We start from the raw sequence: 141941 nt of genomic DNA on the forward strand, positions 1-141941 counted from the left end.
TCAGCCTTGAGGTTCACTGCTTTTGTCCTCTATTCTACCTGGTATTTGGATATAATGGCGAGAGTCCAGCAGCCATCTTGGACCATGAGGTAACCCTGAGTACAGAAGCCACCCACTGAAGATGGTAGAGCAGGAAGGTCAAAGCTCTGATGACACTGTGGAGCCCCCACACCAGTCCTGGACTGCCAGCTTCTGGAAAGAATCAACTCCTACATGTTTATGACATTTCACTTTGCAATGGCATCCTTGATAATGTCAGGAGTTTCCTGGTCCTGGAAGTGATCAAACAGGCTTTTTAGAGATGATGAGACATGAAATCACTCGCTGATTCATTCTTCACATGTTTAATGAACACTCACTGCTAGGTGCTAGGGCTTGTTCTAGTTACGAACAAAACAGAGACTTTATGAAGCTTACAGCCTGGAAGAGGAGATGCATACACCCTCACAAATGTAAAAAAGCACCCTGAAAGAGCAAACACAGTGCAGGGATGGAGAGTCACAGAAAAGAATCTGTTCAGATGTATCACGAAGGGCTCTGTGCAGAGGTGACGTTTAAGCTGAGAAGTAGGATGTCTTAGTCTGTTCCTGCTGCTATAAAAAAAATACCATAGGCCAGGCATGGTGACTCATGCTTGTAATCCCAACACTTTGGGAGGCCGAGGCGGGAGGATTGCTTGAGGCCAGGAGTTCGAGACCAGCCTGGCCAACATGGTGAAACCTCGTCTGTACTAAAAATACAAAAATTAGACGGATATGGTGGTGGGTGCCTGAAATTCCAGCTACTCAGAAGGCTGAGGCAGGAGAATCGCCTGAACCTGGGAGGCGGAGGTTGTAGTGAGCCAAGATTGCCTGGGCCACAGAGCGAGACTCCACCTTGAAAAAAAAAAACCAAAAAACCAAAAAAACATAAACTGGGTTACTTATAAACAATATTTCTCATAGTTATAGAGTCTGGGATCTCCAGCAAGGGCACCTTCTTGCGGGGCCCTCACCTGGTGCAAGGGACAAACAAACAATCTCCCTTGGGCCTCTTTGATAAGGGAACTAATCCTGCCCCCAAAGTCCCCACCTCTTAATACCACCACCTGGTGGGCTAGGATTCCACATATGAACTTTGGGAGGACACAAACATTCAGACCACAGGATAGGGAAGGGATGACAATGAGGTGCTGATGGGAGGAAGAGCTAGGAGAGGGGTTCAGGCAGGAGGAACAGCATGGGCGAAGGTCCCAGGCAGGAAGGGGCTGTGGGTATGGGAGGAGCTGTAGGCGACTTGCTGTGCACTGCAGGGGGACAGTGGAAAAAGGTGATCATGGATTGGACAGGGTGGCCCAGCCCCTTGTAGGCCAAGGTGAAGCAGTTGAATTAAGCTAAATTAATTGATTTTTTTTTTTTTTTTTTGAGACAGAGTCTCACTCTGTCACCCAGGCTGTAGTGCAGTGGCGCGATCTGAGCTCACTGCAACCTCTGCCTCCCAGGTTCAAGTGATTCTCCAGCCTCAGCCTCGCGAGTAGCTGAGATTACAGGCATGTGCCACCATGCCCAGCTAATTTTTGTATTTTTTAGTAGAGACGGGGTTTCGCCATGTTGGCCAGGCTGGTCTCGAACTCCCAACCTCAGGTAATCCTCCTGTCTCAGCCTCCCAAAGTGCTAGGATTACAGGCGTGAGCCACTATGCCTGGCCAATTTTTTTTTTTTTTTTTTGAGAGTCTCGCACTGTCAACCAGGCTGGAGTGCAGTGACGCGATCTCTGTCTCCCGGGTTCAAGTAATTCTCCTGCCTCAGCCTCCCCAAGTAGCTGGGATTACAGGCATGTGCCACCACACCCAGCTAATTTTTTTTGTATTTTCAGTAGAGACGGGGTTTCACTGTGTTGGCCAAACTGGTCTCGAACTCCTTACCCCAAATGATCTGCCCGCCTCGACCTCCCAAAGTGCTAGGATTACAGGCATGAGCCACCTCGCCCAGCCTATGTACTTATTTTGAGACAGGGTCTTGCTCTGTTGTCCAGGCTGGAGTGCAGTGGCACTATCACAGCTTGCTGCGGCCTTGACCTTCCTGGGTTCAGGTGATTCTTCCACCTTGGCCTCCTGAATAGCTGGGACCACTGGCATGTGCCAACACTCCCTGCTGATTTTTTCTTCTCTTTTTTTAGAGATGGGGTCTCACTATGTTGCCCAGTTTGGTCTCGACCTCCTGGGCTCAAGCAATTAACCTGCTTCAGCCTCCGAAAGAGTTGGCATTACAGGCGTGAGCCACTGCACTTAGCTTTAAACCAAAATTTTTTATAGAGACAGGGTCTTGCCATGTTGCCCAGGCTGGTCTTGAACTTCTGGGCTCAGGCGATCTGCCCACCTCAGCCTTCCGAAGTGTTGGGATTACAGGCGTGAGCCACCACACCGGCCTGAATTTTACAAGCAGTGGGCAATTATAATGCCAGGTTTCCGCTTCAATGAAATCTTCCATGTTTCCGTCTCTGTTCGGCAAGACTCTTTGGTTTGCAAGTGGTAGAAATCCAACTTGAAATAACTTCAGGGAAAAAAAAAAGGGCACTGATGCAAAGAACCTTGAAATTTTTAGCTCATAGCATTCACCTTTTTCTGTTCAGATGATCTGAGTTTTGAATAGTTACCCACATCTATTGGGTGGTGGTCTGGCCTCTTCTGCGATCGCTTCTCCTGTCTCCACCCTGCTCTGTGTGTGGGGGTCTCCCATGCCTCTGCCTGGTGGTTGGGTTTGATTAGCGGAGAGCCCAGAACAGGTACTGTTCTCCTGATACTCCGTCCCTTGCATCTCCCTACATCTGCTCCCACTCATAGTCCTTTTATTTTTTTCTTTGAGACGGAGTTTCGCTCTGTCGCCCAGGATGGAATGCAATGGCACGATCTCCGGTTACTGCAATCTCTGCCTCTAGGTTCAAGTGATTCCCCTGCCTCAGACTCCTGAGTGGCTGCGATTATAGGCACCTGCCACCACGCCTGGCTAATTTTTATGTTTTTAGTAGAGACAGGGTTTCACCATGTTGGCCAGGGTGATCTCGAACTCCTGACCTCAAGTGTCTGCCTGCCTTGGCCTCCCAAAATGCTGGGATTACAGGGGTGAGCCACCGTGCCTAGCTTGTCCACCCTCTTCTTGGGTCTCTCGGTTCCCTTCCCCTCCCCAGAAACAACCAGTGCCCCAGGCTCTTGCATTCTATCTGCCCAGAAATACGATTGCATGTTGTTTTATTTTTTCGATTATCAATAACTTGTGAGTGGAGAGGCTGCAAGCCAGGGGTGTGAATGAACGTGACTCCACATCAGGTCCCATGGAGATCAGGTTCAGCATGTTTTTCTTCTTGTCCCATTGTATTCCCACAAAAGCCCTGTTTTCAGTGGGTGGAGTCCAGAGCCATGGCTTTCTGGGAGGGATGAGGTGCTGCACTGAGGCCGTGACTAACTGGCACTTGGCCATCGGTGGGATATCTGTCAACAGTAAATGGCTTTAGCAAGAACCAGGCATTGGCACTTCCTGATCCCGGGGGTTCAGATGTGTGTTGGCCAATCTGGGAAAACTCGCAGGGCTAGGAATCCTGGCTGGGGCCACACCTAGGGCAGGCGGGCTGTCCTTGGCCCTTTTGCTATTTTGGGTCCTGCTCAGCTGAATGGGCCACTTTTCCCAAAGAAGCCAATGTATAATTTTCATGAGTCCTAAACACCCGGTGGTTTTGCTCCCGTGAGGCTATTTCCTCCTGGGGCTCCAGGATAGGTTTTCTAGGCTCTAATCCCAGCTCTGCCATTTCCTGGTTGGGAGACGTTGGGTACTTTTTTCTTTTCTTTTCTTTCTTTTTTTTTTTTTTTTTTTTTAAGACAGACCTTTCTCTGTTGTGCAGGCTGGAGCGCAATGGCACAATCATAGCTCACTGCAACCTCAAACTCCTGGGCTCAAGCGATCCTCCCACCTCAGCCTCCCGAGTAGTTGGGATCACAGGCATGCACCACCACGCCCAGCTGATTTTTTTTTTTTTAAGAGACAGGGTCTCATTATGCTGCCCAGTTTGGTCTTGAATTCCTGGGCTCAAGAGTTCACCTGCCTCAGCCTCTCAAAGTGTTGGGGTTACAGGCGTGAGCCACTGCACTCAGCTTTAAATTTTTTTTTTAGAGAGACAGGGTCTTGCTATGTTGCCCAGGCTAGTCTCAAACTCCTGGCCTCAAGCGATCCTCCAGGCTCCACCTCCCAAAGTGCTGAGATTACAGGGGGTGATCCACCACGCCTGGCCTGTGCATGTTTTTTTTTTAACCTTTCTGTGCCTTAATTTCCGCATCTGTGAAATGGGGATAATAATAGATCCTACCTCATTGGGTTGTTGTGGGAGTTAAAGGAGCAAGTAAATGTTAGCTCAGGGCTCGGCCGTAAGTGCTCAGAAATATTAGCTATTTTTCTTAGGACGAAAACTAACATTTAATCAAATGCCGGCTTGCTATATTCACACCTGCTTGATGTGTTCTTGTTGAATTCTCACAACAACGCTGTGAGTTAGGCCCACATATCCCCATTCTACAGATGCGGAAACGGAGGCTCAGAGTGGAGATGGGACTTGTTCAAGGCCATTCAGCTGGTATACCGCAGAACTTCCAACAGTCGGCTGTGCAGGCAGTGACCTCAGCCAGCCCCGCGACCGAAATACAACGTCCCGGCTCATTTATTTCTCTACTAATTTTGATTTGCATCTTTGTGTTTGAGGTCTCTCTGGGCTTTTGCTTGTTGGAACCAGATTTCTTGTTTTCATTTGTAAACATCTGGAGGGCAAGAGCCATATCTGAGATACCTAAGAAGCTGTGTGAGAGTTTCTGAAACTTGCTTTATCCTGGGAAAGTTGCCTGAAGTGTTTGTTCAAAGAAGAGGTTCTCTGGCAGTTTGACTGGGGAGTCTGACTCAGGAACAACAAGGATGGGGCCCTGGAATCTGATTTTTTTTAACCCTGTGACTCTGGGAATTTATTTTTTGCATGACTCGAAATTCTTAGGCTAACGTGTTTGGAAACTTTTGCTGCATAGAACTAGCGTGTCCTTTGCTGTTGAAGAAGAGGATGGCAGCAAAGCAGACAGAGGCACTCCCAGGATCCAGCCTTTTCCTTCTACAGGTGTTTTTCTTGCCTCAAGTCTTTGTGCTACCCTTGAGGGTCACTGTGTGCCCAGACCAGAGCTGGGCAGGGGTGAGGGGAGTAATAGGAAGGTCAGCGTTGTCCCTGCACTCCCGGAGTTTACAATCTAATTGGATTGACAAGACACCTTCAGCAAGTCATGAAAAATGCATTCAGAAATGGTGGATTGGGGTCCGTTGGGCAAGCGTTTCTGGGGCATGCGCAATGTGTGGAGTTCCAGGCATGTAGGTCATAGAGATTATGAAACCCTGGATGCCCAGTAATAGACGGACCTTGGTTTTTGCCATCTGTGGCCCACAGCCAGGCCGGGATCCTGAGACAAACACCTCAGGCAGGGAACAGAACTGTCGAGAGCTTTTTTTGGCTTTTTATTTTGTGAGATGGAGTCTTGCTCTATTGCGAAGGCTGGAGGGCAGTGGTGCGATCTTGGCTCACTGAAACCTCCACCTCCCAGATTCAAGCAATTCTTCTGCCTCAGCCTCCCGAGTAATTGGGATTACAGGCCTGTGCCACCACACTTGGGTAATTTTTTTTTTTTTTTTTTTGAGACAGAGTCTCACTCTGTCACCCAGGCTGGAGTGCAGTGGTGCAATCTCAGCTCACCGCAACCTCTGCCTCCTGGGTTCAAGCGATTCCGCTGCCTCAGCTTCTCTAGTAGCTGGGACTACAGGCACGTGCCACCGTGCCCAGCTAATTTTTGTATTTTTAGTAAAGACAGGGTTTCTCCATGTTTACCAGGATGGTCTTGATCTCTTGACCTCGTTATTCACTCGCCTTGGCCTCCCAAAGTGCTGGGATTACAGGTATGAGCCACCGCGCCTGGCCCATTTTTGTATTTTCAATAGAAGCGGGGTTTCACTATGTTGGCCAGGCTGGTCTTGAACTCCTGGCCTCAAGTGATCCGCCTGCCTCAGCCTCCCAAAGCACTGGGATTACAGGCATGAGCCACTGTGCTCGGCCTCCTGTTTTTTTTGTTTTTTTTTGAAGGCAGTATCACCCAAATAAAAATAACTTTATATTTTTTTCCAGATATAACTAATAAATGTTCATGTTACAAGGTTCAGGGCTCATCCTAACACTTTAGAAGGCCTAGGTGGTAGGATGACCTGAGTCCAGGAGCTTGAGACCAGCCTGGGCAATGTGGTGAGACCCCATCTCTAAAATTAGAAAAATTGGAAAACAAAAAAAAAGAAAGAAAGAAAGAAAGAAAAAATCTTCGAGTGCAGACTCAGAAATCTGTGTTTCTAACCCCTGGTCCAGGGCATTCTGATGCCGTAGCTCTGCTCCAGTGAGTAGGGAAGGCTCACATTGCTGCGGGCGGCAGAAGAGGACAGCAGGAGATTCTGACCAGGAAGATCTTGAAGACAGCAGCAGCTTGACAAATGGAGGTTTCCAGGTAGAGGGAGCAGCTTGCACAAAGGCACAGAGGTGAGACGGTTAGGGGTATGTTCTGGAGATGGCAAATAGAGTGGGTGAGGCCTGGGTATGGAGGGGCTGTGCAAGATGAGGCTGGAAAGATTCAAATCGAGGAGGGCTTTGAGTGCTAGGCTAAAGCATCAAAATGTACTCTTGCCTCTGGCATTTATTTGCAAAATAGTGGTACACGAGGTAATTGGAGGTGATACGGTACATGTAGGAAGAACATTCTCTTTTCAGTCCCTTCTAAAGTGCTTACATTGAGGAGAAAGTTTCAGTTAGTTGCTAGTCTATCTTTAACAGCCCTCTGAACACTGCCTCATTTCCTTTCAACATAGAGAAACCCTCCTTAGGCTTAGGGCCTTAGTGTGAAACAAGAACAAGTGTGAATGCCTCATTTCCATGTCTGAATGACTGCTTGCTATTTATGACAAGGGATACTCTTTTTCTTTTTTTGAGACAGAGTCTCACTCCGTCACCCAGGCTGAAGTGCAGTGGCACGATCTCGGCTCGCAGCAACCTCCGCCTCCTGGATTCAGGTGATTTTTGTTCCTCAGCCACCCGAGTAGTTGGGATTACAGGCACATGCCACTATGCCTGGCTAATTTTTGTATTTTTAGTAGAGACGGGGTCTCACCATGTTGGCCCTAGCCTCAAGTGGTCTTAAACCCCTAGCCTCAAGTGATCCTCCTGCCTGGCCTCCCAAATTGCTGGGATTACAGGTGTGAGCCACTGTGCCTGGCCGGGATACTGTTTTTTTGAGTATTAAAATTATATAAAGCTTTTCTTTTCTTTTTCTTTTTTTTTGAGATGGAGTTTCGTTCTTGTTCCCCAGGCTGGAGTACAATGGGGCGATCTCGACTCATTGCAACCTCCGCCTCCTGGGTTCAAGCAATTCTCCTGCCACAGCCTCCCGAGTAGCTAGGATTACAGGCATGAGCCACCACGCCCAGCTAATTTTGTATTTTTAGTAGAGACGGAGTTTCTCCATGTTGGTCAGGCTGGTCTCAAACTCCCGACCTCAGGTGATCTGCCCACCTCGGCCTCCCAAAGTGCTGGGATTACAGGCGTGAGCCACCGCTCCCGGCCAAAACTTTTCTTTTTAAAATAAGTTTAGTTTTAAAAAAGTGAGTTGACAGGAGCAAAACTGCTAAGTAAATAATGCAAAAGGCAGTGGTGCTCAAATATGGGAAAATAATATGCAGGTGATACCAGATTCTTGCCTTTGGGAAATGCAGACCCAGGTCCTCTTGTCTTTAGAGCTCACCGGCAATGCGAGGTGTTTCAGGTAGAAGGAACAGCATCAGTGGGGTGTTGGCTAGTGTTTAACAGCTGGCTCTCTGAAAAAGCAAAATAAAAAACACACACACCAAATCTGATGGTCTGTTTCCATGATGTGAATACCTCCAGCTGGGCCGAACTGACATCACTGAACACAGTGGAAAGTGATGACTGCAGTTGTCTCTTCTGGGAGCTTCAACACAGTACAGGCTGACAAAAGAGGGCAGGGAGTAAGGGCAGGTGGTGGGAGTGGCCTCTACGCCAGAGAAGGGAATGGAGAGGTCAGGCTGGCTAGAGAGTGGGGTTGAGTCGTCCATGCCCTTGAATGCCAGGATGAGGGCTAAAGAGTCAAATGGAATGGGTGACTTCATATGCAGAAGTTTTTACAAGAGAAGAGAACTCAGTTTGGCCAAGAGGAGTGGGGTCGTCATGTTGGTAATCACGTAATGGTGATCGTTCAGTCATGCGGAATGCTTTCAAGGTGTTGGACACTGTTCATTTTTTATTTTTAGTTTTTGAGGCAGGGTCTCACTCTGTCGCCCAGGCTGGAGTGCAGTGACGCAATCTTGGCTCACTGCAACCTCTGTCTCCTGGGTTCAAGCGATTCTTCTGCCTCAGCCTCCCTAGTAGCTTGGATTACAGTTGTTTGCCACCACGCCCGGCTAATTTTTGTATTTTTAGTAGAAATGAGGTTTCGCCATGTTGGCCAGACTGGTCTCGAACTCCTGATCTCAAATGATCCACCTGCCTCGGCCTCCCAAAGTGCTGGGATTGCAGGTGTGATCCACCACACCTGGCTGCTTGCAGGGTGTTGGACACTGTGGATATCACCTCATTCATTCTCCTAACAACCCAAGAGAAGAGGAACTGAGGCAAAGAGAAGTTAAGCAAGTTGCCCAAGGCCATACGGCTAGTAAACGGCAGAACAAGGCTCAAACCCAGGCACTCTGGCTCTAGAGTGTGTGTTCCTAACCACTGTGCTCTAGCACCTTGGAACCTTAGTCTCTTCATCTGCAAAATCAGCACTGAGGTGACAAGGCCAACAAGCAGAGGGTTGGAGTTACCCAGAACAAAAACAACAACAAAAGTAATAGTAACACATATTTGGTCAAGGCTTAGATTCTGGCATCATGGGGATCTGGGTTCAAATCCTAATTCTGCCTTAGCCGATTAGGGTCCCTATCCTCTTAAAGCCTTGGTTTCCTTATCTGTAAAATGGGGATATCATGAAGCTGTTAGATGTTAAATGAGAAAATGAATGAGAAAATTGCATGTACTGTCCATAAAGTTGAAAAGATAATAGGGGTGGGAAGGAGAACACTCCGAGTTTGAATGCAGGTGGGCCCTGGGACGTTGTCTGGACTGAAGGACAAGGGTCAGTTGAATTGCCAAAGAGCTCTGAGACTGGCTGAAGGGACACTCGTTTTGTGCTAGCTGCTAAGACCAAGGGGAAGCCTGTGCCTCGCCCGAATTTTAGTCTTGCAAACAGCTGCTCACCCAGTAGGAGAGAAATGTGATAAAACTCACAGCCACCATTTATTGAATATCTACTATGCCCCGGGACACAGCAGACTATTTTAGAGAATTTGCGAAGGAAACACAGTGACATCTGTTGGACACCTTGCAAACTACCAGCTCAGGATAGTTAAGTTTGAATGTTAGATGGAGGGAACTTCCTTTCCACAATGACATGATTTTGTAAAGCTGAGTGTATGGCAGTTGTCATGATTAAAAGCAAGTGCCATGCAGAAGTTATTGTGTAACAGGAAATGAGGGTGATAGCGTCCCATCTAATCTCAAGGTTTGAGTAGCTGTGGACAGCCCAACAGGCACAGGCCTCCCGTTAGTACATCCATACGAGAAGTTAAGAATGAGTGAAAATAGTTTTTTTTTTTTAATTTATGTGCATTATTTTTTTCAAGCAGCTACCTTGTTAGGACATACTTAATAGTTATCTTGGCCTACCTACTGCACTTACTAAACAACTGTTCACTTTTTAATTTTTAATTTTCAGATTTTTTTGAGACGGATTCTTACTCTATCGCCCAGGCTGGAGTGCAGTGGCATGATCTCTGCTCACTGCAACCTCCGCCTCCCGGGTTCAAGCTATTCTCCCGCCTCAGCCTCCTGAGTATCTGGGACTACAGGTGTGCGCCACCACACCCAGCTAATTTTTGTATTTTTAGTAGAGATGGGGTTTTACCATGTTGGCCAGGCTGATCTGGAACTCCTGACCTCAGGTGATCCACCTGCCTCGGTCTCCCAAAGCGCTGGGATTACAGGTATGAGCTACCGTGTCCGGCTGTTCCTTTTTTTTTTTCTTTCTTTCTTTTTGAGATGGAGTTTCTCTCTGTCACCCAGGCTGGAGTGCAGTGTCATGATCTCAGCTCACTGCAACCTCTGCCTTCCGGGTTCAAGTGATTCTCCTGCCTCAGCCTTCCGAGTAGCTGGGATTATAGGTGCCCACTGACAAGCCTGGCTAATTTTTGTATTTTTAGTAGAGATGGGTTTTCACCATGTTGGCCAGGCTGGTCTCGAACTCCTGACCTCAAGTGATCCACCCACTTAGGTCTCCCAAAGTGCTGGGATGACAGGCATGAGCCACTGCGCCCAGCCACTGTTCGCTTTTTTTCTCAGTGATTCTCTAGTCCATTGCCTTAACCACTCACCATGACTACAGCTCTTATTTGCAGTGACTCTCAAGAATGCAAATGCAAATGCCATTCCTGACCTCGAGTTAATTCAGCTTTGTCCCCTGAGCATGGGGGAAAGGCAGGCTGGGGGCTGGAACTTTCTGCTTGTGTACCTATCTCTTTAGACTCTGGAGGCTCCTCCCCAATCTCTGTCATTGCCTCTCCAACCAAATCCACCTGCCGTCCCAGACTCAAATGCTCAGCCACCTAACTGCCTGAGGACCCAGCAGTTAATGAGTTTACATGCTGGGGGCAGGAGTCAGGGCCAACCCTCCTTGGTTCCTCTGGCTCCCTGGAAAGGGAAAGTCACCAAGAGGCGGCTGCAGGCAGCAAAGAGAATAAGCAGGAGAACCTCAAAGCCACAAAGGGACAGCACACAGCATCTTCCCTGTTTAGCCTGGACTTGAGAATGCTGTCCCCAGCAGTAAGCTGCTCAACCTCAAAGCAACTTGCGCGGGGGTTTACCAAAAAATGCACTTGGCCGGGCACGGTGGCTCACGCCTATAATCCCAACAGTTTGGGAGGCCGAGGTGGGTGGATCTCTTGAGGCCAGGAGTTTGAGACCAGCCTGGCCAACATGGTGAAACCCTGTCTCTACCAAAAATACAAAAATTAGCCAGGCATGGTGGTGTGTGCCTGTAGTCCCAGCTACTCAGGAGGCTAAGGTAGGAGGATTGCTCGAACCCAGGAGGCAGAGGTTACAGTGAGCTGAGATCGCACCACTGTACTCCAGCCTGGGTGACAAAGTGAGGCTCTGTCTCAAAAATAAAAATAAAACATAAATGCACTGGAGGAAAGAGGGTACCACTCTCCTTCAGGCGGGGGCTGCTAACTTGTCCTGCACAGCCCGTCCGCCTGCCTCAGGTGGACTTAAAGCCCAGCTCTGAGGTACTCTGAGCAGTCATTTAACCTCTCTGAGCCTCTCTTTCCTCCCCTGCAGAAGGGGGATTATAACAGTTCCTAATTCATGAGTTGTTCTTGGAGTGAAATACATTACTGGCCAGGTGAGATGGCTCATGCCTGTAATCCCAACACTTTGGGAGGCTGAGGTGAGAGGATTGCTTGAGCCCAGGAGTTCGAGACCAGCCTGGGCAACAAAGCAAGACCCCCATCTCTACGAAAAGTAAATAAATAGGCAGGGTGCAGTGGCTCACCCCTGTAATCCCAGAAACTTGGGAGGACGAGGTGGGCAGATGGCTTGGGCTCAGGAGTTTGAGACCAGCCTGGGCAATGTGGCAAAATCTTGTCTCTACAAAAAAATACAAAAATTAGCGAGGCATGGTGGCACACGCTTGTAGTCCCAGCTATTGGAGAGGCTGAGGTGGGAGGATCACGGGAGCCCCAGAAGCATAGATTGCAGTTTGCCAAGATTGTGCCACTGCACTCCAGCCCGGGCGACAGAAGGAGACCCTGTCTCAAAAAACAAACAAAAAAGATAAATATATAAATGAAGCTGGGCATGATGGTGCGTACCTGTAGTTCCAGCTACTTGGGATGCTGAGGTGGGAGGATTGCTTGAAGCCAGGAGTTCTAGGCTGAAGTGAGCTATGATCATGCCAGCCTGGGTGACAGAGTAAGAATCTGGCTCTTAAAAAAATAAAAAGTAAAATGGAACAGGTGAAGTTATTTTCTTTAATTTTTAAAATAAAGTTATTTTTATAAATAAAATTTTAATTTAAACCAAATTATTTTAAACTAAATATAACATTATATTTATATAATATATAAATAATATTTTAATTAAATCTAATTTAAAATTATTCTAAATGTTAACTTTTTTTTTTTTTTTCTTTGAGACGGAGTCTCGCTCTGTCCCCCAGGCTGGAGTACAGTGGCGCGATCTCGGCTCACTGCAAGCTCCGCCTCCTGGGTTCACGCCATTCTCCTGCCTCAGTCTTCTAAGTAGCTGGGACTACAGGCACCCGCCACCACGCCCGGCTAATTTTTTGTATTTTTAGTAGAGACGGGGTTTCACCATGTTAGCCAGGATGGACTCAATCTCCTGACCTTGTGATCCGCCCGCCTCGGCCTCCCAAAGTGCTGAGATTACAGACGTGAGCCACCGTGCCCGGCCTAAATGTTAACTTTTAAATTGTCTTTTTTTTTGAGACAGTGTCTTGCTGTATCACCCAGGCCAGAGTGCAGTGGCATGATCTTGGTTCACTGCCACCTCCGCCTCCCAGGTTCAAGCGATTCTCCTGCCTCAGCCTCCTGAGGCTAATTTTTGTATTTTTATTACAGATGGGGTTTCACCATATTGGTCAGGGTGGTCTCGAACTCCTGACCTCAGGTGATCCACCCACCTTGGCCTCCCAAAAGTGCTGGTATTACAGGTGTTAGCCACCACGCCCGGCCAAAATTATCTTAATTTAAAAATTTAACTCAATATATTTTTTAAAAATTATCATTTCAAGAAGTGACATTAGCCATCTTTCAAGTGCTTGGTAGCCACATGTGGCTGGTGGGTGAGGGCAGGGCCTGTTTTTTTTTTTTTTTTGAGACGGAGTTTTGCTCTTGTTGCCCAAACTGGAGTGCAATGGCGTGATCTTGGCTCACTGCAACCTCCGCCTCCTGGGTTCAAGCGATTCTCCTGTCTCAGCCTCCTGCGTGCATCACCATGCCCAGCTTTTTAAATTTTTAGTAGAAATGGGGTTTCATCATGTTAGCCAGGCTGGTCTCAAATTCCTGGCCTCAGGTGATCCACCCACCTTGGCCTCCCAAAGTACTGGGATTACAGGCGTGAGCCACTGTGCCTGGCCACAGGGCCTGTATTTAGATGTTTGCTATTTTGTTCAGCACAGATTATTTTACATTAGTTAAAAAATATTTTTTGAGGCCGGGCATGGTGGCTCACACCTGTAATTCCAGCACTTTGTGGGGCTGAGATGGGAGGATCTCTTGAGTCCAGGAGTTTGAGACCAGCCTGGGCAACATGGTGAAACTCCGTCTCTACCAAAAATACAAAAAAAAAAAAAAATTAGCTGGGTGCGGTGGTGCACACCTGTAGTCCCAGCTACTCGGGAGGCTGAGGTAGAAGGATGATTTGAGCCCAGGAGGCGGAGGTTGCAGTCAGCCCAGATCATGCCATTGCACTCTAGCTTGGGCAACAGAGCCAAACCCTGTCTCAAAAAATAAAAATAAATAAAAATGAAAAAAAAATCAGAATTGCACACCTGAAATGGGTGAATTGTATGGTAAGTATATCTCAATAAAGCTACAACAATATTTTTATGGATTTACATACCATCAAACTCGCCCTTTTAAAATGTGCAATTCATTGGGTTTTAGTAAAGTCACAGAGTTGTCCGATATCACCACAATCAATTGTAGAACATTTTTATCATCCTAAAGAAACCCGGCACCATGGAGCGGCCACTCCCCATTCCCTTCTCCCACCCAGGCCCTGACAACCACAAATCCACTTCCTGTCTCTATGGATTTGCCTGTTCTGGACATTTCAGATAAATGGACTCACACACTATGTAGTCTTTAGTGACCACTTTTTCACTTAGCATCATGTTTTCAAGGCTCATGCATGTCGTGGCATGTACTGGAACTCCATTCCTTTATATGACCAAATAATATACCATTGCATTGGCTGGATGCGGTGGCTCATGCCTGTAATCCCAGCACTTTGGGGGGCCAAGGCGAGGGCATCACCTAAGGTCAGGAGTTCGAGACTAGTCTGGCCAACATGGTAAAACCCCATCTCTACCAAAAATACAAAAATTAGCTGGGCGTGGTGGTACATACCTGTAGTTCCAGATACTCGGGAGGCTCAGGCAGGAGAATTGCTTGAACCCGGGAGGCGGAGGTTGCAGCGAGCCAAGATTGCGCCACTACACTCCAGCCTGGGCAACAGAGCGAGACCCCCATCTCAAAAAAAAAAAAAAAATATATATATATATATATATATATATATATGTCTATACCATTGCATGGTCAAGCCATATTTTGTTTATATATTCATCAGGTGATGAATATTTATGTTTTTTCCACTTTTTGGCTCTTGTGAATAATGTTGCTATGAGCATTCATGCACAAGTTTTTGTATAGACATCTGTTTTTAATTCTTTGGGGTTTTGCATTCATTTTAATTTTTAAAACATATTGCATAAAAATGCTATTTACCTTGATGACTGGGTTTTTTGGCACTCCCTTAAAATTTGCACCTGGGCTGCCAGGCATGGTGGCTCACGCCTGTAATCCTAACACTTTGGGAGGCTGAGGTGGGCGGATAGCTTGAGTCCAGGAGTTTGAGACCAACCTGGGCAGCATGGCAAAACCCTGTCTCCACAAAAAATACACACACAAGGCCGGGCACAGTGGCTCACACCTGTAATCCCAGCACTTTGGGAGGCCGAGACGGACGAATCACTTGAGGTCAAGAGTTCAAGACCAGCCTGGCCAACATGGTGAAACCCCAACTCAATAAAGAATACAAAAAAATTAGCCGGGTGTAGTGGTATGTGCCTGTAATCCCAGCTACTCCGGAGGCTGAGGCAGGGGAATCGCTTGAACCTGGGAGGCGGAGGTTGCAGTGAGCCAAGATCGCTCCACTGCACTCCAAGCCTGGGTGACAGAGTGAGACTCTGTCTCAAAAACACACACACACACAACCCAAACACACACAACACACACACACACACACACACAAAATCAGCTGGGTGTCGTGGTGCGTGCCTGTAGTGCCAGCTACTTGGGTACTTGGGTGGCTGAGGCGGGAGGATCACCTGAACCCAGGAAGTCAAGGCTGCAGTAAGCCATGATCGCGCCACAGCACTCCAGCCTGGGTGACAAAGTGAGAACCTAGCTCAAAAAATAAAAAAATAAATTTGCATCTGGGGCAAGTGTCACACTCATCTCAACTCAGTCTCACCTTGCATGTTTTCTGCCTTGCTGGCTGTATGACCCTGGACAAGTTACTTGACCGCTCAGAGCCTCGATTTCCTCCTCTATAAAATGGGGATAATCTCTGTACCTGCTCACAGTTGGTAGCAGAATGCAATGAAGTGAATTCGCCCTCACAGAGCCAGCACTGTTCTTGGCACATGGTAATCTTAACATATTTTTTCCTACAGGGAGGGAGGCCTGGTGTCAGGCCGGGAGTGGGGTGGAAGGGTCCCAAAATGGATGGAAGGGCCCCAAAATGGCCGTGAGCGTCCTCTGCCCTTGAGAAGAGCTAGCCCAGCTGTCTAGAGCTCCCTGCTGCTGCCGCTCTCGTAAGCAGCAAGCATTTTTGGCTCTCCTGTCTCAGCATGATGCCCCTACAAGGTTCTTTCGGGGGTAGGACCCAACGCTGCTCTCCTGATGGCCTCCCTGGCTCCCAGCACCTTCCATCCCAGCTGCTCAGGGCCCCTCACCTGCGCCTCCCCCACCCTCCCCTCTGCCCACTCCCATCGCAGGCCATAGCTCCCTGTCCCTCTCCGCTGCCATGAGGCCTGCACTTTGCAGGGCTGAAGTCCAAAGTTCAGTCCCTTCGCTAAGCACACGGATAAATATGAACCTTGGAGAATTTCCCCAGCTCCAATGTAAACAGAACAGGCAGGGGCCCTGATTCACGGGCCGCTGGGGCCAGGGTTGGGGGTTGGGGGTGCCCACAGGGCTTGGCTAGTGGGGTTTTGGGGGGGCAGTGGGTGCAAGGAGTTTGGTTTGTGTCTGCCGGCCGGCAGGCAAACGCAACCCACGCGGTGGGGGAGGCGGCTAGCGTGGTGGACCCAGGCCGCGTGGCCCTGTGGCAGCCGAGCCATGGTTTCTAAACTGAGCCAGCTGCAGACGGAGCTCCTGGCGGCCCTGCTCGAGTCAGGGCTGAGCAAAGAGGCACTGATCCAGGCACTGGGTGAGCCGGGGCCCTACCTCCTGGCTGGAGAAGGCCCCCTGGACAAGGGGGAGTCCTGCGGCGGCGGTCGAGGGGAGCTGGCTGAGCTGCCCAATGGGCTGGGGGAGACTCGGGGCTCCGAGGACGAGACGGACGACGATGGGGAAGACTTCACGCCACCCATCCTCAAAGAGCTGGAGAACCTCAGCCCTGAGGAGGCGGCCCACCAGAAAGCCGTGGTGGAGACCCTTCTGCAGTAAGGAGCCCTGCCCCGTCCCCGCTCCCAGGAGAGCCTAGAGGGGCCCCCCTCAGCTCCTAACGAGCCCCCCTTCTGAGTTGAGTCCCCATGACCTTCAGCCTTTAGCCTAGTTGCTGGGAAGGGGGACAGGGCCCATGAGAGCCCAGGGGTCCTTGCTTGGAGGTTTGAGCCTCCAGCCCCTGAACTGCTCCTCTGCAGAGTCCCAAATCCCATGAGCCCAGGCCTTTAGCCCAGTCCTTGGGCAAGGGGGACATTCCCCAGGGGGGTCCAAGATGGGAGAAAAAGCAGGTGAGTTCACAACTCAAATGCCTGGAGAACTGGGAGGTGGTGGAAATTTTTAGCCACTCTGATCATTTATACTCTCCAGACCCTAACTCCTGCACTGAGTCCTCAGTGGGTAGGCTCCGGGGGCCAGGAAGCACTGCCAGGGAGGAGGGCCCGAAGCTGGGGTTTGGGGGCTTTCCTGGCCTCCTAGGGACTCATGCATTTAGTCAGGGAAGCCCAGGTCTTTCTTACCTGAGGCAGACAGAGCCTCGAGGTGGGAGCTGCTCCCCTTTCCTGTATGGCCACAGGCACCCCGCCTCACCAGCAGGCGCCATTAGAGGCTGCCCGTTCTACATCCCCATCCGCTGGCGGACTCCCCGTCTCCTGGAGAACTGGGTGGGTCCGAGCTCGATGCCTCCCCTCTCCTCAGCAGAGCTGACCTAGTTACTAATTACCCACGTGCTTTATTATTTCTCTTTTGTTTTATAAATTTATAAACGGCAAAAGGCTCTGATAAGGTCTGTGATCATTAACTTGTAGGAATGGTGGCCTGGAAAGATCTGGGCCAACCCACCTCCCACCTAGTGGGGGTGGGGGATGGGGGTGTGGGGGAGAAGGAAGGATGGCCTGGGGGCTACAGGGGCCACCCCTCCCCAGTGGCTCCCTGCCCTCCACCCTACAGCGCCTGCTTGAGGAGGTTCACTACTTCCTGGGCGCTGTGCTGAGGTTTCACAGAAATAATTTCCCTTCATGCTGAGGAGTCCTGGGCAGAAGCTATTGGTGACTCTGCTTCACAAATGGGGAAACTGGGGCTTAGAGCCGGGAAGGAGCTGGACTAAGTTCACCAAACTGAGGCCCCAAACCTACTCTGTTCGGTGCTCTCAATTGCTATGACCGGGGACCAGAGGCCTGCAGGGGGTGGCCAGGGAGTCAGAGAGAGACCGAGCCCCAAAGATGCTCCAAAGGGGCCCATCTCTTTTCTGTCCAAGGTCCTGATCCCAGCTGGGGTGGGGGAGGGCTGGTGGATTCCTGCTTTCCCAGAGGCCTCAGGGAGCCTCCCGAGGGCCTGGACAGGGGGCAGGGGAGCAGTCAGGGCCCCCTGACTTGGCAGGAAGAGGAGGGCAAAGGACTTCAGAGCTGCAGGGGAGGGGCAAAGAGTCAGGCATCCCAGACCCAGGGCGAAGGCAACCCGATGGGGTGGGGCTGGGCCTGACCTGCCCGGGGCCCCAGATGGGATTGGGGGCTTTGGGGTGAGGGTGGGGGCAGGGGATGCTTTCTTACCTGGCTGAGTGAGCTCTCTCGGTCAGCAGCCCCCTTTGGTGGGATGGTGGGGTTGGGGAGGCTTGATCCACAGCATTTGAAGGGGAAGCAGAGGTCAAAGTGCTTCCTAGGGACCAGCAGAGACCTGGAAGCTGAGGCAGAGAGTGTAGAGAGAGGCCACTGGGGGAGATGGACAGAGAAGCTGGGAGAAGCAGAACGGAGGAGCCAGGGGGGCGGGGGCTCAGACCCAGCTGGGAGAAGGGGCACGGGAGAGAATGAGGCGCCCCAAGCTTGCAAGGAGGCTGGAGTGCTTCCCGCCTGCCCCGATTGGGTTTTCTTTAATGCTAACAGCATGCTATTTACTTTCCATTTAAATTTGAGATGTTGCTATAAATTATCAACCAGCTCCTTGTTCCTGCAGAGTTTATAACTAACTACCTGGGTTACTTATTGTTCAGGTAACAAAAGGGATCGGAAAACGCCCTGAGTGAAAAAAGTGGGGCCTCCAGTGTCAGGGTCAGGAAAGGAGCCAGGGACAGAGGGGCGGGGGACCCCTATTGAAGGCCTGGGCCATCAGGGAGGTTGAGGCTGGGAAGACGGTACAGAGGCAGAATGTCTAGTAGAAGCTGTTTCCCGGGAGAAGTCAGTGTCTGGGAAGAAGCCGGGATGGGTCCTGGGTCCCAGGCCTCCCTGGGGTGCCTCATGTTGGTGGCCACAGCAGGAACCTGAGCTCTTTCTTCAGATCTCCCCCTTAGCTCCCTGAGTGACCTCGGGAAAGTCTGTTCCTCTCCTTATGCCTCAGTTTCCCTCCCTGGCCAAGGAATAAAGTCCAAACTCCCTGCCTTGGTTTCGTTCCCCTCCCTCCACCCCACCAAATTCCTGGATCTCTTCCCAGGTCTTTCTCTTCCTTGCTGCCTTTGCTGCAGTCATTTTGGCTTTGCTGTTCTCAGTACCCCAGGCCAATTCCCACCCCAGGGCCTTTGCACGTGCTCTTCCTGCTGCTCAGAACCTCTTTCCAGATCTTCCCATGGCCGATTCCTTCTCCTTCAGCTCCCTGATTGCTCCATCCAAAAGGGGGCCCCACCCCTGTCACTCTCTTCCACTGCTGTTGTTTACTTTCTCTGGTTCCCTGTCAAGACTTGTGATCATCTGATTTGTTTGTTTTCTATCTCCTGCCATGAAAATAGAAGCTCTTCAAGGACAAGGCCCGTGTTGCCTTATTTACCACTTGTACCCACATCCTGCCCAGTGGCTGATGCACAGCAGGAATGAGTGAGTGACTGGGATTCTCTGAGGCCCTGAAGACATCTGCTGCCCTGTTGGTCAGGGCCCAGCAGCCTGAGACGTGGCCAAGGGAGAAACTGGGACCCAGAGTTCCTTCCTGGGTGTCCTCCCGGGTCCTTTCTGTCCCTGATCAGCTCAAACCCCAACGTGTTTCTTTGTTGTTGTTGTTGTTGTTATTTTTGAGACGGAGTCTCGCTCTGTTGGCCAGGCTGGAATGCATGGCGCGATCTCGGCTCACTGCAAGCTCTGCCTCCTGGGTTCACGCCATTCTCCTGCCTCAGCCTCCCGAGTAGCTGGGATTACAGGCATGCACCACCACACCTGGCTGATTTTTTGTATTTTAGTAGAGATGGGGTTTCACTATGTTGGCCAGGCTGGTCTCAAACTCCTGACCTCAGGTGATCCGCCCGCCTCGGCCTCCCAAAGTGCTGGGATTACAGGCACTCAGAGCCACTGCCCTCAGCCTTCAAACCCCAATCTTGAAGTATTCTGATCCTGCCCATCAGGCAGCATCAGGGCACTGAGACTCAAGAAAACAGTAGCCACGGGGAGGGGGGGGACAGAGGATCTGACGTCCCCAACAAAAGCCAGACTGCCTGCATCCTAATCCTAGCTCTGCCCCTTTCTAGCTTGAGCAGGTGATTTTATACTTCTGAGCCTCAGTTTCGTCTGCAGGGTAGAGATGACAATAGCCCTTGTCCACAGGGTTAAATGGCATGGCACTTGTAGAGTAAACATGTAGTAACTGCAATATACAGCAGTTATTATTAGTGATCCCATTTTACAGATGAGCAAATTAAGGCTGAGAGAGGCAGTGCCTTACTGAACGAAACTCTTCCAAATGACTGAAGGCAAGCCAGGACTTGGACCTGGGTCCTCCTACCTCACGCTCCATACAGCAACCTCGAGGTCACACTTTCCCCTCCCCAGTCATTCCTGCTGTTTAAGTTGACCATCAACTCACTTCCATACAGTGCTTTGGAGTTCACAAAGGGCTTACAAAATGCGCTAAGCTCATTTTTTCCTCCTCCCCATCTCTGAAGTCTGAAATATCATTAGCCCCATTTCACAGATGCAGAAACTGAGGCACACAGAGGTTAAGCAAAGAATCAAGGCCAGGTCTAAAGCCCCCACACTGAGAAGTCAGCTCCCCTCCAGATGTGGAGATGAATACCACAACCTTGCATGCCCTGAAACCCCAGGGGCCAGAGGGCAAGAGGCTCAACGCCTCGGACATCCGATTGACCCCGGAAAGGGTAGGAGAGAGAGGAGGAAGATGTGGGCGGGTCTTCACTTCTCCTGGGCTCTGCTGTGTGGGGCCAAGGGTCTCCAGGGCTGCATTGTTAAGATGATGATGATGACAATATTATTCCACAAATTCAGCACTTACTGTGCACCAGGCATTGCCCTAAGTTCATCCTCCCTATTTGAAGCTCATTTAATTTTCCCAGTAGCAGTGTGAGGTAGGGGTGGATTTACCCCACGTTACGGGGCAGATGTGGGTCATGCAAGAGCACGCGCGGCTAGGTCACAGTGGTGGGATTTGAACCCACATTGGTTTGACTCGCAAACCCATTAGAGTCAAAGAAGGAGATGCCTGGAGACTTGTCCTCTTAGTTCTTTCCTTTTTCTTTCTTTTTTTTTTTTTTTGAGACGGAGTCTCACTCTGTTGCTGGGGGTGGAGTGCAGTGGCGCAGTCTTGGCTCATTGCAACTTCTGCCTCCCGGGTTCAAGTGATCCTCCTGCCTCAGCCTCCTGAGTAGCTGGGACCACAGGCATACACCACACCCAGCTAATTTTTGTATTTTTAGTAGAGACAGGGTTTCACTGTGTTGGCCAGGGTGGTCTCTAACTCCTGACCTCATGTGATCCACCCACCTCGGCCTCCCAAAGTGTGGGGATTACAGGCATGAGCCACCACGCCCAGCCTTGGCCTCTTAGTTCTGAGCTAGGACAGTTGGAGAATCTGCCCTCAAAAATAGTCAGGCCCTTGGAGACTCTGTGTGTGTGTGTGTGTGTGTGTGTGTGTGTGTGTGTGTGTGTGTGTGTGAGAGAGAGAGACAGAAGAGAGAGAGTGATAGCAAGGGAGTGGGGGGTAGGGAGAGACAGACATTGATTCAGTAGGTTCTAGAAAAAAGTGGCACAGGTGGCTTCTCCCAGAAAAGGGAAAGACATGCCCTCTTGGTTCTCTGTCTCCTAACTGGCATTTAAAATTCACTTTTTTGTTGTGGATTTTTTGCCCAACTCTACTAGGAATTGTTTAAAAGTGGAACGTTCGTATCAGCTCACTTTAACAGTTTGCTTTCCATTTTCACATTCAAAAGCCTGTCTTCGGTTTCTAAGGGTTGCACATGTATTTGTGCAGGGTGGCTGGCCTTTGTTTTATTTTCAAGTTCAGCTTAAATTTGACCTGGCATGAGAGAATGAGAATGAGAGAGAGAGAGAGAGAGACAGAGAAAGAAACAGACAGACATGGAATCAGATGGACAGGGGCACATAGAAAATCTTTGGTTTGAGCCCAGGAGAGGCTCTCAAGAGGTGAGAGGAAGACTGACCCTATTCTCTTTGTGGGAGAGAGAAGGGAAGGAGGGAGGAAGGGAGGACACAGGAGGACACAGCACAGGAGGGTGATGGCTGCAGATGGGGGAGGGGAGGCATCAGGCAGCCTGGCTCTAGGATCAGATAAACATGTTTGCCACAGAGCACCAAGCTGGACTTTGTACTGCCCTTCCTTCTGAGCTCTGACTGGCACTCAGCAAAGCAGGGAGATGAAGGAGAGAGGATCCTAGGAGCCCCGGAAAGAAGGGAGAGAGAGAAGCTAGGGAGAGGCCTGCGGGGGTGGGGTGGTCCTGGCAACATGAAATATTTTTGAGTCCCAACTAGATCACCTTGCACAAGTGACTGCACCTTTCTGAGCCTCAGTTTTTTCCTCTGCAAAATGGGCACACCGTCTACTTCCTAGGGTTATAAGATGTAAGTGGCCAGTCCTCAGCACGGTGCCTGGCTCACAGTAAATCCTCAAGAAACATGAGTTCTCAGACTTTTTTTTTTTTTTTTTTTTTGAGACAGGATTTCACTCTGTCGCCAAGGCTGGAGTGCGGTGGTGCGATCACAGCTCATTGCAGCCCCGACCTCTCGGGCTCAAGAGATCCTCTTGTCTCAGCCTTCTAAGTAGCTGGGACTACAGGCTTGTGCCACCACACCTGGCTAATTTTTCTATTTTTTGTAGAAACAGGGTCCCACTATGTTGTCCAGGCTGGTCTCAAACTCCTGGGCTCAAGGAATCCTCCCACCTTAGCCTCCTGAGGAGCTGGGACTACAGGTGTGCACCACCATGCCTGGCTAATTTATTTATTTTTTTTTATAGAGACAGAGTCTCACTATGTTGTCCACGCTGGTCTTGAACTGCAGGGCTCAAGTGATCCTCCCACCTCAGCCTTTCAAAGAGCTGGGATTACCACCATGAGCCACCATACCCGGTTTACAATTCAGTTTTAAATATTATATATGCCAAGGTGGAAGGATCACTTGAGCCCAGGAGTTTGAGACCAGCCTGGCCAACATAGCAAGACCCTGTCTCTACGAAAAAAAAAAAAATAGAAAAAAGAAGAAAAAGTACAAAAATTAGCTGGGCATGTTGGCATGTGCCTGTGGTCCCAAGTACTTGGGAGTCCGAGGTGGGAGGACCAATTGAGCCCAGGAGTTTGAGGCTACAGTGAGCTATGATCACGCTACTGTGCTCCAGCCTGGGAGACAGAGCAAGTAGCCTCTAAAAAGAAAAATAAATAAATAAAAATAAATATTGGCTGGGCACGGTGGCTCACACCTGTAATCCCAGCACTTTGGGAGGCCAAGGCAGATGGATCACCTGAAGTCAGGAGTTTGAGACCAGCCTGGCCAACATGGTGAAACCCTGTCTCTACTAAAAATATAAAAATTAGCTGGGTTTGGTAGCGCGCACCTGTAATCCCAGCTACTCAGGAGGCTGAGGCAGGAGAATCGCTTGAACCTGGGAATCGGAGGTTGCAGTGAGCTGAGCTCGCGCCACTGCACTCCAGCCTGGCCACAGAGCAAGGCTTTGTCTCAAAAAAAAACTAAATAAAAATAAAAATAAATATCATGTATGCATATATAGTATATATTACGTAATTTACAAAGTACACAAGGACAACAGAGAAAACTGTCCTTCTCACTCCCATCCCCAGCACCCCGTTCTCCTCTGGAAGGAACCAGAGTCCCCAGTTCCTTGCGTGCCCTCCGGTATTTTACACGTGCACAAATATGTAGAAATCCTCTTTTACCTCACTTCAAATTATTCATAAATAGCAGCACAGCAGACACACCAGATAAACTCTGCTCCATCTGGGCACACAGAGCTTCCTCAGCGGGGTTTTTTCAGTGGTTGCATTGAACAGATGCACCTCCATTTAGTTAATCAGTATCCTTTTGCTGGGCTCCTTGGTGGCTTCCAATCTTTTGCTATGGCAAGCAACGTGGCAAGGAATTGCCTTCTACTTGTGCCATTTGTCACCTGTGCCAATATTAAAAGCCACAAATTCTAGAAGCGAATTGCTCAGCGAGGCCTGGGAGAGCACAGGCTTTGGAATCACGCAGACCCAAGTTCAAATCCCAGTCTGCCTGTTTCAGTGCTGCTGTATTGAGCTGTATTTATCTGTAACTTTTTGTTTGTTTGTTTGTTTGTTTTTTGAGACGGAGTCTCACTCTGTTGCCCAGGCTGGAATGCAGTGGCACGATCTCGGCTCACTGCAACCTCTGCCTCCCGGGTTCAAGCAATTCTACTGCCTCAGCCTCCCGAGTAGCCGGGATTACAGGCACCTGCCACAATATCTGACTTATTTTTTATTTTTATTATTTTTTTCGTAGAGATGGTTTTCTCCATGTTGGCCAGGCTGGTCTCGAACTCCTAACTTCAAAAGACGCGCCCACCTTGGCCTCCCAAAGTGCTGGGATTACAGGTGTGAGTCACTGCACCCAGCCTATCTGTGACATATTGGTAATATAAGTTCAGGAGAGGGAGAGAGAAAGAGGCGGGGATTGAGACAGAGCAGGAGAGGAGGAGAGAAAATTTATATGGCTCAGGCAATCTGATCCCTTCTGTTCCCCCACAGGGAGACCCACAGCAGAGACATGACTCACAGGTGGCATTGGGTCCCTTGAATCTCTCTGGTGGGAGAATCTCAACCCACAGAATAGGATTCCAGTGTTCACATGCATTTTTGGTACTATGAGGCCTCTGAATGTCAACCCTGTCACCTGAGACTCTGTTGAAAAACCAGCCGCGGCCGGGCGTGGTGGCTCACGCCTGTAATCCCAGCACTTTGGGAGGCCGAGGCAGGCAGATCACGAGATCAGGAGATCGAGACCATCCTGGCTAACACGGTGAAACCCCGTCTCTACTAAAAATACAAAAAAATTAGCTGGGCGTGGTAGCGGGCGCCTGTAGTCCCAGCTACTCGGGAGGCTAAGGCAGGAGAATGGCGTGAACCCAGGAGGCGGAACTTGCAGTGAGCCAAGATCGCGCCACTGCACTCGAGCCTGGGTGACAGAGTGAGACTCCATCTCAAAAAAAAAAAAAGGAAGAAAAAGAAAAGAAAAACCAGCCGCCTGTTCTGGTGCTGTGGGGAAACAGGCCTGGCCACAGCTAAGGATGCAGATTTTCAGGAAGCATTTTTAAAAAAATATATATATATATATACATATACATATATACAGAGAGAGAGAAGCCACTGAGGCCCACAGAATTTGCATCATTTTATTCCTTGTCCAAGGTCACAGGACAAGCAGAGTCCCACCCACCTGAAAGGATTCAGTTCTAAGACAGCCTTTAGGGCAAAAAATCACAAAGTTGATCTATCTATCTATCTATCTATCTATCTACCTGTTTGCACCCTAATCACTGGCAGTAAATGCACTTTTTTTCTTTTCTTTTCTTTTTTTTGAGACAGGGTCTTGTTCTGTCACCCAGGCTGGAGTAGGTGTAAAATTGGAGAATCCATATTTCTTTCCTTGTTTTCAGATTTAATGCTTTCCTTTCTCCAGCAGGTCTCCTTCGTCCATCCATCCATCATCCATCTACCCACCCACCCACCCATCCATCCATCCATTCATCCATCCATCCATCCATCCATCATCCATCCACCCATCTATCTGTCCATCCACTCTACCCTACCATCCATCCACCAGTCCATCCATCTATCCACCAATTCATCCATCCATCCACCCATTCACCCATCCATCCATCCACCCACCCACCCATCCATCCATCCATCCATCCATCCATCCATCCATCCATCCATCATCCATCCACCCATCTATCTGTCCATCCACTCTACCCTACCATCCATCCACCAGTCCATCCATCTATCCACCAATTCATCCATCCATCCACCCATTCATCCATTCGTCCATTCACCCATCCATCCACATATCTTCATCTGTGTTGTGTGTCTGTGTATCCATGTTTCTAAACCTTTATCTGTTCCAGTGTCTGTGTCCATAGGCCTGTGTCCACGTTTGTCATGTGTGTGCGTCTACAAGTCTCTGTCCTCATGACCATGTGTCTGTGTCCCTGTGTCCTGGCATAAATGACCATACCTCACTGTCCCTGAGTCCATGTGTAGGCCCCTGGGCTCCATAACTGCTTTCATGCACAGTCCCCACCCTCAGGGTTGACAAGGTTCCAGCACCCAGGACCGCAGCCCCCCCTATGGGGAGAGACAGCCCTTGCTGAGCAGACCCTGTCCTTGCCCTCCTCCCAGGGAGGACCCGTGGCGTGTGGCGAAGATGGTCAAGTCCTACCTGCAGCAGCACAACATCCCACAGCGGGAGGTGGTCGATACCACTGGCCTCAACCAGTCCCACCTGTCCCAACACCTCAACAAGGGCACTCCCATGAAGACGCAGAAGCGGGCCGCCCTGTACACCTGGTACGTCCGCAAGCAGCGAGAGGTGGCGCAGCGTAAGTAATGACCCTACCCCGCATCTTCCCTGGGAGGGCCCAGGACTCTCCCCTAACTCATAGGTGGGGGCTGGAAGCTTCACCATCCCCATTACACAGACAGGTAGATGGAAAGGAAGTCAGTGGGATTCAACCTGCATTTATTACCTATTCTGCGCCAGGCACTCTGTGGGACGGGAGTAGACTTGGTCCTGAACATCCAAAGATGAATGAAATGGGTCCCTGCTTTCTTTTTCTTTTTTTAGATAGAGTTTTGCTCGTATTGCCCAGGCTGGAGTTCAGTGGTGCGACCTCAGCTCACTGTGACCTCCTCCTCCCAGGTTCAAGCAATTCTCCTGCCTCAGCCTCCGGAGTAGCTGGGATCACAGGTGCCCACCACCATGCCTGGCTAATTTTTTGTAGTTTTAGTAGAGACGGGGGTTTCACTATGTTGGCCAGGCTGGTCTTGAACTCCTGACCTCAGGTGATCCACCCGCCTCAGCCTCCCAAAGTGCTGGGATTACAGGCGTGAGCCACCATACCCGGCCTGGGTCCCTGCTTTCTCAGAGCCCATGGTTAAGTGGGAAAGTGGGAGAAAAGCTCATTATGATCCAGCGAGTCATGTATTAGAATGGGACAACAGCAGCCACAACAACAACAATAATGGCTACTATTTATCATGCATTTTTGGGGTGCCTGGTCCAGTGCAGAGTATTACACAAAGCATTTCAGGGTGCTGAGCTGACTGTCGACTGGGGAGTAACCTGTTCTTCCTCAGGAAGGCAGAGGTATCAGGAAGGCTCACATTGCAAATATGACCTTTAGAATACGACCTTTAGACTAGGTCTTAAAGTGGGAGTTGAATTTTGACCCATGGAGACGCAGGGAAGGGTGTTTCAGGCAGAAGGAACAGCATCAGTAAAGGCTCAGAGGCAAGGTCTACGCTCAGGAAATCCTCCACTGCAAACTCAGGAAGCTCTGGGAGCCCTATTACTCAGGGAATGGTGGGTTTTCTTCTCCAGGCCTCATACCCCACCAAATCCCAAGGGCACTGTCACCTTCCAACCTCCATCTATGTGTGACAATTTTTGACATTTCTTTTATTAATTATCCAGGTTAATTTTTTTTAAATTTATTTTTATTTTTTTGAGACAGAGTCTCGCTCTGTCGCCCAGGCTGGAGTGCAGTGGCGCGATCTCGGCTCACTGCAAGCTCCGCCTTCCGGGTTCACGCCATTCTCCTGCCTCAGCCTCCCGAGTAGCTGGGACTACAGGTGCCCGCCACCACGCCCAGCTAATTTTTTGTATTTTTAGTAGAGTCAGGGTTTCACCGTGGTCTCGATCTCCTGACCTCGTGATCCGCCCGCCTCGGCCTCCCAAAGTGCTGGGATTATAGGCGTGAGCCACCGCGCCTGGCCTTAATTATCCAGGTTTTTAAAAAAGGAAATAGCCAGGCATGGTGGTGTGCCATAATCTCAGCTACTGGGGAGGCTAAGGTGGGAGGACTGTTTGAGCCCAGGGGTTCGGCTCCAACCTGGACAACATGGCAAGTTTCCTGCTCTAAAAAAGAAGGAAAGGAAAGATAGGAAAGGGAGGAAAGGGAGGAAAGGGAGGGAGGAAGGAAGGAAGGAAGGAAGGAAGGAAGGAAGAGAAAAGAAAGAAAAAGAACGAGAGAAAGAAAGAAAGGCAATACACGTTTGGCTAAAAAAAAGAAGAAAAACAGAGTTTATAAGAAAAATTAGATGCCTTTCCCCTAAAGCAGCCACTGGAATTCCCAGACTCTTGTGTATCCTTCCAGAGAGATTTTCTGCATATAGTAGCAATAGATATGTTATTTTCTTGCTCGTTTTCTGATTAATGGGAACATACTAGACACACTATTTTACACGTTGTGTTTTGTCTCTTGGCGATAAATCCTGTATATCTTTTCATATTGGCACTGAGAGATTGATGGATCTCATTCTTTATAAGGGCTGCTGGCTGTTATTTGTTTAACTGGCCACCTACTGAAGGACTTTTAGGGATTTTGCAATCTGCGAATACAACCAACTGCAGCAAAAAACATCCTTCTTTATATAAGTGCATGTTCACATGTGACTGTGTCTGTAGGATAAATTCCTAGAAGTGGACTGCTGGAACACAGAGTAGCTGCTTTAAAATCTTGGGTACATATTGGCATAGTTCCTTCCAAAGAAGTTATATCAATTTACACTTCCACCAGCAGTAAAAATCACTGTTGAAAAAAAAAAATGTATGCAGGCCGGGCGCGGTGGCTCATGCCTGTAATCCCAGCACTTTGGGAGGCCAAGGCAGGTGGCTCACTTGAGGGCAGGAGTTTGAGACCAGCCTGGTCAACATGGTGAAACCCCATCTTAACTAAAAATACAAAAATTAGCTGGACATAGTGGCGCACGCCTGTAATCCCAGCTACTTGGGAGGCCAAGGCAAGGGAATCGCTTGAACCCAGGAGGCAGAGGTTGCAGTGAGCCAAGATCACGCCACTGCACTCCAGCCTGGGTGACAGAGGGAGACTCTGTCAAATAAATGTATGTATGTATGTATGTATGTATGTATGTATGTATGTATGTATGCATGCATGCATGCATGCAATAGACAACTCTAGTCCTTACTCTATAGCTACCCCTCATCCCAATTATTGGGGTGTTCACACTCTACTGTGCTGTAATACACACTTGGAAAAACAGTACATTTTAATACTATTTTAATTTGTATGAGAAGAAACAATAAAGATTTATTCTGAAAATCTGTTAGAACTAGATTTAGTTTCTGAGAGAAATAGTGTTCTCCTAAAACCATCACTAGACGAAATTTTACAATATTCGATAAAATGCATTAAAAAATTTCTAACAGTTAGAAATGTCATCAAGGACTTCAGCCTAGAGCTGAGAATAGAGATGCAAACTGTGGCCCAAATAGCTTTCCCTGGGGGATTTTTAACTTTTAAGGAGAAATTGGAGAATTTGAGATGCAGAGTCAATATATGACTGTAGTATTAGGACTCTTTCAGTAACAGGGGACAGAACCCCAACTCAAATGAATTTAAACAGAAAAGGGAATGTATTGACTGAAGCAATGTGAGGAGTCCAGGGCTGCTTCAGGCATGGCTAGATCAAGGGGCTCAAATGAGGTTCACGCAGCATTTCTTGACTCTTTTCTTTTTTGTTGGCTTCATTCTCAGACAGGCTCTCCTCATATAGGCAAAGATGGGTTCTGGAAGCCCTGGGCTGCCATCCTACCAGCTTAGCAACCTCGGAAGGAAAAGAGCTCTTCTTTTCAGCTACTTTCAGTTGAATGACTCTTTTTATACTTGATAATGTAAACTTTTATTTATTTTATTTTTTGAGATGAGGTCTTGCCATGTTGCCCAGGCTAGTTTTGAACTTCCGGGCTCAAGTGATCCCTGCCTCAGCCTCTTAAGTAGCTGGAATGGCAGGCACACATCCCTGTGTCTGCTATAACAGAAACTTTTAAATGAAGTCTAACATAAAAAGTGCCCAAATCCAAAGCATACAGTTCAATGAATTTTCACAAAGTGAACACACCAATACAGATAAAAAATAGATATTACCAGCTCCCAGCCTGGTGTGGTTGTACCCACCTGTAATCCCAGCACATTTGGGAGGCAAAAGTGGGAGGATCACTTGAGCCTAAGAGTTCAAGACCAGCCTGGGCAACAGAAGGAGACCCCATCTCTCCAAAAAATAAAAATAAGAATAAATGAGCCAGGTGTGGTGCAGCAGGTGTGTAGTCCTAGCCACTTATGCCCGCTGCTGTTTCTTGGCACTGAGATGGTGAGGGCCCTGCTGCTGCTGCTGCACCCCTGATTCAGAATCTACCTTCCTCTCTTCTCATAAAGTGCTGTCCTAGCACTTGTGTGTCCCAGTCCTTTGGTGGCCTGCTCAGGGATAAGCTGGTAGACCAGTTTCCAGTAAAGTGGTACCAGCTGATGAAGGCTGGCTGGGTCTCTTCCTCTAGCTAACATTTGCATTTTAAGCCTGATTTTCAAGTCTGGAAAGCTGAATATAATTCTGAATACACTGAGGACATATGGCTCAAATTTTTGCTCTACTGCGTGACTCTGGAAAAATATGTAAGCTCTCTGAGCCTCAGCTTCCTCATCTGTACAATGGGGATAGTAAATGTGCCAAATCAGAACAAATGCTAATGCTTACCTGCAGTCTTGTACTGAGAAGGATGGTGAGATCATATCTTGGGTTGGTAGGAAAGCATTCAGGGATTGATTAGTGATGTTTGCCTTGAACACAGGTTAAGAAAGTGATGGCATGTGTGCTGTGTGTTTGTCATCAGTAGATTAGATGATTTCTAAGTTCTAGCTGTAAGCTCCTCTGGTTCAGCACCATGGCAATGAGAAAGAATCAAGGGCAAGGTCAGGGGAATGGACGTGGGAAGGTGAGAGTGGCCAGTACCCCACTCACGGCTTTCTGTGCCTGCAGAGTTCACCCATGCAGGGCAGGGAGGGCTGATTGAAGAGCCCACAGGTGATGAGCTACCAACCAAGAAGGGGCGGAGGAACCGTTTCAAGTGGGGCCCAGCATCCCAGCAGATCCTGTTCCAGGCCTATGAGAGGCAGAAGAACCCTAGCAAGGAGGAGCGAGAGACGCTAGTGGAGGAGTGCAATAGGTACAACGGCGGGCGGGAAACAGTGCTGGTTTGGTCTGGGCTGCGGCAAGGCCAGGGAAGGGGAAGGTGACTCCAGGTCCTGTAAAAGGCTGTCCAGTTGCCGAGAACTCCTGATATTGGCTTAGCCTGGCCCAGAAAATTGAGAATACTTGAACCTAAGCCCATTCCTCGCAGCCCCCCTGCACCCTGGACACCAAGCAACCCCTTCCATGGATGCTCACCCAATTCGATTCTCTCTACAATCCTATGGCTCTTTTGCTCACTTTATGAATGGAGAGACTGAGGTCAGACAGACTGTCAATTGCCCAAGGTCACACAGCAGACCTGGCATTGGAACCCAGATCTGCCAGCCTCAAACCCTCCGGCAGAGCTCAGCTTCTCAGAACCCTCCCCTTCATGCCCAGGACAGGGTTCCTCTGAGCCTGGCCTGGAGGCTCATGGGTGGCTATTTCTGCAGGGCGGAATGCATCCAGAGAGGGGTGTCCCCATCACAGGCACAGGGGCTGGGCTCCAACCTCGTCACGGAGGTGCGTGTCTACAACTGGTTTGCCAACCGGCGCAAAGAAGAAGCCTTCCGGCACAAGCTGGCCATGGACACGTACAGCGGGCCCCCCCCAGGGCCAGGCCCGGGACCTGCGCTGCCCGCTCACAGCTCCCCTGGCCTGCCTCCACCTGCCCTCTCCCCCAGTAAGGTCCACGGTGAGTCGTATGTGGGGACAAGGGACACGTGGGAAGGTGGGGGGGTTGGGGAGGACTGTCCCAGTGACAGCAGTCACCTAAACCTCTTTGCACTTCAGTTTGGTTCCATTCCATTCATGCCACTCCTTATCACTCTACTTCACTCTGTTCATTCATCCATTCCACTCTATCTCCATTCCATTCACTCTACTCCTTTCCACTCTATTCACTCCATCCACCACAATTAACCCCATTCCATCCACTCCATCCACTACCTTCGACTCCACTCCATCCACTCTACTCCATTCACTCCACTCAACTCCACTCCATCCACTCCACTCCGTCCAACTTCATCCCATCCACTACATTCAACTCCACTCCATCCACTCTACTCCATCTACTACCTTCAACTCTACCCCATCCATCCACTCCACTCCATCCATTCCATCCAACTTCATCCCATCTACTACATTCAACTCCACTCCATCCACTCCACTCCATCCATTCCCTCCAACTTCATCCCATCCAGTACATTCAACTCCACTCCATCCACTCTACTCCATCTACTACACTCAACTCTACTCCATCCACTCCCCTCCATCCATTCCATCCAACTTCATCCCATCCACTACATTCAACTCCACTCCATCCACTCCATACCCGGCTCCATCCACTCCACTCCATCTACTACATTCAACTCTACTCCATCCACTCCATACTCTATTCCATCCACTTACTCCATCCACTCCATTCAGCTCCACTCCATCCACTCCACTCACTCAACTCCATCTACTCCACTCCCTCTACTTCATTCAACTCTGCTCCATCCACTCCACTCCACCCATTCCATCCACTGCACTCCAACCAGCTCCATTAGACTCCACTCCATCCACTCTACCCACTCTTCTCTCCACTCCTCTCCACTCCATACCATTTTATTCTATCTGTCCCATCCACTCAACTCCATTCACTCCACGTGACTCCACATTTCATCCATTCCACTCCACTCCAACCCACTCACTCCACTCTATACCATTCCACTCCACTCTATTCACATACTCCACCATTCCAGCCTACTCCATTCACTCCACTCCAACCCACTCACTCCACTCCATACCATTCCACTCCACTCTATTCACATACTCCACCATTCCAGCCTACTCCATTCACTCCACTCCAACCCACTCACTCCACTCCATACCATTCCACTCCACTCTATTCACATACTCCACCATTCCAGCCTACTCCATTCACTCCACTCCAACCCACTCACTCCACTCCATACCATTCCACTCCACTCTATTCACATACTCCACCATTCCAGCCTACTCCATTCACTCCACTCCAACCCACTCACTCCACTCCATACCATTCCACTCCACTGTGTTCACACAACTCCATCCATTCCACTCTAGCCACTCCATTCATTCCACTCCATGCCACACTATTCCTCACCATTCCATCCACTCCACCCTATACCATTCCACTCCACTCTATTCCTCCCCACCCGTCCTCTCCACCCTTTACCACTCCACTCGACTGTACCCATTCCACTTGATCCCACTCATTCCACTCAATTCCATCTACTCTACTCCACACCATCCACTCCACTTCATATCATTCCACTCAACTCAACCTAAGTTGATTTGGGTTAATTCAATTCAATTCATTCATTTCAGATTCTATCAATTCAATTCATTTCAATTCAACTAAATTCAGTTAAATTCAGTTCAGTTGTCTTCTACTGAGCACCTACTGCATGTCAGGTATAGCACTAGGCAGTGGGGGGAATGGAGCTAATAAATGCAGTCCCAGCCTTCAAGGAACTGGGAGCAGCTGACCCAGGGCTTGGCAAAAGGTAGAAACAAAGGCAGATTTGCTGGCTGCATAAAGGCAGACAGGCAGCTGGCCTAAACAAACCAATGGAGTTTGAAGTGCTGAGGGTTGTGGAGGCAGGGGAGGGCAGGGAAGTGGGGTGCTGAGGCAGGACACTGCTTCCCTCTCCAGGTGTGCGCTATGGACAGCCTGCGACCAGTGAGACTGCAGAAGTACCCTCAAGCAGCGGCGGTCCCTTAGTGACAGTGTCTACACCCCTGCACCAAGTGTCCCCCACGGGCCTGGAGCCCAGCCACAGCCTGCTGAGTACAGAAGCCAAGCTGGTGAGTGTCCTTGCTTGTAAGGAAAACCCAACCTCATCTTTCCTTGGCAGGGAGATTCTGGAGCAGTCCCTAGGGAGGCCCTGTGGGGACCCCGGCCCCCCGGACACAGCTTGGCTTCCCCTCGTAGGTCTCAGCAGCTGGGGGCCCCCTCCCCCCTGTCAGCACCCTGACAGCACTGCACAGCTTGGAGCAGACATCCCCAGGCCTCAACCAGCAGCCCCAGAACCTCATCATGGCCTCACTTCCTGGGGTCATGACCATCGGGCCTGGTGAGCCTGCCTCCCTGGGTCCTACGTTCACCAACACAGGTGCCTCCACCCTGGTCATCGGTAAGCTGGTGGGGATGGGTGGGCACCTGGGTGGGAGGCTCATGGGGCAACCGCAGAATCCAGGAGCTGGAAGAGCCACTGGGACTCATTCATTCATTCATTCATTCATTCATTCATTCATACGACATGTATTTATCCAGTGCCTACTCTGGACCAGTCACTGTGCTACATCAGTGATACCTGGGTGAACCAAACAGACCAAAATCTCAGCAACTCAAGCAGGGAGGCAGGCACTAAGCATAATACATCAATTCTGTGGTACCTCAGAAGGTGAAGGGTCTGTGGGCAAATTACAGCAGGGTAAGGGGGACTGATGTTTTCTAAGTTTTTGTTTTATGAAGAAAAATTAAGCCCAGAAAGCCCTTATTTGCAGGTACAATTATGCAGAAGCCCAGTACATTAGATAAGGAGCTGCTAGGAGAGGGGAGCAGAGAACTAACCCCAGGGCCTTTGCACTGCTGTGGAACCCCAGGGCTCCAGGGAACCGCAGTTTGACAACTTTTGAACAAGTCACCGCCTGCCTCTCCCACTAGCCTAGACAAAGAGCTAAAGGCTCAGAGAGGGGGAATGACTTGCCAGAGCCACTTAAATTAGTGGCAGGTCCCAGTGGAGGGCTGTTTCCTGACCACCCTGCCCCCTCCTCCAAACCACGGGCTCTGGGAAGGAGAGGTGGTGCCCTTGGGAGGTCTTGGGCAGGGGTGGGATATAACTGGGGGGCCCAGCTGATTCCCTCCCCTTCCACTCCAGGCCTGGCCTCCACGCAGGCACAGAGTGTGCCGGTCATCAACAGCATGGGCAGCAGCCTGACCACCCTGCAGCCCGTCCAGTTCTCCCAGCCGCTGCACCCCTCCTACCAGCAGCCGCTCATGCCACCTGTGCAGAGCCACGTGACCCAGAGCCCCTTCATGGCCACCATGGCTCAGCTGCAGAGCCCCCACGGTGAGCGCCCTGTGCCCCACACAGCTGGAGATGATGATAGAGGTTGGCTGTCAATGGATGCAGGGGAAAGGGGTACCTGGCAGGCGTTGCAGTCTGCATGTGTCTCTGGGACAAGTGTGTTTCCGTGACTGAGGGTGTCTGCAGGCCAGTGTGTTCCCATGTGAATGCACGTATCTGTGTGTGTGCACGACTGCTTGTGTGAGCAGATCCCTAGTGCGTGTCTGGGTGTGTATCGGTTGTGCATGCATTTGTGTGCATGCCTGTGTTTCTCTGAAACTCTTAGGGCCATATGAATTTCTAAAATCTATTCAGATTTTAGAAAGGTAATCTGGGGCCAGGCGTGGTGGCTCATGCCTGTAATCCCAGCACTTTGGAAGGCCGAGGTGGGCAGATCACTTGAGGTCAGGAGTTCAAGACCAGTCTGGCCAACACGGTGAAACCCCGTCTCTACTAAAAGTACAAAAATTAGCCAGGCGTGGAGGCACGTGCCTGTAGTCCCAGCTACTTGGGAGGCTGAGGCAGGAGAATCGCTTGAACCTGGGAGGCGGAGGTTGCAGTGAGCTGAGATTGTGCCACTGCACTGCACTCCAGCCTGGGCAACAGAGTGAGTACTCTGCCAAAAAAAAAAAAAAAAAGAAAAAGAAAAGTAATTTGGTGGATATGCCAGCTATCACGTAACACTCCCAGCAGGGTTTGAGACAGCCCCCTGTGATCAAAGCACTGCTATTTCTGCAGCCAAAGATAGGATTTCCACAAGGCAGTTTAAACACTCATAACCTCATACCAGGTTCAGGCTGGGTTTTGCCACCAAATGAGCTCTAGTGCCAATCTTAAGGAAATCTTTTGGTTTCAGACCTTTTTGGCATTTGGGACTGGGTTAAGAGATTTGGGGCCTGTATATGTCTGTGTGTACATGGTTGAGAGTGTATGCGTGTGTGTGTGTTACGTTTTTATCTGAGTCACTGTGAGAATATGTGGTTTATGTGCGTTTTCCTAGCGTCTGTGTGTCTCTTGTAGGGTCTGTGTGTCTCCTGAGGGGTGGGTGGAGGTGCTGTAGGCAAAACATGGGGTTATATTTGGGAAGGTGGCCTGGAGATGGAAGTACTGCTGTCCTCCGCCTTGCTCTTTGACAGGGGCCACCTGAACTTACTACACAGCACCTGAGTTTAGTACAGTAGCACCTGTGCTTAGTACATAGCACCTGTGTTTAGTATGGTAGCACCTGTGCTTAGTACATAGCGCCTGCATTTAGTACAGTAGCACCTGCGCTTAGTACGTAGCACCCGTGCTTAGTACAGTAGCCCTGCACCCGCACCTCCCGTTCCCTTTCATACCTGCTGTCTCCAGGTGACAAGAGGAGCTGAAGTTGGTTTCTGGCCTCCTCCAGGCTCCCCTGCATCAATCGCAGCTGAGCAGTTCCCTGTAATGGGGAGAGGGTCTGTCCCTTTATCTGGAGACCCCAGTTTTGAAAATCAGCCCTGGATCTCCAACTGCTGCCCAGTCTGGCTGTTCAGCAGGCCCCATGCCCCCCTTTCCCCAGTCTTGAGGCCTGGGACTAGGGCTGTCAGGCACGTCTGCCACGTCTGCCCCTCTCTCCCCTGCGGCCAGCCCTCTACAGCCACAAGCCCGAGGTGGCCCAGTACACCCACACGGGCCTGCTCCCGCAGACTATGCTCATCACCGACACCACCAACCTGAGCGCCCTGGCCAGCCTCACGCCCACCAAGCAGGTAAGGTCCAGGCCTGCTGGCCCTCCCTCGGCCTGTGACAGAGCCCCTCACCCCCACATCCCCCGGGCTCAGGAAGCTGCTCTGCTCCCCCAGGTCTTCACCTCAGACACTGAGGCCTCCAGTGAGTCCGGGCTTCACACGCCGGCATCTCAGGCCACCACCCTCCACGTCCCCAGCCAGGACCCTGCCGGCATCCAGCACCTGCAGCCGGCCCACCGGCTCAGCGCCAGCCCCACGGGTGAGAGGCCCTGGCTCCACCCCCTCCCTTACTGTCCCTGCCCCCTTCCATGTTGGTCCCACCCCTTTTGTTGCTGTCCGTCACTGCGGGGCTGTGCATGCAGCAGGCCTAGGGCTGCTGCGAGGAAGCACTGGCAGGCATGGAGGGGTGGGGTGGGCTTCCATGAAGCCCAAGAGGCACAGGCGACCCCAGGAAGATGGGGCCCACCTTACAAGAACATCTCAGGGACTGGACTGAGGAAAAAGATGAAGTAATTGTTAGAGGCAGTGGAGAGTAACAATAAGGACCAGGTCTGTGAGCCAGAAGCGACTCTTGCATGTGTTTGGTTTGGCTTGGCTCAGGGTTGAACATTCTTTGAATTTGTTGCCAACATTTCAAAATCAGGAATTTTCACATAGAAATCCAGATTTCTGGCATCTTTTGGAAAATTGGAAAAATTCACATTCCCATATAACAGTGCACCAGGCCTCCCTGCATCCACTCACATCAGCTCCAATGACCCCCGGCGGTGGGGCGGTCACCTGAGTTTGTGATCTGTGATGTCATTGTCAGGAGTGGGCACTCTGCAGTCAGGTGGGTGGGCTTTGCAGCCTGCCTTTTTGCAAGCTGCCCCCTTTCTATAAGGTTCCTGGACCCGGCCCTGGCAGCTGTCATGACAGCCACTGAGGCCATTCTGTGTCCTGGCATTCACCCCATGAGGCGTGTCCATGACCACCCCCATTTTACAGATGAGAAAGTGGACACTGAAGGAGGGGAGGGACTTGCCTCATCTCCCACAGCTACCAGATGGCAGGGCCAGGACTCGAACCCAGGTCCCACCTCAAAGCCCATTCTCTTAACCATTGCCATCAGTCAGGGTTCTCCAGGAACACAGAACCAATAGATTTATTTGAAGGACTTGGCTCGTGTCTGCGGGGGCTGGCAGGCCTGAAATGTGTTGCTGGCAGCTCCGGGGAGTGAATTCTGCAGCCTTGAGGCAGAATTCCTTCTCTGGGAAACCGGTTTTTGCTCTTACGGCCTTCCACTGACGTAGGAGGCCCACCCATATTTTCAGGGTAATCTCCTTCACTCAAAGCCAACTGATTGTGGCATTAACCACATCTACAAAGCACCTGCATTCACAGCAGCGCCTAGATTAGTGTTTGACTCAGCCTAGCCAAGCCAACACGTACAACTACCTACCTTGGCATCTCACCGGGGCTTCTCCAGTGTTCACACTAAGATGTACTCAGGCCACTCCCTGGGCGGCCCCGGACCCTGGCTGGGAGGCTCCCTTTGTTAAGAACCGAGGGTAGAGGTGTGACTTTGGGGTTCCTGTTATCTGCTGTGATCCAGGAGGTATGGCCCTGCCTCCCCATCCGGAGTACCCCTAGGGACAGGCAGGTGGGGTGGGTGTGGGTGCCTGGTGGGTGGCCAGCAGCCTTGTTTGCCTCTGCAGTGTCCTCCAGCAGCCTGGTGCTGTACCAGAGCTCAGACTCCAGCAATGGCCATAGCCACCTGCTGCCATCCAACCACAGCGTCATCGAGACCTTCATCTCCACGCAGATGGCCTCTTCCTCCCAGTAACCACGGCACCTGGGCCCTGGGGCCTGTACTGCCTGCTTGGGGGGTGATGAGGGCAGCAGCCAGCCCTGCCTGGAGGACCTGAGCCTGCCGAGCAACCGTGGCCCTTCCTGGACAGCTGTGCCTCGCTCCCCACTCTGCTCTGATGCATCAGAAAGGGAGGGCTCTGAGGCGCCCCAACCCGTGGAGGCTGCTCGGGTTTGGAGAGCTAGGAGCAAAGCCTGTTCATGGCAGATGTAGGAGGGACTGTTGCTGCTGCGTGGGATACAGTCTTCTTACTTGGAACTGAAGGGGGCGGCCTATGACTTGGGCACCCCCAGCCTGGGCCTATGGAGAGCCCTGGGACCGCTACACCACTCTGGCAGCCACACTTCTCAGGACACAGGCCTGTGTAGCTGTGACCTGCTGAGCTCTGAGAGGCCCTGGATCAGCGTGGCCTTGTTCTGTCACCAATGTACCCACCGGGCCACTCCTTCCTGCCCCAACTGCTTCCAGCTAGTGACCCACATGCCATTTGTACTGACCCCATCACCTACTCACACAGGCATTTCCTGGGTGGCTACTCTGTGCCAGAGCCTGGGGCTCTAACGCCTGAGCCCAGGGAGGCCGAAGCTAACAGGGAAGGCAGGCAGGGCTCTCCTGGCTTCCCATCCCCAGCGATTCCCCCTCCCAGGCCCCATGACCTCCAGCTTTCCTGTATTTGTTCCCAAGAGCATCACGCCTCTGAGGCCAGCCTGGCCTCCTGCCTCTACTGGGAAGGCTACTTCGGGGCTGGGAAGTCGTCCTTACTCCTGTGGGAGCCTCGCAACCCGTGCCAAGTCCAGGTCCTGGTGGGGCAGCTCCTCTGTCTCGAGCGCCCTGCAGACCCTGCCCTTGTTTGGGGCAGGAGTAGCTGAGCTCACAAGGCAGCAAGGCCCGAGCAGCTGAGCAAGGCCCGAGCAGCTGGCCAAGCTGAGGTGCCCAGGAGAAGAAAGAGGTGACCCCAGGGCACAGGAGCTACCTGTGTGGACAGGACTAACACTCAGAAGCCTGGGGGCCCGGCTGGCTGAGGGCAGTTCGCAGCCACCCTGAGGAGTCTGAGGTCCTGAGCACTGCCAGGAGGGACAAAGGAGCCTGTGAACCCAGGGCAAGCATGGTCCCACATCCCTGGGCCTGCTGCTGAGAACCTGGCCTTCAGTGTACCGCGTCCACCCTGGGATTCAGGAAAAGGCCTGGGGTGACCCGGCACCCCCTGCAGCTTGTAGCCAGCCGGGGCGAGTGGCACGTTTATTTAACTTTTAGTAAAGTCAAGGAGAAATGCGGTGGAAATTTCTTGCTTGTCCACAAATCATTCAGATGGGGTTTGGGCAGGTAGCGGGAGGCTGGGGCAGGCCAGAGGCCTGCGAAGAGGAGACGGGCTCCAGCACCCACGCTCTCACACCCCACGTCTCTGCTTTTCTTGCTCTGCTGAGACTCTAATGACAAAGCCAGATTTCATCTTAACCTCAAGCTTCTACTTTTTAAAAAAATTTTGTTTTGGAGACAGGGTCTCACTGTCACCCAGGCTGGACTGCAGTGGCATTATACAGCTCACTGCAGCCTTGAACTCCTGGACTAAAGGGATCCTCCCACCTCAGCCTCACAAGCAGCCTCACAGGCGCTCACTACCATGCCCAACTAATTTTTGTATTCTTTTTTTTATAGAGACGAGGTTTCACCATGTTGCCTAGGCTGGTCTGGAACTCGGCTCAAGTGATCCACCTGCCTCAGCCTCCCAAAGTGCTGGGATTACAGGTGTGAGCCACCATCCCTGGCCATGAGCTTCTACTTCTTTTTTTTTTGAGCAAGACCCTTGCTCCATTGCTTAGGCTAGAGTGCAGTGGCGCAATCTCGGCTCACTGCAACCTGCACCTCCTGGGTTCAAGCGATTCTCCCACCTCAGCCTCCTGAGTAGCTGGGATTACGGGCGTGTGTCAACATGCTCAGCTAATTTTTGTATTTTTAGTAGAGATGGGGTCTCGCCATGTTGGCCAGGCTGGTCTCAAACTCCTGGCCTCAACTGATCCACCTCCTTGGCCTCTCAAAATGCTTGGATTACAGGCATGAGCCACTGCACCCGGCCACAAGCTTCTACTTCTTGCAGAATGCCTTTGTCCCATGAAACCTAGTCCACGAGTGCTATGACACTTCCTGAAGTCTTGGGTGGGGTGAACGCACAAATCCTGGGGGTGTAGAGAGGAGGAGCATGTTTACTTAAAATGTCTTAAGGTTCAGCATTGACAGAGAGGCAATGTCCAAATCACTCTAAGTTTTGTTTTGGGTCCTCTGACAATTGAGTTTCCATAATCTGGTCGGCTCAGAGACACCATCATGTGTGGTATATTCACAAATGCAGACAAAGAAAATTCTAGAAAGCCAGGGGTGAAAAAGCTCTCCTTTCTCAGACGATTCTGTGAAGTCTACGTGGGCTAAGGAGAGAAGAACAAAAGTTTCTCTGGGCCTTGGCCTCTTGGGGATCCCTTCTCTCATTTTCTAAAAACTGTTTCTCACACCAGGCTAAGGAGGTGGTGGGGAAGGTCTCCCTTCCCCTGCCCACCTCAGACAGTTCTAGGGAGATGGAGGTTTCACCACTTGGCCACTAGTCTCAAATAACTGGAAGGTTCCTTTTTTCCTGAGGTCATGAAATGTTCTGGAACCACAGCGCCCCCGCCAGCCCTCCGTGGGAGCACAGAGGGGCAGGCCTTGATTGGTCTTCTCACCCTACAGCCACTTTTTTGGCCCAACTCTCGAGCAAGCCTTCATCACCATCAGGGTCTCATGGGCAGTCTGGGTTTGCCAGCCCAGTCCTTGAACTTGGAGAGGGAGGTGGGGCTTGGAAATGCCTTGTCCCCAGGGTGGGGGGGACACCTTGTCCTTGGAGCTGGCTGAGCCCTGTGCCCATGGCTGGGTTCAGTTTGCAGGTATAGCTGTGGCACTCTTTGCTGGTGGGAATGGAGAGGTCTCGCTGGCCTTCTTTGCCTTTTTCTTCTTTTTGGTCCCAAGCGACACCTGGTCCCCGTTGAGCTCACCTGACTTCTGCTTCTGGACTGTGGCCATGCTGGTGGGGGTGGTGGCAGCGACAGCCGAGTCGACACTGGCCACCTTCTTGGCTTTCTTTTTCAACTTCCTTTTCTTCTTTGCCTCCTTCTCCACTGTTCCAGGGCTGTGGATGGCTGACTCCTGCAGGATGTCGGACGCCGACACAGCTGCCTCCCGGCACCGCCGCCACTCCTCGTCACTGTCCTCACTGCTGCAACGAGAGGGTACCCTGGGTTAGCTGGAGTCAGGACACAGCCCCAGAGCTGCCTCTCACTGTCCTCCCTTGGTCCAGGTCACCAGAAGGTGGCCGCAGAGGGAGGCAGGTAGTGAGTTCAGGCTTGGGAGTGAGGCCAACCTGGCTTCCAATACTGGCTTCTGGGCGTAGCAGCCTTGTGACCTCCTTAAGTGACTTAACCTCTCTGACTGTATCATCTCTAAAATGGGGATCTTAACAGAGTCCAGGCCTCCCAGGGATGTCCCAGGAGGCAACTATGATCAAGTGAGGTGTCTGGCCCAAGACAGGTGCTCAAAAGCAGTAAACATCCAAAGCTGCCGCCAAGAGGGCTTTCCCTCCCGCTGAGCTCACGATTTCTCCAGCTGCCTGACAGGGCCACTGCCTTGGCCTGGTCCTGACTGGAGTCTGCTTGGCTATTCCAGGGAACCCACCAAGACAGAAGAGGAGAAAAAAGGAGGGGACGTGAGGAGAGGTGTGAGTTCTCACCTGGAGCTGGAGGGCTGTCGCTTTCGGCGGGGTTGGGGAGACTCTTCCTTCTCACGGCCTCCAGGGACAGATGTGAAGAAAAGGCGGAAACCTAAGATTCAATGGGGCAGAGTCAAACAAAAACAAAACAAAACAAAAAGAAACATAAAAAAATAAAAAATAAAGAAACAAAAAAGAAAAAAATTTTTAAAAGGAAAACGAAAGAAAGAAAAGATAAAGAGAAACAAAAAAAAAATTTTTAAGAAGACACAAAATAAAAAAATTTTAAAAAGAAACAATAACAAAAAAACCCAACCAAGCAAACAAACAAAAAAAACAAAGGAGCAGAGTCAGCACCCCCAGATGCCAGCCCCTCCTCCCAGGTGCCAGGTGCTGAAGCTGCCCCGCCTCTGCCCTCAGGAGCTCCTGGTCCAGAGGCAAAGACCCGGGAATCAGTCGTCTTAACTACAAAGTGATTCTGCATCTGCCAAGGGTCATGCTGATGCCTGATGGAGCCAGTGGAGGGCGCGCTGGAGCAGGAGCCAGCAGCCACATCAGCTCAGCAAGCCCTCAGAGGCTTCTGGAAGTCAGCACTTGAGCTCCTGACCTAAGGCAGCCTTCAAAGTGGCAAATGTGTTGGTACAGGACAGACGCAGATGGGCGAGGCTGTGGAGGGCAGCAGTAAAGTGCTCCTGCTCAGGGTGACACAGACGAGGCCACCTCAGGCAAATGACTTCGTTTCTCAGGGCCTCAGTCTCCTTGTCTGTACATGGGGTTCAATCATAATACCTGCCTCACCACAGGGGCTGAGCAGATGAAAGAATGGTGAGGTGGCTCATGCCTGTAACCCCAGTACTTTGGTAGTCTGAGGCGGGAGGATAGCTTGAGGCCAGGAGTTTAAGACCAGCCTGGGCAACATGACAGAACCCTGTCTCTAAAAAAAAATGCAAAAATTAGCCAGGTGTGGTGGTGCACACCTGTAGTCCCAGAACTTTGGAAGGCTAAGGTGGGCAGATGGCTTGAGGCCAGGAGTTCAAGACCAGCCTGGGCAACATAGCGAGATCCTGTCTCTAAAAAAAATAAATAATTAGCCAGGGGTGGTGGTGTGTGTCTGTGGTCCCAGCTACTCAGGAAGCTGAGGTGGGAGGACTGCTTGGGTCCGGGAGGTTGAGGCTGCATTGAGCTATAATTGCTCCACTGCACTCCAGCCTAGGTGGCAGAGAGAGATCCTATCTCAAAAAAAAAAAAAAAAAAAAAAAGAATATACCAAAACTGTTTCGCCCAGCTCCAGACACACATTAGGTGCTTAATAAATGATAGCTTCTATTAAGTATAACCACTCACCATCATCCTCCAAAGCGACTTTCTGTACCTTAGCTTTTGCTGGCTCCTTTGCTGCTTCTGAGATGGTAATGAAGCTACAGGGAGACGAGATGGTTGATTTAAGATGAGATTTTTGGATAACGACAAAACAAAATTCTTTTTCAAGTGGAGGGGATGGGGCATGTGATTGTAAATGCAAAAGCGAAAGCGTGCTGGCCTAGTAAGAGGGCTGATGGTCTGGTTATAACATGTTGACCAGCCTCTGCCACGCGAACTGCAGTGCTTCATTTCTTTAAAGCCCACTTTATTCCAGTAAGTGTTGAAGAAGTTTTAAAGACATAGTAAAACAAGATGAGGCCAGGCATGGTGGCTCACACCTGTAATCCTAGCACTTTGGGAGGCCAAGGCAGGCAGATCATGAGGCCAGGAGATCGAGACCATTCTGGCTAACACGGTGAAACCCCATCTCTACTAAAAATACAAAAAATTAGCCAGGCATGGTGGTGGGCGCCTGTAGTCCCAGCTACTCGGGAGGCTAAGGCAGGAGAATGGCGTGAACCTGGGAGGCGGAGCTTGCAGTGAACTGAGACTGCGCCACTGCACTCCAGCCTGGGCGACAGAGCAAGACTCCATCTCCAAAAAAAGAAAAGAATTTAACAAAATGAATGCAATTTCAAATAGGACAAAGAGATATAAGGGCAAGAGGAACAGAAAGACCTAGAAGTGTAGTCAGGAAGTCCTATACACTTGTTAGAGAGACGGCATACATTTTGCTCTGAGCTTCCTAGCAGCAAGCATGAAAAGGGAAATATGACCAATCTAGAAAACTGGTTCAGAGGACAGCTTCTGGAGCAGGGCAGACCTGTTTTTAAATTTTTTTTTTTAATTAAAAGAAATTGGAGATAATTGTAGACATGCAGTAGCAACAAATAATGCAGATGTTCCATAGACCCTCCATCCATTTTCTCGCAATGGTAACATTGTGCCTCGCTATAGTACAACATCACAACTAGGAAATGCAAATTGATCCAATTCATGGACCTCATTCAGACTTCAGAGACCTGGGTTTTGAATCCCGGTTTTGTCACTTATTAGCTATGTCCCTTAAGCAAACGACTTTATCTCTCTGAGTCTCTGTTATCCACCTGTGCAGTGGGAACGATGAAGGTCCCTACCTCTTAAGGTTGTCACAAGGATTGAAGGGGAAAATGGATATCAAGCACTTGTGGCACACGGCCTAGCCACAAGTAGCTGTTCAGCAAATGGTAGCTATAATGACGATGCAGATGATGACTGTCATCAAGAAAAGCTTCAGCCTTCACAGGCTCTCTAACATAAAAATAAACCACATTTCTCTAGAGGCACAAGGCCAGGAAGCATGTGTCTGGTGAGTGCGGATGGAGATGCCACTGTGCACAGCAGAGAACAAGGCTCTCAGCAATGCCCTCGAGGCAGACGCAGCAATGCCCGGGGTGCTTTCCCTAACCTCCCTTCCTGTATGCCAAAGGCGCCCCCCAAGCCCTGTTCAGGAAAAGCAACCCGGGGAGAGGGAGTAGAGATGATGTCACCCAGGCACCTGTTCTTGACCCCACACAGTGGTTCAATGGTGGCCATCAGGGGCATTTGGCAATGTCTGGAGACATTTTTGGATGTCACAACTGGTGGGGTGAGTGCTACTATCATCTAGTAGGTAGAGGCCAGGGATGTTGGTAAACATCCTATAATGGGAAGAAGGATAGACCCCCACAACAAATGCTAGTCAAAGATGTCAGTAGCGCCAAGGTTGAGAGACACTGACCTAACACTAGGGACCAAATGCAGTATCATTTACATTTCCTTTTTTTTTTGAGATGGGATCTCACTCTGTCACCCAGGCTGGAGTGCAGTGGCACGATCTCAGCTCACTGCAACCTCTGCATCCTGGGTTCAAATGATTCTCCTACCTCAGCCTCCCAAGTAGCTGGGATAACAGGTGCACGCCACCATGCCCAGCTAATTTTTGCATTTTTAGTAGAGATGGGGGTCTCACCATGTTGGCCAGGCTGGTCTCAAACTCCTGTCCTCAAATGATCCACCCGCTTCAGCCTCCCAAAGTGCTGGGATCAGAGGCATGAGCCGCCACGCCTGGCCTAAGGTATCATTTAGATTTCTTTGGAGAAACATGAAAACGCTGCAGGGAATATTCTAACCATGGCTGACTGGCATTTCTACTGCAGAAACATCTCTGTGACTCAGTGCAATGCCAAGCAGGCCCTGTTCAGCCTGAAGCCAGAGAGTCACAAAGGAAAACTGCTCCCACAGGCTGAAATGCAGCTGCCTTCCTAAACACCTCCTCTACATTCTCCAATTGAGGGGAACCCTGTGGGATTCAGGCGGCGGGGCTCTGGCCCATCATTCTGTCTCAGAAGAATAGCTGGTTCACACTTTGGGAAGGCTCATTTGTCCTTTTTGAGATCTACTTCGAATGGAATGACAATGGCCCCAAATCCTGCCTCATCTCCCTTTCAAAACCCTGCCAGGGCTCTGCCAGTCAGGAACAGATCTAGACCAGTGTATCCCCAGACCTGTTCCGCAGGTTGTTGACTGGTTTTCCATGAAACAAAGGCACTGTGGCCAAACAAGTTTGGAAAATGCTGGGCTAAACAGTTACACAGGTCTCTTCACTATAGGAATTCTCAGAGCCTTGAATATACTACTCTGGCTTGCAGTCTGCAAGGACACGTGGAGGTATGTAGATTGCAGTGTTTCTCACGCTTCTTTGCTGTTGGACCTCCTTTTTTCTAGAGCCACGCTTTGGGCTAGTGCTAGAATCCAAATGTTTGTGTCCTCCCCAAATTCTTATGGTGAAATCCTCACCCCAGCTGGGCATGGTGGCTTACACCTGCAATCCCAGCACTCTGGGAGGCCGAGCCGGTGGATCACTTGAAGTCAGGAGTTCGAGACCAGCCTGGCCAACATAATGAAAACCCATTTCTACTGAAAATACAAAAAATACAAAAAATTAGCCAAGCGTGGTGGGTGCGCACCTGTAACCCCAGCTACTCAGGAGGCTGAGGCATGAAAATCGCTTGAACCCAGGAAGTGGAGGTTGTTGTGAGCCGAGATCACGCCACTGTGCTCCAGAGGGAGACTCTGTCTCCAAAAAGAGAAAAGAAAAAGAGAAATCCTCAACCCAAGGTATTAGGATTAGGAGATGGGGGCCTTTGAGAGGTGATTAGGTCGGGAGGGTGGAGCCTTGATGAATGAAATTGTTGCTCCTATAAAAAAGGTCTGAGAGAGACCCCTCGCCCATGCCACTATGTGAGGACGCAGTAGGAAGGCGCCATCTGTACTGGGAAGAGGGCTCTCCCCAGACACTGAATCTGCTGGTGCCTTGATCTTGGACTTCTCAGCCTCCAAAATGTGAGAAATCCATTTATTTTGTTTATAAGCTACCCAGTTTATGTTATTTTGTTATAGCAGCCCATATGGACTCAAACAGGTTGTATCCTTGACACCTACTTTAGGAATGCCAACCTGAATCCTTACCGACTGGGTTATCAACCTGTGCTGAGAATGTAAGATAGAGACCTGGCACAGTGTCTAGCATACAGAAGGCACCCAAGAAATAGGAACACGGTCCTTCCTTGCCCTCTTGTGGCGGGAATGAGCTTCTCGATGTTCCTCTCTTACTCTCATGGTTGCAGGATAATGCAGGGGTTAAGAACATGGGCTTGGCCCGGCACAGTGGCTCACGCTTGTAATCCCAGCACTTTGGGAGGCCAAGGCAGGCGGATCACTCGAGGTCAGGAGTTCGAGATCAGCCTGGTCAACACGGTGAAACCCCGTCTCTACTAAAAATACAAAAATTAGCCTGGTATGGTGGCAGGTGCCTGTTAAGTCCAGCTACTTGGGAGGCTGAGGCATGAGAATCGCTTGAATCCAGGAGGTGGAGGCTGCAGTGAGCCAAGATTGTGCGTGCCACTGCACGCCAGCATGGGCGACAGAGTGAGACTCTGTCTCAAAAAACAAAACAAAACAAAAAAATGTGGGCTTGGAGTCAGACGCACTTGGGTTTGAGGCCCAATTCTGTTCCCTCCTGGGTTCTGAATCCTGGCTTTGTCACTTAATAGCGGTGTCCCCTGGGCAAATGACTTTGCCTCTCTGAGCCTCAGTTACCCATCTGTACAGTGGGAATGATAACAGTCCCCACCTCTCAGGGTCATCAGAAGGATTAAATGAGAAAATGGACATCAAGCACTTAGCACAGAGCCTGGCCACAAACAGTTGCTCAGTAAATGGTAGCTGCGATGATGATGTGACTTCAGGCACACCTGTCTCCTTGTTGACAGCCTGTTTCCTCACCTGGAGGATAAAGGTAACAACAGGACCCACATGATAATGTTCTTTATAAATGCAGGGAGATGACATATGCCAGGTGCCTGCCACCGTGCCAGCCTGGACACCGTGAGCTCCCAGCCAATGTGAGCCATTGCTGTTCATATTAACAAGGGCAAGAGAGGAGAAACTCCACCTTTGTTTACCTGTCCAGCAGGGCTCCCAGCTTCTTGGCTACGTGGGCTCGGAATTCAGGGGTGGTCTGAAGCTCGTTGCCATCTTGTTCATGCTCATTCACCTTATGCCTACGACACACACAAAGAGACCTCACTTCCTGCCCGCTCAGAAGCTGTCCCCATGAGCACAGGGACCATGTGTGTCTTGTTCACCTGGAAATGCCAGGCGTGAAGCCTAGCATCTGGCACACGCAGGGGATCAGTATTTGTTGAATAAGTGAAACTTGAACCCAAAGTGCATAGTACCTGAGGCTCGGTTGGGAGGTTGACAACTGGCTATTTGCAGCACCTGTGGAAAAATGAAAATTAGGGCATTTATAGAGGAAACAATGACAGCAACAACAAATGCGTGCCAGGCACTATTTTCAGCAGCTTAAAATACATATAACTCATATATATACATACACATGTAACTCATATATATTATATTTATATATAACTTAAAATAGTTATATACCCATAACTTCAAATAGTTACATATATAATTTAGTTATATATGTATATAATATAGTTACATATTTTATGTAAGTACATTTTATATATATATATCTTAGTTATATAACTTAAAATAGTTATATATATAACTTAGTTATATATACATAAAACAAAATAGTTATATATATAACTTAGTTATATATACATAAAACTTAAAATAGTTATATATGTAACTTAAAATATATATAACACATATAACTCAGTGAATCTTCCCAACAACCCGATTGGAGGGATTACAATTATCCCATTTTGCAGAAGAAACGTCAAAGAGATGTAAAATAACTTGGCCAGAGTCAAATACCTAATAAGTGACAGGGTTGGGCTGAGGGCCCAGGCCATCTGACTCCTGAGCCCCCTCTTAACCACCACGCTGTGCTGAACAGGCAGGTCTAAGTGTGATTTGACTGCACAGTTTAATGCCTGCCTGGCTGTGTGCTAAGTGCCGTGGAAGAGAGAGAAGATGGCTCTTTTGTGGATCACATTTTTCAAGCCAAAACGGTGGGGATGCCCGGCCTTTTGGTCATTCCCTCAAACCAGATACTGAATGCCTTTTATTAACCAGGTGTTGTCATTGCTGAGCAACTTACTCGACTATCACTGTCTGCAGGAGCTTACATTCTAGTTGGTGGAGACAGATGATAAACACACATACGTAAACAAAATGTCAAGTTGGATAATGCTAAGTGTATGGAAAAAAACAGAAACAAAGTAGGCGAGAGAGGTGGGGAGTGTTGGGCTGGGGATTGTTAACATAAAGGTGGGCAGAGAGGGCTTCATTGATAAGGCAACATTTGAACAGAGATTTGAGAGAGGAGAGGGAGTGAACCAAGTGGACATGTGGGACACAGCCTTCCAGGCAGAGGGAAAGCATCTACAAAGGCCCTGAGACTGGAGCCTGCCTTGTGTGTTTAGAACCAGCAAGGAGGTCAGTGTGACCAGAGCCTGCCCAGTAAACCGGGAGCAGCAGAGATGGAGAACTCAGAGGGGCCAGATCATGAAGGGCCCTGACGTGGGCCAATGGGAGGACCTGGACTTTGAGGAGGAGGAGCTCTGGAAATGAGCAGAGAAAGGACATAAACTGACCTGGGTTTTCACAGAACATCTTTGGCTGCTGTGCAGCGTGAGACTGTTGGGGCAAAGGCAGGAACACGGAGTCTGCTGCAGTAATTGATGTGGTGAGAAGTGGGTGAACTCCAGATAGATGCACTTTTAAGATGGAGTCAAGGCCGGGCGCGGTGGCTCATGCCTGTAATCCCAGCACTTTGGGAGGCCGAGGCAGGTGGATCACGAGGTCAAGAGATCGAGACTATCCTGGTCAACACGGTGAAACCCCGTCTCTACTAAAAAATACAAAAATTAGCTGGGTGTGGTGGTGCACACCTGTAGTCCCAGCTACTTGAGAAGCTGAGGCAGGAGAATCGCTTGAACCCAGGAGGCGGAGGTTGCAGTGAGCCAAGATCACGCCACTGCACTCCAGCCTGGTGACAGAGCAAGACTCCGTCTAAAAAAAAAAAAAAAAAAAAAAAGATGTAGTCAATAGGATTCACTGATGGACTGACTACAGGGCGTGAGAAATGAGTGAAAGTTAGCTCTGAGGTTTCTGACTTAACTAACAAGACAAAACGTGCTTGTATATTTAAGGGGCCAACTGAACAAAGTGGACACTTGGTAGCTCCGGGCCCAGTGGAGGGCCATGGTGTAAGAAACAGCTCCATGGGGGCACTGCTGTGTTTATGTCATCACCCATACACATTGCATCTGTGTCCTAGTACCTTGTGGTCTGTGTCACTGTACTCCAGAGCACAACACAGAATGCTAAACACGCCCCATGCTCCTGGAGGTGGGTAATGTGGGGGCCTGGATGGACAGTCTTTAAAGACCTGGTCTTTCGTCTTCAGCACATAATCACTTGGAAGAAGAGCATCTCTTCCATCATGACTACAGTGTGATGAAGGTGAGGTACCGTCAGGGAACAGAAACAGTATTACAGAGGGAGACGGTTCAGTTGAGTCCTGGCTCTGCCACCAAGCTGTGTGATGCCGGGCAAGTCACTTTATCTCCCTGAGCCTTTGTTTTTCTCATCTATAAAATGGGAATACGATTACCAACCTTCTGGAGTCAGTGTTGTGGACACTGTTTCCATACCCATCCCCTTCCTGGATTTTTAAGCTACTTGAATACGTGGTCTGCCTCTTTTTACCTTTGTATCCCCAGATCCTGCCATAATGTCTTGGTTTGAATTAATTGTCGGAAAAATAAATCAAAGTATATGCTACCCTAAAATTAAAGTGGTTTGAGTGACGAGTTCATCACTGGATTTAAGAGCTGTCTCTAGAGGTTACATAAATAAAATAGTGACCTATATTTCCACAGTCATGGACCAAAGGGTGGGAGTTTTGACCACAATAGACACTTGTCCATGGCAGAGTGGCACAGCAGCAATGAAGAGCATGGACTTGGGAGTCAGGTAGGCCTGGGTTTACACCTGGTTCTGCCACTCACAAATTGGACAACCTTGGCCAAGTTATTTTACCATTATGAGAATCAGTTTTCTGTAAAATGGGGCTAATACACCCTTTTGTGGCATTGCTGGGAAGATGAAAACAGACAACAAATACAAAGTGTTCAGAACAGGGGCAAAAAGTAAATTCTCAACTCCTGGTGGCTATTACTAGATGCACTCAAGAATGTAATCTAGGCTGGGTGTGGTGGCTTATGCCTGTAATCTCAGCACTTTGGGAGGCCAAGGTGGGCGGATCACCTGAGGTCATAAGTTCGAGACCAGCCTGGCCAACACGGTGAAACCCTGTCTCTAATAAAAATATTTTAAAAAATTAGCTGGGCCTGGTGGTGGGCACCTGTAATCCCAGCTACTTAGGAGGCTGAGGCAGGAGAATTGCTTGAGCCTGGGAGGCGGAGGTTGCAGGGAGCCAAGATCGCGCCATTGCACTCCAGCCTTGGTAACAGAGCGAGACTGCGTCTCAAAAAGAAAAAAAAAGACCAGGCGCGGTGGCTCACACCTGTAATCCCAGCACTTTGGAAGGCCGAGGCAGGTGGATTGCCTGAGGTCTGGAGTTTGAGACCAGCCTGGCCAACACGGTGAAACCCTGTCTGTACTAAAAATACAAAAAATTAGCTGGGCGTGGTGGCAGGCGCCTGTAATCCCAGCTACTAGGGAGGCTGAGGCAGGAGAATCACTTGAACCCAGGAGGCAGAGGTTGCAGTGAGCTGAGATCGTGCCATTGCACTGCAGCCTGGGCAACAAGAGTGAAACTCCATCTCAAAAAAAAAATGCAAAAAAAAAAAAAAAAACCCAAAAAACAAACAAACAAACAAAAAAAAACTAGAAGCCGGGCACAGTGGCTCACACCTGTAATCTCAGCACTTTGAAGGTTGAGAAGAGAGGATCACTTAAGCCCAGGAGTTCGAGACCAGCCTGGGCAACATGGCAAAACCCCATCTCTACAAAAAATACAAAAAGTAGCTGGGACTATACATCTGTAGTCTCAGCTACTTGGGAGGCTGAGGTGGGAGGACATCTGAGTAGGGGGAGGTCGAGGTTGCAGTGAGCCATGATTGTGTCAGCCTCGGTAACAGACTGAGTCCTAGTTTTGAAAAAAAAAAAGAGCGAGAATTAGGCAGGAGGAGGAAAGCAGTCCATGTGGAAAGACCAACCACATATTTGCCACCATGTATTGGGCCTTTAAGATGTACCAAGCACTGTAGATTGCATTATCTCAGTTACTTCTCAACCTTATGGGGTGGGTACTATCACTACCCACACTGTACAGATGAGGAAATTTAGGTACAGTGAGATTTAAGTACTTTGCTCAAGTTCCCACTGCTAATGAGATGGAAAGGCAGATCTGTATATAGAACTTGCAGAGAAAACTGTGGTTATGGTACTAGGGGGTGAGGGGGGCAGACTATGGTCTGGAAGCTACCTACAGGAAGTGCAGTATGGCAGGAGGGAAGGAAGGGAGAGGAAGGCAATGGATCACCAAAGGGCTTGTAAGTCCTTTTAAACAAATCCAGCGGTTCTTAACCTTGCTTTGCCATAGCCTTCTCTAACAGCCTGGTGAAGCCTGGTTCTCTTCTCAGAGTAATGTTTTAAATGCATGAAATGCAACATACAGGATTACAAAGAAAACCAATGATACCGAAATTTAATTATCATGATAGTAAACAACCAAACTTGTGATGTATGTGCTTCTTACATCTTAGATATAGAGATGGGTCTAAAAATTAGAGTGGCACATTTTAAATCAGGGATGAGTGTAAATGACTTTTTCCCCAATATCTTATTATCAATGAAATGATATATTGATATCTGTATCTGCAAAGATTGTAATGAGATATGAAAATCTGTGACTTCCGTTGGGATAAAGTAACGGTATTGCCAGAACTACTGTGGCTTAGTGCTTGCAAGACGGAAAGAGATGCTAAAATTCAGTCAGAGATGAATAGAAAGCAAAGATGCAACATGTTTTCATTCCAAATTCAAGAACCCTTGGGTTCTATCCATGATTAGGCCCCTTGATGTTGCGGGGTTCTGTATTTATTCCCAGGGCACTAGGGAGTCACGGTCAGAGTGATGTGCTGGGCACTGCTCTTGGCAACAACCTCCAGGGTGGGAGAATGTGTTGGAGGTGGGGAAAGGCTGGGTGCGAGAATACCGGGAGGGGGCTGTTGCAGTTATCTCGAAGAGACGGCAGCCTTCCCAGTGTGGGGCAGTGAGGATAGACCCAAGGAGGCAGAATCAAAAGACATTTGGGTACCTCAGCTTCCCCGACTGGGATAATGAAATACCCTCCCTACTGCACCTGCCCATGCTTTCAATCTGCACTACACCCAGTCCCTGGAGGTCTCTCGGGGAAGGAAGTCGAGTCCCAGTGACTCTCTCCTCACCATCCATCCTCTCAGGCTCCAGGGGAAGATCCCACGCCCCTCAGCCAGTCTCCCCAAACATAGTACCCTACCGGCTCTTGGCTTCCCTGCCACGTGCGGGCGTTGCTCCAAGCCCCAGGCCGGCATTGCCGCCTCGCGGCACCGCTCCAGCTCCTCCGCATCGCTACTGCTGTTACTACTTTCCGAATCGCTCACTGTGCCACTGGGCGCCGCCATTTTGAACCACCGCAAAGGATTGTGGAGAACACCGCCGTTATCAAGCCTCCTTCATGACCTCACGTGAGAGGAGAGGCGCGAGGCATTGTGGGGATTGTAGTTCCAAGACGTGGACCGCCATTGGCCATGAACTGTACGGGGTTGGGGATACCAGGTGGGAATGGGGAGGTGGGCGGTTCTCAAAGGCAAGAGCTAGAAGGGCCTAAGAGATTAACTTCTCCAATCATTTCTTGATGACACATCTCCAGAGGGGATGGGAATCTCCTAAGGAGTTAATGACAGACCCTGGATTAGTTCCCAGGTTTTGATTCCATGTCATTTATTCTAGTAATTTCCCAGTCCAGCTGGGCCTAAGAAACACCTTAGAGAGCTGGTTAAACTGCAGACTTTTGGGTCTCACAAAAAATACTAACAGAATCAGAATCTCTGATAGGTGGAATCCAGGAATCTGTATTTCCTTTAATAGCCTAGGGCCTTACTACTTAGAGTGTAGTCCATGAGCCAGCAGCATTGGTAACACCTGGGAGCTCATTAGAAATGCAGAATCCAGGCTGGGCACGGTGGCTCACGCCTGTAATCCCAACACTTTGGGAGGCTGAGGCAGGCAGATCACAAGGTCAGGAGTTCGAGACCAGCCTGGCCAACATAGTGAAACCCCATCTCTACTAAAAATACAAAAATTAGCTGGGCATGGTGGCGCGCACCTGTAGTCCCAGCTACTCGGGAGGCTGAGGCAGGAAAATCACTTGAACCTGGGAGGTGGAGGTTGAGGTGAGCCGAGATCGTGCCACTGCACTCCAGCCTGGGCAACAGAGTGAGACTCTGTCTCAAAAAAAAAAAAAAAAAAAAGAAATGCAGAATCCTGTCTGGGCACAGTGGCTCACATCTGTAATCCCAACACTTTGTGAGGCCGAGGCGGGCAGATCATGAGGTCAGGAGTTCGAGACTAGCCTGACCAACATGGTGAAACCCCATCTCTACTAAAAATACAAAAATTAGCCAGGCGTGGTGGCGGGCACCTGTAATCCCAGCTACTCTGGAGGCTGAGGCAGGAGAATTGCTTGAACCTGGGAGGCGGAGGTTGCAGTGAGCCGAGATAGCGCCATTGCACTCCAGCCTGGGTGACAGAGCAAGACTCCATCTCAAAAAAAAAAAAAAGAAAGAAAAGAAATGCAGAATCCTTGGTGGTGTGCACCTTGTAGTCCTAGTTTCTCTGGAGGCTAAGGCAGGATGGCCTGAGCCCAGGAGTTCAAGGTTGCAGTGACCTCTGATGGTGCCACTGCACCCTGCCTGGGCTACAGAGCCAGACCTTGTCTCTAAAAAAAGAAAGAAAGAAAAAAAGAAATGCAGAATCCTGGGCTCTACCACAAACCCACTGAATCAGAATTTGCATTTTAACAAGATCTCTTGGTGATTTGTGTGTGTATTAAAGTTTCAGGGGCACTGTCCTGGGTGAATCAGATTTTGCATTTTAACAAGATCTCTTGGTGATTTGTGTGTGTATTAAAGTTTCAGGGGCACTGTCCTGGGTGATTCGGACGCATGGGTTTGGTGTGAAAAACACCTAGTTTTCTAGGTTTTTAAGTTCTAGGGAACTTAAAAACAATACTGACTCCCAGGACCCATCCAAGACCAAAAAATTAGAATCTCTGTGGTTAAAATACCTCACAGTGAAGGATGAACAAAATCACTTTACTTTTGTCTGTGGAATGCTGTTTCATGTTTTATCTTTGAAGACAGGTATGTCAAAACGTTACTAAAATAAACTCTCTGGCCTTGAGCTTTTCTATTTCAAAGAAGAGGAAGGTGACTGATATGGTCTGAATGTGTTCCTCCAAAATTCATATGTTAAAATTGACACCGTAAAATAAATAACAGAGAGACTGACTCTCCAAAATAAAGCGTTTATTCCAGAATTGCAAGGAATTGCAATTTGAGATATGCATGCTATAGTGGACTATAGGCACATTAAAAGAGGTTGTGGCAAGGAGAAAAGACAAAGTCCACAGAAGCTTCTTTGAAACAAGTACCGTTGATCACAGGAGCCTGTTGCAGGAGTTGGCTTTAGCTTATTGTGGAGACACCCACTGTTAGGCAAATATTCTTGTGCAAGCGGCTTATCTATAATACTGCGGATTTTAGGAACTTCTTGAGATAATTTTTGTGACAGGCATTTGTTAGGGTTTGACATAAGTGACTCCATTTTGATACTGATAATTTCCAAAAAGTCCTCACTCCCAAGGTGATGGTATTAGGAGGTGGGACCTCTGGGAAGTAATTAGTGAAAGGGTCTTGTATTGGTTCGAACCCCAAGAGCGCGGCCAACAGACAACATGAGGCAGTGTGTGTGCAGGTGGGCTGAGGCTTAAAATGGCGTCAGCACCAAATGAGGACGGGGCAGGGATTTTATAGTCTCCTGTAAACAGGAAGTTTCTCAGTCTGTTGTAACTGCTACGTTGTACCCGGATGACCTCTCTCTCGGTCTTCAGGGGGTACGTGTCTTCTGGCCAGCTCTCTTCCTGCTTCTGCTATCTTGCTGACACATGCTGCTGGCGCAAGTGGCCTTGCGCCTTGGGACTGGGCCCAAGGAGGGAGGGGTCATTCATTCTCCTAAGCTTTCAGGCCCCACGGAGAATCTTTCAACTACATAATGGGTCCTGAGCCCTCATGAACTGGATCAATGCCCTCATAAAAGAGACCCCAGAGGCCAGGCATGGTGGCTCACACCTGTAATCCCAGCACTGTGGGAGGCCAAGACAGGTGGATCACAAGGTCAGGAGTTCGAGACTAGCCTGGCCAAGATGGTGAAACCCCGTCTCTACTAAAAATAAAAAAAAAATTAGCTGGGCACAGTGGTAGGTGCCTGTAGTCCCAGCTACTCGGGAGGCTGAGGCAGGAGAATCGCTTGAACCTAGGAGGCAGAGGTTGCAGTGAGCTGAGATCATGCCACTGCACTCTAGCCTGGGTGACAGAGCGAGACTCCATCTCAAAAAAAAAAAAAAAAAAAGAAGCGACCCTAGAGACACCTTTGCCTCTTCTACCATGGGAAGACTTAGTGAGAAGCTGCCATCTATGAATCAGGAAGAGGTCCTCACTGGACACCAAATCTGCCAGTGTCTTGACTTGGACTTTCCAGCCTCCAGAGCTGTAAGAAATAAATGGTTATTGTTCATGAGCCATCCAGTGTATGGTGTTTTGTTTTAGCAGCCCAGATGGACTAAGACATTGCATTTTTCATTCTTTTTTTAATTTTAAACAAGAATTTTCCCACCACCTACAATGTGGGCTGTGCTGGGCATTATGAAGGACACAAAGATGGGGACTGGAACAGCCTGTCTACCTCCTGGAAAGGAGGCACTTTTTCTGTCCCTGAAGGCAAACAGAGGTGGGAAATACACAGATTATGATTGCTAAATTGACCAGAGGCTGTTGATAACCAATTGCAGTGTGCATTTTCTATGCTATGGTAGGAGAGTAGCCCACCAGAAAACTAGGCAAAACAGGGGGGCAAAAGGAAACTTTTTATTGCTTGGAGTAAACCTGATCACATGACGTCCTTTGATAATAAAGATGCTATTACTTTCCTACAGTTTCCTGACTATTATGTACTGTTTGTGTATGGGTTTTAGGAGTTGAGGTGATTTTTTTTTACACTGCATCATCCTCAATCTCCCATTCTTTGTCTCTTTTTGCCTCAGTTTCCCCAGTCCTCATTTCTTAGAGTTGAGAAGCTCAAATGATCAAGCAATAACCATTAGGACAGCATTAGGCCCTGTGGAAATAAACAGCCCCCAAATGAGAACTAACAAAGGCGATTTATTCCCAACTTGCTATAGCAAAGGAACCAGCCACCCATCTCTTGCTTTTGACAGAGATTTAAAGACAGGCAGGAAAATGGGAAGGCTTCAGGGATGCCGTGATTGAGGCTGTTGGTATGAGGAAGCTGGAAGTGCACTCACCAGAAGTGGGGCTAACCATGTGATTGGTCTGGGGAGCTTATTTGGGTTTCTTGGGTTGGTCATAAATAGGAAGCAGGATGGGAGTGGGGTGGGGAGTTAGAGACGCTGCCAGTTATTGCCCAAGTCCTGATGGTTTGGGGTTGATTGCTGCAGAAGGTTGTGGGTCAGAATTCTATTGTTGTACGTCATGTGACCACTGTCTATTTGTATATTTAGTCCTCACACCCCTCCTCATCCTCCTCCTGGCAGGGCTGGGATAATTCTTTTTTTAAACGGATTTACTTATTTTTATGTTTTAGTTTTTAGACACAGGGTCTTGCTCTGTTGCCTGGGCAGGAGTGTAGTGGCATGATCACAGCTCACTGCAGCTTCAACCTCCTGGGCTCAAGTGATTCTTCTGCCTCAGCTTCTTGAGTGCCTGAGACTACAAATGTGCACAACCACACCCAGTGAATTATTTTTTATTTTGTAGAGACGGGGTCTCCCTATGATACCCAGGCTGGTCTTGAACTCCTCGGCTCAAGCGCTTCTCCCACCTCGGCCTCCCAAAGTTCTGGGATTACAGGTGTGAGCTACCACGTCTGGCCTGGGATAACTCGTTGTAAAACTGGTGAAGACCTGGGACCTTCCCAGTAGACAATGGGACCGAGTGATTTACAGGATGAGTTCTGGAGTAGATGGCAGAAATGTACAGAGAAGTCTCCCAGAGAAAACTAACTGGCTGGAAACAGAGCCTCTCTTTTCTTCTTCGAGAGGATGAGAGTGTCACTGTCTTGGATGCCATAGATCCCCAGACCCAACCAGTCCTGCAGGACTTGGCCTTGGAATTCCAGCTGCTGCTGCTTTTTAGGAAGCCCCTGCTGGTCTTCAATCTGCTGCTTCAGACCCAGGATGAAGCTGTTGGGGTTGATGGCATAGGCGTAGCTCCCACCATCAGGATTCTTCACGAAGACCTGGATCTCGGGGGGGATGGTCTCCAGCAGATAGATGTGAGTGTGGGAGAAGATCCCATATTTGGCTAAGGAGGACCTGCTGCTGAGAAGCTGCCTCTCACTGCCAGGAACCTGGAAGGACAGACGCTGCAGGCCAGAGTAGCCCCTGGTCCTCCGGATTTTCTCTTTAACCTTCCTTATGGGCTCATAAGGGTTCACGATGAGGTTGAAATCTGGGTAACCCCTCTGCTCCACTGTCAAGTGGATGTCTCGTGCCCTCTGGAAGGGAGAGGGAGAAGGAGAGGTGTTAAGTCCACACTTCTTTGTCTGATGTGCAAATGTTCCCTTCATCTGTCCTTATCTTTACAATAGTAGCAGCAGCAGCGGCAGCAGCAAATGTTTAGGGAGTGGTAAGCACTTTCCAGGCTGTATACTGAGCACCTTCCATACCCTTAATGCATTTTATTCTCAGAGCATCTCTATTAGTTGGTAGGTTCTACTGTTACCCCCATGTTATTGATGAGGAAACTGAGCAGGGTTAGGTAATTTACTGAACACCAATCACATAGGTAGTAAGGAGCAGGGCAGATATGTGAAGTGAGGTTGGTCAGACTCCAGAGTCTGTGTTCTCACCACCTCCAGAGGCTACACTCCAGGGCCTGAGAGCCCCAGGTGGCTGGAGAGCACCTGGAAAATGCTGGAGAGGGTCAGGCCTCTAGCTGATTCTTTCTAGAAGAAATATAAGCCTTGGCTGGGTGCAGTGGCTCACGCCTGTATTCCCAGCACTTTGGGAGGCCGAGGCGGGCAGATCACTTGAGGTCAGGAGTTTGAGACCAGCCTGGCCAACATGGCAAAACCTATCTCTACCAAAAAATGCAAAAATTAGCCGGGTGTGGTGGCGTATGCCTGTAGTCCCAGCTACTCGGAAGGCTGAAGTGGGAGAATCTCTTGAACACAGGAGGTGGAGGTTGCAGTGAGCTGAGATCGCACCACTGCACTCCAGCCTGGGCAACAAAGGGAGACTCTGTCTCAAAAGGAAAACAAAAAAAGAAAAAGAAAAAGAAATGTAAGCCTGGCATTGCCAAGTTTTCTGATTAGCCAAGATAAAAAATATTTGCACAATGTTGTGTGTGTTTGTTTTGTTTTTTGAGACAGGGCCTTGCCCTGTCACCTCAGGCCGCAGTGCAGTGGTGCAATCTTAACTCACTGCGCCTTGACCTCCCAAGCTGAAGTGATCCTCCCGCCTCAGTCTCCTGAGTAGCTGGGACCACAGGTGCGTGCCACCACATCTGGCTAAGTTTTGTTCTTTTTTTTTTTTTTTTTTTTTTTTTGAGATGGAATCTCACTCTGTTGCCAGGCTAGAGTGCAGTGGCATGATCTTGGCTCACTGCAACCTCCGCCTTCCAGGTTCAAGCGATTCTCCTGCCTCAGCCTCCCTAGTAGCTGGGACTACAGGCACATGCCACCACACCCAGCTAATTTTTGTATTTTTAGTAGAGATGAGGTTTTACCATGTTGGCCAGGATGCTTTCGATCTCTTGACCTTGTGATCTGCCCACCTCGGCCTCCCAAAGTGCTGGGATTACAGATGTGAGCCACCGCACCTGGCCAAGTTTTGTATTTTTAGTAGAGACGGGGTTTCACCATGTTGCCTAGGCTGGTCTTGAACTGTTGGGCTCAAGGGATCCACCCGCCTCAGCCCCTCAAAGTGCTGTGATTACAGGCGTGCGCCACTGCCCCCAGCCTACAATGGCTTTTATATTCAGGAAGAATCCAGAGGCGTATATTTTCCAGCCCATGGGTGGGCCTCCTCATTTGGCCAGCGGGTCCCCGTTTATACTCTCTGTACCTTACTAGAGACTCTGATTCTGCTCTGCCTTCTGCTCCAAGCAGTTCAGTCTCCTGTTCCTGTACACATCTTGCTCATCCCAGCCTCCCATCCTTTACCCCTCATCATCCTTTGTCCTCTGTTCTGAGTGTCTATATCTCCCCCTGGCCTTTAGGGCTCATTTCAACTCCTAACTTTTTTAAGGAATCTTCTCTGGTGACTTCAGTTAACATTTATTCTGCTTCCAGACCCCCAGAGCCCCTGGTTCTGCTGCCTCTTAGCAGAGTGACCTTAGTTAATTAACCTCTCTGAGCCTCAGTTTTCTCTTCTGTAAAATGGCAATAATAGTAATGATGATAATCATAATAAAGATAGTGATAACACTCGACCTTCTTACTTTACAGAATTGCCTATGAGGATCAACTGAGACAGACCTTGGACAAGAGCTTTGCACACTAGAAAGTGTGATGTTAATAAAATAGATTTTTGTGATCTCTGCCTATACTATAGGTTTGGCATCATATAATAATATGACTTAGTATTTTTTGTTTGTTTGTTTTCAGAGTATCTTGTCTTCTCTGGTAATTCTAGCAGTTTTGTGTAAGTTTGTTTCATGGACTTGCTTCCTAACAACATAGGGTGAGTTCTCTGAGAGTGAGGGTGGTGTCTTTTTTTGTTTGTTTTTCTTTTTTTTTGAGGCAGAGTTTCCCTCTTGCTGTCCAGGCTGGAGTGCAATGGCACGATCTCAGCTCACTGCAGCCCCCAGCTCCTGGGTTCAAGCGATTCACCTGCCTCTGCCTCCGGAGTAGCAGGGATTATAGGCACCTGCCACCACGCCCGCCTAATTTTGTATTTTTTTAGTAGAGATGGGTTTTTTCCATGTTGGCCGGGCTGGTCTTGAACTCCTGACCTCAAATGATCCACCTGTCTTGGCCTCCCAAAGTGCTGGGATTACAGGCGTGAACCACTGCACCTGGCCGAGCGTCGTGGTCATGTCTTATTTCTGTGCCTGTGTTGTCCCCCAGCCCACATCTCCTACCCCATCCCTGAGCACAGCACTGGCAAAGAATGGCTGATTGAGCTGACTTGGCTGGACCCAACTCACGCAAAGAATGATCAGGAACACAGAACTGATTCTCCAGTAGATTACGGGAAAAAGAAAGGAAAGGAGAACAAGAATTTGAAGGTAAGAAACCCAAGGCTCTGAGAGCCAAAGAATTTGTCCAAGTTCACAGAGCCCGTGGGTGGTGCAGCTGGCCCTTAAACGGTGACTCTAAAGTTCTGTTCTCCATCAACACAGAACTGAATGAGTAAATACTGAGTAGGTTATCTGTCATTCTGAGCTTCAAGCCCTTGACAGCCCAGAGAGGAGCCATTACCTTCACGTTCCAGCTGGAGATGGGGTTCTCCCTGTTGTCATAGCAACAGTCCTGTTTCAGGCACTGGGAGGCCCTCTGAGCAACGATGTCCCATCTGTACCCTTCTGCCACGTTGTGGGTGGGGTCGGCCGGATCCAGGATGATGGGCCTGTAACACAGGAAAAGGGTGCCCAGGCTCATAATGGTTTGAAGGCCTTCAAGCCAGAAAAAAACCTTCTCGGCAATTATTTAGTCCAGCCACTGAGAATTGTGATATCCACATCCCGGGGATGTTCAAGAGGGCCCCAAAACACCGCAGGAGAGTAACAGGATGGAGACAATGCTATTTCCAAGAATTCCTATCTGGGCCAGGCACAGTGGCTCACGCCTGTAATCCCAGCACTTTGGGAGGCTGAGGCGGGAGGATCACTTGAGGTCAGGATTTCAAGACCAGCCTGGCCAACATGGTGAAACCCTGTCTCTACTAAAACTATAAAAAATTAGCCAGGTGTGGTGGTACGCACCTGTCATCCCAGTTACTCAGAAGGCTGAGGCAGGAGCATTGCTTGAACCCAGGAGGTGGAGGTTGCAGTGAGCCAAGATCATGCCACCACCCTCCAGCCTGGGTGACCGAGTGAGACTGTCTCAAAAAAAAAAAAAAAGAATTCTTCTTTGGGAGAGTGCCTTAGGTGTTTGCAAGGAATTTAGGGGGATAATGAGGCCCCAAGAGGCATGCTGGAGGAATAACAGATGCCCTTTCAGGCAGTGGGGGGTCCTGTACCTTCGGAGCAGGTTTTGCAAGTTTAAGGTTAGAGCTGCTGAATTACTTTGGATAATAGAAACACCACTGCCACCAACTACTGACATTTATTGAAGCACAAGGCCAAATCCTATGCAGATTAACCTATTTTAATCCTTACAGCAATTCTATAAGGTAGGGACTTATAGGGACTGTTATTTTTATTGTTTATTGTTGTGGTTGTCCCCTTTTTACAGACCTCCCTAAGTTCTTTTTTTTTTTTTTTTTTTTTTTTTTGAGACAGAGTCTCACTCTGTCGCCCAGGCTGAAGTGCAGTGGTGCAATCTCGGCTCACTGCAACTTCCGCCTCCCAGGTTTAGCCAATTCTCTGGCTCAGCCCCCTGAGTAGCTGGGATTACAGGTACTCGCCACCACACCCAGCTAATTTTTGTATTTTTAGTAGAGATGGGGTTTCACCATCTTGGCCAGGCTGGTCTTGAACTCCTGACCTCGTGATCCACCTGCCTCGGCCTCCCAAAGTGCTGGGATTACAGGCATGAGCCACCGGTGCCCGGCCTAGATTGCCCTAAGTTCTTACAGCCAGTAGATGGGGCTCTTACCCATCTACCTCCTCAACAGAGCAGAGGTTGGGCTGCCCCCAAAAGTCTCTCCTTTCTATAAATATTGAATAAATATTTTAAAGAATATTGGCTTGAAGGGGATCTTGGGCTTGCTTATTAACTTGGGGTGACTGCAAGTCCATGATTAACACCAGCTCTTTGAGCGGGGCGCAGTGGCTCATGCCTATAATCCCAGCACTTTGTGGGGCCGAGGTGGGCAGATCACTTGAGGTCAGGAGTTCAAGACCAGGCTGGCCAACATGGTGAAACCGTGTCTCTACTAAAAATACAAAAATTAGGGCATGGCGGCTGGCGCCTGTAGTCCCAGTTACTTGGGTGGCTGAGGTGGGAGGATAGCTTGAACCCAGGAGTTGGTGGTTGCAGTGAGCCAAGATCGTGCCACTGAACTCCAGCCTAGGTGACAGAGCAAGACTCCATTAAAAAAAAAAAAAAAAAAAAACCCAAAAACAAACAAAAAAAACCCCAGCCCTTTGTACTCCAGGGCTTGGGAGGGAGCTGCGACTTCATCTGTGTAATAGAATGTGACACAGGCTACTGGAATGAACTGGACTTTGGGCTCCAGGCTGGCTCCTCCCAACCCTGACTGCTCCCTAAAACAGTCCTGCCTGAAAGTGCCAGGCTGTCCTATGGGGTGGGGTCACTGATCTAAAGTGGCTCATTCTGTTGGCTGGCAGGTGACCCAACACATGGGGTCTGTGTCCCATGACCAGGAATCAGACTGGTTCTCTCTGGGGTTTGGACATGGGGATGATGGAGATCCCTTATACCTGGGAGGCAGAGGGGAGCCAGACAGGTGTGGAGAGAGAAGCAGAGGCTGAGGGGGAAAGTGCTGTGGTTCATGAGAGAGAGTGACAGAGAGAGAGAGGGAGTCTCAGGTCCTGATGCTTTCTCGATTTTTCTGGCCATGGTTATAATAAATCCTCTTTTCATGAGCAGACCTGGCTTTTCTTCCTTACAAAAGAGACCCAATACTACATAACAGAACACTAAATACTGTGATGTTGCTTACACAGGCCCAGAGCTTCTAACACAGAGAGTTGTCTGGGTTGGGCTTCCCCTGAAGCAGATCCCCAGATAAGGATTTGGCTTATTTGGAAAGTGATCCCAGGAAGCACAAATAAGGGAGTGAGACAGTGAGACAGATAAGGGAAGGCAGACAACAAAGAGTGGGTATTGAAGTAATTACTACTGTGGTCCACTGGAGGCGATCTTTAGGAAAGAGTATGGAATGGGGCCCAGTGCAGTGGCTCACGCCTGTAAGCCCAGTACTTTGGGAGGCCAAGGCAGGCGCATCACCTGAGGTCAGGAGTTTGAGACCAGCCTGGCCAACATGGCAAAGCACTGTCTCTACAAAAATACAAAAATTAGCTGGGTGTGGGTTGTAGGCGCCTGTAATCCCAGCTACTCAGAAGCCTGAGGGAGGGGAATCACTCGAACCCAGGAGGCAGAGGTTGCAATGAGTGGAGATTGCGCCACTGCACTCCACCCTGGGTGACAGAGCAAAACTCTGTCTTAAAAAAAAAAAAAAAAAAGCTATGCAATGAGACCCAGATTCCTTCCATCTTTTGGGTGAGGGAGCTGTGGTATTTATCCACCAACTCCCACCAGATCTAGTGGAGGGCTCTTCTCAGAGTGGGTCTGCTGGCAAAGGGATGCAGGTGCTGACAGCTGGAAGTGGAACCAACCTTCCCTAGAACGGTAAAGGCCGAGAGGATATGAATGGGACGCTGACAGCACATGCTCCAATATAAGCATTTACTCAGCATTTGCCGGATGCTAGATATTGTGGATCCTTAACACAGATTTTCTCCAACCCTTACATCAATCCTGTATCGTAGGTTCCAGTTTACTCCTGTCTTATGGATAAGGGATTGAGGCTCATAGCAGTAGGAAAATGGCTGAGCTGGGATTTAAACTTGAGTCTCCAAGATTCTTTCCATTTTCCCATGCTAGCTCCTACAAAGCACTGAAATGGTCTTCAGAGAGCAAGAGGGCCAAGCTAAGGTGGAGGGTGGCTTAGGAAACAAGGAACAGGCTTCTACCCACCCCATGGCCCCCCAGTGACTTTGATAAGCCACCAACTTGAGATGCCAGCTGTGTTGGTGTGGGAGGTCAATGCTCAACTATGGTGGCAGCCTTACTGCTTAATACAGCCAATCCATAAAACTCTATGCCACGTTACACTAGCCCGTCTCTCTTTTTTTCTGTAAGATTTGGTGGGCAAACAGTGGTCCAGTACCTCTCTTTTTTGAGCTGTTTTCTGACACAATCCTCAATGATTGCATTGTGGAGTGTGTAGTACTTGGTCCAGTAGATACAGATGACTTCATACTCCAGGAGCAGGTCCATCACAGTGGTGAAGCCTTCGTCCAACATGAAATTCTCGTCTTCTTCAGTACCCATTTCCCAGGCATAGATGGTTAGAAGTTCAAGAGCATAGAGAGGGGGCAGATTGGCTCTGGGGGACCTGGCTTTCACATACTGTTGAAAGAGATGGGAAGACAGAGAGAGAGAGACCCTAAGATTCTGTGTAAGGATGGCGTTGGACCAGAAGCTGAGAAATCCAAGTTCTAGTCCTGGCTCTGCTGCCTACTGGCTGTGTGACCTTGGCCATGTCACATTCCATCTCTAGACATAGGTTTCACCATTTTAGAATTAAAGGGCTGAGTTAGTCCATTGGGCTTCAATATGTGCTCAACAGATGTAACTCCTGGAATGAAGTTATGAACAGGTATGAGCAGATTGCGCTCGGTCACAAACATTCTAGCCTAAGCAGTCCCATTTAAATCTATTTTAATGTATTGAGCTGCTGAGAAATGTTTCTTAAAAGAAAGGAAAGATTTCCTTAGATAGAGGGAAAAAATGGTAATAGGTGAGATTCTGTAGTGAAGATTGGGGTTGCCTCTCTAGCAGACATTCTTTCCTTCCCCATTGCATAGTAGCCATGATGTTTGGAAGGGGTTGACCCCCACCCGCAGCTCCAGGATGGGCCCTGACTGGCACAGGCCTATCAGCATAAACCTTTCCCCCTTGCAAGTGATTGCTTCAAGAGAAGGCATGCGATCTAAGTTGGCTCAACTAGAGTAAAGCCTAGTTCTTTTGTTCAGTGGTTGAAAGAAGAGAAGTCCTCCCATGTGTGAATATGAGGGCAGGAACAGTTGTGGCCATTTTGCCACCAAGAGGGAAACAAGCCAAAGGACCAAGCTGACATATAGAGGAATGAGAAGCTGAGAGAATTCCAGAGAAACAGAGCCAGTGCCCTCACCAGTGCCTGAAACCCACCCCCCGGCCCCCCCCTACTGTTTAGGGGTTTTCCTACATGAGCTGATAATTCCCTTTATTGTTTAAGCCAGTTTGAGTTGGTTTTTGTGTTTTTCTCTTACTTGCAAAAGGAAGCATCTTAACTGACACTGGTCACTTCCTGTGTTAAGAATCTCACTGAGGCCGGGCGCAGTGCCTCCTGCCTGTAATACCAGCACCTTGGGAGGCCGAGGCGGGTGGATCACTTGAGGCCAGGAGTTCGAGACCAGCCTGGCCAACATGGTGAAACCCCGTCTCTACTAAAAATACAAAAATTAGCCAGGTGTGGTGGCAGGTGCCTGTAATCCCAGCTACTTGGGACGCTGAGGCGGGAGAATCGCTTGAACCCAGGAGGAGGAGGTTGCAGTGAACCAAGATCATGCCACTGCACTCCAGCCTGGGCAAGAGTGAGAACTTGTCTCAGAAAAAAAAAAAAAAAAAAAAAAAGAATTTCACTGATACATTGATATTTAGCCAGAAAGTGAAAAATTTTGGTCAAATATTCAGTAGTTTGATTTGTGGAAGTAAAACTGACATATTTTCCTATGGCCATCATATATGAATATTAGCTCCCATCCCAAAGTCAGAGGAGAAAAAAAAAAGCTATAACACTTTGGCCTTGAAACAAACACAGAATCATCTTGTATAATTCTCATCTCCCAAATAAATGAAACCTTGGGCCTTTCCTATAGGTCACTGACTTACTAACAAGAAAACTTTATCCCTGACTTTAGAAATTCAATTTTGAATTAAAATGTATTTATAAGGCTGGGCTCAGTGGCTCACGCCTGTAATCCCAGCACTTTGGGAGGCCAAGGCAGGTGGATCACAAGGGCAGGAGATCGAGACCATCCTGGCTAACACGGTGAAACCCCGTCTCTACTAAAAATATAAAAAATTAGCTGTGCATGGTGGCGGGCACCTGTAGTCCCAGCTACTCGGGAGGTTGAGGCAGGAGAATGGCGTGAACCCGGGAGGTGGAGCTTGCAGTGAGCTGAGATTGTGCCACTGCATTCCAGCCTGGGCAACAGAGCAAGACTCTGTCTCAAAAAAAAAAAAAATTATAAGTTAATTAATTTGTTTTGTAACTTTTTGCAAATTCATCCTTAACATTCAATTTTGTAAACCATAACTAATAACATTATAATTTTGTTAGAAATTTAAACTTATGGTAATATAACTTATTTTCTTCAATATTAGTGAAATGTTACATTCTTAAAACTTAGATGATATATAAAATGTAGGATGCCTGTAATCAGTAAGATGTAAGCCTTAGTGAATAGATAAAAAAAATACCCAGCTCAACTTACTTCACCTCCGGGGCTCAAGTGATCCTTCCTCCTCAGCCTCCTGAGCAGCTGAGACCACAGGAACCCATCACCACCCCCAGCTAATTTTTGTATTTTTGTATTTTTTGTAGAGACGGGGTTTCACTATGTTGCTCAGGCTGGTCTTGAACCCTTGGGCTCAAGTGATCCTCCTACCTCAGCCTCCTAAAGTGCTGAAATTACAGGCGTGAGCTACCACATTTGGCTGGTAATTGTTTTTTCTTTAAATCCCTGTTATATTTTATTTTATTTTTTGAGACAGAGTCTTGCTCTCTTTCCCAGGCTGGAGTGCAGTGGCGCGATCTCGGCTCACTGCAAGCTCCGCCTCCTGGGTTCACACCATTCTCCTGCCTCAGCCTCCCAAGTAGCTGGGACTACAGGCACCCGCCACCATGCCTGGCTATTTTTTTGTATTTTTAGTAGAGATGGGGTTTCACTGTGTTAGCCAGGATGGTCTCGATCTCCTGATCTCATGATCTGCCCGCCTCGGCCTCCCAAAATGCTGGGATTACAGGCGTGAGCCATCATGCCCAGCCTATTTTATTTTTATTGGATCAAATCTTTCCTTCTGCTGTCTGATTCCCTTGTAACTTCTCTGCAAGTTTTATATCATAAATGATTTTTGTCTCTGAGTTCTGTTTTGCAGTTGGAGTTTCCGTTATCTCGGGGGAAGATTTTGTTTCCAAAACTGACTGAGCTGCTGCCTGAGAAATGTCCCTGAGGGCTGTTTACACTCACACATGCCCTCTTTTCGACTCCTGGGGTGGAATTAAAGAAATCCTTCCCCTTGTTAGTCCTTAACCTGCTGTGACGAATGGCCACAGTACCCGGCGAAGTTGACATCTGCCAGGCCTAGACTGTAATTGAAGGGTAACAAGAACATGTGGGGTGGGTGTGGTGGCTCGTGCCTGTAATCCCAGCACTTTGGGAGGCCAAGGTGGGAGGATCGCTTGAGACCACTTCGAAACCAGGCTGGTCAACATAGTGAGACCCTGTCTCTACAAAAGAAAAATAAAAAAAATTAGCTGGGCATGGTTGTGCATGCCTGTAGTCCCAGTTACTTAGGAGGCTAAGGTGGGAGGATCGCTTGAGCCAGGGAGGTCTTGATCCAGGGAGGTGGAGGCTACAGTGAGTGGTGATTGCACCACCGCACTACAGCCTGGGCAACAAAGCAAGATCCTGTCTCAAAAAAAAATAATAAAATAAAATAAAAATAACTAGTTTACTGAAATACTGTAGAGCACCTATTTTTCTCCTTCCTTCTCTGTTTCTTTCGCCTCTTCCTCCTCCTCTCCTCCTTTTCCACCTTCTTCACTGACGGTTTCACTTTACATTTCAAAAGACTAGCATTCTCTCCCTCTCTACCTGCTTCCATTTCCCCTGGGTGCAGTTTCCTGAGATGAAAATCAGGCCCTGCTTTTCCTCCTCACCCTCTTCCCTCTCTTTGCCCCTGCCATCCTGGCAGCCCCCTCACCTGCTGGTACCAGTGTTTCACCAGGCGCAGGAGGCTCTTCAGCTTAGTTGGCCGATGTTTCACGAAATTTCTCTGCAGCTCGCTGAAGGATGGGCAGAAATTTCCAGGACCACCGCAGGCCTCGATCAGGCTCACATAGACCTCAGGGGGTGGCTGGGAGTTGGGAAGAGAAGGCCCTGAGGAGTGAAGGAGCAAAGGAAGAGATTGGGGATTGAGGAAGCCAGAGGGTGGTAAGTAGTATTTTGGGGAGAGCCTGCCTTTACATTGGAAGTATCCCTCCAGGGACACTTGAGACCTCATATCTTCAGAAACCAAAGGTTTGCCTTGTTTAATTGTTCTTTTTGTGAAATTCTTACTCTGGAGAACCAATATTGGGCTTTCCATGCATCAGACCCCTCCCTGGATGTCCTCAATGTCCCTCATTTTCTTTAATATCTGTTTTGTATCTCTTTCAATACTCATAGGGAGGCCGGGTGTGGTGGCTTAAGCCTGTAATCCCAGCACTTTGGGAGGCCGAGGTGGGCGGATCACCTGAGGTTAGGAGTTTGAAATCAGCCTGGCCAACATGGTGAAATCCTATCTCTACTAAAAATAGAAAAATTAGCCAGGCATGGCATGGTGGCGGGCTCTAATCCCAGCTACTCGGGAGGCTGAGGCTGGAGAATCACTTGAACCCTGGAGGTGGAGGTTGCAGTGAGCCGAGATCACGGCACTGCACTCCAGCCTGGGCGACAGAGCGAGACTCCGTCTCAAAAAATATATATATATATAAACTCATAGGGAGAACCAGGAACCAGTTCCATGGTACACATCACTGAGACATCCCAGCACTCTCTTCCTTGCTAAAATCAGATCCTGTCTCTTATACCTTCCCCAAAGAGCAACTCCACGCAGCCAGCCACTACAGCTGATAGGAGTTAGCACATGAGATGAAACCTCTAGGATCTGGGCTTGCAGCATGTAGGTTTTACTTCAAACACCTAGGACTCTGCCCGAGGACAAACAACAGGGGCCAGTGAGTTAGTGCTCCCAAAGCAGCCCCCAACCAGTGACGGCTGGGAAGCTGGTGAGTAAGCACGCCAGCGTCCCACTTGGGATCCCGAAGAGGTTTGCTCCATAATGGGACTGTGAGTTCTCCCAGGACATGAAGCTCAGGGTGGTGACTTGCCCATGGACGCACGTTGTATTGAATTCTTGCCTTTCCCATCTCAGTTCCATACTTCCCTATCGGTGTTTCCTGGGAGGAATACCCAAATAAACTGCTTATCCTCACATCCATGTCTTAGGATCTGCTTCTATAAAATGCAGTGACAGACCCCCACTCCCACTTTTAGCTCCTTCCCCTCACTGGGTGTCAGAGCCTCCTGAATGTTGTTTCCCCAGAAAGTCACTTCCTGAGCACCCTTTCTGTGGTTACCCAGGCCACCCCATTCTTTTTCTCTGAGCATTTACACCATTTGCAATCATGTTTTTTTGTTTTTTGTTTTTTTGAGACAGAGTCTTGCTCTGTTGCCCAGGCTGGAGTGCAATGTCGTGATCTTGACTCACTGCAACCTCCGCCTCCTGGGTTCAAGTGATTCTCTGCCTCACCCTCCTGAGTAGCTGGGATTACAGGCGCCCACCACCATACCCAGCTAATTTTTTGTATTTTTAGTAGAGATGGTATTTCACCATCTTGGCCAGGCTGGTCTTCAACTCCTGAACTCATGATCCACCTGCCTTGGCCTCCCAAAGTGCTGGGATTACAGGCGTGAGCCACCGCGCCCAGGCTGCAATCATGTATTTATCTCTGCAATTCTTTGGTCAATTTCTGTATTCCAAGTTGAGCAATATGATAGCCAGAGTTGAGTTAATCCTGTGCACTGCAATAACCCAGCCCCAAGCATAGGACACAGATGGAATGAATAAATGTGGGTGTGTGCACGTGGCCATGAGTAAAGGTGAGACACTGGGAAGTCTCCTGGGGTGGGCAAGTGTGTGAGTCGTGTGAGCTTCCCCTCCCCTTACCCAGGGCTCTGTAGGCAGGCACAATGGTGACCGTGATGGGCTCCGCAGTCCCCCTGGTCTGGATGGTGAAGACGAGAGCATCGGGGACTCTCTGCTCCATCCTCAGGTCCTCGAGCCCGAGGTCCAGCAGGTTCTGGCTTTGCCACATGGTTTTCCATATCAACCTCAGAACATCTTTGTGATGCTTGGCTGCCTCCTGGAAGCTGTGGAAACAGCTCAGAAACGCCACCAGCTCCACCTCTCTGGTGCTCCTGAGAACCGTGCCATTCCCGAAGGAGCCCACCTGCAGAACACAGAGCCCCGTCACCCTGAAGCCCACTGCCATGAGCCAGGCAACCCCTGCGGCACTTCACATGCACTGTCTCACTGAATGCTCACCACCCGCTGAGGGATGGGTTGTGGGTAGTACTAATACCCACACTTTACAGGTGAGAAAACTGAGATGTCTGGAGGATCTCGAGACATGGGATGGAGAAATGGGGCAGCCTGAAAAAGATCTTGACACTTCGCTGTTTCTTAGCTAGGTAAATGTTCTGACTCCTAAGACCTTCATCTCTAAAATGAAAGCAATGGCAGAATATGAGTCACTGGGCTACTGGGAGGATCAGATGAAATAATGTATGCCAAGGGTTTGGTGGGGTGCCTGGCACACAGGAAGTCAGCAACACATTTGTCTTTCTCCTCATTAGTCATTTGTCTCAGGTCTCGCAGTTTGCAGCCCTCAGAGCCCAGACTCTTTTTTTTTTTTTAGACAGGGTTTCACTCCCGTTGCCCAGGCTGGGCTGCAGTGGCGTGATCTTGGCTCAAGCAATCCTCCCACCTCAGCCTCCCAAGTAGCTAGGACTACAGGCCTGCGCCACCATGCCTGGCTAATTTTTGTATTTTTTGTAGTGACAGGGTTTTGGCATGTCACCCAGGCTGGTCTTGAACTCCTGGACTCAAGCGATTTGCCCCCTTGGCCTCCCCAAATGCCCAGCTTCTTATCTACTACACTGCATTGCTTCTGAGACCCAGTCTTCTTACCCACAGAGTAAGGCCAACTCCAGAGGAATGGTAGCATCTACTCCGTAGGGTTGTTTGAGGATTCTGGGGGTGGTGGTGGGGCTGAATAATTTCATGACATTATAAAGCAAGGAGCAAGTTTGCCTGGTGGATTTAAGAGCCATAGGCTGTGAAATGGAGCAGCCTGAAAAAGATCTTGACTCTTCCCTCTTTCTTAGCTGGGTAAACATTCTGACTCCTAAGACCCTCATCTGTAAAATGAAAGTAATGTTGGAACAAGAGTCACTGGGCTACTGGGAGGATCAGATGAAATAATGTATGCCAAGCGTTTGGTGGGGTGCCTGGCACACAGGAAGTCAGCAATACATTTCTCTTTCTTCTCATTATCCAGCTGACTTAGACAATCTCTTCTGCTGCCGGGGGGTCAGTTTTCCTGTTAGTAATGGAAGGAGGTCGAGAAGGGATTTTTCAATGTTTTGAGATTCTAGATGAGCTCTGCAGGCCCTGGTGCCTCTGGTATGCAAAGCGCCACAACTCTCTGGCCTCCTCTCCTTCTCATTCTGTTTTGGGAGGTGGAATTGCTAGGGAGGCATCAGACCCCCAGAGGGCTACTTTTCTTGGTGGATGGAGTCACTGCACAAGAATCAGATTCCAGCTGTTGCCGGATGATATAACATGCCCTGTGTGACATGAGCACGGATGCTGGATGACATGAGTACACCCTGTGTCTGGCACCCATGAGAGCCCTGTATACATATTATTCCTTTTCATCTTTACTTCCCAGCCAGGCATGATGGCTCATGCCTGTAATCTCAGCACTTTGGGAGGCCAAGGTGGGCGGATCATGAGGTCAGGAGTTCGAGACTAGCCTGGCCAACATGGTGAAAGCACATCTCTACTAAAAATACAAAAATTAGCCAGGTGTGGTTGTGTGCGCCTATAATCCAAGCTACTGGGGAAGCTAAGGCAGGAGAATCGCTTGAACCCAGGAGGCAGAGGTTGTGGTGAGCTGAGATCTCGCCACTACACTCCAGCCTGGGTGACACAGCGAGACTCCATCTAAAACAAACAAAAAAACAAAACAAAAAACAAAAAACAAAAAAAACCTCTTCACTTCCTGTATTGAGGTGGGTACTAGGAGAATTATCTCCAATGTACAGATGAGAAGACTGAAGCAGTGAGGAGCTTGCCATGGTCTCCCAGCCAGAAGGCAGCAGAGTCAGAGAAAGAGCCGGAACTCAAGTAGTGGGTGGTTCTTCCGCCTCTTTCTTCCTCGTGACCCAAGGCTGTGAGCCAGGCCCTGCTTCCAAGGGACCATGGGCATTCAGACCCAGCACCTCCACCCCCTGGGAGAGGGTTGGAGATGGCACCCTGTGTGTGAATGAAGTACACATTCCCCCCGAAGGCCAATCTCGACTTCCCTTTCTTTTTGAGACAGGGTCTTGCTCTGTTGCCCAGGCTGGAGTGCAATGGCACGATCTTCACTCACTGAAGCCTCGACCTCCTGGGCTTAAGCAATCCTCCCACCTCAGCCTCCCGAGTAGCTGGAACTACAGGCATGCACCGCCATGCCCAGCTAATTTTTTATATATTTTTTGTAGAGTCGGGGGTCTCACCATTTTGCCCAGGCTGGTCTCGAATTCCTGGGCTCAAGCAATCCTCCCACCTTGGCCTCCCAAGGTGCTGGGATTACAGGCGTGAGCCACTGTGCCTGGCGTAGACTTCTCTTTCTGCCTTTCCCACTGGTAAGATCCAGGCAGAGAGAAAAGAACACATCCAGAACAGGCTTCCTGATTTGCTTCGGTTTTAAACCTATTTAAGCACAATTCATTTGAAGACGAGCATTCCCTTATGTGGACCAGCTCCGCTCACTAGATTTTCAGAGGGTGGGGAACAGGAGGGTTTAGACTCTAAATAAGATATATTATTCCTCATTAGTCATGGCTCACTGGGGATTGCTACCATTTAGTGGTTTCAAGAGGAAAAGTGGCTATGATGTGCAGGAAGTATTTGAGGCTTAGGTAAATAGCATTTCCTGCCGTAAAAACTCATTCTTGGCCGGGCGTGGTGGTTCACACCTGTAATCCCAGCATTTGGGGAGGCCGAGGTGGGTGGATCACTTGAGGTCAGGAGTTCGAGACCAGCCTGGCCAACATGATGAAACCCCATCTCTACTAAAAATGCAAAGATTAGCCAGGCGTGGTGGAACACACACACACACACAATAAACTTATTCTTGTAGCATCCTCCTCTTACCAGACATTCCTTATTCTCTCCACTTTATTCTCAAGGTTGTTGGGGAGGGGGTGGTCTGGGAGGGTCTGCCAGAGTCAGACTTGAGTCCCAGGCCCAGAAGAAAGCTTGGCAAGAATTATAATGATGCTTCTGTTTCTGAGCATTTATCGTGCATGAATCATTCAGCCTGCATTGCACCATTGGCTTGGTGAGGGAGAGATGATGATGATGCCCCAATCACAGATGAAAAGAATGTGGGTTTAAGAAATAAGAGTGGGAAGGTCAAAACCACATAGCTGGTAAGGGAAGAAGCGAAGAGTCTGCCTAATATCAAAATTTGTGGTTTCTCACTTATAAATTGTATGGCCTCAGGCTTCATATGCTGGGGATAGGTGCAAAGAACGGATAGGGGCCCAGGGCTTCTAGATCCCTCTGTAAGTTGGTTGCCCCTAGAGAGAGAACTTGAGCACTGGGCTGGGAGTCAGGGGTCCTAATTCTAGTCTTGCCTTTGCCACCAACTCGCTGTGTGACCTTGGGGTATCTCTCACCCTCTCTGTGCCTCGGTTTACTTAATTATTTAAGTGAGTCATTGGTGAGACTGTCTGATTCTCCAAAGTCTTTCTAGCTCTGACCCTCTTGAATTTTGATCTTAGCTAGCACAGGCGGTGGCATGAAACAGCTGGAGGAAGGGCTTGGGGAAAAATCTCAGTGAGGGGGGCTTGGGTCCCTTGAGTCAAGTTCAAATCCCAGCTTCAACACTGTGTGACCTTGGGCAAGTCACCTCACCTCTCTGAGCCTCCACTAAAAAATCATTTTAGGCCGGGTGCAGTGGCTCACTGTAATCCCAGCACTTTGGGAGGCCGAGGAGAGCAGATCATGAGGTCAGGAGATAGAGACCATCCTAGCCAACACGGTGAAACCCTGTCTCTACTAAAATACAAAAAATTAGCCGGGTGTGGTGATGGGCGCTGTCGTCCCAGCTACTTGGGAGGCTGAGGCAGGGGAATTGCTTGAACCTGGGAGGCGGAGGTTGCAGTGAGCTGAGATCGTGCCACTGCACTCCAGCCTGGTGACAGAGCAAGACTCTGTCTCAAAAAAAAAAAAAATCATTTTATTGGCCGGCCAGACATGGTGGCTCACACCTGTAATCCCAGCACTTTGGGAGGCCAAGGTGGGCATATTCTTGATCCCAGGAGTTCAAGACCAGCATGGGCAACATTGGTGAAACCCTATCTCTACAAAAAATACAAAAATTAGCTGAGCATGGTGGTGCATGCCTGTAATCCCAAGCTATTTAGGAGGCTGAGGATCACCTGAGCTCAGGGAGATTGAGGCTACAGTGAGTGGTGATTGTGCCACTGCACTCCAGCCTGGGTGACAGAGCGAGACCCTGTCTCTAAAAAAAAAAAAAAAGTCATTTTATTATCAAAAAGTTACATAGAAAAATAGATGATACAACTAACACTCATATACCCAACTAGTTGATTCAACAAGTCTAAATTCCTGGCTACATGTGCTTAATCTAAGCCACGTTAAAGTAAATTATAGGCACCAAGGAACTTTGTCCCTAAAATACTTCAGTGTTCGTGTCCAAACAAAAGAGAACATTCTGATAACCACAAAACTACTGTTACACCTAACAAAATCAATAATGATTTCCTATATCAGATATATATATACTATCTGATATCTAGGCCAGGTGTCCCCAAACTGTATTTTACAGATGGTTCATTCACACCAGGATCCAACCAAGGACCTCGCATTGTATTCGTTCTGAGCCTCCATTTGCTAATCTGTAAACTGGGCAAAGAATAGTACCTATCTCACAGAGTGCAAGAATTAGAGATAGTGTATGTTAAGAGGTTAGGCCAGTGAGCCCCCAAATGTGAGCTATTATTACTAGACTCATTCTACTCAAGGCAGTGGTGCAGTGGGGTGTAGACAGCTAGGTGGGATGGGGTATTCTGAGATGTCATCAGCATGGGCTAGGGATAAGGAGGACACGGTTCCCCAGCATCCCCAGGGACGTGGACTCTGATACTGGGTTTTGTCTTGGTGTGGGGGCTGGAGGAGCCCAGTCTTACCTTGACTACCTTCAGCACCCGCACATCCTGGTCCAGCCCATGCTTCCCCTGGAAATGCTCCTGCCTCAGAAACTCCTCCACGGTCCGCACAGTGTCTAGCACCTCTTCCTTCCACTCCCGGTGGGGCTGCAGCCACTGAGCCACGAAGGAGTCCAGCCTGGAGGCTGGTGTGCTATACAGTTCCTGCATCAGTGCCATCTCTGTCCCGAGAGTACCGCTGCTGGGCAGATATATAGCCAGGCTCCTACCCAGCTCCCTGGCACACACCTCCTTTTTTAAGGTAGCTCCTCCTCAGCTGCCCTCCAGTGCTCTGTGGGAGGAGGGACCCTAGCAGAGAGGAAACCAGGTGTGATGGGCTGACTCCGGGTCCCCCTTCTTGGAGACCCCCTTGCTGCAGTAGGGGCACAGGAGGACTCTGAGCTGAGGCTGGAATATCTGGGGCCACCTTAACAGGCTGGCCGTCTAGTCAATCTGTCATCAGTTTCGATTCTCAACTTTTAGAGTTCTCTTTTATGACGTTGGGAAACTGAAGTTGGATAGTGTTTGACCCCAAAGGAGGGAACTTGCCCAGTAGGTTGGGGTTAGATAGTTGTTAGTCAATTCAACTGCTTACATCTGTCTAAGGAAATTGAGGCTTGGGAACGGAAGGGACTCACTCACGTTCAGGTGGTGGAGTGAGAATCTGGAGCCCAAGAGAACAGACTGGGAATTCTAGTCTACCTGTGCCAGACTCTAACCTCTTTGACCCTCACTATTCATAGAGTGGGTTTGTTTTTTTGTTTGTTTGTTTTTTGTTTTTGTTTTTTTTTTTTTTTTGGCCGGGTCTTGCTCTGTTGCCCAGGCTGGAGTGCAGTGGTGCAATCTCAGCTCACTGCAACCTCTGCCTCACGGGTTCAAGCGATTCTCCTGCCTCAGCCTCCCTAGTAGCTGGGACTACAGACATGTGCCACCACGTCCGGCTAATTTTTTTTTTTTATTTTTAGTAGAGACGGGGGTCTCACCATTTTGGTCAGGCTGGTCTCAAACTCCTGACCTCAAATGATCCGCCCACCTCGGCCTCCCACAGTGCTAGGATTACAGCGTGAGCCACCGCGCCCGGCCCATAGAGTGGGTTTAACAGGTATTATGATTCACGCACTGAACCAAGAAGTTCATGCATTGAGCCAAGAAGACAAAATAAGATGAGGTTCCTGTTCCAAGGGGACTCCCAGAACGGTGGAGGAGACACAGAAAAAAGAGACTCCAGACGTCCAGTGCGATGAATTAAGTAGGAAAAAAGCATGAAAACATGAAGCCGGCAGATGAGTTTCGTTTGGTGTTAGCAGACACCTGCTTGAGAGGAATCTTAAAGACCGGGGATCCGGGCTGGGCGTGGTGGCTCATGCTTGTAGTCCCAGCACTTTGGAAGGCCAAGGTGAGAGGATCACTTGAGGCCAGGAGTTCAAGACCAGCCTGGGCAACATAGCTGGACGCCTGCAACTTCCCAAACTCTGAATAATATTAAGTGCTCCAGGGCTTAGTCCTGGGTCCTTTTCTCTTCTTGTTCTAGACTTACTCCGTTGGTGATTTCAGCCAGCGTTTAAATGTTTTTACTCTGGCAACTTCCACATTTTAATTTTATTTTTATTTATTTGTTTATTTTTGAGATGGAGTCTCACTGTCTCCCCCAGGCTGGAGTTCAGTGACGCAATCTCGGCTCACTGCAACCTCTGCCTCCCGGGTTCAGGCGATTCTTGTGCCTCAGCCTCCCAAGGAGCTGGGATTACAGGAGCCCGCCACCGCGCCTGGCTAATTTTTTGTATTTTTAGTAGAGACAGTGTTTCACCATGTTGCCCAGGCTGGTCTTGAACTCCTGATCTGCCCTCCTCGGCCTCCCAAAGTGCTGGGATTACAGGCGTGAGCCACCACACCCAGTGACTCCCACATTTGTATCTTAAATCCATACCTCTTCCCTGAAATCCAGACTCATGTATCCAACTCCCCACTCCACATTGGCTTTGAATTCCGGTCTGCCCTTTGCCACACTTGTAACTTCTCTGCTTCTGTGGTGAGGATGATTGCAAGGGCAAGAACAGATGTAGGGAGATGGTCAGGACACTGCACAGTGGTGCAGGTGAGAGGCAGTGGTGGCCTGGAGTAGTCGCTACAAAAAGTTTTTTAAAAAATAGCTAGGTGTGGTGGTGTGCACCTGTAGCCCCAGCTACTTGGGAGACTGAGGTGGGAGGACCACTTGAGTCTAGGAGTTTCAGGCTGCAGTGAACTATCATGGTGCCACTGCACTCCAGCCTGGGTGACAGCATGAGACTCTGTCTCCAAATAAAAAATAAAAAAGACTGGCACTCCAGCCAGGAGGATGAGGGTACAGCATAGAGGCTGAGAAGTATAAATAATGCTAGGATATGCCAGGGACTCAAGTGTGCTGTGTGCCTTGGGATGAAAGGGTGAGCAGGGGAGAGGTTAGAAATGTACCTGGACAGGTGGGCAGGATTGAATCTTGGAGTGCCATTCACTCATTCGTTCACTCATTCAACAGATACTTATTGGGCACCTACTCTGTGCCAGGCAGGTGCTGTGGATACAACAGTGAACAAACAGTAGTGAAAAATCCCTACCTGCAGATAGTTTTCTTTCTGGTAGTGGAGACAAACAACAAATAGGATAAATAGGTAAAATTATAGTAAAGAAGATGGTGATAAGTGCTAAGCAGAAAAACAAAGCAAGAGAAGGGATTAAGAGGTTGTGTGTGTGTGTGTGTGTGTGTGTGTGTGTGTTGGGGGCATGTATTTAGGTTTCAGTCTTACATAAGGTGATTAGGGAAGGCCTCCCTGAAAAGGAGACATCTGAGCAAAGACATAAGAAGGTGAAGAGTTTGGGAGGCCAAGACGGGCGGATCACAAGGTCAGGAGATCGAGACCATCCTGGTTAATACGGTGAAACCCCATCTCTACTAAAAGTACAAAAAATTAGCTGGGCGTGGTGGCAGGCACCTGTAGTCCCAGCTATTCGGGACGCTGAGGCAGGAGAATGGCGTGAACCCAGGAGGCAAAGCTTGCAGTGAGCCAAGATCGCACCACTGAACTCCAGCGAGACTCCGTCTCAAAAAAAAAAAAAAAAAAGAAGGTAGAGTGAGCCACGTGTGTAACATGTAACAGAAGGAAGAAGACTCTTCATGGCAGAAGGAGTGGAAAGTACGAGGACCCTGTGGTGGTACTGCCCGGTGGCAAGTATAGGGAACATCAGTGTGCCTGGAACGGAGTGATCAAGAGCAGAGAGTGGAAGGGAATGCGGTTTAAGTAGTAAAGGGTGGCAAGGCAAATAGATACAGGATCCTTTTTTTTTTTTTTTTTTTGAGATGGAGTTTCACTCTTGTTGCCCAGGCTAGAGTGCAATGGCACAATCTCGGCTCACTGCAACCTCCACCTCCCAGGTTCAAGCGATTCTCCTGCCTCAGCCTCCTGAGCAGCTGGGATTCAAGGTGCCCACCGCCACACCTAGCTGATTTTTGTACTTTTAGTAGAGACGGTGTTTCACCATGTTGGCCAGGCTGGTCTCTAACTCCTGACCTCAGGCGATCCACCCGCCTCGGCCTCCCAAAGTGCTGGGATTACAGGCGTGAGCCACCGTGCCCAGCCAGGATATAAGATCTTTTAAAAAAGATTTATTCCATAAACAAGGAGCAGGAGTGGATAGGATCTTGAAGATGACTGTTAGGAGTTGGCTTTACTCTGAATGAAATGGGGAACCACTGGGGAGCATTTTTTGTTGTTCTGTAGGAGTCTGACACCATACATTGGAGAGTTTTGAGTGGAGGGGTGACACGGTCTTTCATTTTAATGGGATTAATCACATTGGCTGCTGGGAGGAAATTAAATTAGAAGCGGAGGGTGGAGTGGAGGTGAAAGTGGAGGCAGAAGTATGGTTAGGAGGCTACTGCAACAGTCCAGGCAAGAGGTCAGTTGACTTGGATCAGAGCGGTAGCAGTGAAATAGTATGTTTTAATTTTTCTGATTTTGGAAAATTTCAAACAAAGTGGAATAATACAATGAACCTCCATGTACCATCACCGGTTTCAACAATGATCAACTTATAGACAGTCTGGTTTCAATTCTACCCCCATCCCTAGATTCCCTACTGTGTTATTTGGAAGTGAATCTGGACATCATGTCATTCCGCTGGATATATTTTGACTCCAAGGCTGACAGGTCTTGCTAATGGGTAGAGTATGATGAGAGAGAAAGGTCAGAGTCAAGGTCTAAGTCCGGGGCTTCTGGCCTTAGCAACAGAAAGGTTGAACTGCCCTTAACTGAGGTGGGATAGGCTGGGCATGGAGATGAGGAAGGAACTCAGTTTTGGAACTGAAGTTTGGGGTGTCTGTCAGAGACCCAGGTGGAGATATGTGGTGGGGAGTTGGATATGCGAGTCTGTATTACAGGGAGGAGGTCTGGACTTGAGATAAAATGTGGGGGTCACCGGCATAGGGATGTTTAAAGCCATGACACTGAATGAGATCACCAAGGGAGTGATGACACAGCAGGAAGAGAAAAAGACCCAGGACTGAGCCCCAGAGCACTTAATATTATTCGGAGTTTAGGGAGTTGCACGAGTCCAGCAAAGAAGAAGGAAAAGAAGTAGCTAGTGAGGTGGAAGAGAAATCAGGAGTGATGGTTTGAAGGCCAAGTGAAGATATTGTTTTAAGAAAGAGGAAATGGGATGGGCATGGTGGCTCACACCTGAAATCCCAGCACTTTGAAAGTCAAGATGGGAGGATCGCTTGAGCCCAGGAATTCAAGATCAGCCTGGGCAACATGGCAAAACCCCATCTCTACAAAAAAATACAAAAATTAGCCAGGTATGATGGTGAGTGCCCATAGTCCCAGCTACTCAGGAGGCTGAGGTAGGAGGATCACCTCAGTCCAGGGAGGTCGCGGCTGCAGTGAGCCATGATCATGCTACTGCACTCCAGCCTGGGTGACAGAGTGAGACCCTGTCTCAAAGAAAAAAAAAAAAAAAAGGAGAAGAAGAAGAAGAAATGAAAATGATCCACTGGGTTAAATGAATGCCAGGTGAATCTGCTTTTTGTCCTGAGGGCAGTGGCAAATTTAGGGGAGTGGCATGTAGTGGAGTTAAGATTGGTCTGGCTGCTTCCGTGGTGAGGACGAACCGCAGAGGGCAAGGGCAGATGCAGGGAAATGCATTAGGACACTTCGCAGGGGTGCAGGTGATAAGCAGTGAGGCCCAAGACAAGGCTGGAAGCAGTGCAGGTGGAGAAGAGGGGTTGGATTCCAGGTCTATTTTGGAAGAAGGGTGGGCAGGGCTTCTTGTTGACTATAGGTGAGGGGCAGGGAGAAGACAGGGATGACTCCCAGCTCTCTGGCTTGTGTCCTTGAGTAACTGTTGGAGCCACCATTCCCAAGGAGAGAAGGAGGAGTGGGTATGGCTGTGGGGAGTTCGAGGGGTGCATTTTGGATAATGATTTGGTAGTACCCAAGGATGAGAAGCGAGTGACCTGCTCCATGTAAAGACATATTTGATTTCCCTCAGTATACACGTGGTCACTGGTACCTTGGGGAAGAACGAATCACACCAAAATGCACTAATGTAGAGACAGAGTCTCGTTCCATCTCCCAGGCTGGAGAGCAGTGGTGCAATCATAGCTCACTGCAGCCTCGAACTCCCAGGCTCAAGCAATCCTCCCACCTCAGCATCCCAAAGTGCTGGGATTGCAGGCATGAACTGCTATGCCTGGCCAAGCCCCAAATTTAAGTGATGAGCAGAGGAAGAGAAATTTAGGCAGTACCTGCTGTGGTGGCCAAAGAGGTGGGCATAAAACCAGAGTTAAAAAAAAGTCACCCACATTGCTGAATGCTTCTGAAAAGTTAAGAAATACAGATCTGAGAAGTACTCAAGAAAACGACTGGTGATCAAGGTGGGCGCAGTTTTAGGGGAGAGGAGGGAGCTGAAGCCAGATTAGGCTGGGTGGGGTGGGGGGCATGGAGACCAGAAGTGCAGATGATTCTTTCAAGGAGTTTGTCCATCATGATACATTCCAATTTAACTTTTCAAACTGGCTAACCCCAAGTGGAAAGCATCACATATTTTAATTACATAAATTATAAAAGTTCTTATATTTCCAATGTTTGGTAGTACCTGATCCTTCAGCAATACCATATTATGAGGATTTAAAGAGCAGTGACAATTTCACAAAGCTAAGTCAACAATCGGTTAAGACTCCAAACATTTGCCATATGGCTATGATGACTGACAATGAACTTCAAGGCAATATAGAAGTTATTCAAACAATAAACATTCAGACCTTAAACTATTGGTTTTTTATTCGACTTCATGAAACCTCTGAGGGTTACATAGTTTTCAATTATTTGATCATTAATATGTTGGATGACATTTGAGGATTTCAAAAGGGAACATGAAATCAGTAATGTGTTGGTTTTATGGTTTGTTAAAATACCACCCAGTTGAGCAGGCATCTGCAGGGAGGGAGAAGAGCCAGTGGATAGGAAGGGGCTGAGCTAGGTTTTGAGCAGGAGAAAGAAACACAAAGATGAGTGTTGTCTTAGCTTGGATTCCCCTCAATGCAGAGCATGAGACAAGGGGTTGCTTGAAGGTGGTTTGTTCTGGGAAATGATCTCAAGGGGTAAGTGTCGGGGATTAGGAAGCAGAGAAAGCCAATCTGAGGAACTCTTTCTTTCTTTCTTTCTTTCTTTCTTTCTTTCTTTTTCTTTCTTTCCTTTCTTTCTTTCTTTCTTTCTTTCCTTTCTTTCTTTCTTTCTTTTCTTTCTTCCTTCCTTTCTTTCTCTTTCTTTCTTTCATCTCTCTCTCTCTCTTCTTTTTTTTTGATGTTATCTTGCTCATTCGCCCAGGCTGGAGTGCAGTGGCATGATCACAACTCACTGTAACCTCGACCTCTGGGGCTTAAGTGATCCTCCCACCTCAGCCTCCTGAGTAGCTGGGACTACAGGCACAAGCCACCATACCTGGCTAATTTTAAATTGGGTTTTTTTGTTGTTGTTGAGACAGGGTCTCACTATGTTGCCCAAGCTGGTGTCGAACTCCTAGGCTCAAGTGATCCTCCCACCTCAGCCTCCTGAGTAGGTAGAGCTACAGGCACCATGCCTGGTTAATTTTCAGAAAATTGTTTGTAGAGATGGGGTCTTGCTACCTCAGACAGGGCTGAGATAAGAGGATCTCCTGAATGTGGGAAGTCAAGGCTGCAGTGAGCCCTGATCGCTCCACTACACTCCAGCCTGGGCAAGGGAGTGAGACCCTGTTTAAAAAAAGAAAAAATTGTCCATCTAAGAGGTAGAAGAGGGGCCACTGGTTCTGGCCTTCCCCTTGGTTATGGGTTGCTCCATGGGGTGTTAACTCCCTTGAACTTGCAGTTTTGCTCATGCATCCTAATGGGTGAGTAGGCACCCACAGATGTGTCTTATGAGGTGGCGGAGAATGCCTTGATAGAAAGCAGGGCCATGTTTCCTATTCATGGCGAGAGATTATAGAAGAAAATGGCTCACAGGCCGGGTGTGGTGGCTCATGCCTGTAATCCCAGCACTTTGGGAGGCTGAGACGGGCAGATCACCTGAGAGGTCAGGAGTTCGAGTTCAGCCTGGCCAAATGGTGAAACCCTGTCTCTACTAAAAATACAAAAAATTAACAGAGCGCAGTGGCGGGTGCCTGTAATCCCAGCAACTAGGGAGGCTGAGATGGGAGAATTGCTTGAACCGGGAGGCAGAGTTTGCAGTGAACCGAGATCGCACCACTGCACTCCAGCATGGGCAACAGAGTGAGACTCCGTCTCAGAAAAAAAAAAAAAAAAAAAAAAAAAAAGGCTAACAGTGCATAGAATAATGCTGCCAATTTCCTCTCCTCCCTGTATACACACTCCTCTGCAAGGCTGGCTTTGCAGCTCCTCCCCGCAAGAGGTGGAGTTTATTTCTCTATTTCCTTCAAATCAAGGCTTGGCCATGTGACTCGTTTTGGCCAGTGAGACATTAGCAAACGCGATGCAAGCAGATGCTTAAAAAGTGCCGGCCTAGGGGGACTTGCCCTTTCTCTTGCTCCTGTCAGAGCCCAGTGACCACATGCACAAGCTCAGGTCGGCCTATTGGGTAAGGAGAAACCTGCGGTGAAGGCAGCCCTATTTTCCCAGCTGATATATATATATATACACATATATATATACACACACATACATATATATACACATATACACACACAGACACACACACACCATATATATATATATATATATATATATATATATATATGTAGTTTGTTTGTTTTTTCTTTAGACGGAGTTTCGCTCTTGTTACCCAGGCTGGAGTGTAGTGGCATGATCTCAGCTCATAGCAACCTCCAGCTCCTTGGTTCAAGTGATTCTCCTGCCTCAGCCTCCCGAGTAGCTGGGAGTACAGGCGCCTGCCACCACATCCGGCTAGTTTTTTGTGTTTTTAGTAGAGACGGGGTTCCACCATGTTGGCCAGGCTGGTCTCAAACTCCTGACCTCAGGTGATCCACCCACCTCAGCCTCCCAAAGTGCTGAGATTACAAGCGTGAGCCACCACGCCCAGCCTTCCCAGTTGATATTGAACCAACTGCCAGACACGTGGGTGGAGCTGGTGTAGATCTCCTGTGGCAGGTGAGCCAGATCAGACCAGGAAAACTGCTCAGCCAAGTCACAGAATCATTGAACAGAAAAATGGGTGTTGTGGAGTGATTCACTATGCCCAGAACCAAGCCGGGTCCGGCTGTATTTTCTCGAGGCCCAATAACGAGAAGCAGAGAAACTAGAAAAGAAGGGAATTTATTGCTGTAACAAGATACAGGGAGATAATTCCACCAGACCAACTCAAAGTGTTACCATTTTCTTAGTGCTTATATAGGTTGAGGTTATGTGCCTATGTGCCGTATGGCATTTGCCTAAGTCTATTGGTAACTAATTTTGTTTCAACTAGAAGGTCAGAGGCCAAAAAAAAAAAAAAAAAAAAAAGACTTGCTAAGTTCCATTAAGCTGTGAGAACCCTGGTGCCTTTTGTTTTTTGAGATGGAGTCTTGCTCTCTTGCCCAGGCTGGAGTACAGTGGCATGATTTCATCTCACTGCAACCTCTGCCTCCCGGGTTCAAGAAATTCTCTTGTCTCAGCCTCTTGAGTTGCCGGGACCACAGGTGCACACCACATGCCTGGCTAATTTTTGTATTTTTGGTAGAGATAGGGTTTCACCATATTGGTCAGGCTGGTCTTGAACTCCTGACGTCAGGTGATCCACCCACCTCAGGCTCCCAAAGTGCTGGGATTACAGGTGTGAGCCACCGGGCCCGGCAGAGAACCCCAGTACCTTTAAGGCCTGTCTGTTGTGTGATTATTTCTGTCTTATCTCCTTTACAGCTTGGTCCAGATTGCTGCCTTAGACTCTCCAATGAATTTATTCAAACTGCTGCTGTGTTTTGCTTATCTGGGAGCGAGAGTTTCTGTGTCTGTTCCCAGGCATCTTCTTGCAGCTGCAGGCATCCCCGCCACGTCCGCTTCTAGCTTCCCTGTAGTCTTTGTGCTGCTCTGCGGAAATGGGTCGGTGTAACTGAAGTGCTATGCAGGTCTGTGTGTGTGATTGTCAGGGAGAGTTGGCCTGGCACATAAACAAGCTGGCACCCCCTCTGGCATCATCTGGACTCCTGGATCCACATGACAGTTAATTTTAGGTATCAGGATGCCCAGAGAGTAAAACATTATCGCTGGGTGTGCCTGTAAGGCTATTTCCAGAGGAGATTAGCATTTGAATGAGTACACTGAGGGATGAAGATCTGCCCTCACTAATGTAGGTGGGCACCGTCCAATCCACTGAGAGCCTGGACAGAACAAAATGTGAAGGAAGGGTGATGAATTTGCCATCCTCCTTGGGAGCTGGGACGTTCATCTTCTCCTGCCATCAGACATCAGAGCTCCAGGTTCTCAGATCTTCGGACTCTGAGCCTTACACCACTGGCTCCTCTGGGTCTCCAGCTTGTTGATGGCATATTTTGGAACTTCTAAGCCTCCGTAATCATATGAGCCAATGATTTGGTTTGGACCTGTGTCTCTGCCCAAATCTGATGTTAAATTGTAATCCCCAGTGTTGGAGGTGGGACCTGGTGGGAGGTGATTGGATTGTGAGGGTGGAGTTCTCATGAATGGTTTAGCACCATACCCCCTTGATACTGTATAGTGAGTTCTTGTGAGATCTGGTTGTTAAAAAAGTGTGCAGGAGGCTGGCAGGTGAATTGCTTGAGGTCAGAAGTTCAAGACCAGCCTGGCCAACATGGTGAAACCTTGTCTCCACTAAAATACAAAAGTTAGCTGGGCTTGGTGGTGGGCACCTGTAATCCCAGCTACTAGAGAGGCTGAGGCAGGAGAATTGCTTGAACCCAGGTGGTGGAGGTTGCAGTGAGCAAAGATCATGACACTGCACTCCAGCCTGGGTGACAGAGCAAGACTCTGTATCAAAAAAAAAAAAAAAAAATTATGAAGGACCTCCCCCTTCTCTCTCTTGCTCCTGCTCCCGCCATGATTGTAAGTTTCCTGAGGCTTCCCCAGAAGCGGAAGTTGCAATGCTTCCTGTACAGGCTGCAGAAGTGTGAGCCAATTAAACCTCTTTTCTTCGTAAATTACCCAGTCTCAGGTGTTTCTTTATAGCAGTGTGAGACCAGACTAATGCAGTCAATTCCCCTAATAAATCCCCTCTTCTTTATCTACACATATACCCTATTGGTTCTGTTTCCATGGAGAACCCTGACTAATACGGTCCAGTTGTACCTAATGTTAGCTTCCTCTGGACTCTTACGGGCCATTATATGCTATTTATTTTGTATTTGTATTTGTATTTTTAGAGTCAGGGTCTCACTCTTTCACCCAGGCTGGGGTGTAGTGGCACAATCATAGCTCACTGTAACCTCAAATACCTGGGCTTATGTGATCCTCCTACCTCAGCCTCCCGAGTGGCCAGGACTATAGATGTGCACTTACCACACCTACCTAACTTTTATATTTTTTGTAGATATGAGATCTCTGTGTTGCCCAGGCTGGTCTCAAACTCCTGGCCTCAAGTGATTTTCCTGCCTTGGCCTCCCAAAGTGCTGGGATTGTAGGTATGAGCCACCGCAGCCAGCCCATTCTACTTATTTTTGCATAAACTATTTTGAATGGGGTGTCTGTCACTTGCAACCCAAAATGTCCTTATGTTCCAGGAGTGAATGGACTGGAAGGATAAATGGGCAGAAAATTGAAGGCATCCACTAGGGAGTGACTGGCAGGCTTGACCATGGGGTCTGGGCTGGATAGAAAGGCAAGTAAACCAGGGTGTAGAAGAAATGGGTCAGTAGCCCAAGGTCCTTCCTCCTTGAAACCTTAAGACTTCCTTCTCTGAATCTCTTCTTGGAGCTGAATGAAATTCACTGGTAGCCTCCTGGTCTCCCCAGTGATACTGGGCTCTTGCTAACTCATATCAGCCTGTTTTCTATAGGCCCCTAGAATTCCACAGAATTGTGACCGCCTCCCTGTTTAAAAGTAGGAAAACTGTGGAGCCCCGTCCCTGATCATTACCATAATTCATCTCCTTGCATTCTGGCAAAACAGCTCAGTTGGACTTCTGGGTCTTAGGGACTTTCTCCTTGTGATATCTGGAGCACCACGGAATAAAGCTGCATCCAGTTTTCAACCTACCCAAAGGACAGAAACTTGCACAAAAATTGTCTCAATGCCTAATATCACAACATTTTCTCCATCCTCCTTCCTGACTCTGAAGCAGGAGGGAGATAGCTCCTGGGGATTCTGAAACCAACAGGCAAATGGCAAATGTTGTCAGGGATAAACATGCAAATTTATGCATAAAATATGAAAAACGCCAATGGTCAGAACTTAATCACATGGTCACACCCAGCTGCAAGGGAGGCTGGGAAATGTAGTCTTTGGCCTTTGGCAATGTGCCTAACTAAAAATCCTATTGCTATGGAAGAAAGGGAGAAAGGATATTGAGGGAAAATAGCAATTTCTGCCACAACATGCATTCTGTTTTTGCCATGTTGGCCCTGGTATAGAACTAAGAGTGAGGGAACTTCCAGAACTGGAAAGAATACAGCTCTTTAGAATTCCCTCTACTCCAACACGAGGATATGCAGGGAGAATTTGGAGGGGGCAGTGGAAGGAGCTAATAACAGCTGGTAGCTGTTGCATTTAGTGAGCACTTGTGTGTTAGGCACTGGGTGAAGAATTTCACCTGTGTCGTGTTGTTCCAGACCTCATCCAATACTTCATTCAGTCCTCCTTAAATTCATCCATTCATTCAACATGTATTTACAGAGCTCCTATTATGTGTTAGCCACTGGGCCAGGCACTGGGAGACAGCGGTGAATAAGACGGTCCTCCATTCCTGGTGAGTTTACAGCAAAGCAAAGTAGTCGCAGCATGAGCTTTGGAGCCAGAGTGTCTGGATTCAAATCCAAGTGTATTCATTGTGTGCATGTGGAAGTCATCTAAACTATTTGTGTCTCAGTTTCCCCACCTGGAAAATGGGGATGATAATAGGACCTACATCCTAAGGCTACTGTGGTGCTCCGAAGAAGGGATAGATGGAAAGTACTCAGCCCAGCACCTGACACATAGTTGGTGCTCAATAAACGTGAGCTATTATTCTAATGAGAAGACAAATCTCGAATTGGAATTTTAATGAGATGAGTGTGAACAGAAAGAAGAGCAGGGTTCACTGTTAGCAGTGGCTAGAAATCTGGGAGCCATTCTTTTTTTTTTTTTTTTTTTTGAGATGGAGTCTTGCTCTGTTGCCCAGGCTGGAGTGCAGTGGTACGATCTCAGCTCACTGCAACCTCTGCCTCCCAGGTTCAAGTGATTCTCCTGCCTCAGTTTCCCTAGTAGCTAGGACTAGAGGTGCATGCCACCATGGCCTTTTGTTTTGTACTTTTAGTAGGTATGGGTTTTTGCCACATTGGCTGGGCTGGTCTCAAACTCCTGACCTCAAGTGATCCACCCGCCTCGGCCTCCCAAAGTGCTGGGATTACAGATGTGAGCCACCATGCCTGGCTGAGTCATTCTTTTTCCCAGATTATTCAGTTGAGATGTAACTCACACACAATAGAGCACACAGGTTTGAAGTGCAGTGGATGAGGATGATGGCACTTGCCACCAGATGCCCCTTCAGGACTGGGGCACTCATTTCCCAGCTGTTGGGAGTGTTGCTGCTAACAGCTCCTAGTTGAGTCCCTGCCAGAGCATTGCCCTCAGACAAGGGGAGGTTGCTTCACTCAAGATCATATCCTCAGGCCAGGTGTGCCTGTTATCCCAGCACTTTGGGAGGCCAAGGAGGGAGGGTTGCTTGAACCCGGGAGACAGGGGTTGCAGTGATCTGAGATTGTGCCACTGCACTCCAGCCACTGCACTCTAGCCTGGGCGACAAAGTGAGACTCCGTCTCAAAAAAAAAAAAAAAAGAAAAAAGAAAAATAATGGTAAATATCTACAAGTTACAAAGAGTTCTTAAAACTGATAAGGAAGACAGACAGCTCAATGGAAAAATGTGCAAATTACATTAATAGATAGCTCCCAAAAGTTCTAGTTGAGAAGTCTCAAACAAATGCATTTTTTTGAAAGGTAGACTACAAAACCAGTATGCATGATATGACTCCACTTATGTAAGCTCTGTGTGCACCGTACGCATATAGATTTCAAGAGAGGCAGGAGAGGCTAGGCGTGGTGGCTCACACGTGTAATCCCAGCACTTCAGGGGGCCGAGGCGGGCAGATCACTTGAGGTGAGGATTTCGAGACCAGCCTGACCAACATGGTGAAACAACGTCTCTACTAAAAATACAGAAAATTAGCTGGGCCTGGTGGTGGGTGCCTATAATTCCAGCTACTCGGGTGGCTGAGGCAGGAGAATCACTTGAACCAGAGAGGTGGAGGCAGAGGTTGCAGTGAGCTGAGATCGCGCCACTGTATTCCAGCCTGGATGACAGACTGAGGCTCCATCTCAAAAAAAAAAAAAAAAGGCAGGAGAGAATAGTCACTGTTATTGGTATTTTCTCAGGGATTTCATGTGAATTTTATCATTTTCTTTATGCTTTTCTGCATTGCTTTGATTTTTTAAAAAATAAGTCTATTGTGATATTCAGATAATCAGAAAAAATTAATTATTATTATTTTTTGAGACAGGGTCTCACTCTATCACCCAGGCTGGAGCACAGTGGTGCGATCTCAGCTCACTGCAACCTCTGCCTCCCAGGCTCAAGCAATCTTTCCATCTCAGCCTCTTGTGTAGCTGGGACTACAGGCAAGTGCCACCTCGCCCGGCTAACTTTTGTATTTTTTTGTAAAGACGGGGTTTTGCCATGTTGCCCAGGCTGGTCTGGAACTCCTGAGCTCAAGTGATCCACCCACCTTTGCCTCCCAATAATTTAATATTTAAGAAATTTAATATACATTTTAATGTATATTAAAATAATTGCTGGAAAGACTACATAAAAATGCAGACTACTTAGCATAGATCATGAACAGAATTAACAGTCAGTAAATGGTGGTTTTATTATTATTATTGATGTTATTGTTTTTATTAATATCTGAAGCCCCTGAGCTCTGAAGCTTGTTGAAAATCATGTTTGTACTCATCAGGAACCATTTTATCGTCCTTGAGTAACGTGGCATTGGAACCAGGAGGTTCTAAGCAGGACACCACACTTCAGAATGTAACAGGTGGGCTGAGTGTGGTGGCTCACGCCTGTAATCCCAGCACTTTGGGAGACCGAGTTGGTAGGATTGCTTGAGCAACAGAGTGATACCCCCTGCATCCCATCTCTACAAGCCATAAAAAAATTAGCTTGATGTGGTGGCACATGCCTGTGGTTCCAGCCACACAGAAAGGTGAGGCAGGAGGATTATCTGAGCCCAGGTCAAGGCTGCAATGAGCTGTGATGGCACCACTGCACCACTCCAGCCTGGGGGACAGAGGGAGATCCTGTCTCAAAAAACAAAAAAGAGAATAGTATAGCACAGTATGGCAACAACAAACAAACAAAATGGCTATCCCTAACATTGTACGGTATCCTTAGACAATGAGGTTATTTCCATTTTTTTCTCTTAAAAAATGCTGGAGGCTGGGCGTGGTGGCTCACACTTGTAATCCCAGCACTCTGGGAGGCCGAGGTGGGCAGATCACCTGATGTCAGGAGTTTGAGACCAACCTGACCAACGTGGTGAAACTTCGTCTCTACTAAAAATACAAAAATTAGCCGGGCGTGGTGGCGCATGCCTGTAGTCCCAGCTACTCGGGAGGCTGAGGCAGAAGAATCACTTGAACCTGGGAGATGAAGGTTGCAATGAGCAGAGACTGTGCCACTGCACTCCAGCCTGGGCAACAGAGCGAGACCTTGCCTCAAAAAATAAAAAATAAATAAAAATAAAAAATAAACAGTGCCCAACACCCTGCAAGCAACCTTTCTAATCCCAAAGGATTACAGAGAAATCACCTCCTTGGGTTGGGTGGGAATCCATCATTTGGAAGTCCCATTTATTTCCCCAGGCCATGATGGAATATGGTAACACATGCATTTATGGGAGGACTTAATCTCCAAGGTATCGCTCCAGTCCTGTCTCCCTGAAAAAGGGCAACCTCCACTCTCTCCCACTGGATTCCACTTTCTCAAGCCTCCCGAGGCCAGGTTGGCAAAGGGGCCCTGACTAGTTTCTCTGGACCCAATCTGTCGCTGTCTTTACCCAGAGCATCGAAAGCCAGGAGCTTATCCATCCAAATGACTCCGCTGCTCTTCCTGGACTGGACCTGGAGGGACAGGGAGTCAGGGGCCCTTGTCCCCTCCCTGTGCCGGACCACAGTGATATTGTAGGCCAGGCTCTTGCTACAGCGAACCAATTCTCTTCAATGAAGCTGATGATATGGTCTCGCAGCTATGCCTGGTCTTGGATGCTGGAGAAGCAGCTCAGGAAGAGAATCAGGTCCAGGTCGGAGCTGTAGTTCAGCATCGTCCCCTTCCCTGTGGAGACGCTCTGTGGAGGATGACATGGGTGAGTGTCACCTCTGCTGAGATCTGATGCTTTGGGGTTAGGAATGAAGCCAGAGGCACCCAGGTTAGGCTGTTCACCCAGGTTCCAAAGGAGCCCTTGGTCTCCATCATACATCATGGTCTTTGCTGAGTATTATTACTTTTTTCATTGATTCAAAAAAATTAAATACCCGGTAAACACTTCAAAGGATGTAAGTAAAATGTAAAACTCCACTCCTCTTAAAGCCCGAAACTCCTTTTCCAGAGACAACCACAGTTACGAGCTTCTTGCATATCGCTCCATAAATGTACAGCAAGACCTGTATCACCCAACATGGTATCCAAGAACCACATGTGGCTATTTAAATTTAAATTAATTATGCTGGGAGCAGTGGCTCACGCCTGTATTGCCAGCACTTTGGGAGGCTGAGGTGGGAGGACTGCTTGAGGCCAGGAGTTTGAGGCTGCAGTGAGCCATGATCACCCCACTGGTACTGCAGCCTGGGTGACAGAGACACTGTCTCCAATAGATAAATAAATAAATTTAAATGAATTAAAATGAAATGAAATAAAACATTCAGTACTTTGGTCCTACTGACCTCATTTGACGTGCTCAAGGGCTGCCCAGAAATAGTGGCTATTGTATTGGACGGTGAATATATAGAACCTTCCCACAGGGTGCGGTGGCTCACACCTGTAATCCCAGCACTTCGGGAGGCCAAAGCGGGAAGGTTGCTTTGAGCCAAGGAGTTCGAGATCAGCCTGGGCAACAGGGCAAAACCCTGTGTCAACAAAAAAATCAGCCGGGGGTAGCGCTGCATGCCTGCAGTCCCAGCTTCTCGGGAAGCTCAGGTGGGGCGATCGCTTGAGTCAGGGAGGTTGAGGCCGCAGTGAGCCGAGACCGCGCCATGGTACTCCAGCCTGGGCAACAGGGCAAGACCCTGTCTACAAAAAAGAACCTTCCTATCATCATAGAAAATTCTATGAACAGTTCTGACTGAAACATATTGTTGTGCATATATTTTGTATGCATCTATTTCGTATGCGTAGAGGCATGTGTATATGTATAACCATTTTTGAGACTTCTAATTTGGAAGTAATTACAGATTCACAGGAAGTTGTAAAGATAGGACAGAGGCGTCTGGTGTGTCCTTTACTCAGTCCCCCTCAATGCTCACATCTTACACAGCTATAGTGGAATGTCAAACCCAGCAAATTGACATCAACACAATGTTTGTATTCGTTGTGTGACATATCATCACATGCAGGGATTCCTGTAACCACCACTGCAATCAAGATGGAGAACTATTCCATTACTGCCAAGACGGGCCTCATGCAGCTTCTTCATAGTCACACCCACCTCCCTCCCCTCCTCCATCCTGAAATCAGGGAAACCATTAACCTCTTTTCCATCTCTGTTGTCTTATCATTTTGAGAATATTATATACATGGAACTATATGGTATGTGACCTTTTGAAATTGGCTTTTCCCCTCCACTAAGCAAAATGCTTTTGATATCCACTGGTGTTGCATGTCTTTTTTGTGTGTGTTTTCTTTTGTTTATTTATTTTTTTGAGGCAGGGTCTCACTCTGCTGCCCAGGCTGGAGTGCAGTGGCACGATCTTGGCTCACTGCAACCTCCATCTCCTGGGTTCAAGCAATTCACATGCCTCAGCCTCCCGAGTAGCTGGGACTATAGGCATGGGCCACCACACCTGGCTAATTTTTGTAATTTTTGGTGGAGATGGGGTTTCACTGTGTTGGCCAGGCTGGTCTCCAACTCCTGTCCTCATGTGATTTACCTGGCTCGGCCTCCCAAAGTACTGGGATTACAGGCGTGAGCCACTGCGCCCAGCCATCACTCTTGTTACAGATTATTCAAGATTTGACTTCAGTCCCTAATCTGCCTGCCTGCTATTTAGTTTTTGGAGTCCTCAGGTACTTGCTTTCTAATGTCTGTCCAGAGTTTTAGTTGTAATTTGTGAGATGTTTACTACATCTTGGCTGGCACCGGAAGTTTATAATCACTTTTGAAATAACTATATTTATAGTTACACAAGAAATAAAATATTTTCTAGTTCTTTATAAATATTGAAAATGTGATCATAGTGCACTAAAATATAAATGGTGCTTATCTACGAATAGTAAGGGCATTCATTTGAGGGGTTTTTTTTGGTATTTTCCTATATTTTTGTGACTCAATGTATGATTTTTGTAATTAAAAACATTATGAAGCAATTTTGACTTCAGATTCCTCTGTAACCTTAATTTAGACATTGGATTCCTTGACCAGAGGACACAGAATAGTAGAAAAGGAAGAATATCGGTGTCAGGTGGAGTTAGTGACTAAGTACTGCAAGAGATGTCCTTGCAAATGTTGTCCCTGGTCCCAGAAGACTCTCCAAGATATTCATGGCAGGAAATCAAATGGAACCAGTATATTCGACTCTAGAAAAATACAGCACTCTTGTCTTAATAAGGATGAATGAAAGCTAGAAGACTAAAATGCAACTAAGAAAACTTAGGGCTGGGCATGGTGGCTCACGCCTGTAATCCCAGCACTTTGGGAGGCCGAGGCAGGAGGATCACCTGAGGTCAGGAGTTTGAGACCAGCCTGGCCAACATGGTGAAAGCCCGTCTCTACTAAAAATATAAAAAATTACCCAGGTGTGGTGGCGCATGCCTGTAATCCCAGCTACTCGGGAGGCTGAGGTAGGAGAACTGCTTGAACATGGGAGAAGGAGGTTGCAGTGAGCCGAGATCATGCCAGTGCGCTCCAGCCTGGGCGACAGAGTGAGACTCTCTCTCAAGAAAAAAAAAAAAAAAGAAAGAAAAGAAAACTTAAAGGCCGAGTATGGTGGCTCACACCTGTAATCCCAGCCCTTTGGGAGGCCGAGGAGAGTGGATTGCCTGAGCTCAGGAGTTCAAGATCAGCCTGGGCAACATGGTGAAACCCCATCTCTACTAAAACACAAAAAAAGAAAAAAAAAATTAGCTAGGCGTGGTGTTGCGTGCTTGTAATCCCAGCTACTTGGGAGGCTGAGGCTGAGGCACGAGAATTGCTTGAACCTGGGAGGTGGAAGTTGCAGTAAGCCGAAATTGTGCCACCACTGAACTCCAGCCTGGGCAACAGAGCAATACCGTCTCGAAAAAAAAAAAACCAGAAAGGAAGAAAACTTAGTGCTTGAAAAGCTCAAGCAAATGCTGAATTATGTGCAATGTACTCCCTTCTTCCTAATACAGAAACAAAGTCCTTCTTGTTGCTTGTTTACCGATGTTTATTCAAACAGGATCTCTAACTCTATAGATAACTTTGTTGTAGGCATTTTCTGTGCTGGTCAAAACCGGTGGAAATAGGTATTCTAGGGGCGTTTCCACCTCTGGAAATAGAGATGGTTGAGAGAGCAAGAGGAAAGGTAAAATACATTTTTTTCTTATACAGACAAATAGTCTCCATTTGAAACACATCCCCGTAGAGGCGGGAATAGGAACTTCACGTTGTGAGTGTTTGAGGTCATATGAATTGTGCGCCTCCCATCAAGACAGTGCCTTTCAATCAGTAGAAGAACTTTATTATAACATATGTTAAAGTACTTGAACACCCTCAAACCCATTCTTAAGAGAATACGCATTCCATTTCTGGTTCTGATCGGGATTCCCCTTTTCTTTGTGTTTTTCTTCTGGATCTGGAAAGCAAAGATGCTGCCAGAGCTCTGCAGCAGAGGGACCTTAGGGCACATGCAGATGTGTGGACGAGCCAGAAGCCAGAAGGGCAAAGTTGTATCTTTTTAAGCAACCATGGAAGCTCGAATTTCTGTTTTGAAGCTCAGGGTTTGCTAGTAACACTCCTGATCATTTGCCTTCGACTCCGTATTTAAAGATTCTTTTTTTGAGACACTGTCACCCAGGCTACAGTGCAGCGGCATGACCACAGCTCACTGCAGCCTCGACCTCCTGGCCTCAAGTGATCCTCCCACCTCAGCCTCCCGAGTAGCTGGGACCACAGGTGGATGCTACCATACCTGGCTAATTTTTTTGTGCTTTTTGTAGAGACAAGTTTTCGTGATGTTGCCCAGGCTGGTCTTGAGCTCCTGGGCTCAAGCAATCTGCCTACATTGGCTTCTCAAAGTGCCGGGATTACAGGCGAGAACCACTGTGCCTGGCCTGAAGATTCATTAAAGCTGCATTTCCTTCCTGTTCAGTCGTATTCTCAGCAGCCATTGCCACTCCCAGGTGAAGTCTGATTTGCTTAAGATAATGTTAGATGTCTTTCATTCTAGCAAAATAAACCAAATCTAGATTTATGGTTAAGGCATTTTTGATTTAGGGTGATATGTTAAAAGTTGAACTATAGTTTAGTACTTTCCCAGGGGAAACCATGCTATAAATATGTATTTGATTCCATGGTCAGCCTCTAACAAACCCTCTGAACCCAGAGAGTACCCTCTGATATTACCTAATTGCTAGGTAGTTTCTAACAAAATCAGTCAGTGCCATTTTATTTTTTTACTTTTTTTTTTTTTTTTTTTTCTGAGATCGAGTCTCACTCTGTCACCCAGGCTGGAGTGGCGTGATCTCAGCTCACTGCAAGCTCTGCCTCCCAGGTTCACACCATTCTCCTGCCTCAGCCTCCCGAGTAGCTGGGATTACAGGCGCCCGCCACCACACCTAAGTTTTTTTTTTTTGTATTTTTATAGTAGAGACAGGGTTTCACCATGTTAGCCAGGATGGTCTCGATCTCCTGACCTCGTGTTCCGCCTGCCTTGGCCTCCCAAAGTACCGAGATTACAGGCGTGAGCCACCGCACCCGGCCAGTCAGTGCCATTTTAGAAGGAAAATATAGATGATCTTGATGACTTTAGGGGTAAAGTGGGGCTTGTTAAAGAGGAAACAAAAGGCATAAATTTTATTTTAATGTCTTTAAAAAATTTTTTTAAATAATATATAAAAAAGTTTAAAATTTTAAATAATTGAGATGAGGTCTTGCTATGTTGCCCAGGCTGGCCTTGAACTCCTGGGTTCAAGTGATCCTCCCCACTCAGCCTCCCAAAGTGCTGGGATTACAGGTGTGAGCCACTGTGCCTGGCCAAAAGGCATAAATTTTATACAAACCGGCTACCCATAGTCCACTTGATTCCCTGGCACTTAGAGAGCTGGATCCCAAATCATCATCATCATCATCATCATCATCATCATCCAGATTTGTAGAATAGTTTACTGCTTAAGAGCACTTTTCTATGCTTTATCCCATTTATTGTTCATTAGAAACCGGTTTTAGAGAGGAAGAGACTGATGCTCAGAGAGACAAAATAACTCATCCCTTACCTATCCCACAGCCCCACAGTCCCACAGGGCAGAGCTGGGATTTGAACCCCGGGGGTTCCTGAGTGCTCACCTTTGCCATCTTCAGCACCCTGACTTCTTGGTCCAGAATCAGCTCATTATAGAAGCACTGATCCCTCAAGAACTGCTCAGTTCAATGCCCGGCATCCTTCACTTCATCCTTCCAGTCTCCCTGGGGCTGGAGGCTGTTTTACGAAGGCAGACTGGAAGGATGTTTTATGAAGACATCCAGCCTGTCCCCAGGGGTGTCATACAGGTCCTGGAAGCCTGCCATCTCTGTGGGACCAGGAATGAATCGTCTCTGCCTCTGCCCAGCCCTGTAAGGGGCAACTCCCAGCCTTTGTCCAGTAGGCCACAGAACTGCAGAAGGGCAGGGAGATGGTGTGGGTTAGAGAGAGAGTTAGCTGCCCTTTTTCTTTCTTTTTTTTTTTTTTTTTTGATACAGAGTCTTGCTCTGTCACCCATGGCGTGATCTCAGCTCACCGCAACCTCTGCCTCCTGGGTTCAAGCGGTTCTCCCACCTCAGCCTCCTGTGTAGCTGGGATTACAGGCACCTGACACCACGCCCGGCTAATTTTTGGTATTTTTGGTATTTTTAGTAGAAACGGGGTTTCACCACATTGGCCAGGCTGGTCTCAAACTCCTGACCTCAGGTGATCTGCCCGCCTTGGGCTCCCAAAGTGCTGGGATTACAGGCGTGAGCCACCGACGGAAGAATCACTAAGCTTACTTTCCTCTTTTTAGGGTGCAGAGAGTGCTAGGGGGCCCTCCAGGCATCAGCTGAGCCTCCCTCTGCTGGGCTGCCTTAGTTCAGCAGCCATCTCTCCTGCCGGCTGAGAATGGAAACTGAAACTGAGCTTTGTTTTGTTTGTTTGGGGTTTGTTTTGTTTTGTTTTGTTTTAATTGGAAACAGAAAATTTGCTGAGCTTTGGAAGAGGAATTTTCTCTTTCCATTTGAGGTTGCCAGGAAAAAAGGCTGGAGATGGAGCCAAGTGCCCCTTGGGCTTCCTTGAGAGGAAGGTTCTCAGGCTGGGAGTTTCCCAGGGTGTCCTGGAGCTGGGCTGCCCCCACCTCTCCAGCCCCTATTTCCTGCTGCAGGAGGAGACCTTGTCTCCCTACGGGAACTCAGTAGTGTCTGCCCCGGGATCAGGAGGTGCTGGCTCCTTGGGGTGAGGGGATGGGGGCTTGGGCTGAGCCCCGGGAGTCCTGGGGCCTGGGATTGACTCTTTATTTTCTAAAAGCAAAGACATACTCACCCCTTTACTGCTTGTTTTGTTGCGTATATTTAGGTCTCCCCTATCCCGTCACCAATAATCCACAGGAAGGAGGTAATCTTTTTAAAAAATTGTCTTTAGGGGGCGCTGTTCTCTCAAGAACTTCATTTTGAAGAGCAAACTGACAGTTTGTGGTAGACACATTGGCTTTTAAAGATCTCAACTAGCGACCAGGCGCGGTGGCTCTCGCCTGTAATCCAGCACTTTGGGAGGCCGAGGCGGGAGGATCACTTGAGGCCAGGAGTTTGAGAGCAGCCTGGCTAACATGATGAAACCTCGTCTCTACTAAAAATACAAAAAAATTAGCCAGGCGTGGTGGCAGGCGCCTGTAATCCCAGCTACTTGGGAGGCTGAGGCAGGAGAATCACTTGACCCCAGAGGCGGAGGTTGCAGTGAGCCGAGATGGCATCACTGCACTCCAGCCAGACTGTCTCAAAAAAAAAAAAAAAAGGAAAGAAAGTAAATCCCACATTGATACCGTGGAGGCCATAAGTATGCACCTATAGGATGCATTTTAAAAATGCCCTAACAACGCATAAATATGTCACTGAGGTTTGTTAAGAATGTCCAGATTTCCAGCCTGGGCAGCATAGTAAAACTCCATCTCTACAAAATATACAAAAAAATTAGCCGGGCATGGTGGCATGTGCCTGTAGCTACTAGGGAGGCTGAAGTGGGAGGATCACCTGAGCCTGGGAAGTCGAGGCTGCAGTGAGCTGTGATCAAACCACTGCACTCCAGCCTGGGCAACAGAATGAGACCCTGTCTAAAAAAAATTAAAAATAAAAATGTCCAGATTCATGACAGCCTGTCTCTCACTCTGCTTAACAGAGTAAAAAATACTGAGCCCTGAAACACAGGCTTAGAAGATTCAAAAATTGCCTTGGAGAGGGAAAACCACTAAGTGGGAGATGCCTGTGAAGAGCTTGAGTTACAAAATCTTTTTGAAAACTGAAAGTGGAAAAGAGTAATATTTGTATATTACCCCATAACATACACAAATGTATAGCTGTATCTAAATAAATTAACGAAATATTGGAAGTGCATATTTGATTTCCCTTAAGCTTACGTAATTAGGGCTATGCCAATATATTTTTATTTTTCATTTATTTTTATGTTTTTCCCCATTGATCCATGTGATTCTGAAACACATTTTTATTTTCTCCCTGGCAAATATTTGTTATTAGTCCATTGGAAAAATTGATTGGATTTGGGGATCACCTTGCATTAGGGCATTTTTGGTATATGTACTTATATTTTAAAAGCTGTGAATTCCAATATATATTCTTAATAGGAAACTGCGACATTTTTGTCAATTTTCCTCTCTTCCACAAGATGATGCTCCACACCCACCTAAAACAATCACCATTTGTAGTTCCTAGGATCCTAGTACAGAAGAGACAGAGGGGATCTGCTTAATCCTTGTTTTTCAGAAGGCAGACAGGAGCCCAGAGTGTTTACCAGGGCTCTTTGACATTATGGTATTGATATTAACTCCAATAGCTATACTTATCAAGCACTTCGTGTATACCAGACTCTCTACACAGTTTATTTTATTCTTTATTTTTTTTGAGATGGGGTCTGGCTCTGTCACCCAGGCTGGAGTGCGTGGCATGATCTGGGCTCACTGCAACCTCACTTCCCAGGCTCAAGTGATTCTCCCACCTCAGCCTCCTGAGTAGCTGAGACTACAAGTATGCATCACTACGCCTGGCTAATTTTTGTACTTTTTTTTTGTAGAGATGGGGTTTTGCTATGCTGCCCAGGCTGGTCTCAAACTCCTGGGCTCCAGTGATCCACCTGCCTTGACCTCCCAAAGTGCTGGGATTAGAGTCACGAGCCTCCACACCCAGCCTCTTTTCACAGTTTAGTTCCCATAATCCCCACAAGACTCTGTGATGCAGGTTCACACCATGTTACATTATGAAGAAATCGAGTCTCAGCAAGATGATGTGGCCTGCCCAGAGTCACACACCAAAGAAGTGGACAAGCTGTGATTCAAACCCAGGTTCTCTGATTCTAAATGCCAGAGGTTTACCCACGACATTATCTTACTGCCCAAGGCACTTATTATTTATTGAGCTCCTACTACGTGCTGGGCACTGGGCGAGGCTTGGAGAATACATAAATGAATAAGGCAGCCCCATTCTACAGGCAGTAGTTTGTTATGTGTCTTCTCTACTGGGAATCTTCAGCGTGAGAAGCACGTGGTCCCAGGGTCTAGCACATTTCTTGGCACACAATGGGGCCTCAGTTAATGTTGGCTGAATAAATGAATGAATGACACCATGTTTCCTAGGAAGCAAAAGCACTTCAATCTTGTGACTATTTTTTAGTCCATAAAAGGGATAGATGGTGGAGGACAGAGAACTTCCTGGTGACCTTCTGCTTGCTCCGTCAAGGCATCTATCAAGGGTCCCCATCTTTGAGTATGGTGGCTCAACCACAGTGGACCACCCCAAAGGTCCTCTCTGGTTCTGCATTGCAGACACTCTGTGCATGGTGGTGCGGGACCTCCTTCCCGGAGGTGCTTGCTTCTTCATTTACCCCAGTGTTTCTTAACATTTTGAAGTCTTGTGAGCACCAGAGAAAATGATGAATGCAAGGGGCCCTCCCTCTAAAAAACATGTTTATGCTAATATTTTGCATGCAATTTCAGGGGCTTCCTGGACCCCAAGTTAAGAATCTCTGCTATGGGGCCGGACACGGTGGCTCATGTCTGTAATCCCAGCACTTTGGGAGGTTGAGGCGGGTGGATCACTTGAGGTCAGGAGTTTGAGACCAGCCTGGCCAATATGGTGAAACCCCATCTCTACTAAAAATACAAAAGAATTAGCCAGGCGTGGTGGTGGGCGCCTGTAATCCAAGCTGCTCGGGAGGCTGAGGCAGGAGAATCGCTTGAACTGGGGAGGCAGAGGTTGCGGTGAGCCAAGATCGTGCCACTGCACTTCAGCCTGGGTGTCAGACTCTGTCTCAAAAAAATAAAAAAAGAATCTCTGCTGTGGAAGATGCTTTTTTTTTTTTTTTTCAAAATTTTTATTAGAGATGGAGGGGCGTCTCGCTATGTTGCCCAGGCTGGAGTCAAATTCCTGGGCTCAAAGGATCTTCCTGCTTCATTCAGCCTCCTGAATAGCTGGGATTACAGTGCATGCCACCATGCTTGGCTTCTCCTGTGGAAGATTCTTGAGGACCAAAAGACATCCTAAACAAGAGTCACATCTCAAACCTTTTTATTGAATTCCTGTTTTTTGTGCATCATGCTGGGTGCTAAGGGATAGTGTAGGGAAAATCTCCAGCCTTCATATCAGTCAGAAGGGAGCCCTGGGGCAGCAGGGCATCTAGTCATCAGCCTCTCAGCTCTCAAGTCACATGTGGGACTGGAATCCGGGTGTTTCCCACCTCCCCAGTAAGCCTGCAACTTTTTCTTCCATCTGGCTCCCATTTTAGAGCCTTGCATATGTTTCTTCAAAGGAAGCCTGGATAATCCTGAATTGCCTCTAATAACCACATTCTTCTTTTTTTTATTATTTTTATTTTTATTTTTTTTTTTGAGACAGAGTCTCGCTCTCGTTGCCCAGGCTGGAGTGCGGTGGTGGGATCTTGGCTCACTGCAACCTCTGCCTCCTGGGTTCAAATGATTCTCCTGCCCCAGACTCCTGAGCAGCTGGGATTACAGGCACAAGCCACCGCCCCTGGCTAATTTTTGTATTTTTTGTAGAGACAGGGTTTCGCCATGTTGACCAGGCTGGTCTTGAACTCCTGGCCTCAGGTGATCCGCCTGCCTCGGACTCCCAAAGTACTGGGATTGCAGGTGTGAGCCACCGCGCCTGGCTGGAACCACATTCTTTAATTCTTGTTTCCAACAGGTATTCCCAGGAAGTACAAAAAGCGGTTCCACTCAGGGTTCTAAGTTCGAAGTTGCCCTCATCCCAACCATCATCAACAAAACGCCAGAATGATTTTCTTCTTCTTTTCGTTAATGGTAAAAATAAGATTTTGCCATTTGTTGGGAGCATACGTATTGAGCACATTTGGGGAGCTTGTGACTCTGGGTCACAAAATAAGACTGGGTTTTTGGAAATGTGGGTGGATAAGGTGGAGTGAGAGGGGCGGGGTAAGCTCATGGCTGGCTGCAAAAGCCTATCCAGGGTTTGTGGAGCTTCTAAAATTTTCTAGATCCCTTTAAAGAAAAATGACATAAAATAGTGAATAAAAATTTCAGCTCAAAAGTGATGTTGTTTCTGACCTATTTTCCTTGTCTCTGAACAAGGTTTTTTTTTTTTTTTTTTTTTAAATAACATTTCTTACAAGATAGATCTACTGGCGATAAATTACTGATGAATTTTGCCTCAATGCGATTCTCCATTTCCCTCATTCTTTCTGCATTTATGAAATGGAAATCTATATTCTTCCAAAATGCCCCACCATTTTTTGCTTACCTGAAAGTTCTTTATTTCTCTTTCACTTTTGAAGGATAATTTTGATAGGTACAGAATTCTAGGTGTGGGGGCTTTTTCTTTCAACACTAGGTATTTTACTCCACTCTCTTCCTTCTTATGTGGTTCCTGACAAGAAGTTCAATGTAATTCTTTTTTTTTTTTTTTCCCCTGAGACAGGGTTTCACTCTGGTGCCCAAGCTGGAGCACAGTGCCATAATCTTGACTTACTGTAGCCTCAACCTCCCAGGCTCAAGTGAGCCTTCTGCCTCAGCCTCCCGAGTAGCTGGAACCACAGGCAAACACTGGCAAGCCTTGCTAATATTTCATATTTTTTGTAGAGATGGGGTTTCTCTATGTTGCCCAGGCTGGTCTCAAACTCCTGAGCTCAAGCAGTCCTACTGCCTTGGCCTCCAAAGTGCTGGGATTATAAGTGTGAACCACTGCACCCTGCCCAGTGTAATTCTTATACTAGTTCCTCTATGAGTAGTATGTATATTTTCCTTTGGCTTCTTTCAAAGTTTTTTTTTTTTTTCTTTTTCTTTTTTTTTTCGAGATGGAGTCTTGCTCTGTTGCCCAGGCTGGAGTGCAGTGGTGTGATCTTGGCTCACTGCAAGCTCTGTCTCCTGGGTTTAAGCAATTCTCCTGCTTCAGCCTCCTGAGTAGCTGGGACTACAGGCACCCATCACCTCGCCCAGCTAATTTTTGTATTTTTAGTAGAGACTCTTTCACCATGTTGGCCAGGCTGGTCTCGAACTCCTGACTTCAAGTGATCAGCCCACCTCGGCCTCCCAAAGCGCTGAGATTACAGGCCTGAGCCACTGTGCCCGGCTTCTTTCAAAGTTTTTATCTTTGATTTTACAAAATTTGAATATGATATGATGAGATATTGACTTCTTTGTATTTATCCTGTTTGGTGTTCTGAGATTCCTGGATCTATGGCTTGGTGTCTGTCAATAATTTTGGTGAGTTATCAGCCATTATTAGTTAAAATATTTCTTCTGCTTCTTTCATTTTTCTCCTTTTAGAATTCCCTTTACGAAGATGTTATACCTTTTGTAATTGTCCCGCCATTTTTTGATATTTTTTTCTGTTTTCCTCAGTCTTTTTTTCTCTTGCTTTTCAGTTTGGGAAGTTCTATTGACATTTTCTCAGGTTCACGGATTTCTTCATCAACCACGTGCAGTCCACTGACGGGGTCCATCGAAGGCCTTCTCCGTTTCTGTTACGGCATTTTTTATTTCTAGCATTCCCTTTTGATTCTTAGAGTTTTCACTTCTCTACTTACATCCCATTGGTTCTTGAATCTCGTCCACTTTTTCCATTAGAGCCTTTAGCATATTAATCATAGTTATCAGTCTGATAATCATCAAATCTCTGTATATTGCAGTCTGGCTCGGATGCATGCTCTGTCTCTTCATACTGTGGTTTTTGCCCTTTAATATGCTTTGAACATTTTAGGATGAAGATGAGAGAGTTGTTATGTTTCAAAGAAAATAGGTACTGGTTGGGCACGGTGGCTGACGCCTATAATCCCAGCACTTTGGGAGGCCGAGGTAGGTGGATCACCTGAGGTCAGGAGTTTGAGACCAGCCTGGCCGACACAGTGAAACCCCTTCTCTACTAAATATACAAAAAATTAGCTGGGCGTGGTGGCATGCACCTGTAATCTGAGCTACTTAGGAGGCTGAGGCAGGAGAATGGCTTGAACCCGGGAGATGGAGGTTGCAGTGAGCCGAAATGGTGCCATTGCACTCCAGCCTGGGCAACAAGAGCCAAACTCCGTTTGGAAAAAAGAGTCTTCTCGTTATTTATCAGTTGGGGACAGGTGCTGAGGAGCGGCCATGCACTGAAAGAATTTTACTGGCTGTCCCAAGTGGTGTCCCCGAGCTCTCAAAATCTACGAGCTGTCCGAAAGCATTTGGGCTTTCTAAGTGGGTTTCACATAATGACTATGATAAACCTGTGGTATTTATGCACTAATACCTGTGCTGGGCTATGTGCCCACTGACACCAGCATATATTGTGGATAGTGTGTAGGAACTCTATAGGCTCAGATAATTCCAGACGTGTCAATACATACAGATGATGGAACTCTTTTGCACAGTGACTGGTGGTCCCACAGCTGAGTGATGATGGTGCATCCGTTGCTCAGAGCCTCGGCGCTGGAGCCACATGCTTGGGTTCCCATCTTGGCTCTTTTACTTAGGAGCTCATAAACTTGATCACATTCATCTCTGTCTCTTTTTCTCCAACCGGTGAAAGGTGAGAGTAAGCCATACCATACGTATGTGGTGACTTCTGAATTGTTCAATGTGTATAATGTTATCAGTGCAAATGCTCATGAAGCTTAATTATCAGTGAAATGCCTTGCTTTAGATTGCACGACTTAACAAGCTCAAAGATTCATGCAAGCCCGGGATTCCGAACTCCCAAGCCATTGTTCTTTCTATGACATCTTCCTGCTTGGTCTACAACCAACCACTTTATCCAAATTCATACTCAATGTTGAAATACTCAGATAAAGCTTTCAAAAGTGCTGTCTGTGTCTGGCTGAGTGCACACTCAATGGCCACTCCACATAAAAGGGCACATTAGGAGGCCTGGCACGGTGGCTTATGCCTGTAATCCCAGCACTTTGGGATGCCAAGGCAGGTGGATCACCTGAGGTCAAGAGTTCGAGACCAGCCTGGTTAATATGGGGAAACCCTGTCTCTACTAAAAATACAAAAAAAAAATTGTAAAAAGGGCACTATGGTCCTCCAGAGTGGTCCAGTTGCTTGAGTCATGGTCAACAGATGAGATGTGCGAATGAGATGAATACCAGTGTCCTGGGTGGAGCCGCTTATCTACTGACAAGTCTGCTGTGCTAAAAGTGGTGAAAAATATCATCTTGCCTTATTTATTCCTAACAAACGTAAGTGCCTCTAACCTTAGATTGCTTCCGAGTCACGGAACCAACAATATCTTAGCTCTTGGGAAGAACTCCGGGTGATGGGTTAGGGGAACAAGTCACACAATATATCAAAACAATATAAACAGTTTTTCAGAGCTGCAGCTCTATATGCAAACTTGTACAATTATCACCTTATTTTTAAATTTATCTTTATATATATATATATATCCATATGACTTACTTGTTTCTCGGTGTGAATAAATCTGTATATTCTTGGTTAATAGTGTCTACCGATTCATTTCATGTCCCTATCTTTATTCAATATGGGCTACTCTTTGGATGAGAAAAAAATGATTGTACTTGAGTATATTTACCTTTGGAAAGGTAAGCAGGTTGGGTGATTGACTGTAGTTGATACCTCTATGATTCTGCATAAACTCATTTATAAAATAAACTCAAATCATAAAATAAATAATAAAAAATAAAAGTGGGTCTTGTTTTACACACGAACACATAGACAATACACATTCTTATTATCTCTTTTTTAAAAAGTTGATTTATGAATATAAATGACATATCCCAAGTTTACTAAACTAAATAAACATTTCATCAAGAGGAAAGACATATTAAAAGCAAAGATAGGTAAACTTGATTGTGTGAAAAGCCACAAAGACATCTGCATCTTTCTAGGTTTGCTCCAAATTTTTGAAATTAATTATTCTAGTAGCTACTTAATTAGGTAAAAAAACTGCATTACAACAAACTTTGCCATATTTTCCCCAGGAGTATACCTAATTGGGCAGTTTGAGGGGTACAGGATGTAATAGGAAATAACACATGTTCTTTAAAGGAAAAATTCAAAGGGAACCTGCTTGATGCTAGAATCAAATATATAAATTAAGGAATAAAATAGATATCCAAAACACATTTATAACTGCATACGAAAAATACAGAGGACAATTTTTAAATACATTTAAGAGGACAGCATTCAACAGACCAGTGTGAACATACCTCTAATGCAGGAACTCAGGTTTCCCATAAGAAAGACCAAAATCTGGCCAGCGCGGTGCAGAGTGAGACTCTGTCTCCACCACGCCCGGCCAGAGGTTCCATTCTTGAAATTCCATCACCAGATATTTCTACCATTCCTAAGTGATCTAATATTTCTAGAAGCAATAAGCAAACTGTTCAGAATTAGATAAAAGACAGCATAAATAGATATTCAGTTATAAAAATCATATTTCTCTAAAAGTTATATTTCTAAAAGTCGTATTTCCCTAAAAAGTCATATTTCTACTATTCCTGAGAGATCTAATATTTCTAGAACCTATAAACAAACTGTTTGGAATTAGATAAAAGATAGCATTAGTTGATATTAAATAAAAATCGTATTTTTTTTTACTTTTTAAAATATATTTTTTATTAAAAATAAAAAATATTTAATATTTTAATTAAATAAAAATCATATTTCTCTAACAATATAATTATCAAAGTTAATTTTTCCACTTATCTCTATATATTACTATGCATTTAGTTATCTCCCAATCTTTGTGAATTCATAGACGAATTTATCTATCATTGTGTATGTAAATGGCTGGCTATTCACTGAGTCTTTAGGGGAAAAAAATCACTATGTTTTCACCAGTGCATCTCCTGAGGGGGTGAACAGTTTGGGGGAATACATATATTTTTCTTTTTTTGAGACAGGGCCTTGCTCTGTCACCCAGGCTTGAGTGCGATTGTGCGATCACGGCTCACTGCAGCCTTGACCTCCCAGGCTCAGGTGATCCTCCCACCTCAGCCTCTCATGTAGCTGGGATGTAATAGGCAAGTGCCAGGAGTGGTGGCTCACACTTGTAATCCCAGCACTTTGGGAGGCCAAGGCAGGTGGACTGCTTGAGCCCAGGGGTTCGAGACCAGCTTGGGCAATAGGGTGAAACCTCATCTCTACAAAAAATACAAAGAGTAGCTGGGCCTGGTAGTGCACACCTGTAGTCCCAGCTACTCAGGAGGCTGAGGGGGTAGGATTACTTGAGCCTAGGAGTTTGAGGCTGCAGTGAGCCATGACTGCACCACTGCACTCCAGCATGGGCGACAGAACGTGATCCTGTCTCAAAAAGAAAAAGAAAAGGCCGGGTGTGGTGGCTCACGCCTGTAATCCCAGCACTTTGGGAGGCCGAGGTGGGCGGATCACGACATCAGGAGATCGGGACCATCCTGGCTAACATGGTGAAACCCCGTCTCTACTACAAATACAAAAAATTAGCCTGACGTGGTGGTGCGCACCTGTAGTCCCAGCTACTTGGTAGGCTGAGGCAGGAGAATAGCATGAACCTGGGAGGTGGAGCTTGCAGTGAGCTGAGATCGTGCCACTGCACTCCAGCCTGGGCGACAGAGCGAGACTCCATCTCAAAAAAAAAAAAAAAAAAAAAAAAAGAGGGAGAACACAACTAAGCAAAAGGCCCCCTAACAACCTCAACTGAATGTAGGATGTTGCCTAGAGGAACCAGACTAACCAGATCATGTTATTCAATATAATATTTTAGGGAAATTATCCCTAAATTGAGAACTTCTTCTATTTTTAGGTTTATTTCATATATTTGACTCAATCATGTGAACACCACTGCAAGAGGAGTTTTTTTTGTTTTTTGTTTTTTGTTTTTTTGAGATGGAATTTTGCTCTTGTTGCCCAGGCTGGAGTGCAATGGAGCAATCTTGGCTCACTGCATCCTCCACCTCCTGGGTTCAAGCGATTCTCCTGCTTCAGCCTCCAGAGTAGCTGGAATTACAGGTATGCACTACCACACCTGGCTAATTTTGCATTTTTAGCAGAAACGGGATTTCTCCATTTTGGTCAGGCTGGTTTCGAACTCCTGACCTCAGGTGATCCACCTGCCTCAGCCTCCCAAAGTGCTGGGATTACAGGTGTGAGCCACCACGCCCAGACAAGAGGAGTTCTGAGATACAATTTACACTGAATTGTGATGATTACAAACTTCCAAAGATAACTAGTCATACATTATGGTCCTAGGATCTTTTTAAAAATGTGATTCAGTAGATAACTTTAGAGAAAACAGCAAATGAAAGACCTCCAAGAATTCTCTCCTCCAAAAAAATCAATGAGAAAACTGGCAAAAATTATCACCATTAATATTTTTAGACCTCTAGAAATTAGCCAAAAGCTTGCAGTAATCCAGAGGGTGTTGATTAAAAACCAAGCAGAATCTCAATAAGAGCAGTGAGTTTTGTGGCAGTTTAATTTTCTCTAGTCCTATTTCCTACTCTGCAGTCCCACGGTAACCCAGAAAATTAAGGCCCACATTTGCCGTGACCAGCAACCTGCCAGCCACTGCAGGGAGCAGAATAGGACTGGAGCTCCCTCAAAGCCTCATTCCCAGAGAATTATCACTATTTGAAGTCATATTTGAAGTCTCTATAAGATTCCACCTTGTTAGACTGTATTTGACCTGACTTGAAGTTTGTCCAAGGCAAAAAAAAAAAGCCTTTTCTGTGGCACAACTATCAAAAACAATGAGAGGCAATTGTTTAACTTTGTGGCTGCTTGAAGTGGTGGATTACAGTTGGGGCAAACAATAGACTAACTAAAAAGCTTAAAAGAAAAGCTGGGAAGTGAGATGACCATATGGCTTGTGAAAAGTTCTGACACATTCCTGGGTATCTAGAAAATGAGCAGGGGTCCCATTCTCCGATAAGAGGAGCTCACTGTGCCTAAAATGCTTTCACAAACACTATGGTTCTTGCCAAAGATATTTTTCTATCTGGGATACTGGAATTTAGGTATGGGCTAGGAAGAGGACACCAAATAACCAGTCCCCATTAAAAACTGTGGGCACTTAGTCCCTAGTGAGCCTCCCTGGTGGTCAATGTTTCATACATGTTGTTGCAACTCGTTGGAGAAATTTTCTGTGCCTGTGTGATTTGTTTGGACAGGATTCTTAGAAGCTTGTGCCTGGTTTCCTCTGGATTTTGCCCCATGCACCTTTTTTCTTGTTTATTTTGCTAGGTGTGCTTTCACCATAAGAAATCACAGCCAGGTGTATGGCTATATACTGAGTCCAGTGGTTTATCCTAGAGAATCACTGAACCTGCGGTGCTCTAGGGCCTCTCCAACACAGGCTGATTGATACACTAGAGAAAAAAAGCAACCAATAGATACCATCCATGAGGAAGTCCAGGCATTGGATTTACTAGACAAAGATTATATTAGCTGTTTTAAATGTATTCAAAGAATTAAATAAAACTATATATAAAGAATTAAAATATAGTATGACGATTATGTTTCATCAAATAGAAAATAGTAATAAAGTTATAAATCATAAAAGAGAACTAAATAAAATTTCTGGAATTGAAAACTAAAACTACAACTAAAAATTTACTGGAGGGGTTTGTATTTGTTTCCTAGTGTTGCCAAAACAAATCATCTCAGTGGCTTAAAACAGCATAAAGTTATTTGCTTACATTGCTGGAGGATAGAAGTCCAAAGTTAAAGTGTCAGTTGGGCTGTGCTCTATTTGAAGGCTCTAGGGAATTATCTTTCTTTGCTTCTTTCTAGCTAATGGTGGTTGCTGGAAATCCTTGGCTTTCCTTGGCTTGCAGCTGCACCACTCCAATCTCTGCCTGTGTCATCACATGACCTTCTTTCCTCTGTGCCTGTGTCCAAATTTCCCTGCTCTTATAAGAGAAACAGTAACTGGATTAGGGCCCACCCTAATACAAGATGACCTCATCTTAATTGATTACATCTGCAAATACCATATTTCCAAATAAAGCCACATTTACAGGGACTAAGTAAGAGAGCCTTGAACATATCATTTTGGAGAACATGATTCAACCCACAACAGGGCTGAACAGCAGATTTCAGCAGGCATAAAATTCAGTGAGTTTGTAGATCGGTCAACTGAGATTATCTAGCCTGATGAATAGTAAGTTAAAAAAAAATAAAAGGAAAGAGCCTCAGAGAACTATGGAACCCTATCAAGCAATACCAACGTATGCATAAAGAGAGTCCCAGAAGGAGATGAGTGAGAGAAAGGAGATACAAGAATATGTGAAGTTATAATAGCCAAAAACTTCTCCAATTTTATGAAAAACACTAATCAAAATATGCAAGAAGTTCAATAAACTCCAAGTAGCATAAACTCACATCTTAATAAATTAATCAAAAGCCAAAGGCAAAGAAAAATCATGAGAGCGATAAGCAAGAAATAAATCATCATGTATAAAGGATCATTGGTAAGATTAACAACTACAAACTTTCAGTTTAAGATAAGTTCTAAGCATCTAATGTATAGCACGGTGACTGTAGTTAATTGTACTGTATTGTATACTTGAAATTTGCTAAGAGAGCAGATCTTAAGAATTCTCATTTCAAAAAAGTAACCATAATGTGATGAATGTCTTAATGGACTTGATTGTGGTAATCATTTCACAATGCATATGTGTATCAAATCAACAAACTGTACATTTAAAATATAAACAATGCTGTTTGTTAGTTATACCACAATAAAGCTGAAAGGAAGAATCCATGGAGGCCAAAAGGCAGTGGGATGACATATTCAAAGTTCTGAAAGGAAAAATAAATGTCAGCCAAGAATTTTATATCTAGCAGTGGTGTCCTTCAAAAAATGGAGACATTAAAGCATTCCCAGATAGAAAACATTTGAGAGAATTCATTGCTGTCAGACTAGCCCCATCAGAAACACTAAACAGAGTCCTTCCAGCTGAAATGAAGACAAGAGAGTAATTCAAATCCACATGAAGAAATAAAGAGCACAGGTAAAGTTATGTAAGTAAAAATGAGACAGTATGTCTAAATAAATAAAATGTATGGGGTGGACACGGTGGCTCATGCCTGTAATCCCAGCACTTTGGGAGGCCAAGGTGGGTGGATTGCTTGAGCTCAGGGGTTCGTAACCAGACTTGGCAACATGGTTTTACCATGTTGAGAGGCTGAGGTGGAAGGATGGCTTGAGCCTGGGAGGCAGAGGTTGCAGTGAACCGAGATCGCAACACTGCACTCCATCCTGGGCAACATAGTGAGACTCTGTCTCAATAAATAAATAAATAAAATGTATGTAGTAAACATGTATAAATAATGTATTTTTCCTGTATCTGTTCTGAAGGACAACTATGTAAAGCAAATATAAATCTATGTTCTTGAGCACACAATGAATAAAGACGTGTTTTGTATGACAATACCAACATACAGAATGGGGCATGGAACATGTATAGGAGAAAAATGTTTATATGCTATTGAAATTAATTAATCATACTTAAATGTAATAAGTTAAGATGTTAATTGTAGTCTCCAGGGCAACTACTAAAACAAAAAAATTCCAAAAATATATATGACAAAAGAAATGGCATAGGGATTAAATCAGCACAATAGGAAATACCTAACACAAAATAAGATGGTAATGGAGGAATATCAAAAGCAAAAGACATCCCACATATAGAAAAATAGCAAAATAGAATATTTCAATCATGTTAGTATTTTACTAAATCCCCATTGGTAATTAAATCAAATGGAGTTTCATTATACACTTCAGTTAACTGGCAGAGAGTGGTAGAATAGATAAAAAATGTGATCTACCTATATGCTGTCTACAACAGTCAAACTTTAAATTCAAGACACAAAGATGATCAAAGTAATAGAATAGGAAGAAATGCAGCAAGCAAGTATTAACCAAAAGAGAGCCAGAATGGCCTTATTAATATTAGATCAAATAGACGTAGGACAAAATTATTCCTAGAGATGAAGAAGAACATTTTATAAGGATCAAAGGGTCCATTCTTCGAGGGTATAATAATTACAAAATTGTTATAAAATTATAAATGTATAAATTATAAAATTGCATTTTGCACTTAACAACAGAGCTTCAAAATACATGAAGGAAAACTGACAGAATAGAAAGTTGAAGTAGACACTTCAACAATAATATTTGGAGAATTCAATACCTAACTTTAAATAGTGGATAAAAAATTAGGCAGAAAAGTTCAACAAGGAAGTAGAAGACTTGAACAATACTAGCTAAGGAACCTAATGGGCATCTATAGATTGCTCCATCTGGCAATAGCAAGACACACATTTTTCTCAAGCACACATCAAACACTCCCCAAAATAGACCATATGATAGGCAAGAAAACAAATCTCAATAAATTTAAAGTGATTAAAATCATACAAGTTATGCTTTCGGGCCACAGTGTAATAAAATCAATAATAGGCAGAAATTTAGGAAATCCACAAATATAGGTTAATCAAACAATACCACTTCTATATAGCTTATGGGTCAAAGGCACCATAATAGGAATTCATAAAATACTTTAGATGGATGGATACAATAACACAAAATATCAAAACTTAAGGGATACAACAAAAGCTGTGCATTGAGAGAAATTTATATCCTATATTAAATGTCTATATTAAATGCATTTAATATAGGAAATGCCTATATTAGAAAACTTGAAATAACTCAAATCGGTAACTTAATCTTCCACCTAAGAAACTGAAAAAAGAAGCACAAGCTAAACCAAAGAAAGCAGAATGAAGGAATAAATAGAGATTATAATGAAAATAAATAAAATGGAGAAAATAAACATAATAGAGAAAATCAATGACCAAAATTTCTTTGAAAATATCAAAAAAATTAACAAACTTTTAGCTAGACTGACCTAGAAAAAAAGAAGACTCAAATTAATACCAACCCTACGAAAACATAAAAAGATTATAATACCATGAACAATTGTATGGCAACAAATGATATAACCTAGATGAAATGAAGAAATATCTAGAAAGGAACAAACCTTGGCCGGGCGCGGTGGCTCACGCCTGTAATCCCAGCACTTTGGGAGGCCGAGGTGGGTGGATCATGAGGTCAGGAGATCGAGACCATCCTGGCTAATATGGTGAAACCCCGTCTCTACTAAAAATACAAAAAATTAGCCAGGCATGATGGCAGGAGCCTGTAGTCCCAGCTACTCAGGAGGCTAAGGCAGGAGAATGGTGTGAACCCGGTAGGCGGAGCTTGCAGGGAGCCAAGATCACGCCACTGCACTCCAGCCTGGGCAACAGAGCAAGACTCCGTCTCAAAAAAAAAAAAAAAGGAACAAACCAACAAAACTGAAAAAAAAAAAAAAAGGAAATCTGAATATACCTATAGCAAGGTATAGATTGAGTTATTAATTTTTTTTTTTAAAAAGTCAAAATCCCCATAAAGAAAAGCTCAGGGCACGATTGATTCACTGGTGAATTCTACCAAAAGTTTATAACAGAATTAAATCTTTCACAAACTTCTAAAACATGTAAGAGGAGGGGTCATTTCCCAACAACCCATTCTATAAGGTTAATACCTTGATATCAAAACCAGACAAAGACATTGCAAGAACAGGAAACAACAGACCAATATCTTTAATGAATACAGATGCAAAAAATCCTCAACAAAATACTTGCAAACCGAATGCAACAACAACAACAAAAAAGATGATACACGGGCCAGGCAGGGTGGCTCACGCCTGTAATCCCAGCACTTCGGGAGGCCAAGGCAGGCATATCGCTTGAGCCCAGGAGTTCAAGACCAGCCTGGGTAACATGGTGGAAGCTCATCTCTACAAAATATACAAAAAAAAATTAGCTGGGCGTGGTGGCATACTACTGTAGTCCCAGCTACTTGGGAGGCTGAGGTGGGAAGATCACCTGAATCTGGGGAGGTCAAGGCTGCAGTGAGCTATGGAGAGCCACTGCACTCCAGCCTGGGTGACAGAGTGAGACCCTGTCTCAAAAAAAAAAAAAAAAAGAAAAGAAAAGAAAAAGAAAAAAGAGAGAATGATGCATGATGACCAAATGGGATTAATTTTAGGAACGCAAGGTTGGTTCCAAAAATTTGTATCAATCAATGTTAATATACCATATTAATAAAACAAGGTTAAAAATGCATAATCATCTCTTGTGCGCCTGTGTCTTGATCATGGAGCAGCCTCCCCAGGTCTCCTCTGCAAATGGGCTCCGTGGCCCAGTGCCCCTGACCCCACCACCTGTGATCGTGTGCCAAGGCCAGAGAGGGGTCGCCGCCCAGGCCGCCTGGGTTCCACTTCTAGCAGCAGCTCCTGTGGCAATACCAAGTGCCCTGGGGAAGCCATCCCCCACCCACCGGCTTTCCCCAAGGCTGACCCAGGTCACTGGTGGGCCAGCTTATTTTTCGGGAAGTCCACCCTCCTGTTCATGGCCACGGTGTTGGAGTTGGTAGAGCACCCGGAACCCCCCAGGCCTGCAGCAGCATGACCACCTGGGGCCTGGCTTGGGAAACCCCGAGGAAGCAGCCTGGTGGCCAGACCAGCACAGCCCCATCCTGGACCCCCGTCCTGACCTGAGTGGCCACCACCAGCCCCAGGCCTATGGAGGGGCTAGGCCACCAGAGGCCCTGTCTGTCTCCCTCCCAGCTCCTCACCCTGTAGGACTAGGCAGCTGCAGCAAGTTGACTTTCACATCAACACAGCAGACACTGAAAAGGAGTGAGAAAGCCCCGCTCCCTACTGCCCCAGTACTTGTGAGCTCTCTTGATACCTGAAACTGTGCACCTGGCACCAAGTGGAAAATAAACTCCAAGCAACCAGAAAAACAAACAAAAAAAGCATAATCATCTCAATAGACTAAAAAATGATTTGGCAAAATGCAACACCCTATCATAATAAAAATAGTTGAAAAACTAGGAATAGAAGCTAACTTCCTCAACCTTATAAAGGGCATCTATGAAAAACCCACCACTACTTTATACTTAATGGTAAAAGACTGAAAAATTTCCCCTGATATTAAAAGAAGATAAGGATGTCCACTCTCACCCTACCCCCCACCCCCCGCCTTTTTTTTTTTTTTTTTCTAAGACAGAGTTTTGCTCTTGTTGCCCAGGCTGGAGTGCAATGGCATGATCTCGGCTCACTGCAACCTCTGCCTCCCGAGTTCAAGCGATTCTCCTGCCTCAGCCTCCTGAGTAGCTGGGATTATAGGCATGCGCCACCACACCTGGCTAATTTTGTATTTTTAGCAGAGATGTGGTTTCTCCATGTTGGTCAGACAGGTCTCGAACTCCTAACCTCAGGTGATCTGCCTGCCTCGGCCTCCCAAAGTGCTGAGATTACAGGCGTGAACCACCGCGCCTGGCCAACTCTCATCACTTTTGACCCAACACTGTAATGGAAATTCCAGCTACAACTACTAGGCAAGAAAAAGAAATAAAAAGCATACAAATGGGCAGGGAAGAAATAAAACTGTCCCAATTTGCAGATGACATGACACTGTATAGAAAACCATAAGAAATAAATGAAAAACTATTTGGACTAATAAGCAAGTTCAGCAATATTACAGGATACAAAATCAACAGGTAATAATTTTTCTCACCACAAAAATGATAAGTAATTGAGGTTGTGTATATATCAATTAGCTTGATTTAATTATCCCACATTATATTTGTAAATCACAATATCACTTTGCACCTCATAAATATATACAATTATAAATTATCAACTTACAATGAAATAAAAAAAATTTCTTGGGAAAGAATTACTGTGTCAAAGGATATGGTGCATTTTAAGGATCTTGATAACTAGCCAACTTGCTTTCCAGAAAGTTTATATGAGTTTATTCTTCCACTTGTCCATAAGAGAAGATTTCGAGGTTCTTTGAACATAATCCTATATTGAGAAATAATAATAATAAACCTTTGACAAGGCTTGGAGGCTTGATAAACCAATCAATTGTATTTCTATGAACTTGCAATAAACAATCTGAACTTGAAATTAAGAAAAAATTCCTTTTGCAATAGCATCAGAAATAAATACTTAGAGGCCAGGCACTGTGGTTCATGCCTGTAATCCCAGTACTTTGGGAGGTTGAGGTGGGCGGAAAATTTGAGGTCAGGAGTTTGAGACCAGCCTGGCCAACATGGTAAAACTCTGTCTCTACTAAAAACACAAACATTAGCCAGGAGTGGTGGCACATGCCTGTAGTCCCAGCTACTTGGGAGGCTGAGGTAGGAGAATCTCTTGAACCGGGGAGGCAGAAGTTGCAGTGAGCTGAGATCATGACATGGCACTCCAGCCTGGGCAACAGAGCAAGACTCCATCTCAAATAAACAAACAAACAAACAAACAAATACATAGAAATGAATTCATCAAAAGAAGTACAAAACTTGTACATTGAGAACTATGAAACATCATTTAAATAAATTTTAAAAGATCTAAAAAATGAAAAGACATATGTTCACAGACTGGAGTACTTAAGATGTTATATTCCCCTAATTCATTGACAAATTCAGCAAATTCCTGTAAGGATTCCAGCTGCCTTGAAACTGACAAGGTGATCCCAAAACTCATAAAGGAATAGAAACCAATGTAGAGAAAATAATCTTAAAAAAGAACAAGGATTCAGACTTCCCAACTTAAAAACTTAATATAAAGGTAGTATAATCAATCTGTGCAGAACTGGTGAAAAGATGGATGTATACATCCATGAAATAGAATTGAGAGTCTGGAAGTAAACCCTCACATTTACTGTCAATTTTTAAAAAGTGTGGCAAGGCCAAAGACAGAATATTCTTTTCAACAAATGGTGCCAGGACAATGAGCATCCACATGCAAAGAATGAAGTTGGACAGCTAACTCACACCATACACAAAAGTCAATTTATGCCTGTAATGCCAACACTTTGGGAGGCGAAGGCGGGTAGATCACTTGAGTTCAGGAGTTTGAGATTAACCTGACCAACATGGTGAAACTCCAACTCCACTGAAAATACAAAAATTAGCCAGGCATGGTGGCACATGCCTGTAATCCCAGCTACTCGGGAGGCTGAGGCAGGAGAATCGCTTGAACCCGGGATGCGGAGGTTGGGATGAACCAAGATCACGCCATTGCACTCCAGCCTGGGAGACACGGCGAAACTCTGTCTCAAAAAAAAAAGAATAATTAAAAATGGATTAAAGGCTTAAGCCTTTGATAAAACATAAAACAAAAAACATAAAAGAGCTAAACTATATGAATCTCAGAAAAAAAGGGCATAAATCTTCATTTTCTTACATTTGGCAATGAATTCTTACATGTGTCACCGCAAGTACAAGCAACCAGAGGTAAAATAAATAGGACTTCACCAAACTTAAAATCCTTTGTGTTTCAAAGAACACCATCATGAAAGGGATACAAAAACACAGAGCTGAATAAATTATCTGCAATTCATGTATCTGATAAGGTCTATTATCCAGAAGAGATAAAGAACACTAGCAAATCAAAAATAAAATGTCTAACAAATTTTCAAAATTAAAATAGGATTTGCATAGATACTGCCCTAAAGAAGATACACAAATTGGCAATAAATAAATGAAAACATGTTTAAAATCATTAGTTAATAGGGAAATGCCAATCAAAACCCCTGAAATATCACTTCACATCCACTAGCATGGCTATAATTTAAAAAGCAAACACAAGTGTTAGCAATGATTACAGAAATTGGGACCTTCCCACATTGCCTGTGCAAATATAAAAAGGAAAAAAGACTTCGGTGATTCCTCAGACAGTTACTCACAGAGCTATGAATATGGCCTAGCAGTTCCAATGCTAGATATATATCCAGGAGAAATAAAAATCATATGTTCACTGGGCGCGGTGGCTCACACCTGTAATCCCAGCACTTTGGGAGGCCGAGGCGGGCGCATCACCTGAGGTCAGGAGTTCGAGACCAGCCTCAACATGGAGAAACTCCGTCTCTACTAAAAATACAAAATTAGCCGGGTGTGGTGGTGCATGCCTGTAATCCCAGCTACCTAGGAGGCTGAGGCAGGAGAATTGCTTGAACCTGGGAGGCGGAGGTTGTGGTGAGCCGAGATCGCATCATTGCACTCCAGCCTGGGCAACAAGAGTGAAACTCCATCTCAAAAAAAAAAAAAAATCATATGTTTATACAACAACTCGAAGATGGGTGTTCATAGCAGCACTATTGATAGTAGCCAAAAAATGAAAATAACGCATCTGTCCGTCACTGATAAATGGAAAAACGAAACGAGTTATGCTCACACAATGGATGGTATTCCACCATAAACAGGTGAGGTCCAGGTATGGCCACAACACAGGTGAACGTGAATACTTTCTGCCTACTGACGAAGCCAGGACACAGAAGACAGCCCATTGTATGATTCTATGTATATGAAATACACAGAATACAAAAAGTTGCAGATAGAAAGCAGATTAGAGGTTGGCAGGGCAGGGTGTGTGGAGAGAATGGGGTTGGCTGACATGGGCAAGGGGTTTCTCTTTGGAGTGGTGAAGTACTGGAATTAGGTAGCGGGGACGATGGCAAAACCAGAATATTCTGAAAACCACTGAATTGTATCCTTCAAAAAGGCGCATTTATGGAATGTGAAGTATATTTCATTATATATCAATACAAAAGAATATGACAACAATTTATTTTGTTTCTAAATATGATGCACTAAACTGCAACAATTGCTAGTGAATAAATTCAATGATTAAATTCCCGCAGGCACTTCAGTGGAGGGGGTTGTACAGGATGATATTTGAGGCTTAACCTCGTTCTTTAGCCAGATCCGGTTTTGATGCTGCTGAACAAGCTGTGGGGCCAGGGGGTACATTTTCTTCCCCAAGAATCCATCCCCATGTACATCCTTTATTGGAATCTATTATCTTCTTATCACTAACTGTCCAGTGGGGCATTTGAATGAAAGTGGGGTTAGGAAGAGGGATCCTGCAGTGTGGTGTGCCTAAAATACCCCACAGAGGGATTGTGTGGGAACAGTGGCTTTCTTTAGATAACAGTGTAGAAAGTCAGCACAACACAGTGACCAGAGCATGGGTGCTGGTGCCTGATGGCTTGAGATCAAAGCCATGTGTGCCTGGGACTGTCACTCAGTCCCTTTGTCCTCAGCTCTCTGTTCTGGGGTGAGAACATGTTACTAGGGCTTGCGTAGTACTACCGTGTTATAAGGGCTAAAGGTAAACACAGACACAGCCTAGAGAAAAATGACGGGTACTTCATAAGCACTGCCTACCTAAGTGTTCAATGATTACACATCTGGAAAAATAAAAAAGACAAGCAGCATTGGTGACCCCCAGAGAGGCAACATGGAGGGTGACAGACGGGGGAAGGACAGGGCCTTACTATTCCACATGGGCATGTGCACGACACTTTACACCTCCTGGATGGGCAGAGCAGGGGCTGTAACATTTACTTTATGGTTCAGGGCACTGAAATTGACAGAGATTCAGTGACGTGCTCAGAATAGCAACACTGATGAATAATGAAGCTCAGGCAGGGAATTTAGTTGGCTCCCAAGGGATGGAGGTCCCTGAACACCTGAGGCTGAGGCAGGAGATCAACAGGACTCACTTTCTCAGCAACTATCACAGCCCTGCTGATGAAAACAAGATGTAGCAAAGAAACCAGCCCAAACCAGCTAGGACTAGGAATTCTATTGTATACTCTTGAGTCACCCCCACCAGGGCCATGACAGTTTACAAATGCCATGGCAATGACCCGGAAGTTACCATATGGTTCCGGGACTCCTGGTTCTTTTCCAGAAAATCGTGAATAGCCCACCCCTTAATTGGCATATAATTAGGAGTAGGTATAAATAAAGCTAGCCATCATGCCACTGGTGGTACACGCCTCTGGGAAAGCCCTGCTCTGTCTGTGGAACAGCCATTTTGGCAGACACTGTTGTTCACACAAACTTGCTGGCTTTCACCATTGGCTGGCTCTTGTTTCCTGAGCAAATCCAAGGACTGTCATGGCCTAAGGTCCAATTTTGGAGTTCGCCTGCATCAAGACCATTAGATCATGCCCTGGACGCTGAACCGAGGAACCTCCTTACTCCTTTCCCAAATCCTCCCACCCCCACGGCTGCTGCAGGGAGACACTGTTGCCTGGAGGAGGTGCTTGGCCCAAGAGAAGGGCCCAAACCCTGACTCAACTCCCAGCTTTACATTTCAACCCCTGACCCAAGATGTGATGACTTTCCCCCAAATGAAGCCCTGCTGAATGCGTGGGGTCCAAATTTGTGTCTGTCTCCCACCACACTTGACTCTGTGGTTGCCTTGTGAAGAGACTTCCCTGTGGTCTGGTGACTGCCCTGAATGACCAGTAGCCTCCTTGACTCCCAACTGACTCGGAATGCAGGAGGTCCCCCACCAACTGCCCACGTGACCGTTGGACTTTGAATCAGATTCACCTTCAACTGACCAAACCGGGCTGCTGGGCAATGCAGATTCTTTCAATGAAAAAGCGGCCTGCTGGGCTGGGGCTTGGGCAGTGTAGGGAGTGAAGCCGGCAAGCTGCCAGGGTCTCAGTGCCTCCTCTTGATCACAGCAGCTGCCCCAGCAGCCTGGACTCAGGCCTAGCTGAGAAGAGGCAGTGGCTGCCCCAGCTCTGAGTGGGCGCCTCCCTGCTCCTGTCCTTCCTCACCAAGACTCAGGCCCTGCTGTACAAACCACAGCAATGATTCCAATCTCCTGATAGCTTCAGGTCCAGGACGCCTTCAGTGGAGGAGCTGGCAGGTGGTGATGTCTGAGGCTCCTCCTGCCTTTGCCCAGATGCCGACGGGATGCTTCTGGGAATGGCCAGGAGGTTTTCTTGAGCCCAGATCACTTTTCTGGCATAGTCTGGATTTGAATCTTTCATGATCTGTTCTTGTTGTATCTCTGAGCCATGAGCTTTGGAAAAATGCATTGAAAATAGAGCCCCCTGTTGATACGGTGCAGGCAGGAGACGGTGGGCAGGTGTTCACCTTTCCCAAGTCACACTTGTCTCCAACAGCTGCCTCGGGGAGCAACCGAGTCAAAGCTGGCTTAGCAGGAGGCGTCCTGAGGTGCTGTGAGCACTTCACATAACACCCGGATGATTGCGTGGGGACGTTACTCTAATGAGACAATTCAGGAGGGCAGCTGAGCTCAGTGACTTAGAGCAAGTGGCAGGTGCCTGATGTCCTGGGCTCAGATCCTACCTAGAAGCAGACCCAGACGAAGCCAACAGAAAAATGACTGACACTTCATAAGTGCTAGAAAAGTGCTCAAATACATAATGTCTGAGGGAATGAAGGAGATCTGTAGTACTGGTTGCCTCCAGAGTGGCTACAAGTCACGAGTCACTTTCCAGCCTTTCCATGGGCAGGAACTTCTAGCTCCTGAAGAGGATCTGTTGTCATCCCTCATGACCCTCACAGGAGCCCCGTGAAGTGGGCGGAGCAGGGCTGTGACCCACATTTTACAGTTGAGGACACTAAAATTGACAGGGCCTAAGTGACATACCCAGAGTCACAATACTAAGGAGGGACGAGGCTGAGCCGGGAACGTAGTTGGTTTCCTGGAGATGGAGATCCCTGAAGCCCAGTTTCCTCTAGATCATGCCCTGGGTGCCTGACCCAGGGCTTCCCTCACCCCATTTCCCAAATCCTCTTGTTCCAGGATTACTTTGGAGAGAGGTGATGTCCTGCAGGAGGTGGCTGACACAGCCTCCTGCATCTATGTTGTAATCCTTGACCCAAAATATGATGCAGCTGACCCCAAATGAAGACCCTTTGAAGGATCAGGGTGTCCAATCTGCGCCACTCCTGCCCCAGCACCTTCACACCATGAGCCACCTCAAGGTGAGGTTTCTGGATGTGCCAGCGACCACCCTGAATGACTAGTGTCCTTCTTGACTCCCCACTGGCTCAGAGCTCAGGACTCCCATGCCAGCCACACCCATAGGACAGAGCCTCCCAAAGAGTTCACTTCACTGTAACTGACAAACTCTTATGAGCAGGGAAGGCAAGTTAACTAGAGAGGAGGGCTGCTGGGCTGGTTCTCCGGTGCCTCTATCAATGAAGACTTCCAGCTCCCTGCTTCCCTTTCCCTTCATGGACTGAAGATCTGAGCAGCTGTCTGAGCAGCCTGGACTCAGGCCTGGCTGGGAAGAGGCAGTGGCTGCTCTAGCATATACTGGGCGCCTCCCTGCTCATATCCTTCCTTACCAAGACTCAGTCTCTACAAGCTCCTCCTCCCTCCCCAGACCCTGCAGGGGCAGGGGCAGAGGCAGAGTCCGTCTCCACCTAGAGGGATCTGTGCATTGCCACAGCCTGAAGACACCCACCCCAGGCTCCTCTCTGAGGACCACCCAGGGCCTCCTTCCCTCTGTCCCCAAATGTGCATTCCAGGAAGCCTCTGTCGCCAAATGTGCATTCCAGGAGCCCGATGGCACCTCCCTTCTCACCACTCTCCCCAGCTGCACCCAGACAGCCAGGGGCCCTGTCCTCCTCAACCCCATGCAGATCCCACCGTGAGAGTTCAGCTGCTCTCCTTTGCAGACATATCGACATCGAGACTGCTGAAGATTGCATCAGATTTTGACAAACACTCTCCAGAGCCGTTGGCCTGACATTCCCCTTCCCTGCAGTGTCTGTTGCTAGGGTGGGGCCAAGAGTCTCCTGATCTGATGAAGGCAGCGAGCATGAGTCCCTACATCTAGTCTCTGGAAGAGTATGGAGAAGGCTGGCATTCTACCTTCAACATCTGGTAGAAATCAACCTGTGCCTGAAGTTGGCTTTGTGGAAAAAAGAATTTTGCTCTATTTTGTTGGGAAATTGATGCTTATTTTACCTATGGTACGGTGCACAAATAGGAAGTGTACAGCCTTGTTGCTCTTTACAGCCACGTGTCTTACCAACCCCAGTCCAACACACAGAAAGTCACCAGCACCCTGGCAGCCTGCTGTGGGTGGGGAGGGGAATCACACGCAACATCAGGTTTCAAGAAAAAAACCACTTACTCCATGTATGTTTTGAGCACAAGACGACACATACTTTGCCCAGAGTGAGGTGGGCAGCATCCTCAGAAGGCGCGGGACAAATCGGAAGAGCCTGGAGAAGCCAACAGTGGGGCTGGGGGGCTTTCTGTAAGGAAGTCTGAGGGCAGGGCCAGAAGCCGGAGAGAAACTTCTCAGGAGCACTGGGCTTCCACAGTCGGAAACACGACCGCAGCACAAAGTGTAGAGCCCAGAGCAGGGCATCAAGGCCTGCCTCTCTCTAGGCTGCTGTTGATTTATCTTTTCTTGTATAGAAAATATTTTAAAAATAAAACTAGTTGTTGGGAAAGCCACCAGCATTAAAAATGAACATTTCTCAGCACAGTCCCAAATCTCTAATATTCAAAAATGAACTGCCACTCAATGAGGTGAAGCAGCCTCCAGTCTAACTAGTCCTCCTCACAACCCGTGAGGCTCCAGTCTAAGTAGTCCTCCTCACAAACTGTGAGGCTCCAGTCTAACTAGTCCTCTTCACAGCCCGTGAGCCTCCAGATCGCCCCCAGACCTGGGTGAGATCTGCACATCAGGGTCAGCCTGTGTGTCGGTACAGGATCTGCCACACAGACACAGGCACAGGGGTCACTGGGGAGGCACAGGAGGGGGGCGCGGGGGGTTGGAGGGGCTCTCTGGGCTGGGTGTGCAGGACCTAGAAGGCTCCTCAGGCCCTGGAAGGTGACCTGGTGCTGACGTCCCTGGGTCAGATCCACAGGGCACTGAGGCCTGGTTGCTGCTCTCTACTGAGGGTGCTGTCTGTCCACAGAGAGTACCTGTAAAGGTCCTGCAGCAGCCAATTAACCCAGGCGTTCACCTGGGCAGCCTTCGGGAGTCTGGTCTCTGGATTGTTGAAAAAGATGCACGAAAATCAGGAGGTCTCTGGGTCTCCCGGGTGAAAAGGCAGAGTCCCCTGCACCTGGGCCCTGAGAGACCAGGAGGTCTGATGACACAGGGGTGGGAGAGGTGCCCCTGCCCCTCCACCAGGACCCTCAGCAGGATGGGGTCAGGAACCGGCACATTCCTGTGGACAGCTTTCTGGAGCTCTTTGTTCTTTTCCCCTAATAATCATTTTCTCTGTCGAATCATCCAACCCAACTTGCCTGTGTGCTTTTTAACAAAAAAGAAAATCGTTCTGCTGTGGCAGGACAATCTCAGGGCATCCTCCCCTTGCTTGCATGGGTGCTCAGCGTCCTCTCATCTGCCCCTGTTGTGTTCCCCTTAAGAGAAGCCGCTCCAGGGTTCTCCCGGATGGAGTTCACTGATTTGGTGAACACATCAGCAAGAAAGTGAGGGAAGCAATGGGACCATGTGTGCTTCCCGGCTTCCCCTCTTCCTGTTTGTTGTCCCTCCACACTCACACACTTCCATTTCTTCTGCCTGTTCAAGCTTTATGTCCTCTATGTTTTCTCCTGCAAGGAAAATGGGAGAATGTCCTGACTTCTGGAAGAGAGGAATTGTGCATGTCAGAGCCCCCCAGTGCAGACAAAGCCCCGCGAGGGGTGTCCAGGGCAGACCCAGACTTTACTTGGGATCCCCTTTTGCAGGAAGAGCCCAGCTCTTCCCAAGGACAACCCAGCTCCCTGCCTGGAGCACTTGAAGCTGCTCAGCAGGATTCAATGCTGCGGCCTGGGGTCAGCTACGAGGGCAGTGCCAAGACAGTGGCAGGATGCCTAGGAGAGGTTTTATCGACAATGGAGACCCAAGACCTCAGCCGCCTGGGTAGGACCAGGTCTTTCAGGACGACAATCCTAACAGAGGGAAGAAGGAATGGGGTAGGGCTCCAAAGAGAAGCTCTTGACAATGGAAGGGGGGATGAAAAGGAAAGAGAGGATGAAAGAAAATGAGACAGGAACTCAATGACAGGCACGCTGTTGCCTCCATTCTCAGACCCTTTGAAATTTGCACATACCTGGCTATGTGGACTCCTGTAGGAAGGGGAATGGGGTTGCCTTGAGAAAGGGAAGTGGGGACAGTTAGAGTACAGGTGGGAACCTGGGCTCCTGCTGCTCCTGGGATGATGGAGCCCAATCCCGGGAGTCTCCTGGTCCTCACCTCTAGTCACCTCCTCCCAGGACCTGGGTCCCTTTATATCTACAAGGAGGAGTGGGCCTCTGATCTCCAACACACTTTTCTGGTCCTCACATTTCATAACTGTGACCAGGAAGGGTTGTCTGGGCCATCCTGTTCCTCTGAGAGTTTCTCACCATCTCCATAACTTTCTGTGCATAACATGGACTTCCCTCTGTCCTCCCCACTTCAGAGCCTGTTTTCATTCTCCAGAGTAACACCCATTTCCTTTCTCCTTGTCACCTGCCACCATTCATATTGTTCTGCAATCACCAATGCAGTCACCGAGGGCATACTGCCACCACCTCAAATTCATTCATTAGTTCACCCAACGGACCAACCCAGGGAGAGCCTCCCACCGGCCTGGAGTTATGTTGGGTCCTATGGGAGAGAATTACATCCAACTCACTGTGTCAAGTGTTTTCTGGGCCTGGGATCACTTTGAGTACCCGGGGAGACATTGGATCTTCACAACAATTCCAGAGCCCATGAGAGAGGATGAACACAAGCTTAGGGATCATGTAACTTGTGAAATTGCCTTCGTTTATAAGTGAGGTAGCAGGGAGTCTACAACAGGCGGGATCACGGCCACATTCATTGAGGGGAGCATTCAGGGTTTCCTCTAAGTCGTGGGAGGACGGGGAGGGAACCTGGTGCCCGGGAGGGCTGAGCACAGGGAAGAGGCTGGATTGTGAGCAGCAGGGCAGTGAAGTCTGGCCAGAGCCATGGGCATGAGAGTGCAGAGAGCCCTTTCCTTGCTGCCAAGGACTCTGTCCTGGGCCTGGAGGATTCCAGGGATCAAGTCATTGAGGCTGTGATACTCAGAGGGTGCAGCAAGCCCAGCACCCCTTCACACGTCCTCTCCAATGGGGAAGGTCTCGAGGGGCAGCGGGACCGGGGCCTCTCAAATGGAAGTAAATCCAGGTTTTGTTCCTCATCCCAGGATTTGGAATTTGGGTGACAGCTGGGGGCCAGAAATGTGCTTTCCTCTTGCCTCTCTAGGATGCCAGGGCATCTGTTGTTATCCCAGGGGAGAATTCTTTACCTTGTCCAGCCCAAGGGAACAGCCTTTCAACTAGGAATAGACCAGGAAGCAGCAGCCACAAGACTGAAATTGCAGAGGGAGAGGGCCAGCCTCTCCCCTCACCTGCACTCACTAGTAGGTGTTTGGCCCCCGGTTCCCGTGGTGCCTGAGAAGGACTCATGTACCCTAGATTCTGTCCATTGCAGGTTGATGCCCAAAACCGAACCCAAAATCCCTGTGCACATTTCCCAGAGGTGCTCCCAGACATCACCAAAGGCTTTGAGGTCTCTCGGAGGCAAAGGCAGAACAGATGTGGTTTTCTGGGAAAGATCATTTTTCAATACCACAGCAAGAAAAGATAATGACAAACACTGCACACTCAAAGCCCAGAGGCACCAAACCTCTCCCTATTGAGTCAGTGAACAATGACAAGGACAAAGCAGCCTTCCATACATGTTTCCTTTCACCTTCTAATTTCATTCTCCACTTTCTCAATCTCTAAAGCAGCAGGCCAACCCCAAGTGCTGCAGGCGCCCTCCTCCATTGGGTCCCTCCTGGGGTTCTTCCAAATCCGGAGTGTCTTCTTCATCACTGCTTGAATCATGTCTTCTGTTAACAATGGAGTCTCTAGAGACAAAAGTGGGAAGACAACTATTCTGGAGGAAGGCCCCATCCCTCCTCCGCCAGCTGAGGTCAAGCTGGATCGCACAAGACCACCCTGCTCTCTCTCTCTTTGTCTGTTCAACCCTCCTTTAACTCTGTGGAGTTCAGAGTCTCCAACAAGACACAGCTCATGGGTGCAAACCCTCAGGAGAGAGCACCCCCATCATCTTCCCACTTCCGCATTTCCGCTGGATCATTAGAGCTCGTTCCTCCAGTCCCATTCACCTGAAATTCCAACTTTGACGCACAGGTTTCTTAGTTAGATGAGTTCCATGAACAGACCCGATGCCAGGCTCAGAGCAGGTTCCCAAGAGTGTGTTCTGTGTGGATGGAAATGTTCTCTGTGCTGTTGCATAAGGTGGCCGCTGGCACAAACTCTGTGGGGCACTGGAAACGTGGCCAGTGTGACTGAGGATTGGAATTTCTCATTTTATTTTGATTAACTGCACTAATGAATGAATGAGTTATACACAGCAGCTCCAGGTTCGACTCCCATGCTGGATGGTGCAGCTCTAGAGACACAAACATGAGGAAGATATGACTCCCTCCCTGGGTGTTTCCTTGCAGTGGGGTTGGGTGCTCTGATCCCATCATTCATGTGTGGATTCTGAGGGCCTTTGCAAGGAAACAGGATTTTTTTAGCACCTGCACAAGGGCCAGGCACTGTGTGAGATATGGGGATACAACCATGAGGACAGTGTCTTGGCCCAGAGGGAAGCTGTGGGGGAGGGGGGTACACTTGCACATAGAGAAGTGAAACCAACCTTGTCTAGACAGGATCAGAGCAGAGAGACCCCAGGAAAATGGGGTCCTGCAGACCCCAGAGTCTGCAGGAGCCCACCCTCACCACCCTCTGACTTGGGTCAGATCCTGGGAAGATACCTTGTTCAGTTGGAGGGTCCAACAGGCTGGACAGTGTGAGGAGGGAACCTTTGCGCACTCGAGCTAGAGCCCAGCCCAGGGGTGTTTTTATGAGACCTTCATGTGGCCTAAGACAGGCTGCCCAGGGCTGAGCGCTGTGATGAGAGGAAATGCGGACAGCACATTCCTGCCCCTGCACTGAACAGCTGCAGCCACAATGCGGATCCCCATGAGTGCGAGGACTCAGAGTTTGGGCCTGAGAACTCCAAGATCATTTCAGAGAAAATCTCAAACCCACGTCCTCTGGGCTGTGAAACGGAGGATCAAGGATGATCTGGGCTCTGGGATCAGCCTCCATCACTTTGCTGAGCTTGCCCTGATCGGGAGCCGGTGCCCTCGCTCCTGCCAGGGAGCTACAGTGTGAGCAGCTGCCCTGGCCAGGTGGGGCCACACTGCCTTCAGTTTCAATGCACTTCTGAGCCAGGCAATCTTTGGCTAGTGCTGTCTACAGAGGGCGCTTGACAGGCAACTTCTGGAAGCAGGTGGAAGACGGAAACTGGTTTCTGTCCAGCCCCAAAAAGGTCAGCCTGGGAACCTCTGTGTGTCTGGCCTGACCTTAACACCATCCCTGCTGAACTATGTCCCCCAGTCTGGCTCAGAGGACCGGAAACCTGATTCCTACTCTCTGCCTCTCGCCAGCTTCCAGGATGGAAAGGCCTGCTTTGTCACACAGCATGATGAAGACGCCCATCCCCAGCTCCTGTCACAGCTTCAACAGGAAGGAACTCCCCTCTCTTGAGAAATGTCAGCGATGTCCATGCAGGGTCACTCCAGCCAGGACCGTCCCCCCTGCTCTATCCCACTTAGAAGGAGCAGGAAAATCACTGAACTCAGGGGATGATGATGTCATGAGTCTCCTGACATTAAAACCCTGGAATCCATCCTCCCCAACCCCAACTCACCAGGCCCAGGGACCCTTGTGACTTCCTTCTATCCCTCTATATCTTCTCCCTCTGCAGGCCCAGCCTGGGGCCCGAGCCCTGCCTTCTCCCACAGAGTCCACCGAGCAGCCATCTCTGGATTCCTGGAGCCCTTGGTCTTGTCGTCACTGCTTTTAGCATTGAGGTCCTCACCTTGGGTTTTTTCTCAAGCACCACTGGGAAACTGTGTTCTAGAGAATAAGAAATGTCTAGGACAGCCTTGTTATGAGAAGCATGTTTCTGTAGGCAAAAGTGACCCTTTTCAAATGGAGCAGTCTCATCTTTTTGCTTTGTGGGGATAAATATCAAGAGCTCAATTGCAGGCTAATGGATTTCTATGATGATACAAAGCATTTCACGTGGTGTTCATGATCCAAACGGTTCCTCAAGCCATAGTATGCCCCATTTTACACCTACATTTGCTTAAGCAGGAATCCCGTGTCCTTGCAAAGGCCCTCAGGAGCCAGCAGACACCTATTTCACCCAGGAGGTTCGGCAGGGAATCAGGTGAGGATTCTTCATGGGATCCACTGACTTGATCTTTCCCCGCCTTACAATGCACAACCTACTGTGTCCTCCTCCTAGGAACAGAGCCACGTCCCTGCCCTGATGCTCAGCCGTTGATGAAGCCCCTTTGTCATTTTCCACAGTGCGTGTGGCCCCACCACACAGAAGCCGTGGCTGGCAGAGGTGGTGATGGGAGGTACATTTTCCACATTCTTGGCAACATTATCTGTAGTGAAACTTTAGACTTTAGTTGAGAAGGTTGGAGTGAAATTTCGCCGAGTGCATGGAGGATCCTTTTTTCCCTGATTTCTACCAGAACTGGCTGGGCAGTGGCTGCAGGGTTACTGGGAAATTTCAAACTTGGGGTGGAGCCACAGGACTCCAGTGCAGGGGGCTGCTGGTGTCCCTGGTCCAGGCCTTGCTGACACTGGGGGGCGTTGGAAGGGCCTGGGCAGATGGGAAGAAGCTCCCACTGGAGCCAACAAGAGACCTTGCAAGGAAAGGCTGGGAAGGGGGAGTGGCGACCATGGGGTGACCTCAAAGACAGATGCTGGCAGTGAATGAATATTGCTGAGGAGGATAAGGCCGTCTGAAAAAGCTGCCTACTCCATGATTCCAGGCCTATACAATTCTGGGAGAGAAAACTCTAGAGACAGTGAACAGGACAGTTGTTGCCAGGGCTTCTGGCAAAGGGGAGATGGATGCGCAGGGGAAACACAGGGAGTGTTTAACGCATGCAGCTACTTCGTATGGGTGGTGAATGGCATTCGCAGTTTGTCACAACCTAGAGAGGGCACAACACAGTGAACCTCCATGCAAACTCCTGACTTCAGTTCGTAAGAATGTATCCATATTGGTTTGGTCATTGTTACTGTTGGGGGCGCATGGCAGCATATTCAAGCTTATGTACATGGCATTTGATGTCGGGGCATAGAAAAATACTGAGGCACTTATTTGTGCATGAGATTGAAACTCCTTGACCCTGCAAACAGGACAGGGAGCGGAGTGTGTGGTGGGATAGGGAAGGCTGAAAACAGCCTCCTGAGCATGCGGTCCCAGTGCATTTTCGAGGCGACGGGTGTCTCACGACCTGACCTCAAAAAAGCCATCTAGTGGATGTTTGTGGTTTAACAAGCCCTTTCAATAAATACTTGGGGGGCGGATGCTGGTTGAGGGGACTCTCTTAAAAGAGCTTCCCTCTGGCCCGGCTCAGCTGGAATTGTCTGAGAACTCATTCTTGGCATTCACTGCAAGCTATAAGCTCTGGAGTTAGGAATGGACCACACCACTGGAAAATGGGGTTAAGAAAAGTGTGGACAAAGGATCTGAGACCTTTCTGTGCTGTCTGTTCCATTTTCATGTTAATTTCAAACTGTTCTACACAATGACTATTTTAGTCAAGGTTGGCAACACTGTTTCAGGAAGAGGCTCATCTGAGCGGATGTTTAACACTCAGCTAAATGTGTCAACATAAGATTGAGATGTTGCTTTCTAGTAAAAGGGCATCAATCTTTAAACTGTAAATACATCTTTACTTCTCCAGTTGCGGGAATAGCAATGACTTCATTTTAAATGTGTGTAGATGAACTGCAAGAAGACTAAGGCATAACAGTGTGAGAATTCTGACTTCAATACAGGACACTGAACCCCCAAGAATCTTGATGATTGAATGAACTTCACTGACTTTCCACAGCACCTTCAATGGATGGTTTTCTGGGATGAACTCAATTGTCTGCCCAGTTGTGGGTTTTTCTGACCCACTGCGTGGGGCCAGCAATAGATGGTGCTGACTCCTTGGTAACCACTGTCAGATCCTGGAGGCAACAGCCTCCCAAATGTATGACGATAAAGACAGCTGTTGACATCTTGTTGACAGGATTTATGAGAAATTCATACAAATTGATTCACACATCAACCTTTTGATTCTCTTGGGATCTTGAGAGATGTGGCTGAGCCCAGAGAAGAGCTCATCTCAGATGATGTTTAACACTCACCTGAATACGTAACATTAGATTGAGATGTTGCTTTCTATGAAAAGTGTCGCAACTTTACATAGTATGTTTCTTTTCTAGTTGTCAGACTAGTGATTGACTTAACAATTTAGATTTTTCACAGATGAACTCAAAGAAGACCACAGCATAACAGTGTTAAGAGTTTTGTCTTAAATATGGGACACCGAACCCACCAGGAACCGGGATGATTGAATGAGCTTAACCGATTTTCCACAGTACCTTCAACTGATGGTTTTTCCCGCTGCACAGAATGGTGTGGCCAGCTGTGGATTTTTCTGACCCACGGCCTGGGGCCGGCCATAAAGTGTGCCGACTCCTCAGGAACATTCTCCTACCCTGGAGTCAACGTTCCCCCAAGTTATTACAAGAAAGACATCTTGCTGGGAGAATATCATAGAGAAACTTACAGTAATTGATTCACAGTTCAAATTTTTGACCTCCTTTTTCACCATCTGCATAGGAATCCACCTGAATCCGAGTGGGGCTCTGGGAAGCCCCTGCAGTGTGTGTTGCACTTAGTACTCAGCAGACTGTGTAGGCAAATACCTGCCTTCAAAAGAGATGATACAGAGAGGCAGCAGGTACCAGTGAGCAAGAGCAGAGTGCGTGGAGCCTCACTGGCTGGGTTCCAATCCTGCTGAGGAGCCGTCTACTGGGAATGTTGTATAGACCTGTCTGTGCCTCAGTTCCCTGTTCTGAGATGTTCAAATATTAATATGGTGTCTGTTGTCTTATAAAGCTAAACATGATTGAATTCAGGTGAAGCCTTGAGGAGACTGGTGCCTCCTAAGTGCCCTAATGTGTTCAGTCATGAACTGCCTAGAAGAACAAGCCAGACTCTCGGTAGTGGTTGGATACAGACAGGGAGCCTGCAGGGCTTTAGGAAAGTGAAATGCAGAAGCTCACTTTATTCTTCACATGTGGTGATCTTTTTCCTCTCACAAAACACATCTGAACCGCTCACCCGCGGCTCACACCTATAACATCTTGGAAGATGTGGTTGATCCCAGAGAGAACCTCAAATCCTAACACAACCTCCTTCCTCCAGGTTTTCATCCCTCACCCAAAATATGACAGTTTCCTCCAAATCAAGCCTGCGTGCAGGCCGTGTGACCTCCTCCCCCAGCATCTTAACACTGTCGGCTGCCTTGTGTTGAGCCTAACTGGCCAGTTGACTACTCCAAGTGCCCAGTGGTCAGCTTGCCTCCCAAGGTGCCACAGGACTCAGGACATTCCAACCAATGACCACATGATGGCTGTGCCAGGATTGAACTTCCCTTCCACTGAGTGAGTGGGACAGTGACCCCCACTGTCTGACTGTCTATAATTTCCATAGTAATGTCATCAGGGTGAACTCAGGCCTGCCTAAGAAGGGGTAGTGGCTGCACCTGCACAGAGTGAGCACCTTCCTGCTCACATCCTTCCTCACCAGGACTCAGTTTCTACAAATCCTCATGCCTCCCTAGGACATGCAGGTTGGGGGACAGTCTCTCTCCAAATTCTGGAGGAAAAAGCCATTATTTGCGTGTCTCAAGCTCATAGTTTTACAGTTCTGTCTACTTTGAGAATTCTTCCTCATCCATTCCCTCCATCTGTAGGGGAAGCATTCTAGTAAACTGGACTTTGGTTCTATGTTTGCAGGTCAGGAGTTGTGGTCATAGGCTGAAGTACCACGTCTGGCCAGGATTGGGACTCATAGTATACCTGTGTCTCAGGTGATCGTGGGAAGAGTGCTAAAACAGATGGCCCCAGTTGGAATCACAATTAGTGTCGAGAAGCAGATGTTCTCTAATTGCAAGGAGAGGGGAGGAAGTGCTGTTATCTGAGGACAGGAATGTGGGCAGCCCCAAAACAATGCATATCCAGACAGGTCCTCTAAGAGGGAGCTGCCTGTCCACAGCATTTCCATTTCCCATCTTGGAGGACTCTATGGATAAGTCCCTCAAATTGCCAACTGCTAACGCGAACTCTTCCACTCACAGGGTGACAGATGGAAGAAAAGGCAACATGCTAATCAGCGCGAGGCCTTGGTGACAGGTCACCCCGGGATGATCAAATACACAACACAGCCTGGCTCTGGGTTCCGACCGTTCCGATCCAGACATGTGTGCTGTTACAGGTACAAGCGTGTGGTTTCTAGCACCTGTTTTGTTTCAAAACAGGATCACTCCTTCCACACTATTATTTCTATTTATAAAAACAAGTTATAGGAGAAAAGGGATCTGCCCCGTCCTATATAGTTGACGGTGTGGACACACAAAGTGAACATTTGAGAATAAAAAGATCCTTCTATTTTTTATTGTGAGCTGGGTAATGTGCTGATGTAAGAAAACCTGGAGGAGGCACATCTCACATGTGCCCGTGAAAATTCAATCATCATGCTGATGAACTACAGAAGGATCTGCCATTGTATTCTTCATTAGGAAAGCCATGCTTATGTATCTCTGCTGTTACTGACATTTGTACGTGTGCTACTTTAACAATTTCTTAAGAGTGAACAAAAAACACATGGTGGAAATTCAACTTAACAAATTCAGTGTCCCTCACTAAGAAACGCCGTGAAACTATAGAAATGGTTCTCTTATCACCCATGTATATTACCTTTTGTCTGCATGCTACGAAGTCTATGTACTTGGTTATGTCTCAGTCTCTGTGACTTCATTGAGCAATTTCACATGGATGCAGAGGGTGGGAAGATAGATAATGGAGACTCCGAAGGGTGAGGGGGCGGGAGGGAAGGGATGATGGGAAATTGCTTAATAAATTCAATGTTCATTACTCTGGTGATGGATACCCTAAACGCCCCGACTTGACCACTGCACAATCTATGATTGTAACAAAATTGCACATGTATCCCATAAATTTGTACAAATATAAAAGAATAAATAACATTTTATTTATAATAAATAAATAAAATACTATTTATTCATAAATTTTTTCATTTGTAATAAGTAAAATATTTATAACAACATATTTTATTTATATTTATTATTTATAAATTATCATTTATTTATTTGTGTAAAGAACTAAATGGCACTCACACAAGGTCCATCTTGGGAGGATGATGGACCCTGGCTCCTGGAAGGTTTCCTCTGAGTCCTGCATTCCCCTCTTGGGCCCAAAGGGAGTGGGTCCCAGTCTGGAGGAGGAAGAGCTGGTGGACAACCCTGGAGTTCTGTGACCAGCAGAATCCTCGACAGGGTACTGGGAGGCCTTAAGAGTTGAGGTTTCCTCTCTGTGCGCCCAGAGGGAAGCAGGGTTGCTAGGGTCAGAGCCTGGCCTGGACTTCTGCCTAGGGTTTGCCTTGCTTTCAGTGGCCCTGGGCCCCCGAGTTAGAATTACAGGTTTCTGCTTGGGTGACTCTCCAGGGATGTGACTCAAAGGAGGGACAACAGTGCCTCCAAAGACACAGTTGTTCCTGGTCTCTGGGTCACCATGGAGTCCTCCAGCTAGAGGAGCCTCATCTGTTCAGGCCGAAGCTTCCCCGATAGGGTATGTCGTGCTCAGGCCTCTCTCCTTCCGGCTGTGCTGCTGAGTGACACAAAGTTGGAACTCAGATCTGGGGTCGCCTGTCTGCTCCCAGAGCCCATGAGTGCCGCTGAAACGGCCAACCTCAAGGAGCTGGGCTTGTGCTGCCCGGTGTGGAGCAGAGCTGCTCAATGTGGGGCCAGACACTGTTCCCAGTGCTGGGGGCATAGGAGGCAGCTGCAGAGCCAGAGGCAGTGGGTGAACCAGGGGGATGAAGGAGGGACAACAAAGAACATCTGGGTGCTAGTGGGGGTGACCAAGATGGAATCTGTAGATGATGAACCTCCAAAGCTGAGTGTGTTTTGGGATGCCCTGGCAGGTGGGCCCTGGAGCAGAGGTTGGGGCTGGAGCTGCAGCTGGGCTACCAGATCTCCAAACTGGAAACAGCGGTCAGAGGTGGGGGCTGCATGCTGCTGTCCATCAAGGACTCCCGCTACGGGCTGAGCGGTGGCTGAAAGGTTACTGGGAAGTTTTATAGTTGGGGTGCAGCTGCAAGACCTCAGTGCAGGAGGCTTGTGGTGTCCCTGGTGGAGGCCTTGCTGCCCCAGGGGTACGTCTGAAGGGCCTGGGCAGATGGGAAGAATCTCACACTGGGGCCAACATGAAGCCTTGCAAGGAAAGGCTGGGAAGGGGGAGTGGTGTCCCTGGGGGTGACCTCAAAGTCAGGTGCTGGCAGTCAAGGTGTGTTGCTCAGTGAGATAAGTCAGTCTGAAAAAGCTGCCTTCTCCATGACTCTGAGTGCATAATATTCTGAGAAAGAAAACTATAGAGACAGTAAATTGGACAGTTTAGTCTTAAAAAGGGGACACTGATCCAACTAGAATAATGATGATTGAATGAACTCCAGTGACTTCCACAGTACCTTCCATTGATTGCTTATCTGGATGAACTTGGTTGTGTGGCTGGTTGTGGATTTTTCTGACCCACTGCGTTGGTCCAGCAATAGAATATAGACTGTGCTGACATTTCAGGTACTACTTTCTGATCCTGCACAGAACATGCTCCAAAATGTATTACAAGAAAGACAACTATTGATATCTTGCTGCCAGAATTTCATAGAGAAATTCTTAGTAATTTAGTCAGAGTTCAAACTTTGAAACCCCTGTTCAAGCAACTCCATAGGAAGCCACCTGAATCTCAGCTGGGCTCTAGGAAGAGCTTGCAGTTTGGGTTGCACTGAAAGCCCAACAGACTGATTGTGTGGGCAAATATCTGCTTTTATGTGAGGCAATAGAGAGAGGCAGCCTATCCCAGTGAGCAAGAGCACAGCGCCTGGAGCCTCACTGGCTGGGTTCAAATCCCACTGAGGAGCTCTAGGTACCTGGCTACGTTGTATAGACCTCTGTATGCCTCAGTGCCTGGTTCTGAGAGGTTCAAAAGTCAATATGGTCTCTGTTATGCTTGAAGGCTAAAAATGATTGAATTCAGGTGAAGTCTTAAGTAGACTAGTTCCCTCTAAGCGTGCTAAAGTATTCACTCATTAAATGTTCCAAAGAACAAGCCGGACTCTTGGTAGTGGTTGAATGCAGACAAGGAGCTTGCATGGCTTTAGGGAAGTGAAAGATAGAGACTCACTTCATTCTTTACATGGGGTGATCCCTTCCCTCTCATGGAACATATCTGGGCCGGGTGCACGCGGTTCCTACCTATAACATTTTGGAAGATGTGGTTGATCCCAGACGACCTCAAATCCTAACACAGCCTCCTTCCTTCAGGTTTCCATACCTGACACAAAATATGACAGTTTCCTCCAAACCAAGCCTCTGTAAAGGACAAGTTCAATGGTGTGCCCTCCTCCCCCAGCATCTTCGCACTGTCGGGGGCCTCGTGGTGAGCCATCCTGGCCAGTTGACTACTCCAAGTGCCCAGGGGTCCAGCTTGGCTCCCAAGCTGCCTCAGGATTCAGGATATTCAAACCAACTGCCGCACGATGACTGTGCCGGAATGAACTTCCCTTCCACTGACTGGGCCTGGACTAGCAGGAATGGGAATTAACTGCAGATGTGGCATTTGGGCAGGTGCTTCAGTGGGAGAATCAGTGAAGACAGTGACCCCCACTGTCTCACTGACCATAATTCTGATAGCAATGAGATCAGGGTGAACTCAGGCCTGCCTAAGAAGGGGCGCTGGCTGCACTTGCACAGAGTGGGCACCTTCCTGCTCATATCCTCCCTCGCCAAGACTCAGTTTCCACAAACTCCTCATCCCTCCCTAGGCCCTGCAGGGGTTGGAGAGAGTCCCTCTCAGAGAAACCTGTCTGCCCACAGCATTTCAGATTTCACATCCTCGAGAATTCTATGTAGAAGTCTCTCAAATTCCCAACTGCTAATGCGACCTCTTCCACTCACAGGATGACAGCTGAAATGGAAGGGAAGATGCTATTCGGCGCCTGGCTGTGGGGGGACAGGTCATCATGAAATCTTCAAGTGAACAACAGCCTCACTCTGGGTTCCCATCGCTCCCATCCAGACGTGTATTTTTCATGTACAAGGGTATGATTTCTGAGCACCTGTCTTGCTTCAGAAACACAGTTGCTCTCTCCACATTATTATATTGTGTTTGTAAAAACGAGTTACAGGAGAAAAGGGACCTGCCCCATCATATAGAGTTGATAGTGTGGACACACACACAGTAAACATTTGACAAGAAAAAGTTCCTTCCATTCTTGATTGTTAGATGGGTAATGTGCTGATATTGTAACAAGGTTTTGGGAAGGCGCATTTCACACGTGCTCGTGAAAATCCAATCATCATGCTTATGAACTACAGAAGGATCTAAACTCCCATTCTTGATGTTAAATGGCACACCGATGCATTTCTGCTAGTTCAGAGTCACCAGACGCTTCTAGATGCTGCTGTAACAGTTGTTTGAGACTGCCATAAAAACCACATTCTACATATCAAATTAAAAAAAAAAATCAGTGTTCCTCAGCAGGTAACATTGTCAAACTCCAGAAATCGTTCTTTTATCAACTATGCACATTTCCTTTTCCCTGCATGCCACTAAGTCTATGTACTTAATTATCTCTCAATCTCTGTGAGCTCATGGAGCAATTTCACATGGATGGAGAGAGTGGGATGATAGATAACGAAGACTCAGAAGGGTGAGGGGGTGGGAGGCAAAGGATGATGGGGAATTGGTTAATAAATTCAGTGTTCATTACTCGGGTGATGGATACCCTAGAAACCCAAACTGGACCCCTGCACAATCTATGCCTGTAACAAAATTGTGCATTTTCCCCATGAATTTGTACAAATAAAAAGGAAAAAATAAATACATGCCACTCACACAAGGTCTCTCCTGGGAAGATGATGGACACTGGCTCCAGGAAGGTTTCCTCTGAGTCGTGCATTCCCCTCTTGGACCCAAAGGGAGGGGATCCCAATCTGGAGGAGCATGAGATGGTGAACGGCCCTGGAGTTCTGTGACCAGCAGAACCCTCAAACCGGGTACTGGTAGGTGGGAGAGTTGATGATTCTCCTCTCCATGCTAGGAGAGAAGCAGGGTTTCTAGAGTCAGATCCTGGTCCAGACTTGAAGCAAGGGGCAGCCCTGGGCCCCCAAGTTAGAATTAGAGGTTTCTGATTGGGTGATTCTCCATGGATGTGACTCAAGGGAGGGGCAACAGTGCCTCCAAAGAGACAATTGTTTCCAGCACTGGGTCTCTGGGTCACCATGGAGTCCTCTGTTTAGGGAAGTCCCACCTGTTCAGGCCGAAGCTTCCCCCATAGTGTGTGTGGTGCTCGGGCCCCTCTCCTTCTGGCTGTGCTGCTGAGTGACACAAAGTTGGAACTCAGGTCTGGGGCCACCTGTCTGCTCCCAGAGCCCATGGGTGCTGCGGAAACTGCCAACCTCAAGGAGGTGGGCTTGTGCTGCCCTATATGGGGCAGGGCTGCTCAATGTGGGGCTGAACACTGTTCCCAGTGCTGGGGATGGAGGAGGCAGCTACACCTGCCTACACCTTTGTGCTTGTGACTTTGAAACTAACAAGAAAAATAACGACCATCATATCCCTTACTTTCCAATCTTTATATGTAATTTTCCACCAAGGGCTGCAACCTGCAGTTCACTGTCATAAATAACATTGGCAGTGTGCATCCTGGTGGGAACGTACATTGATACCATCAATTTGGAAAGAGATCTTTAGCTGTTTAAGAAGTTCAACATCAACTTTCCATTTCTCCTAGCAATTCCACCCCTGGAAATTCTCCCAGAAGAAATGACAACATATGTTCACAAAAGACAAAAAAAAAAAGTTCTCAGCAGAATTATTTCAAACAGTCAACAAACAGAAACATCTCAAGTGTCCATCAACTGGTGAATGGATAAAGAAAATGTGGCACATCTGTATGATGGAGTACTACTCAGCACTAAAAAGGAGAAAAGAACATGCCAAGACCAGCTCTGTCACGGAGACCTTAACCCAGAAGCACTAGAGGAATTAAACACACACACACGGAAATATAGAGTGTGGAGTGGGAAATCAGCAGAGTCCCAGCCTTCAGAGCTGAGAGCCCTGAACAGAGATTTACCCACATATTTACTGACAGCAAGCCAGTGATAAGCATTATTTGTATAGATTATAGATTAACTAAAAGTATTCCTTACGGGAAACAAAGGGATGGGCCGAAACAAAGGGATGGGCTCTGGCTAGTTATCGGCAGCAGGAACACGGCCTTAACGCACAGATCGCTCATGCTACTGTAATCCTTGACCCAAAATATGATGTAGGTGACCCCAAACACAGGCCCCTTGAAGGATCAGGGTGCCCAATCTGCGCCACTCCTGCCCCAGCACCTTCACAATCTCAAGGCGAGGTTTCCAGATGTTCCAGCGACCACCCTGAATGACTAGTGTCCTGCTTGACCCCCAACTGGCTCAGAGCTCAGGACTCCCGAGCCAGCCACACCCACAGGACAGAGCCTCCCAAAGAATTAGCTTCACCGTAACTGACAAACTCTTACGAGCAGGGAAGGCGAGTTAACTGGGGAGGAGGCCTGCTGGACTGGTGCTCTGCTATCTCAATCAGTGAAGCCCGTCAGCTCCCTGCTTCCCTTTCCCTTTATGGACTAAAGATCTGAGCAGCTGTCTGAGCATCCCCGACTCAGGCCTGGCTGGGAAGAGGCAGTGAATGCTCCAGCACATCATGGGCACCTCCTTGCTCACATTCTTCCTCACCAAGACTCAGGAGGTGCTGCCAAACATCACCAAAGACTTTGGAGGTTTACTGACGCAAAGGCAGGAAAGACATGGTTTTCCGGGAAAGATCATTTTTTAAAAACCACAGCAAGAAAAGATGATGACAAACACTGCACACTCAAAGCCCAGAGGCACCAAACCTCTCCCTATTGAGTCAGTAACGATGACAAGGACAAAGCAGCCTTCCATACACGTTTCCTTTCACTTTCTAATTTCATCCCCCACTTCCTCAGTCTCTAAAGCAGCAGAAGAACCCCAACTGCTATAGGCACCCTCCTTCATTGGGTCCCTCCTGGGTTGTTTTAAACCTGGAGTGTCTTCTTCATCACTGCTTGAATCATGTCTTCTGTTAACAATGGAGTCTCTAGAGACAAAAGTGGGAAGACAATTATTCCAGAGGAAGGTTCATCCATCGCTCCTCCTCCAGCTGAGGTCAAGCTGGA

General features: G+C 47.7%; 3 protein-coding genes, 1 long non-coding RNA gene and 2 other non-coding genes across 21 annotated transcripts; 1 reads left to right on the plus strand and 5 right to left on the minus strand.

The window, feature by feature from the left end:
* Nucleotides 1–5839: 5839 nt before the first annotated feature.
* LOC107967661 (uncharacterized) lies at nt 5840–18539 on the minus strand. Of its 5 annotated transcripts, none has more exons than XR_008538389.2 (4): nt 18158–18498; nt 14289–14411; nt 12009–12122; nt 5840–7901 (listed from the first exon to the last, which is right to left on the minus strand). It is a non-coding gene; the product is annotated as an uncharacterized LOC107967661 (long non-coding RNA). The 5 variants fall into 5 exon arrangements; XR_008538390.2 differs by lacking the exon at nt 18158–18498 and adding an exon at nt 17129–18144; XR_008538387.2 differs by lacking the exon at nt 14289–14411 and having other exon boundaries at nt 18158–18496.
* HNF1A (HNF1 homeobox A) lies at nt 16006–39983 on the plus strand. 3 transcript variants are annotated; one of them, XM_009426412.4, is made up of 10 exons: nt 16006–16609; nt 26200–26399; nt 30853–31039; nt 31497–31738; nt 33725–33876; nt 34004–34205; nt 34953–35144; nt 36753–36874; nt 36947–37112; nt 38551–39983. In XM_009426412.4, exons 1-10 carry the CDS (start codon nt 16284–16286, stop codon nt 38676–38678), a joined length of 1917 nt encoding a protein of 638 aa, XP_009424687.2. In that variant the 5' UTR covers nt 16006–16283; the 3' UTR covers nt 38679–39983. The 3 variants fall into 3 exon arrangements, with proteins under 3 accessions (XP_009424687.2, XP_001148615.5, XP_016779882.1); XM_001148615.7 differs by having other exon boundaries at nt 16010–16609; nt 36968–37112; XM_016924393.3 differs by having other exon boundaries at nt 16143–16609; nt 36753–37112; nt 38551–39358.
* Nucleotides 39984–40885: 902 nt separating this feature from the next.
* On the minus strand, nt 40886–53964 carry C12H12orf43 (chromosome 12 C12orf43 homolog). Of its 8 annotated transcripts, none has more exons than XM_054663690.2 (7): nt 53783–53964; nt 49887–50143; nt 48555–48597; nt 48279–48377; nt 43777–43850; nt 42454–42544; nt 40886–41943 (listed from the first exon to the last, which is right to left on the minus strand). In XM_054663690.2, the coding sequence occupies exons 2-7, from the start codon at nt 49903–49905 to the stop codon at nt 41604–41606; spliced, it is 666 nt and encodes a 221-aa protein (XP_054519665.1). In that variant the 5' UTR covers nt 49906–50143; nt 53783–53964; the 3' UTR covers nt 40886–41603. The 8 variants fall into 8 exon arrangements, with proteins under 8 accessions (XP_054519665.1, XP_024203844.1, XP_024203845.1 ...); XM_024348076.3 differs by having other exon boundaries at nt 49887–50140; nt 53783–53950; XM_024348077.3 differs by having other exon boundaries at nt 40886–41940; nt 53783–53950.
* A 4367-nt stretch (nt 53965–58331) lies between these two features.
* OASL (2'-5'-oligoadenylate synthetase like) lies at nt 58332–111499 on the minus strand. 3 transcript variants are annotated; one of them, XM_063784811.1, is made up of 8 exons: nt 111287–111499; nt 107819–107973; nt 76815–77141; nt 71494–71776; nt 69487–69662; nt 65624–65865; nt 62026–62173; nt 58332–59097 (listed from the first exon to the last, which is right to left on the minus strand). In XM_063784811.1, the coding sequence occupies exons 3-8, from the start codon at nt 77010–77012 to the stop codon at nt 58600–58602; spliced, it is 1545 nt and encodes a 514-aa protein (XP_063640881.1). In that variant the 5' UTR covers nt 77013–77141; nt 107819–107973; nt 111287–111499; the 3' UTR covers nt 58332–58599.
* A 23573-nt stretch (nt 111500–135072) lies between these two features.
* Nucleotides 135073–135173, minus strand: LOC112205176 (small nucleolar RNA U13). The gene has a single exon (XR_002939023.1). It is a non-coding gene; the product is annotated as a small nucleolar RNA U13 (small nucleolar RNA).
* A 3797-nt stretch (nt 135174–138970) lies between these two features.
* Nucleotides 138971–139074, minus strand: LOC112205165 (small nucleolar RNA U13). The gene has a single exon (XR_002939014.1). It is a non-coding gene; the product is annotated as a small nucleolar RNA U13 (small nucleolar RNA).
* Between the last annotated feature and the right edge of the window lie 2867 nt (nt 139075–141941).

This window comes from Pan troglodytes, chromosome 10 (genome assembly GCF_028858775.2).
Source record: "Pan troglodytes isolate AG18354 chromosome 10, NHGRI_mPanTro3-v2.0_pri, whole genome shotgun sequence".
Lineage (NCBI taxonomy): Eukaryota > Metazoa > Chordata > Mammalia > Primates > Hominidae > Pan > Pan troglodytes.

Bases quoted from the DNA above. Each gene is read 5' to 3' on its own strand.
- HNF1A (XM_016924393.3), top strand. From the start codon at position 16,284: ATGGTTTCTAAACTGAGCCAGCTGCAGACGGAGCTCCTGGCGGCCCTG. The intron at 26,400-30,852 runs GTAAGTAATGAC...CTGTGCCTGCAG, and splicing joins GCAGCGAGAGGTGGCGCAGC to AGTTCACCCATGCAGGGCAG. The intron at 33,877-34,003 runs GTGAGTGTCCTT...TTCCCCTCGTAG, and splicing joins TGAGTACAGAAGCCAAGCTG to GTCTCAGCAGCTGGGGGCCC.
- C12H12orf43 (XM_509434.9), bottom strand. From the start codon at position 53,927: ATGGCGGCGCCCAGTGGCACAGTGAGCGATTCGGAAAGTAGTAACAGC. The intron at 48,598-53,782 runs GTAGGGTACTAT...ATTTTTCCACAG, and splicing joins GGCAGGGAAGCCAAGAGCCG to GTGCTGCAAATAGCCAGTTG. The intron at 42,545-43,776 runs GTGAGTGGTTAT...ATTGAATCTTAG, and splicing joins AGTCGCTTTGGAGGATGATG to GTTTCCGCCTTTTCTTCACA.
- OASL (XM_063784811.1), bottom strand. From the start codon at position 77,012: ATGGCACTGATGCAGGAACTGTATAGCACACCAGCCTCCAGGCTGGAC. The intron at 65,866-69,486 runs GTGAGGGGGCTG...CTCTTTCAACAG, and splicing joins TGAAACACTGGTACCAGCAG to TATGTGAAAGCCAGGTCCCC. The intron at 59,098-62,025 runs GTAATGGCTCCT...TCTCCCTTCCAG, and splicing joins TCTCCAGCTGGAACGTGAAG to AGGGCACGAGACATCCACTT.